The 144,179-nt window shown below is 41.1% G+C and overlaps 1 protein-coding gene across 4 annotated transcripts; it reads left to right on the forward strand.

The window, feature by feature from the left end:
* The first annotated feature begins 9,250 nt into the window (after window positions 1-9,250).
* CA8 (carbonic anhydrase 8 (inactive)) lies at window positions 9,251-97,815 on the forward strand. 4 transcript variants are annotated; one of them, XR_015725843.1, is made up of 10 exons: window positions 9,251-9,620; window positions 10,797-10,988; window positions 21,586-21,710; window positions 59,271-59,366; window positions 64,910-64,972; window positions 67,215-67,263; window positions 68,272-68,384; window positions 78,001-78,170; window positions 92,618-96,484; window positions 96,811-97,815. XR_015725843.1 is itself a non-coding variant. In XM_045789045.2 (9 exons), the coding sequence occupies exons 1-8, from the start codon at window positions 9,521-9,523 to the stop codon at window positions 78,133-78,135; spliced, it is 873 nt and encodes a 290-aa protein (XP_045645001.1). In that variant the 5' UTR covers window positions 9,251-9,520; the 3' UTR covers window positions 78,136-78,170; window positions 96,811-97,815. The 4 variants fall into 4 exon arrangements, 3 of the variants coding, with proteins under 3 accessions (XP_045645001.1, XP_045645003.1, XP_045645000.1); XM_045789045.2 differs by lacking the exon at window positions 92,618-96,484; XM_045789047.2 differs by lacking the exon at window positions 92,618-96,484 and having other exon boundaries at window positions 96,814-97,815.
* The last annotated feature ends 46,364 nt before the right edge of the window (window positions 97,816-144,179 follow it).

The raw sequence follows: 144,179 nt of genomic DNA on the forward strand, positions 1-144,179 counted from the left end.
CTGTTCTTGTATTGTTTTATGTGCTTTGGGCAATCTCACAAATGAGCAAAACTTAAAGACCACTTCTGGCTATGACTATAATAATAACGACTATTACTAATATTATAGATTGTAATCAAACTACTAATGGTAATAATCAAATTAACCCAAACATAAAACGACCTAAGGAAATATCCGGGTCATACACACTAAATGTCTGTTTCTTATAATTACCACCATATAATTTTATTATTTGGGTGTTTATTACATGCAAGGTAGAGTCAGTTTTGCTATAATGTGACACACGTGTTCTTAAAGACCAATGTGCTGTGCAAAATTGGCAGTAACCATCACAGGGCTTATGGAGAAAATGAGTTTAGGGGCACAAAGCTCAAAAACTTCATCAGTGACACATTAAAAAAAAACAAAGGTAATAGAATGGTAGTTTTGTACACAGATATTAAGATGTGCCTAATTGCTAAAGTAAGTGTGGCATTCTACCTCGGAGAAGACTGATGCTTGCTTGTGGAAGCAGGTGCTAGAGGGGCTGCAGCTTGTGAGTGACTGTGAAGGGGTGGGAGGAAGGTTCCTTGCAATCTAATGGACAGTTGGGACATCAGGTGAGGATGGCTTGACTGCTGACCCACGGCGAACTGACGTAGCTGTAGACCTCTGACGTGTGCGCATATGTGATTTAGTGTATTCAGTTCAAGCGGGTGCAGTTCATGTGTCAGTTTGGTGTTTCTCACACACAAAACTGCATAAGCAGCAGGGAAGTCTTGTTGTGCTCAAATCATTCCTCAGATACCAACTGCATCGGAACAAATCTGCATTTCCAAAACAAACCTTCTATTCGAACTGACTGTTCTAGTTCTAGTGCGTTATCTATGTGAACTTATTTAATCATCCCATCACCCTTTGGGTTTGGTACTATTATTGTCCCCATTTCATTGATGAGGAGACTGAGGCAAAGAGAGGTTGAATAATCTGATCAAGATCAAAACTTATTAAGTGACCAAACCCATTATATTACACTATAGTATACTGTCTTTCAATGTTAAATATTAATAATACATTTAATGAGAGAAGTGTTTCAATCAGACTTTTGGAGAGGACTTTAAATAATTTTTACGGTCCGATTATCATTGTGTCTCACCAAAATCTCTCATGTTGTAGTTTTAGTCTATTTTTCTGTTATCTCTTTTGTCAAGGTGGGGAATATCAAGTCACAACGTTGTACGTTACTACGCCTTGAGTAATTAAGGCCCAGTTGAAACTAGTGCAGTCAGTCTTGTTTAGTGCTTAGCATGTACTCACACCAAGCTACACTTTCTCTTCCATCACTGATAATTATGCTAAAAGTAATATTCAGTGAAGTCTAATCAATGGGGTTCCAATCATAATGTAAACATGCTGTGCTCCATTAGCATTAGAAATGTTTATTGCTTTGTGTATTTCATTAGTGTCCCTGGTTCCTCCTCATTACACAAACTCTTTATGAAATAGAAATATTTAATATAAAACATCTTGAACGCTTTCTGTTTCTGAGGAGTAGCATTTTAGGTTGCTAAGTAGGCACTTAATTCGTATCCCATTGAGAGTTGGTTGCAAACGTGAAAGGATGAATAACTAATGACACTTTGAATGGGCTTTTTGCTACAACAGCGGCTAAAGCTTGGCTCTGAGTGAGAGGTGGGAGAGGGTTATGGAATAAGCCTTCCGCTGTTGGACTTGGTTCAGATTTTAATTCTTCCATTTGTTAGCTGTGTGGTCATGGCTAAAGCACTTAATTCTCTGAGTTTCAGTTTCTTCACCAATAAAAAAATACCTTTTGTCATATTATGAATTAACTAAATCTCATTGCGTACTTAATACATAATAGGTGATTAATAAATCACCAGCCAAGGAGGGAAGACTCTGCAGTCCACCAAGAGACATCTAATCCTGGGTTGTTGGTCTGAGTAGGGCAAGCCTGAGGTTGAAGCCAAGCTGTGGACCGTGTGCCACGAGGCATAAAAGCTAGAGAAGGGGCAAAACAGACAGGGGCCACAAGGGTAGAGAAGGGAGAGGTCAGAGAAGCAAGCCAAGGTGGACTAGGGCTGCAGACAAGGGCTGGTTTTGGAGCAAATCTCTTCAACATAGAATTCCAGCCACTGATTCCCTTTTCTAGACTTAAGCACAGTGTTAATACATAGAAGGTAGGACAGGAAGAGCGAACCTTAATATAATCTATGGGCTTTAGTTAATAACAGTGTATCAGTATTCTTAGCTCACTGTCTATGTAACAAATATACCATAGGAATGCAAGATGCTAATAACAGGGGAAATTGGGCTGGGGAAGGGGGTAGGTGGCAATTGTGTGTACTTTCTGCTTAATCCTTTTTGGAACCAAAAAACAGCTCACAAAATAAAGTTTATTATACTTTAAAAAAAAGGTTCAGTTGTTGTAGGTCTTTTTCCAAGCTTCCTTTTTTTAGCTCCCTTTACCCTTCCCTTTGAGCCCTCCTGCCAAGACTGGTCCAGTCCCAGTTTGCTCAGAGGCAGGATGCAAAAGGGCTGGAGTGTGCATGTCAGTTGGTGTTTGAGTCTTAACTGTTCCTGCATCCCACATTCTCTTGGTGGTGGTGATGGGGCACATTAGCTGAGTTCACCAACTCTAAAGGTGGTCAATTTGGCAGCTCAGAGCCTGGGCTCTAGGGACAGACCTCACCCACCACCTCTGTCTGTGGCCACGGACAAGTCTGAGCCTTTTGTTTTGTCACCTGAAAATGAGCCCATATTGCGGCTCTTACGAGAATAAAAGGAAACGGCGTGTGTGAAATGATTTACACAGTATCTGCTAATATAGGTAAGTGCTTGTTTCAGTTATCCATACTGCTTATCAACCACTCCAGAGCTTCCTGGCCTAAAGCAATGATTTATGACTTCTCACAGTTCTGGGGCCAGGAGTTTCAGCAGGGTTTTTCTGCTACAGCTGGGGTCACTCATCTGGCTGCATTCAGCTGGTAGCTAAGCTGGGCTGGAAGGTCCGAGAGGGCTTTATGCAAGCTCCCATGCCTCTGTGCTCCTCCATCTGTCATGACCCACCTCGCTTGCTCTTCCTCACAGCATGGCGTGGGCTCACAGTAGTAGGGTTTCTTCCAAGATGATGAGTTTCTGAGAGCAAGAGAGGAATTGGCCAGCCCTCCTGAAGGCTAAGCCTCAAACTGCACAGGGTCACTCTACCACAGTCTGTTGGACAAAACAAGTCACAAAGCCAGCTCTGATTTAAGGGGAGGGGAAAGAGCCTCCTCTCTCGAATGGGCGAGTGGCATGTGTCTACAGGAGGACAAGAATTGTGGCAGCCATCTTTGGAGACAGCCACAGTGCTCAAACGATTACTTTCCTAGAATTGGTCTGACTTCTTGCATAACAGGCATCCCTTTATCTCCTACCGCTAAAGAGCCTGTTGTAAGGTCGAGTGAGGTATCCCAGTCGCTGTGGGAACTAAAATATGGGTATGGCCAAGGCACTGGTCTAACCTGGCCACTGCATTGCCTTGTAATGTCAAAAAGGGCTCAGTATATTTTTAGTATTGTTGTTCTGTCAATACTATGTCCTCACATAAGCATGTCATCTACTGTGTATTTTACTCCACGTCATGAGATTATTTTGAGGCTTTTTAAAAAAAGAAGTCACTAAGATAGACATACACACATTATTCGCATGTGTCATTTTGCATTTTTATTAATCATAGAAAACTTTCTATTAATGCCATAGAAAAAGAAAAGTTGAAGCCTCACTGGCTTCTGTATTTGAGTTTTTGCTCTGTATTTTTCCTTTTGACTAGAATGTCCTTTTTACCTCTTTCCTCTTCCCTTCTGTGGGCAAAGGAGCAATTACTTATCTTTCAAGACCGTTTATATGTCCCTTCCTTTATGAAGCCCCTATTGACACACCTGCCACCAAGTAAACTGGACCACTCCCTCTTTTTGTGGCCCCACGGCACCCTGAAAGCTTCTACCTTGGTAATCATAATTTTTATTGCACTAATATATTTATAAAGGCTAATCAGGTCACCATATGGCTGCTGGCACAGGGAAACGAATTCCTAAGTGCCTACCATGTGGGGAATACAAAGCGGAATAAGCTGAGTCCTTTGCTCTTGGGGACTCATCGTCGATTAGAGGAGGAGATGGCTATAAGGTACATATTTCAAACACAATCTTAATTTCAGGGCTAGAGATCTGTACACGGTATATGGAAGCACTTTAACCACTTGTGTGGGGTTTCATTTGCCAGAATACTAGAAGGCTCCCTAAAAAAAGTTTTGCTGCCTAATACAGGTAGCTTCAAGAAGTATCACTATAATGATCTCACATTCCAAATGCAGCCTTTGTCACTTTTGGGCCCCACGCATAAGTGGTATGACCTCAGAGAAGCGAAGAGAGTGATAGCTCATGTTTACTTAGACTGTATGGGGATTTCCGATGGATAAGGGCTGTCCCACTGTGCGGTGAGACTGTGAGGATCCTACTGGGGGCCAGGGATTCTAAGACCTTCGTAAGGAGGGATAAGGGCCCCGCTTGAGACTTTAGTTCAGTTTCCTTGCAGGCCAGAGAGGTACTTTTACGCCGAAGATAAAGACAGATGAAAAAAGCATCTGAAGACATGAAAATTACCCTTGAACTCACCTTGACCGGATGGGCTCCTGTAACAGCTCGGTTGTACTGGGTTATGGTGCTGTAACAGATTATCCCCAAATTTCAGTGGCTTATAAAACAAAGGTATACTCCTCACGGACATTACACGCCAACTTCTGCTTGCCTGGGGCTCTGATCTACGCGTCTTCTTCATGCCAGGATCCAGAGTGACTGAAGAAGCAGTCTCTTTCTTGGATAATTTGGGGACAGAGGGACAAACAGGATGGCAGAACTACATGACAACTCCTGAGGCTTCTATTGGAAGTGGCATGTGCCCACCTACCCATATTCAATTGTCAAAGCAGGTCCCATGGGCAGTCAGTGAAGTATAATCTCGCAGAGAGGGGCAGCGAATGACATAAACAATAAAACAATCCGCCACAGCTACACCAGCTGATGTTCAGAAGACAAAGACCGAGAAGAGGTCAAACCAAAATAGGTTCATAAACAAAACTGTAAGCAGGCAAAATATGAGATTAATCTGATAAGAAAAAAAAAATAAGAAAGCATCGGAACTTCTGGCCTTACAAGCAAAGCTTGAAAGCGTCAGAAATCAAAATGTACATAATAAGAAAAATTTTGATGTTGTAAAATTTAAGAAAGGAAGCCTCACTAAGACGGAGTTGGGAGGCCAGAGGGGGAATGCAGAAAGGGGGAGCCTTATCTCTCAAATGTCTATTAGAGGAAGAATTGTCCATTGCAGACTTGAACAGAAGAATTGTTGACAGGAAAGAACCATCAATTACAGGCCCCCATAGGGAATGATGTCCAATGTATCTCCTACAAGAAATGAACCACCCCTGCAACTCAGCCGAGAAACCATTATCACCTTTAACTCTCGCTTTTCTCCAATGGGCTTTCATTCAAAACAACCCCTTCCAACCTCCTCCTCCTTCTCCATAAAATAATATCCCTTTCTTTTGTTTGTTGGACTTGCCTCTGGTTTTGCCGTGGCTTACATGTTCTAATCGCAATTCTCTGATACTCTTGAATAAATCTCTTTTTGCTGGTAAAATAGGTGACTGCTTTGTTTTAAAGACATTTTAACAATGTCTTTACTGACAGAACAAAGATCAGACTAACAAAATAAACCAAAGAAATGTCGTACTCCAGACATGATCCCATTGAAACACACTTATTTTGAGTAATCTAGCTTGGTCTTGGCAGGTCACCGAGGTACTTCGTGGAGAAACGGATCCACAAGGAGCACTTCCAGGGTTTGGCATCATTATTTGTGCTTGAAATGCTGTTTGCTCACTCACTGTCCTCTAAATCCTACTCATCCTTTTGCATTTGCCTTAAAAGCCATCTTTTCCAAGAAACTTTTCTAGAATGTTCCCATCTATATTCATCTCATCTTCCTTAGATGTAATGGTGCTTGCAACTCTATTAAATATATTGCCTTTATTATAGTTAATTATTGACTCCCTCTTCGCCCCCCGCCCCTGTCCCCCAATCCCGAGAGAACTACGAATTCCTTGCGCGCAGAAGGAGTGTTACTCATTTTGGGGTCTCCCACAGGCACAGTGCAGAGCAGTGCACATGAAGGAATGTAATTCATTGTTGAATCTCAGAAATTTATAATCCGGTTAGAAGCCACTTGACATACATATGTTAGCTCTGACCTGGAGGTGCTCCCAGAGCATAAGATGCACACAAAAAGAAGGTAATAATTGTTTGTGACTGCTGTAGGGCCGAAACTCGTGAACACAGCAAGAAAGCCTTGATTAGGTAGGCAGAGGAGAGGAAAAGATTGGGAGGAGAAGGGTGTGTAAGTCAGGGGTGCTGTGAAACAATCTTAGTGTCTCTTTGTCCCTGTGATATCTAGATCAGTTTGTCCCTTTGAGGTATTTCTATTTCTTTCTTTTTTTTTAAGATTTTTATTTATTTATTTGACAGAGATAGAGACAGCGAGAGAGGGAACACAAGCAGGGGGAGTGGGGGAGGAAGAAGCAGGCTCCTAGCGGAGGAGCCTGATGTGGGGCTCGATCCCACAACGCTGGGATCACGCCCTGAACCGAAGGCAGACGCCCAACGACTGCGCCACCCAGGTGCCCCAGGTATTTCTATATCTATTTTCTTAGTATCAAATAGCAATTAGTTATATAGGTCTTAGTTTTAACAGATTGTTCTACTGATGTGGTTTGACCTCAGTTATGCAAACACTAAAAGCGAGCAATAGAAAGTTAATTTAAGGAATCGAATATGATATTAGGTTGAAATATTTAAAAAAATTACATACGGGGATACGAGGAGTCCTTATGTTCATAATACAGAGCATGAATATTTTTAGATTTTCTGATATTAGATTTAGGTGTGTTTGTTCTAGTTTATAAATCAGAGAATTGGCCTATATCTTCGGTCTGTGTGTTTAGGTTTTATGGTGACAGATACCTTATAATAACTAGAAATAGAAATTCCATCTTTAGCAATAATATAGTACAGGGACCTGAGAAGAGAAGGTCTGAAGGTGCTGTTAATTAGCAGAAATCTGAAGCACGCAGTCTCAAAGCAATTAAGGCTGTTAATTGAATACTTGGATGCAGGGTGGAATGGTTCATATGTTGCTGGGTAGAGTATCCTAGGAGCTACATTATACACACGACGTTGAATAATTTAGAAAGAACAAGTATGGGTAAACATATGTTTGTCTAGTAGTTAACTGCATTTATAAATAGTGATATATTGTTGGCTATATACGAAATGGTCTATTAGCTGCAAAATTCAATATTGGTAATTCAATCTTTCAGCCTGTCTGCAGTAAATATGGCACAACATTTGCTCATGGAACATTGAGTTTTTTGCCATGGTGATTTTGCTGTCCTCTGGTTTGGTAAACATCTCTATAATTCATGTGATACTTTAAATGACATTGGTGGTCACACAATGGTTACAGTTTGGCATCTATGCATGTTTGGGCCGAGGGGGATGGACATTGCTGATGAGCTCAGGGTGGCAAAATGATTTTATTATTTTTTACAGGTTCCATTAGCTGCAGCATTTGATTAATGTGTGAATATACTTCTAGAAAGAAAGTTTTATGAAAATTTCAAGATTGTGAAAAAGTTTTCAACAATGGAAAGATATATGAAATGTTCCTTTTAGAAGAACTTCAGTGAAAACCGTTAATACTTTGGGTAGGGCTTATTATTTTTAAAAACTATAGCTTTACGGTAGCCTTACACTTCTTTCAATCTCAGGCTTATTAAGGAACAGAGGAGAGAGGCTATCCACTAAAGAACACCCAAAAGGCAGTGAGTAGAAGAATGAATTTCATCTCTCTTAGACTGTGATTCAAGTCCTCCTAATGGTAGACTTTCTAGTCTCTATGTTGAGGGGGAATGTTTTTTTTTTTAAACTAATGCTTGGAATCCTCAAAGCTAAAGCTGACCAATAGTTTTCACCTATTTTGCTAAATGTTCCAGAAAGTGTCAGAATTGATTGATTTGCACTCCCTCCTTCAATCCCAACCCACTTTGTGGAGTAATTTCTCATAGCCTGTTAAGCGGCTTTTTTAAATGTGGGGGGCTGAGCAGGCAGTGAATGGTAAGGAGCACAGAACGGAAAAATCCCCTGGAGTATCTCCAACCTAAGAGGAATTAAGCGTTCTTAAAGATGGGATGATTTAAGAACCGGCTATTCAAACTGCTAACAGACGTTTTGGTGCGTGCACAGAACATATAAAAACAGATTCTGCTTAAGGTCCAAATCTGAGCTTCTAAAAATTTGCTGTTAACCTGGTCAGGGGTTATTAGCTGGGGCTTTTAAAGCGCATTGCAACACGTGGGTTAAGGCATTAAGTCGTTGGGAAGCATGTTTAAGAGGTAACAATGCGACCTCTTTGGATCAGGAAAGTTCCTGTCTGTTATGCAATGTGTGCATTTCATTATTTACACGATTTCACCTGGCGTTTGGGAGCTGGGTACACAGCCAGCTGGGCCTGCAGCAGCACCCCACACTCCTAAACTAAAACCAAACACCCTTTCTTTATTGCTTTTCACTACTCTTGCTTTTGAGATAATTTCTTTCAGGGAAAAAAAATCCCCAAAGTATATCTACTTTTCTAGATTAAAACAATTTTGTCTTACATGTTTTAGGAGCTACCAAGTTTCTTGGAAATTTTTCCATTCTCTTTTCCACCGTCCTTTAAGGACGAATGATAAAGTAAATAGCCAATAATAAAAATTCAGAGCGGGAAACTTTTTACGGGGTCTTCCCAGCCCTCTCTTCTCTCTTATCCATGGCAATTAATCTCTCTTCTTCCGGACCCACCCCTCCGCTTTTTTTTTTTTTTTTTTTTTGGTATTTCCGGCAGTAAAGCCGAAAGTAAGTAAGGTAGAAAGCCCCTGGTCTAGGGCCTGCACACACTGGTCCTTGGACTACTCGCGGGCTTCTGGAAGGTAAGCGTGGGCCAGCCGCCAGTGGGGAGCCGACCCCGCAGGTAGGGCGACCCGGTTTCTGCAGTTTCGTTGGTGGGGCCGGTGGCCCCAGGCCCTTTCTCCGCTGTCCAGCCCCCGGCGCCCGGGCCATCGAGCGAAGGGGGCGGATCCTTCCGTGCCAGACACGCCCCGGTCGGGTTTATAATCCGCCGGCCGCCGCTCCTGGAGCTGCGGCACCCCTCGCCCAACGCCGGGACTCGGGACGCGCTCCCCGCCCCGGCCGCCCGAAAACTCCGGCCCAGCCCGCGCCCGCTTCGCGCCCGTTCGCGCGCTCACACTCACACACCCGTGCGCTCGTACCCCCACGCGCACCCGCTCGGCCTCACACTCACACGCGCTCACACGCCCACTCTTGCCCGCTTCCCTGCGGCCGCGCAGGCACCGCGGGCGAGGGCGCCGAGGGGACCCACGGCCTTTCCCATGGCTGACCTGAGCTTCATCGAAGATTCCGTCGCCTTCCCGGAGAAGGAGGAGGATGAAGAGGAAGAGGAGGAGGGGGTGGAGTGGGGCTACGAAGAAGGTAACCGGCCGCGAGTCGGGCGGGCTGTCCGGGGTCCCGGGCCACGCGAGTGCGTCTCGCCGAGCGCGGAGTTCCTGCAGCTCTTGCGCGCTCCCAGCTCCGCCGCCGCGTCCCCTCTTTCCCACGTGCGTCTCTGTCGCTTTCCCGCTCCCCAGGCCGGATTTGGGGCCGAAGTGGCTCCAGGCAGAGCGGGCGCGCCCGCCGCCTGCGTTCGCGTCGGGGAGCCTGGCCGCGCTGCCGGGCAGCAGTTGGCACCTGCGGCCGTGCGGAGGGCCAGGCTTAAGCTGCGCCTGTAAGCCTTCTGTGCACTGAGCGCCCGCGAAGAGCAGCGTTACGTTCCACTCAGCACCTTGGGTACACAGTGTTCCCGAAACTACTCGTTTCTTGCTTGCTGTGAGGACTCTGCTGGGAGAAAGCATTCTTGCCACTACTCTTTCCATGAAGGATACTAACGGTGTTCAACTCTTCCAAAAGAAGTCCTAAATTTCAAGCTGAATCAGTGGCCTTGGTCGGAAGGGGGTTGACTTTTTAAAAAAGTTTTGTTTGCTACGTCTATCCCGGAAGATGTAGGACTCTTAATAGATTTGACCACTGGTGCTGATGTCGAAATACATGTGGAATTTATAACTTTATAAAATATGCCAAGAGAATATATGTATATATTGTATGAATATATCGGTGTGCGTATATATATGCATATGCCCACTTCAAAATTGCTGTATTTGCATTTCTGATAAGAGGTGTTTATTCACTAGCATCAGATTTATGGTATTTGGTTCTTGTCAAGCAATTTCAGAGTTTCAGATATTTCTCAAGTACTGCATGTAATTGAACTAATGAGCAGAGGAAGTTTTTGTGGAACTCTTGATTCTTTTTCAATCACTTAAAGATGACCTAAATTTCCTAGGGTCACATAGTATTACATCTATGTGGACAAATACAAGTAGAATATTTTGTTAGTACAATACTTTGCATGTGGTATTTGATGGCATTAGATCATTGAAAATATGAATGCAGAAATTCATACACATTTACCATATTTCATCTCTAAGGAAACAGTAGTCATAACCTTAATAATGTCAAGGATCATAAACAGTGTCTAAACTAGCTTTTACATGTGAAATTTTATTGGAACTCTTTTTAACCTGTTCTAAATTGGCTTTATTTTGTGCTTAGGTGTTGAGTGGGGCTTGGTGTTCCCTGATGCTAATGGGGAATACCAGTCTCCCATTAACTTAAACTCAAGAGAAGCTAGATATGACCCCTCACTACTGGACGTCCGCCTCTCCCCAAATTATGTGGTCTGCCGAGACTGCGAAGTCACCAACGATGGACATACCATTCAGGTTATCCTGAAGTCAAAATCAGGTATATGAGAAAATGCTTTTGCATGCCCTTGACCATTAAAAGTTCTTATGGAGCTATTGAATTGATTTGGCTTATATGACTTCAAAGGTAGAATTAACATAGCATCATCATCAGGATAGCTTAATATACTATAAAATGCATTTTTTGAATTAATTTCTAAGATCTTTTTGAAAGGATAAAAGGATGAAATTATGGAAATGGTAGTTTGGTTGTTCCGTGTTATATGATGTTGCTGGAACAACCTGAGTTGATCAACTTAAACTTTGTGGGATTTAGGGAAAAGTATATGCAGGTGTACTAATCTGCATTTTGTCCTAAGTGGTTCATTAGCTTAATTCATTCAGAAAGTTATAATTCTCTGTTTCAGTGCTCTGCAAAACTAAAGATTAGGATTTATTGCCATAATCTGGCATTCGGGATAGACTTCTCAAATTAATTTTCTCTACTGTATTAATGTGGCAAGGGGAATTTTAATAGCAATCAAAAACATCCTCTAAACTTAGAAAAGATTTAAATGGCCAAAGCTTGTGTTTGTATTTACTTATTTTTAGCTCTTCCTCTCCCTTTGAATCTGTTTGAGATAGATTTGAAATGTTTTGTGGAAGAGGTGTTGGAAATTTCAAGGAAATTGGCTTAAATGTAGGGGAGAAGAAAGAAGAATTTAAAAAAATTAGCATTAATTTTATGCCTTTCTTAGTGAATAGTTGGATTTCTCTCTTAGAAAGAATATAAAATTAGAGTATGTTGAAATACTAGGAAGTACTACTGAACAGAGATCACCTGTACTCAAAATTAATTGTGAATCAATACTTTAATATTTCAAACCATAAAGTCTTTAGGTTTATTATTTGACAGGGTAGGCATTGATTTCCAACCATGGAATCTGTGTTTTAAAAGTCATTGTGAATGTTCCTGAACTTTAATTTAGAATCCATGGACTAGTCATAGATTCATGTAGTCTTTTCTGATGTTCTGAGTTGAGTCAAGGTATGGGTATCATCCCAAACAGAATCCAGGTGTTATTATGTGTAGTCAAAGAGAGACAGCTTCAGATGTAAATTTGAACTTAAATAAAACTTTTTTTTTGGGGGGGGTGCTATCCTTGAGGGACATTAGATATTATTTTTAAACTATATAGTAAAATTATTAAATGCTGACTGTCCTGGTTTATAAAAAGCATATTAATGTAATATATGTGTACTAGTGTGTTGACATGCCTTTGTATTTCTGGAAATAAACATTTATATATCCGTACAACAAAAATGCATTTTGCATCGGGCAGTGTGGTGAGTGAGTATAGGTTGCATACAACTGCATAAGACCATTCTTGAGGATTCATAATTTAGTTAAAAGACAGTCCTTTAAAGTATTAGTATAAAAATGTTAGAGACGAGTTATGAAATATGGAAGCACGGAGGAATGACTGAGTACAAATACTCTCTGCTCTGAGATCCAACTTACTTGATCAAATTGAATTTAATATTTCCTTCTGGTACCTTCTCAAACATTCGCGATTTTCCTTGTCCCCCTCTCTCATCCCCAAAACAGAGACTCTCAAGTAGTGCCACGACTCTCTAAGCACAGGTTTCCCCTTGCAGTCTTTGCCACCCCCTCCCCCCATCCTCCAACCCTAACCAGCAGCGGAGAGCTCTCTGTCCTTCCCAGACTAATTTGGATACCCATGTTCCAGACCCCTTACTCCTGCCTCCTTAGAGAGCTTGCTCCTTGAGATGCCCTGTCTCCTTTTTGCTGCTGGAATAATGTCGTCTTCGCTGTTTCTGTCTTTTCCATATTTCTCAAACTTAGAAAAAAACAAGGGAACAAAAAAATACCACGTGTGGACCATTTATTTTCCTGGGATATTTAAACTTCTCAAAGGAGTAGTCTGTGAGCCCTGAACACCGTGTCCTTCATTTATTTAATTCCAGGCTTAACTTTATCAAAATAGGATATACACATAATTTAAATCTTTGACTAGTGCTATATGTTGTTTCTCTCTGCCCCTGGTGAGACCCCAACCCCCCAGGCCCCACCTAAAACTTTTTTGCCCTGGTGACAACCACTGTCAACTCTTAGCTATGTCTCCTGTCTCCATCCCTTTTGGGTATGTTCATCCTGTCCTGCTTTGCCATTTAAGATACCTGTGACCTCCCTGCTATGGAAAATGAGGCTGGTTCTCTTACTACCCTCCTTCATCATGGTTTTCCCCTTTGTTGTCCCTGTATACTTAAATTACAATTTTTCTTTAAATTAATACTCAGTATTTTTATCGTTATGACCATGTAGCTGTTGTTTCCAGCTGAGGCTATATTCTGTTTCCTTTATTGAACAATGTGAAGTTTTTCTCCCCTGGAGTTAAGGCGTTTTTGGTGATTTAATTTCTTACTTACCTATCATGATTTTAGTTCCAGACTCTGACAGATGGCAGCGCTGCACCTAGAAGTCCTTCCCTCCCGCCCCTTGGTCCTTCCCACCTCCCCTTGCAGGCCTCTCCCTTCTTCTGCCCCTCCGGACTGCTTGATCTCTAGGCCTGCCCTCTCGCCTTCACCTGCAGCTCTCTGGACCTTACGCCTAGGAGGTGCCCTTGCTTTTCTCTTGTGTCCAATCCCATGTTTCCTGGATGCTGGGAAGCCACTTTTGAGGGTGATCCCTCATTTCAGGGAGTTTCTTGGTTTGGTCCCTCCATCTTCTAGTAACTTCCTGAGGGCCAGCGTTTGGATACCTTGTGTGTCTCTGTGCTGGGTGCTTGGTGGGTCTTTTGATCAGGATAATTGTATCTTCCACTTTTTAGGAATTTCCTTATATTATTTAACTGATAAGTTTTCTGTTTTTCTTTATTTTCTTCTTGCATAACTCCTCTATTTTTGTCTTTTTGTTCTACTTCCTGGTAGATTTCCTCAACTTACATCTTTTAATCTTTCTATTAAACTTTTATTTTCTGCTCTTACATTTTTAACTTCTAAAAAAGTTGTGTTTATTCTTCTTTTTTTTTTAGTTCAAGTATAGCTTCTGGTATTTATTTCATAAGCTCACTCTTTCTCCATTCTTTTCTGTATTTTTTTTTTTCCTGTTCTTTGTCTCTGTTCTGGGTTCTTTCTTCTATTTGGTCTCTCTCTTTAAGATGGGAGGTTTTCTCAAATGAATAGTTATCTTTGGGTCTTTGTTCATATCTAAGAATGGATCTAAAAATTGGATTAGAAGCTCTATGCGCATGGTCAGGGGTTGCGATCTGGTGGACATCACAGTAATATGATTATGTAAGGATCTGGCCATGTTGTAAAAGGAACTTTTGTAGGTTTATCCATTATTCTGGGGAAAGGGATGTGGTGGCTCACATCTGGCTGTCAGCATTCTGGTTGTTGACCCAGAGGCAAAAGAGTCAAACCATAGTGGTGCATTTGTTACAGTTGATGAACCTGTGTTGACACATCATTGTCACCTAAAACTTACAGTTTGCATCAGGGTTCACTGTTGGCGTTGTACGTTCTATGGGCTTCCACAGGTGAAATGACATGTCTCCACCATTGTACTGTCCTACAGAATAGTTTCACCCTTTTAAAACTCCTCCATGCTCTACCTACTCTTCCCTTCCTCTCTCCATCTCCTGGCAATCACTGATCTTTTTACCATCAGCATAGTCTTGCATTTTTCAGAGTGTCATGTGGTTGGAAGCATACATTGACTTCTTTCACTTAGCAATATGCATTGGCTTCTTCTACTGGTTTTCTCTGGCTTGTAGGATGTAGGTGGCAATCTTTGTTTTACCTTCTGCAAGGTGTTACCTGTTTTGGATCAGGTAAATTGAGATCAGGCCCCCAAATTGCCCTCAAGAAGATTACAGTGGTGGATTGTGAAAGATAAGTGTAGAGGAAGAGATGATTTTTGGCTGCCATGATTAGGGAAGGATGGGCAGAGGAAGCAGCATTTGCAGTGATCACTGGAAGTGAAGAGCATTTGGATGGGGAAGATTAGAATATATGGGAAGAGAGGGCAATAAGCGAAAAGGACACAGCTATGGGAAGCTCTAGACATTGGATGAGGACAAGTGAATCCTGAAGTGTATCTGGAAGAAAAGATGGATTCAAGTTAAATGAGGTTAACACATAAATTGAGAGGCTGTGTTGGAGCAAACTCATGAGGGATCTTGAATCAAGTCTAAAGAGTAAAACCTTTTTTTTCCCCCTGTAAAATATGTTGTTTTAGGAAACCCCACCTGGCCATACTGAGTAAGATGGGATCTGGGAGAGAGTGGGAGCTGCTGTGTTGGCAGTGGCAGTGGAAAGGGAGGGATGACACAGGGAGTTTTCTGAGATGTCATCCACAGGAAGACGGCGATTGGCTCTGTGGAACAGGGGAGAGGAGGGAAGTGTGGGAGGGAGGCGCTGGGGTGGAGCCCCTGTGACTGGACCACACTGTGCTTCACCCTCTGCTCTGAGCTTAGTTCAGGGTGGCAGAGTGCCTCCTAACATGGAGTTGAGCCGAGCATCCCATACTAGGTCCTGTCGTCACCTTGAGTATGGAGAACGTTATTAAGGCTGCCACGTCTGTCATTTAATCTCTCTGTCGGACACGTGACTCACTGTAGCACAGGACTGTCCACGTTTAGGGTACACGAATGAAAGTCAGACATGTTACAGCAGAATAAAGAGTAGCTTAAGTATAAAAATACAACTATAGATTTCTAGCCTGAGCACTGATACTCAAGTCATGAGAAAGTGTGAGACTGGCCAAGCTTCTGCAAAGAATGTCATTCCATCTGGTGACAAGCCATGTGTTAAGGGTAATGACATTTTTAATGGGCCATTGGTAGGGGAGAAATTGCTAATCAGGGTAGGTCATTTGTGTCCTTCACTGTAACTTATTATAGAAACCTTAATTAGTTTTACTTCTGGGTCTCTTATAATTCTCAATATTAAATTTAGGCTAGATTACTTTTATTATTAATCATACTTTTTTTTTTCAAAAACATGACAACTTTTTTATAGTGCTTCTTAATAGCCTTGCTGATTAGAAGATGAAGTTGTCAAAAATATCTTAAAATTATTTTCACTTAGGAAGTGGCTCTGTATTGTTTACCTATATGAGATGTCAGGGTTGAATTTCTTTATGATTATCCTTATTATTAGCTAACTTTTATTTTTTATTTTTTTATTATTATTAGCTAACTTTGGGGGTCTTGCGTTACGTGGACAGTTGCCTTAATCTGCTTCCCTTCGCTGATGCAGACCCAGGCTAACTGGCCCCCGCCCCACACTGTCAGTGTTATCTCCACTCGTAAGAGCTGACCATATTCATTCTTTAATATGAAATGAAACTGTAGGTTGGAAGCTAAAGGCAATAAAATAATTGATTTTTGCTTTTAAGATTTCAAATGCTTTTTAGAAGCACTAATACTATTTTTTGGCATGTTTCGTGAATACATTTTGGATTCCTTAAAAGTTAAACTGAGGTTATAAAATCTTTTATTAGGTTATAAAGTCGAGAATGAACTGTTTGGGTCTTTAGATCCTTTGGGGGACGCATCAAGGACCCTTAACAGTTTCCCTCTGTGTTGGAGACACGGCCCTGGTGGACTCTGTCTCCGGGCCCCACCGTCTGTGCCTGGGTTATGACAGCCAACTAGTTGGCTTGCCCTTTGCTGGTCCACTGTCCATGAAGGTATGGAAATAATATATATATATATATTTTTAAAGATTTTATTATTTATTTGACAGAGATAGAGACAGCCAGCGAGAGAGGGAACACAAGCAGGGGGAGTGGGAGAGGAAGAAGCAGGCTCATAGCAGAGGAGCCTGACGCGGGGCTCGATCCCACAACGCCGGTATCACGCCCTGAGCCGAAGGCAGACGCTTAACCGCTATGCCACCCAGGTGCCCCTGGAAATAATATTTTAAAACGCAAAAGATATTAGTCCTCTGCTTAAAAGCTATTGGTGATTCCCTGCGTAATAAACTCCCAGCTCTTAGGCATAGCCTACGAGTCCCCTCCTGGTGCTTGCATCTTGAAGCCTACCTTTATTCTCCTGAAATACACGCAGGCCTTTCTCAGCCCCTTCTCTCTGCTTGGAATGTACTTATTCACTTCTCTTAGCTTACTCTTCCCGACTCTGCTTAGTGATCTTCTCTGGAAGGTCGTCTCTGACTTTCCGATGCCCCCTTGGTTCTGGCATGGTCCTTGCTGGGTGCCCTGCTGGTTCCTTGGTGCTTTCCCTTACTGCTCCTCATGTAATCTGTTTAGACGACAGTATTAAGTTTCTTAAGCACTGAGAATGCCCTGCCAGCACGGAGACTGTGTCCTTCTTTTTACATCCTTGGTGGGCAGCACAGGGCTGGGCATGGAGTCCATCTTAAAACGCGTGTTGAACTCAAATGCCACGAGGGGGAATACTCCTTAATCAACAGCCGTTGAACTATCTGGCAAAGGCTTGCGGAAACTTAGCTAGAGTTAGGTAAATGCCTATAGAGCACGTCTTTATGGGGTTCTCAGATTTTGCAGAGGCTTCTGAAAGGAGCCCTTTTTATATGTATAAGCATAATAGCCATGCGTATTAAAGAGCATTAAAGAAAAAGCAGCTAGCGGCTGTGGCATCAGCTTATTTTTTTTTTTAAAGATTTTATTTACTTATTCGACAGAGATAGAGTCAGCCAGCGAGAGAGGGAACACAAGCAGGGGGAGTGGGAGAGGAAGAAGCAGGCTCCCAGCATAGGAGCCTGATGTGGGGCTCGATCCCATAACGCCGGGATCACGCCCCGAGCCGAAGGCAGACGCTTAACCGCTGTGCCACCCAGGCGTCCCTGGCATCAGCTTATTTTATATTCTATCCACAGTGTGTTAGTCTAAGGAAGTGCAGCGTGTCATCGGTGGGAGTTTCATGTTGTTTCATTGTAATTTTATTGAACATAATGACACCACAACTAATAAACCTGCCATGTGGTGACAAAATATCACTCGGCAAACTTTGACGCTCATAAATATAGGAAAAGCGAACCCCTTTTGGTAGGACTAGTTTCCTTATAAAAAAACAAGCTGTGAAAAGGGAGAATAATGCTTTAAGGGGATGTTGCCAAATGGGTAAAACAGAGCTACTATTTCTTTTTAGTCTATCAATGCAATCATTCTTGGGGGATGAACAGGTAATGCTTTTAGCTGGCACCTCATAAAATTCTGAATTCAGTATTTTGTTATTTTTTATGGCTTTGTACAGCCATGTGATTTTAGTGTGGTTTAACTTTGTACTATTCATCTGCAGCAAAAGCGAAAGGTACCCAGAGCCTTGATTGCTGGCTGAAAGCTGCGTCTTTGTCACCTCTCCCTGGGGACCAGGCCTGGGCACAATGCTTCCCTTCTTTGTGTTTATTTTCAACCCAATGGAGTGTAAGACCCATGAGGGTCTTATTTTATTATAATTTTATTGAACATAATGGCTTCACAGCTAACAAATCTGCCAGGTGGTGACCAAAGACCACTCAGCAAAACGTTGATCTTCATAACGTGCGGATTTCCATTTCACTGTAATAGAATGTAAGATTCTGGAGGCTGGTGAATTTGGTCAGTTTCAGCCAAGTCAGTGTATCTTAAGCATTTAATGTGGTACCTGGTATAAAAATATTAGTTGAAAGGATGAGTAAGTGAAGCCCTGTGGGCCTGGAACTGCTCCCTGTCAGCACATAAATTGGTGCAGTTTGAGTTTCTAGGGCGTTGAAAATAGCAGCTCTGTCCTCCAGTTCTAGACGAAAGGCTTGGTTCCTAGGAAAGCAATACTGGGCATCAATCAGATGGGCGTTGTATTCTGGGGCCCCGAATTCACTGTCAAGGTCACTTTCCTCCATTTCTGTAGGAAAGTGTTGGGAGACTGCTCCATACCAGCTCAGAAATACCAGGGGCTTGTGTGCATGAGCCCTACGAAGAGGTTTTGGGGGAAAGATTTTTCAAATCCTCTTTCCCATTTCACATGTGCTTCCTTTCACAATGCTGCTCTTTCTTTTTCCTCAGCCACGTGGAGCTCAGCCTCCTCTAAGACAATTTCCACCTTCTGTTGAAAGCAGAGTCTTAGGGAACCGGCCTCCAGGTCTCAGGTCAGGGCCTCCCCGCCCCAGCGAGGGGTGTGTTTTCGAATTCTGATGATGCAGGCCGGGGTGTGGCATGGGATGTTACAAGAAGCTTTTTCCCATGTATTCTTTTTGGTTTGGGAGGTGGGGTACATTCCACCTTTGGGAGTGGGTACAGTCCAGACTTCCTTCCTGGTTTTTCTTAAGACCAACATCGGGCAGCCAGTGGGAAAGAGTGATTTTTGAGGTTACTCACAAGCTGTGGCATTGCTGGCTGAAATACAAGCATTTCATCCACAGTGTGGGTGGTTATTGGAGGAGAAGATGCCGGACGCTTGCTCTGCAGTTGGGAATATCTGTAAACCTTTGTGATCCATGTATTTCCTTTTTTTTTTTTTTTTAATTGTTTTGGGAAATAGGATGAGGTGTAGTGCTCAAAGGAGGGACTGCAGTTTTGAAACCCAGGCTTAAAGAACTCATTGTTTTTTTAGTTCCGGCTCACAGATGCAGAGATTTAAATTTCCCTGTCCTGTCTCAGTGGGAGAGGTGGGTCAGAAGATTGGAGCTCCAGGCTCCTGAAGCTGGCTAGCTGGGGGCCCAGGACAAGGCACACTTAGCCCGTCCCAGCCACAGTTTCTCCCCTGTCCATTGGGATGGTGACAGTGACCCCTCCAATTTTTTTTTTTTTTAAAGATTTGTTTATTTGAGAGAAAGAGAGAGAGAGAGAGTAAGCAGAAGCAGTGGGGAGAGGAACAATCTCAAGCAGACTCCACGCTGAGCACAGAGCCCGACGCGGGGCTCGATCTCACGACCCTGAGATCATGACCTGAGCTGAATGAAACCAAGAGTTGGATGCTTAACCGACTGCACCACCCAGGCGCCCCTGACCCCTCCGATTTGTTGTACACCTTAAAATAAGACCGAGCATGAAGAAAATATAAAAATCGTGTGAGGTGGTATTCTCCAAAAGGCCATGTGTCTCCTTCCTTTCCTCCTGGAAAGGGAAATTATAGTTGTGTTCTGCTGCCCATGTTCTTTTTCTTCTTTGAGCTGGCAGAAAGCATAGGACCAAACGTATAGGGTACTTTTCGTAAGGACTTCATGGCATTCATTTGTGCGGTAGCCTTACTTCACCTGTTTTCTGTCTCTGTCTTCGTTTTTCCTTTGCTCTTCTTCCTGATTTATGTCTTCTGGGTGGATGACAGGTACTTGATGTAAGGAGCCTTGAATTCTTTTTGGAACAAGTCATTAGAAGACGAACCAGCCAAACAAATAAATATTGCTGCTCCCATTCCCTTTCCTCTCCTCTAAGGTTTAGGGTAAGGAGGGACAGCAGGCCTGTTCCGGTGTGTGGCCCTCAGCTCTGGCCACTACCACTTCCTCCACAACGCTGGCCCAAGTATGAATGCTCTTCTCTTTCAGACACTGCTTCGTGGGGGAGGAGATAAATTTTATCAGCTCTTTGACTAAAAATAACTTCTAATTCTTAGCTGATACCATTTAGAATTAACAAGTTTTTTTTTTTTTTAAAGATTTTTATTTATTTGAGAGAGAGAGAGTGAGAGATAGCATGAGCGGGAGGGGCAGAGGGAGAGGGAAAGAGAGAGAATCTCAAGCGGACTCCATGCTGAGTGTGGAACCCAAAGCAGGGCTGGATCATGACCTGAGCTGAAACCAAGAGTCTGATGCTTAACCAACTACACCACCACCCAGGCGCCCCTAAAATTAACAGTTTTTATAGGAAAAATGCAGACCATCTTTATTTGTGTCAGAATTGGTCATTTGTAATGAACTAAGTTTTTCTCCATGACATCAGGGTGTGTTTAACTAATGAAAGTGTTTTTATTGCTTCAAGATAGGTTCTTACACAAATGTATTTTCATCACCCCTTAAAGTGCTCTTGTTTGGGACAAAGTTCTGGGTCCTATCCAGAAATAAGAAATAGAGGCAGGGCCCTGGAGAACAAATGTTAACATTTGAAATATTGTTAATATTTTATCATAATTTTACTTCATTTGCATTTCTGTGGTACTAAATGGTAAATAGCTTTTTAAGTGTGATTTTATTATCGAAAAATCACTTTGGTGTAAGCATTCTTTTCATGAGTAATGCTGTTGGCTTATGCTTACTCTCTAAATTGAGAGTATGGTACAAATGGATGATCTGCAAGCAAGATTTAATGTCTCGATTGGTCAATAGCAAATTACTGGTCAGTCTAGACGCAAACCCTATCCGCATCTCCTGAGCAGTGCTAAGTGTGAGTCTCGAAAAATAGGTACTCTGTTTTCTTTGTCCATTTCTGTACCTGAAACACACAGGAAGTTGATGGTATGCAATATTACCAAGTATTTCAGAGTTTTTGAACGTCTGTATCAATGTGATAGGGTAAATGCTTCTCACAGTTAGAATGTATTTCTCATTTTGGCTATATGAATTTAATTTGTAGAACTCATGAGAGCTTTCTGGCAAAAAATGTCCCCCATGTTTAGAATGCTGTACTGATGAATATGTTTTCTGTTACTTAAACAGAACTTACTTTCTTTTTTCAGTTCTATCAGGAGGTCCATTGCCTCAAGGGCATGAATTTGAACTGTATGAAGTTAGATTTCATTGGGGGAGAGAAAACCAGCGTGGTTCTGAGCACACAGTTAATTTCAAAGCTTTTCCCATGGAGGTAAGAATAACAAATCATCTTGTAAAAATCTTATTGTTTATGTAAGGTATTCAGCAATTTACTGAGAATGGTTGAGTTTAGAAGTAGGGGTATAGCATTTAAATTTTATCAATTTATATTAAAATAATGAAGTGCTTAAGGAAATGTATGCCTGGGTAGCAAATGACACTTCCCATCGACTTTGGTGAGCTTGGAGAATGCACACGGGCAATTGGCCATAAAGGTAATCTACACTACTAAGTTTCATTTCAGTATTGTTACTGTTCTAAAAATTCTGCTGCCTTTGCGAATTCAGTAGGTCATTTTTGTAGGTGCTACAAATAGATGATAAACTGAAAACCAATAACTTTTGGAGAAATCTCAACGTTAGTCCAAAGTCCAGTTTAGCTCTGATTAAAATTGGTAGGTTGGTTTTATTCACCGTAGGCAATTAGAGAGAAGGAGATTTTTTGAGAGTCTTTCTTTTGTCTGAAGAATTCCCTCTTCACGTACCTTCTTAGTTAATTTCTACTCTTTCTTCAATACCTAGTTGAAGTATCATTTCTTTCACGGGACTTTTTCTGAGTCTCTTCCTAAGAAGAATTAATTTCTCCCTCTCCTGTGTGCCCAATGTATTTGACAGATTGTTGCCATGGCACTCATAGATTATAACCCTTAGTGTCTACAGTGTCTATCTCACTGCTTATAAGTCCAGAGAGAGCTTGCTCTTCCCTGCTCATTGCCATGTGAGGACACAACACGATGGCCACCTACAATCCGGGAAGTGGGTCCTCTCCAGACGTCAGTTCTGCCAGCCTCTTGATCTTGGATCGCCCAACCTCCAGAACTGTGAGAAGTGAACGTCGTGTAAGCCACCCCATCTACGGTCGTGTGTTGTAACAGCCCACGTTGACTAAGACTGCTCCTGAAGAAAAGTCTCCCTCCCATTCTTCTCTTTACACCCATCATTTAGTCCACTGCTGGGTACATCAGAGACAGTCCATGTTGGTGAACTTCAGGTGATGTCGCTGTTGGTCCAGGCCTTGTTACATCTTCCTGTAAGGACCCACAGTTCTCTCTAGGAAATAGCACTTTGGTGGCACATAGCAGTATATTTTGGGGGCTGCTGGAGTGCCAGTCTTCCTTCTCTGTTGTTCCCAACTGCCGGTATCCTTAAGTATGGAACTGAACATGTGTCCAGTCCCACCTGAGTGACTGGAAATCACTGTTGTGTAATTCCTGCAAGTGATACATGTACTTCACAGAATCAAGGTAGAGGAAGTATTTCTCCATATTATTTTAATGACAATGTTGAAAAAGTGCCTTTGGAATCTCAGGATGTTCCTTTCATTATAAAAGACTCAATTTTTTTTTTAAGATTTTATTTATTTATTAGAGAGAGAGAGCACGAATGGGGGCACAGGGCGAGGGAGAAGCAGGCTCTTCGCTGAGCAGGGAACCTGACACTGGGCTCGATGCCAGGACCCTGGGATCATGACCGGAGCCGAAGGTAGATGCTTAACCAACTGAGCCACCCAGGTGCCTCAAGACTTGAGTCTTAAAAGTGAAATATTAAGTGTTTTTAGGAGAGAAGGGAAGGGGAAACGGTTGCAGTAAGATGAGGAGCCCCTGAGTATGTGATTGTGCCCTTGTGATTGTGCTTTAATGCCTTGATGGGGAAGGTTGGGTCTTCATCTGTGACCATTCTGGGGACTACTTTTCTCAGTGCCTACAGATATTGTCTCACTTCTACTACCTTAATACAGTTCTGCCCTGTGTCTGTGTCACCTCTGGCTTCTGTGCTGTCCTCATCCAAAATGAGAAGGAGAAGCACACACCAGGATGCATCAGAGAGGAGAGAGGACACAAAGCAGTCCAAAACAGTTCAACCTGCAGGGTGGGGGAAGCCAGAGTGAGGGGCTGAGGACACTGGATGGGCAGGGCTGCCTTGGGTTCGTAAGACTGTTTCATCATTTCCTCTTGACCAGTCTTCAAAGACGTACTTGTAATATAAAAAATTTAGGGTGAGATGGGAGTAACTGGGTAGGCAACAACTTCCGGACGAGAATTTAGTGGCTTTGCTTGCGACACACAGAATTTACAGCCTTGGGAAAGCTTAATTAGATTAAGCGAGTCAGCGGTGTGTGCTTTTTGCTCTGTGGTCGAATAGAATTTCCAGACCACATGTTCAGACTGGTCCTGTTACATGGTGGCATTCTAACTGCTCTGGTCCATTAGACACAGGTAATGGTTTGTTTTGAGTAAAGATTAAATTCTGATAGGCTTTGTTTCTGCAGAAATATTTATATTTAGGATAATGGAATTACTGGCTGTAATTTTTCCAAAATAGGTGATGAATAATATTTATACTCTCTGTTATCCCAGATTATCCCTGACTCAATCCTAGAGAAAATACTTGTATCATCATCCGATGTTTGTTTAGTGCTCTATGCTACTGAGTGCATGAATCCAGGGGCAGGGCAGAAGTAGAGGGAGAGGCTACAAGCCACGTGTTTTCTATTTGTTTTGTTTTGTTTTGCTTTGTTTTCATGGAGGCTGTGAATACTGAGCTGAGTTTTATTTTATTTTTTTTTAAAGGTTTTATTATTTGAGAGAGAATGAGCTAGAGAAAGCATGAGCAGTGGGGAGGGGCAGAGGGAAGAGGGAGAAGACTCCCCACTGAGCGCAGAGTCCGATGCAGGGCTCAATCCCAGGACCCCAAGATCATGACCTGAGCCGAAAGCAGATGCTTAACTGACTGAGCCACCCCTGAGCTGGGTTTTAAGGAAGAGAGGGTTCACATGGTGTGCTCATGGAGTTCACATGTGTTCACATGGAGAAGAGACAGACACCATGTAGAAAAGTCCAGGAGGGAATGAGAAGGCTAATGTGGAGATAGGTAGGTAACTTGCCACTGGTCCCCTGCTCCTGAACAGCCCTCACGGGCCACCTTGGAGACAAGAGCCACCTTGCCCATAGAATAGTGGAGAGTGAGGGGATCAGGTAGGTACCTTCTTGGGTATGTGATTAAAAAGTTTTAAGACCCTTTCCATGTTTTATTTACATTTTAGGACTAACTTTAATTTCCAAATTGCATATGTATGCATATTTTCTTTTTGTTTTTAAAGATTTATTTATTTGAGGGGGAGGGGCAGAAGAAGAGAGAATCTTAAGCAGACTCCATGCTGACTGCAGAGCCCGATGTGGGGCTCAATTCCATGTTCCTGAGATTGGGACCTGAGCTGAATCCAAGAGTCAGAAGCTTAACTGACTATGCCACGTGGTGCCCCAAAATATTTCGTTTTTCTTGATTTCACTTAAACTTAAACGGATGGCTTACTAAACGCTGTAGAAAGTATTTTCCATGCCTGTTACATGTAACACAGGAATGGTTTTTAACAGTAATTCACCAATGTGCCTCAACTTTTTAAAATTATAAATACAGTAAAAACAATCCTGAATGTATTTTTGATACTACTAGTAGCCAGCACCCACAGCATTTCAAAAATTAGCAGCTTGTGACTTGAAACAATTTAAACCGCAGCTCTTTTGCTAAACAAGATGGATAAAGCAGGCCATTTCTGTGTTTCCTTCTTGCAGTGTTTAGTTTTGAGAAACACACGCGCTTCCATGGCATCTGACATTCTCACTGTGCTTTCATCGTGCAAACCTGACTTCTATTATTAATATTCTAGGCTTATGCTTACATGACAGCGCCTTAGCAAGAGAAAAATAAATTGTACCGCATTTTTCCTCCCGTTACTTGAAAACCTAATGGGCTTGCATGTATTAACTGTATTCTTACGAACGTCTGAGGCATGTCTACCAGCTGGAATTCTTTTGGTTAGTGTGCGGGTATTTTGCATTGTGGTATTTAATCAAGAAGGCAACAGGAGTACACGGTTGTTGATTTAAGAGAAGTCTGAGATCCAATCAGATTGATTCCTGTGCCTTTGTCCTGGTGGCCGCAGAAGCTTCATATTTTCTCCGGACATCATTAGATACCACAGCTCTTGAAGACCAACTCCAGTGCTCTATGAATTTTGCCATTTTGCTCGCAGTGGTATGCTCCATGCATCCACCATACCACTGCAATTATTTATTCCGTTCCCATTAATTTGTGTTACAAATCTGACTGATAGAGGAACTTCTGAGTAATTAGGTTCACATTCAACTTTCAGGCTGTGTATTCTCTTTCTGTCACTTGTCTGAGAAGACTGTCAGCTTCTTTGTGACTTCGAGGTAGCTTAACTTTGTGGTCTGTATAACTCTTGGCAATTATGATTAATCTTTACACATGAACTGCTACTTTCATACCACTATGGAAGAGGGCTTCCCAGGCATTTAGATTTTATGCTGGAGCAGTAAAATTAAAAAGGAAAATTAGGGGCGCCTGGGTGGCTCAGTCGGTTAAGCCTCTGACTGTTGATTTCCACTCAAGCTATGATCTTGGTGTCGTGGGATCGAGTCCCACATCAGGCTCTGCGCTCAGCACTGAGTTTGCTTGGGTTTCTCTCCCTCTGCCCCTCCCCCTGCTCTCTCTCTCTCACTCTCTCTCAAATAAATAAATAAATCTTAAAAAAAAAAATTAGAGGATGGGGAAAACAATAGTGTGGCCAAGTTTTATTTTTTTCCAAGTAAGAACATATTAACTATGCTGTCCCCATCATTTTAGAGAGAGAGCATCTCTATTGGCTAAATGTAGGAAGGATACGGTCTGAGAATAAACATAGACCTGTAAGTTGAACAGATTTTAGCTTTTAAAAAACTCACTACATTCGTTCTATTTTCTCACTTCACTGCAGATGAATGATAGTCTTGGCAGGATGGGCACTGGTCCTGCCCACAGACCAGCAGGGAATCATGCATGGTGGGTCTGACTTTCTGGCCCTGTGGGCCTAAAAATTTATAATTTGAGAGTGAATTACCAAGAAAGAGCATATTGTAGGACACGTGCTTATCTTTCTCTTGCCTATTTAAAGAGCAGCCATTGGTCTGTATACTCTGAAAGGGCTCAGTGGTAACTGGGACACATACCAGCTGTTTACGGGAAGTTGAGTGCATTAGGTAAATATTAAAAAAAAAAGAAAAGTAAGTTTGATTGTACAGAGCAGGATTCTTCAGTTGTGAAGGGTCTAGGCCTTGGTTGCTGAATAGGCCAACAGAACATTGTGAACAATGTATCTCATAACATAGTGGCGGTCCTGCATATTCCATTCCCCACCCTCCAAGTCGCAGGTTTTCCAGTGATCCTCTATTTCTCTTTCCTCTTCAGGCCAATACTAGCTTCTGCCAGTTCAGTATTCTTTTAGTAAAAATGATCTGGCCTTTTGTTCACTGCTTCCCAGGTCATTTGCATATTCGCCTGACTGAAAGATATTTATCCTGTATTCATTTATTTTACTACTCTGGGGAGATACCAGGAAGAGTTTGCCTGGGTAACAGTGAAATGAGAATCTTTTCAAGTTACGTTATTTCCACGGACAGCTCAAGTAGAGCTTCATGTTTGTGAATAGCTTCCAAAATAGAGCCTGCTATAGACTTTCCTTGACTTCAGTGAGAGAACATGATGAGATTAGATCTATGAGATATATAATCATTATTATTATTTGTTAATAAGATATATAATTAATTTATTTTCAAAAGGAGGTTTAGAGCTCACCCAGCGCAAACTCCTGTTTAACAAAAGAGAAATCTGAAGCTCCAAACGGTTAAGGGTCACAGGGCAACTTCTAGGAAGCTATAACGTAGGGAAGCCTAGGTAGAGAAGGGGATATTTTGCCTAATTAAATATTCCATTTACGAAAGAATTATCCCTTAATATTGGTCTTTTCTCTAATAGGTTAGATCGGAAGAGACAACACAACAGTCTTGGTTTCCCTACCTCCCCCACTCACTGTGAGGTGCTTTTGTGTCTGCATGGGCCCGCATTCAGAGGGGGGCATACCTTGTGTAGGATTGTGAAGCTGTGGCATAGGGCCCTGGCTTTACAGGCTGTGAGGACAAAACTCAGCGGCTTCGTGAAGGTACAGGACCGTGGTGTCACGAAGGTGGAACCCTTGCTTGCCCCCTGGGGACTGGGGTGGTTTTAATGGATTCTGTAGTCTCCCCACTTTGCCAGGGTGCTCACTGAGGTCTGGAGAAGAAGGAGACTAGCTCAGGGTCGTACAGCTAGGAAATGGCAAGGGCCACATAAGACGGTGAACTGACTTCTCCAAGGAGTGCTTTTTTTTTTTTTTCTTCACTTTCCAAAGCCGATTCTTACTGGGAAAACCAACAATAGTGTTGAGATTTTATTTGCAATGGTAGTTAATACTTTGGGTAGAGGTTGCTTTAGGAGAAGAAGAGGGAAGGAGAGTTATGAGTGATAACTAAAGGACAGGATTCAAAATTTGAATGTTCAATTTCTCTGGGAAGTTTTATTATTTTGATCAGAAAAAGGAACAAATTGTCCATATAATGATTATTATGATTGTAATTTGGCATCCTGGAAACTTCCACAGGGCTAGCAGATTGAGTCTCATGGATAAACAGACGAAGGAGTTAGAACCTTGTGCTATGGCCTTTCTGTGGTCATAATTGTGGAAACTCCGTCTCAGATCTGGGTAAAAAAAAAATAAAAACAAATTTTATGTTTCCTGAATTCTGATGAACACTTGCATTTTTACTCCATAAAAATCACAGTTCTTGCTTTGATTTACCATGTTTATTTTCTTATTTATGAAATAGTATTTAGTGTAGAAACTTCACGGTTTAGTGAATAGAAAATAAATTACAGTGTTGAACAAACAGAAATGTTCTTTTAGCTGTACCACATGATGTGGCAATCTGCCATTCCCACTTAGAAATAGAAGTGTGTAAGGCCAACTTGACCTTTGGGTAGTCTTTGAACCTACCTTTGATTTTATATCTGTAAGTATTCTTTTTTAGTAGATTTTTCTTTGTTGTTGTTTGAAGATGTGGAAAATGTTTTTGGTAAACTAAATTTGAAAGACTCCTTTATATGTATATTTTTACAATGTAGGGCAAATTTGTACAAAATGAAGAATTGTTTTTGTAAATGTATATGATGTATAATCTATAGGTGGTTATAGACTTACAGATTGAAAATATTTTAAGTTGGGTTCTAACAGATCTAAATTCTACAATAAAACATATCTCCTAAATATGTCTTCATAGGGGCACCTGGGTGGCTCTGTTGGTTAAGCTTCCAACTCTTGATTTCTACTCAGCCCATGATCTCAGGGTTGTGAGATGATCCCTGTGTCAGGCTCCGTGCTAGGTATGGAGCCTGCTTAAGACTCTCTCTCTCTGTCTCTCTCTATCCCTTCCCCACCCTCTAAAAAAATAGTCTTCAGGTAAAATTTAGACTCTGATTTAAATATATGGGCTGTAACCAAGTGACCATCTCTAAAATAACTCACTTCTGTCTATTCATCCATTTGTGCATCTGTTGTTTGTTGATCCATCTATCCATCCATGCATCCATGCATCCATGCACACATCCATCCATGTATCCATGCATCCATCCACCCAAGCATCCATGCATCCACCCACCCATGCATCCATGCATCCATCCTCTGATGCATCCATGCATCGGTCCACACATTCATCCATGTATCCATCCATCCATCCATCCAACCATGCATCCATGCATCCGATCAGGTGTTTCTTTGAAATCTACTGTTCATGCTCTGGGCTGAGTGATAGGGATACAACAATGAGTGGGAAAGACAGGTAGGGTTTATTACATTGGGGGAATCTGAATGCAGTGTATTCGAGTTCTCTCCTCCCCCCCTTTCCCCTAGATTGATGAGCATTGAAATCAAGTGTTTTCATGGCAGTTCAAGGGTCTCATGCCCTCTACCATGTCTATGCAGTATGCAGACTCTGGCTGTCAGAAGCCAATTAGATGAAGGTTTTGAAGACATTTGTTAGAAAGCAGATACATTGTTTGAATGTAAATGATTATCAACTAAACAAAATATCTATTGACTAGTATGTGAAAGGCACTGTGTTAGGTGTAACCCCACTACAGGGTTAATTTAACTACAATAACTTAACATAACTAGGCTCAGTGAGGCACATGATAGGAAAGTTTTGATGGTGAGGGGAAAGTTAGGAAAGGCCTTAGGTTCTGGAAAGCTGCTGGAGAACCCATCCATTTACTGGTGGGACTGTGTGGGAGGGGTCAGAGTGCTCAGGTTGGTGAGAGTTTAGGCTGGGAAGGCAGAAAAACCAGGACTGAGATCCCAGCTCTGCGACCTTGAGCAAGCTAGTAAACCTCCTACAGCCTTGATGTAAATCGAGTCTGTGTAAGGGGCTCAAAACTAGCTCAGATGTTGGCAAGGAGTAAACCTTTTCGTATATTAGGAAGGTATTTTTATTCCTATTATTATGTTATTCATACGATTAGGAAAAGATGGGAGGGACATCAAAGGGGCCATTGTAATTGTGATGGTAAAAATCTAGTGAAAATATCCTGAGGGGAAAACACAAGGTTTTGTTGTTGTTTTGTTATTACATAGAATATGAATGGTGAAAAAATTTGAAGTCTTTTTGTTTTCTTTAAAATCCCTGTTCCCCCCTTTTCTTGAATATGTTATCCTCTACAAGTCTAGTCAATATATTTCCTGAGGCATCTTTTTATGATTATTATGTGTGTGTATGCAGTAGAATTTGTATCATCAGCTTATTTTGTAGTCAAAATCAAATATTTCCTGTGTAAGATAGTTGAGTAATGGCATGATAAAACTTCTAACCAAACAAGAGAATATCAAGAGATCTTTAACTCTGTAAGATCTTAATTAGTATAACAGCTATGTAAGTTTGTTTTGTTCTGTTTTTTTATATTTAAGAATGACACTTAAGGGGTCACTCTGTCAATTAAGCGTCTGCTTTCGGCTCAGGTCATGATCCCAGGGTCCTGGTATTGAGTCCTGCATTGGGCTCCCTGCTTAGCAGGGAGTCTGTTTCTCCTTCTCCCTCTGCAGCTCCCTGTGCTGGCTCTCTCCCTCTCTCTCTTTCTCACTCTGTCTCTCAAAAAAATAAATAAAATCTTAAAAAAAAAAGAATAACCACTTAAAATGGCACAGTGATATTGGTAAGATAATTGTGCCCTGGCCACAGCTTTGCTATGCCTGCACACATTTTTTCTTTTAGCTTCTTAGGGTGACACACAATACGAGCTCACAACGGAAACCTAGAACAACATGCCGTGAGCCTTATGGGAAACTCGAATTTTTGGTGCCATGGTTTTCCAGGACGAAGCCTGCTCTGGTGATCGGCACTGTCAGTCAGGGGGAGCCACACTCTTTCCGGTTCACTATGGTATCTGCTGTGGGTCTTACGTGTGGCCATTTAAGCCCCATTCCTGCCCTGGTACCTAAGGATAATACAGTCGCACCGACCCTTATGAAGCTTAGGGAGGGACTATAAAAATTAATGGTGTAATATTGGAGGCACCAGCCACTAAGTGTCTCATATGGTGGTTTAAACACAGTCTGGTGTTCACTTCACATACTTTGTAAAGGCATTTTAAGGGCATAATTAGCTGCCTTGGATGTAAATGTTGTAATTTACAACAAGATGGTTGTTTTGGTGTTTTTTGCTTTTTTTTTAGAAGCTTTGAACAGAAGAGAAATCCAGATTTTAAACTGTTGATGTAAACATTAGGTATAGAAGGAAGACATTTATGCTTGTAAGAGCTGACAGATGAGAAAGATGGACCTTTTTTTTCCCCCATCAATTAATGTTTCCACTTGGGGACCCTGAGGCAAGTATGTTCTCCAAACCGAGCTTAACAAGTCACTTAGCGCTCCGGACGCTAGAGTTCATCAGTGGAACCAATTTGTTTGGCTTCCAAGTTCATGTATTTTGTTATGAACATTCCTTGATGAGTTCTCTAAATCGATGAGCTCTCCGAGGAGATCCATATGAGGATCCCTTTCTCCAGCCTGAGTTTTGAACAAATTAGGAAATAGGGCATGATTAGAGTCCTCATACAGAGAACAAAACATCCCCTGTATGGTGACTAGACCGACATTGAAGACACACCTTAGCATGAGAGAGAAAGGGCTCTGGCCACGCAGTTATAGGCAAGGGGAGGGGGTGCGAGGGAGGACAGAGCTGATAGTGGTGGGGAGGGTTCCAGGTAGGCTTATTAGCCTGCTCTCTAAGGGTAGCTCAAATTTCAAAAGAAGGGAAAAAAAAAAAGAGGAGGAGTTAGTTGAAGGAGTTTAGCGGAAGGCTAGCCCTGTTTAGGGAAAATCCCTCTTTACAGGAACAGGGAACAGGGAAGAGGCATTTCCTGTTAGTAAGACTCCACATACCCTTTAAAATCGATGGCACTAGATGCTAGCAGGAGACCAACTACGTTTGGGAATCAGTGGGGGAGGTTCTGTTTCCTTTTATTGCGGATTTGCTCATTTTAGCCAGCTGGGACCAAATCCGTTTTTGCTTGCTGCTCCTTTGTACCGAAGATGGCCACACAGTTTCCCACTGTCTAGAAGTTGCTGGGAGATGGAGTGAGCAAGGGTTTTGATGCATGTGGAGGATTTATTTATTTTTCTTTCTAATTTACTTGGGTGGGTTTTCACCCAATATGCGGCCTCGCAGCTTGGGCCAGTGACTGTTTAAACCAAAGCTATAATTGTATTTACATATATAAATAACTGTTTTCACTTTTCAAAAATGGTGAGCTGGGTCCAGGGCTTAAATGATTAATCCTGTTCCAAATTTGGATTGTACGGTGCTGGAACTATTTTGCAGTAATTTTTAAGAACAAATGCCACTTATTCACCTTGTCATGGAGAAAAAATATCACAGATTTTTATCAGCAGGCATTGTTCATAACCCTGACAGGCTTTAATGGTGCTCCCAGCCTTGCTGTTTTCCAGCTGATCTAGAGCTTGCCCTGTCGGTCAATGGCTTGGGTCTGGAATAAAGGCTGTACCATTAGTAATGTCTTCTACCTTTTTCTCAGCTGAGCTCCAGTGGGTTACCTCCTTTGAGGTTTTCCCTTTTAGAGGCTGTCTTCCCCACAAGCAAGTGAAAAGAAAAATATGACTAGATTTTGAGTCTCTTAGGAAGGCAAGATGGTGGAGGGGTGCGTACCATTCAGTTAGCAAACATTAGTTAAGGGTCTGTGTTTAAAGCCAAACCCTGTGAGATATACAACATGTAAGACAGCAGCATTTGTGTTTAATGACTCTGTCGTGTGGTTGGAAGAGGTGGAATTAACATAAAAACGTGTGAAGAGATAACAATTGGAGGGTTAGATGTAAAACGATTCAAAACGCATTTTGGGGCAGCTACTGTGTATTTGCTGCTGTGTGTGGTGTTGATATATGACAATAAATGAAAAATAATCAGGTCTAGAAGAAGTTCATATTCCCAACAGGGTGACAAACCTTTTAAAATGGCTATTATGGAGCACCTGGGTGGCTCAGTAGGTTGGGTTTTTGATTTTGACTCAGCTCATGATCTCAGTGTCTTGGGATGGAGCCCCGTGTCAGGCTTTGCGCTCCTTGGGAAGTCTGCTGGAGATGCTCTCTCTTCCTCTGCCCCTTCCACCCTAAAATAAATAAATAAATAAATAAATAAATAAATAAATAAATAAATAAATAAATTCTTTAAAAAATGGCTATTATATGAGAAAAAATTTTTAGAGGATAAAATAGAAAAGGGAACACATATCACGAAATAGTGGATTTCTGCTAGAGTCAGAGAAGGCTGTGGAAAGGAATGAATGTTGGAGCAGGGCCTTGACAACTTGGTAGGACAAAGATGATATGGGAAAGGACGAAGTGGATGCAAGACATATCATAAAGGACAAGTGGGATAGGGCTTGATGAGTGATTTGCAAAGGCCAATGTGCTGAGAAATGGAACTTGAGTAATTGAAATAGCTGTGGGACAATTAATAGGAAAATGAGGGCATCAGAAAGTGAGGTATAGGGAGAGGCTGATGAATTTGGGTTAATAAATGATACTATTTTAACAAGCATCACTTTACTCAATTACATCCATACTGTTTTAAATCCCAGGACACTCTCAAATTAGGTAAAAAATAGCACAAATTAGGGTTGCAGTTCCTTGAAAGGTTGTAAAGGGGCTCTCAGCTGTAGGTAAGGTGAAGAGAGAAAAATATTTGAAATTCTCCTTAGCCTTACACAGTATGGATCTTAATGAAAGCAGGGCTAGGCTTTCTCCACACAACGGGAAAGTATATTACACAGAGGATTGCCAGATTTTACTTTGTGTTTATTGCTAATTAGAGTTGATTTGTTTTCTCAGGGAAATAATTTTCAGCTTTGGGATTTTCATCCCCTCTCTTTACTTTGATGGTCTGAATGCACTGATCTTCCCCGGGTAGCATGTATTTCTGCCTTGGGTTTCCTAGGCAACACCCAGCAGAACCTCTCCTTTCTGGTGGTATTTTGAAGACTTTCTCTTGATAATCTGTGCTCCTTGGAATTGCTACAGCTTGCCGTTGTCAGTTGCTGTTTCTGGAGGGGCTCCTTCTCCTCCCTTTCCTCTGGCCATGTTATTTTTTTAACATAGATGTCCATGCCCTGTCAGTGCCCCTGAAGGCTCTGAGAGGTTTCTGTATTTTAAAAAATTAAAGGGGAAGAAATAGGAAAGATATTGACATACGAGAAGGTGAATCAAGTTACATGGATATTTACATGTCCCTATGTCTAAATTTTATTGGAGACTCGATTTTGAGTTCGGTGTGAAACTGTGTTTGTGCAAACAACGCAGAATTTTGTTTTAGGTTAGTAGGATTGGCGTGACAGGTGTTACTGGTGTTACTGCTCTGGTGAGCCAGAAGTCTCTGGTGAACTAGATTTTGTGCTTCTTGATTCCAGTCAAATTTGAACCACCTTGACAGAAAGAATTATCCTTGGTTATTTGAGTCTAATATCAGAAACATCTTGGTTGCATCTCTTACTGAATAAATATTGAATCCTGTGGGGACAAAAATTTGAGATAATGGTAGACAGCTTTGCCTTTCTCTTCCCAGCCTTCTTTTTGGGGGTGAGGTTGGGGAAGATAGTAAGTATCAAATTGGGCTGATATATAATTGGGGGGTAAGCATGTACATAGCGTTCTGTTTGTCAAAAAGGAATCAAGATTTTGAGCAGGTGGCTTTGGGAGCCCTGTGTGTTGTGAAATGACATGGAGATGCCAGGAGGGAGAGGGAATTGGAGGAAAGATGTCAGGGTCAACTGAAGTCATGCTGAATTTGAGATTGGTTGAAGTTTTTATATAATTAAACTCAAAGGTAAATTCTAGGAATTTTCACATTGGGAAGTTTGTTTGATTTCTAATAGAATCTCAAAACCTTTCATACAGAGGGCTCTAAATAAATATAGACAAGTGAGTGTGAAAGAATAGACGGGAAAGTCCTAGGCATAATGCCAACTTCTGAGGAGATAAATAGGACAGTTATGACCTTCTCCCACCTTGGGAACTTTGCCCTTGCAGTCCCCTTGTCTGGAATATTCTCCCACCAGATAGCCACACAGCCTGCTCCTTCAGCACCTTTGGGTCTCTGTTCAAATGTCACATAATCAGTGAGGCTACCTTGAGCTTTCTTTAACTTGCTGTGTTTTTCTCCATTGTATTTCACAGTAATTTAATAATAAATATAGCTATTTATATATATATATATACTATATACGTGTAAACATATAAACATAGCAATTTTATAGTAATTTATTGTAGCTGGAATTTGGGGGATCTAGAAATTAAGTAGCTGGAGATACATGTTGAATGGCAGGTTGGGGACAAAGAATGGAAACTCTTGAATGTCAGGATTATATTGATACGCTTTTCCTTGGTCAGATGTATGATGTATATTATGGTGTATCTGGGCATTTCACTAAGGGCAGTGGGGATCACCATTCTGCATTTCACAGTTACAGATTTTTTCATGCATTCACTCAATATTTATTGAGCACCTACTATGTATGTTGTAGGCAGTTGTAGGTATTAGGACGACACCAGTGACAAAGTATGCAAAAATCACTTCCCTCCTAAAACTGGGCTTCTAGGGAAATATAATCATTTTCATTGATCAGAAAGGTAATGCTTTGGGGAAGTCATTTTAAAAACCAGGTGTAATACAGCTGGGATGATGGCCTTGACAAAGAAAAAGAAGGGAATGTTAGAAACATTGTGGGGAGAGAACATTCAGAGCTTAACCAAAAAGGGTTTTGATAGTTTGTCTGGAGATCAAGTGAAAGGAGGAGTCAGTGATTCCTCCAAGATTTGAGCCTTGGTAACTGGAAAAATGGTGGACCTTTTAAGGGATGTCAGAAAGGGGGACTGTTTTGGTGGGAAATCGTAGTGTATACTTTGATATGTTTTGAATATGACATCCAGGGCGCTGTTGTGGAAAATCGTGGTGTATACTTTGATATGTCTTGAATTTGATAGCCTCCTTTCCTCCAAGTGGAAATGCCCAGGAAGGGACTGGAAATGCAGATCTGTAACTCAGAAGAGAGGTCACTAACCAGGATTTATTGCAGCAGCTGATATTATTTACTTATGCATCTATTTGAATCTGGCTCTAGGTGAATGAGTTAATATAAGAACACACTCTATCTTTTCTTCATGCAATGTCATGGGAAAACAGTTGCAGTTTTAATTTGGAATCCTATCACTACTGCTTCTTGGTATCACAGGAGTATGTAATGTTCCCTAGTAAGCCTAATCATACAGTACTTTACCAAGGGGAAATTATATTCTTCATCCTAGGTAATGGCTATTTTATGCCCTTAGTTTACATATTACGACTGTAGCTATCGCTACGATAGCATATGTTTTCTTCATCCACATCGATAATTAATCCATTCTTGAAACTTACTAAGCTACTCACCTCAGTAATGAACTACTAATAAAATCCACAGCTTATTAATGAGAAATACTAATGTGAGCATAAGAGATTTAGGACGAGATTTATAGTCCTCAAATTGCTGCGCTGATGATATATTTTCTGCTCACTGGTAACTGGTTTACGTTTTTCATGTCTTTATTTTTCAGGGTATTAAAAATGATGATATAGAAAATTCCCCTTAGATTAGTTTTGTGAAAAGCTCTCTGTCAGAGCAAAAAGCTCCATCCACTTTTGTCTATTCTTGGACAGAACTTTATTTTCAGGAAATATTCCGTTTTGTCTACCAGGAGCCCAAATTTGAATTGTAATAAAATTTTTCTTTTACTTATTAAGTTATTCTGCTATGTCTCCATTGAAGAGATTTGATGTAAGAAGCCAGTGGAGTGTTTTTGTTTAGCATTCTCTGTGTCTTTTAGACGAGTGCCTTGGTTTCAGGCAAGTAATAGGAAACAGAGCTAAGAAATGATCAGACTCTTTCCTTTCACATTACAGAAAGCCCCAGAGGGCGGTTCCAGGGTTTGGTTAATTCAGCTGCTAAGCCATATGTCTAAGGGCCAGTTGCTTAGTTTTTCTGCTAAGTCATTTTAGGAGTTCGGCTTTTTGCCTTTGCTCACACGTGGTGGCAAGATGACTGTGCCACCTCTAAGTGTCCCATCCTCACAAATTAATGATTGAAAGTTGTATTTTCTTGCATTAAAAAATCGCTTTACAAGCAATGTCACAGTCTCTTGCTATTACACATTAACAAAAACAAAAAAATCGTTTTACGGAGATAGAATTTACATACCATAAAATTCACCGATTTAAAGTGTACAGGTCAGTGGCTTGAGTATATTTACAGTGTCGCACAGCCATTAGCACGGTCCAGTTTTAGAACACTTCCATCACTCCGAAAGAAAAAGTTACTCCCCATCCCCTACTCCCCACCCCTTGTCCTCTGCAACCACTAATCTGCTTTCTGTCTCTGTAGACATTTCATATAAATGGAACCACTCAAGGTTTTCAACATTCATTTATCCACGTTAGCCTGTATCAGTCCTTTACGACTTTTATTGCCGGAAAGCGTTCCATTGTATGGATATACCACATGCTGTTTATCTGCCGTTGATGGATACTTAGTTTGTTTCCACGTTTTGGCTGTTGTGAGTAATGTAGCTATGAACATTTGTGTACAAGGTTTTGTGCCGACACACGTTTTCATTTCTCTTGGGCATACACCTAGGTGTGGGACTGCTGGGTCGTATAGTAGCTCTGGGTTTAACATTTTCAGAATTGCTTATTTGTTTTCCAAAGGGGCTGCACCATTTTACTGGTCCCAAGAGCACTGTATGAGGGTGTCAATTTTTCCGCTTGTTACTGGACAACACCTGTTATTGTCTGTCTTTTTGTATAGCCATTCTAGTGGGTTCGAAGTGGTATTTCTTGGTGGTTTCGATTTGCATTTCCCTGATGATTAGTGGTGTTGAGCATCTTTTCATGTGGCTGTTGGCCATCCATATATGTATTATACTTTCATTTCGTTGAAGGTGTTGCTTGATGTCCAAAACTTTTTGATTTGGATGAAATCTAACTTACCATATTTTTTCTCTTACTGGTTGTGCTTTTGGCGCCATCTCAATTTTTTAGAGTAAAAACATTTTCATAGGTAAATAATATATGCACAGAAAGGTTGCCCAAACCACAGATAGAGAATGCATTGCATTTTCAGAAAGTCAACATACCTATGAAAAACCAGCACTCAGATTAATAAACAGAAATAACCAGTAGCCCAGAAGCTCCCTTCAAGGTTCCTCCAAGGTTAGCTGTGATCTTGACTTCCAGCATCATAGGTAAGTTTTGCCTGTCTTGGATTTTATAGAAATTGCGTCATGTAGCAGTTGTTATTTTGTGTCATAGATTTTTATTTTATTTTTTTTTTTTTTAATTAATAATGATTTTTTATTATATTATGTTAGTCACCATACAGTACATCCCCGGTTTTCGATGTAGGGCTCGATGATTCATTAGTTGTGTATAACACCCAGTGCACCATGCAATATGTGCCCTCCTTACTACCCATCACCGGTCTATCCCATTCCCCCACCCCCCTCCCCTCTGTAGCCCTCAGTTTGTTTCTCATAGTCCATAGTCTTTCATGTTTCATTCCCCCTTCTGATTACCCCCCCTTCCTTTATCCCTTTCTTCCCCTACTGATCATTCTAGTTCTTATGTTCCATAGATGAGAGAAATCATATGATAGTTGTCTTTCTCTGCTTGACTTATTTCACTAAGCATTATCTCCTCCAGTGCCGTCCATGTTGTAGCAAATGTTGAGAACTCATTCTTTCTGATTGCTGAGTAATATTCCATTGTATATATGGACCACAACTTCTTAATCCAGTCATCTGTTGCAGGGCATCTCGGCTCCTTCCACGATTTAGCTATTGTGGACATTGCTGCTATGAACATTGGGGTGCATATGGCCCTTCTCTTCACTACGTCTGTATCTTTGGGGTAAACACCCAGTAGCGCAATGGCTGGATCATAGGGTAGCTCAATTTTTAACTTTTTAAGGGACCTCCACACGGTTTTCCAGAGTGGCTGTACCAACTTGCATTCCCACCAACAATGTAGGAGGGATCCCCTTTCTCCACATCCTCTCCAACAATTGTTGTTTCTTGCCTTGTCTATTTTTGCCATTCTAACTGGCGTAAGGTGGTATCTCAGTGTGGTTTTGATTTGAATTTCCTTGATGGCTAATGATTTTGAACATTTTTTCATGTGTCTGTTAGCCATTTGTATGTCTTCATTGGAAAAGTGTCTGTTCATATCTTCTGCCCATTTTTTGATTTGTTTATTTGTTTCTCGTGTATTGAGTTTGAGAAGTTCTTTGTAGATCTTGGATACCAGTCCTTTATCTGTAGTGTCATTTGCAAATATATTCTCCCATTCCGTGGGCTGCCTCTTAGTTTTTCTGACTGTTTCCTTGGATGTGCAGAAACTTTTAATCTTGATGAAGTCCCATAAATTCATTTTATCTTTTGTTTCTCTTGCCTTTGGGGATGTGTCATGAAAAAGGTTGCTTTGGCTGATGTCGTAGAGGTTGCTGCCTATGTTCTCCTCTAGAATTTTGATGGATTCCTGTCTCACATCGAGGTCTTTCATCCATTTGGAGTTTATTTTTGTGTATGGTGTGAGATAGTGGTCAAGTTTCATTCTTTTGCATGTAGCTGTCCAATTTTCCCAGCACCATTTATTGAAGAGACTGTCTTTTCCCCACCAGATGTTTTTTCCTGCTTTATCAAATATTAGTTGCCCAAAGAGCTGAGGGTCCATTTCTGGGCTCTCTATTCTGTTCCATTGGTCTATGTGTCTGTTTTTGTGCCAGTACCATGCTGTCTTTGTGATCACAGCTTTGTAGTACAGCTCGAAGTCCAGCATTGTGATACCCCCAGCTTTGTTTTTCCTTTTCAACAGTTCCTTGGAGATTCGGGGTCTTTTCTGGTTCCATACAAATTTAAGGACTATTTGTTCCAGTTCTTTGAAAAACGTTCTCGGTATTTTGATCGGGATAGCATTGAAAGTGTAGATTGCTCTGGGTAGCATGGACATTTTAACTATGTTAATTCTTCCGATCCATGAGCATGGAATATCTTTCCATCTTTTTATGTCTTCCTCAATGTCTTTTAAGAGTGATTTATAGTTTCTAGAATAAAGGTCCTTTACGTCTCTGGTTAAGTTAATTCCAAGGTAACGTATGGTTTTTGGTGCTATTGTAAATGGGATGGATTCCCTGATTTCTCTTTCTTCGTTCTCGTTATTCGTGTACAGAAATGCAACTGATTTCTGAGCATTGATTTTGTATCCCGCCACGTTACTGAATTGCTCTATAACTTCTAATAGTTTGGGAGTGGCTTCTTTTGGGTTTTCCATATAGAGTATCATGTCGTCTGCGAAGAGAGACATTTTGACTTCTTCTTTGCCGATTTGAATACCTTTGATCCCTTTTTGTTGTCTGATTGCTGTTGCAAGGACTTCTAGTACTATGTTGAATAATAGTGGCGAGAGTGGGCATCCTTGTCGTGTTCCTGATCTTAAGGGAAAGGCTTCCAGCTTTTCCCCATTGAGAATAATATTTGCAGTAGGCTTTTCATAGATGGCTTTTATGAGATTGAGAAATGTACCTTCTATTCCTACACTCTGAAGGGTTTTAATCAGGAAAGGATGCTGTATTTTGTCAAATGCTTTTTCGGCATCAATTGAGAGGATCATATGGTTCTTGAGTCTTTTCTTGTTGATATGATGTATCACGCTGATTGATTTGCGAATATTGAACCACGCTTGCATCCCAGGTATGAATCCCACTTGATCGTGGTGGATAATCCTTTTAATGAACTGTTGGATTCTATTAGCAAGTATCTTGTTGAGGATTTTGGCGTCCATATTCATTAGGGAAATCGGTCTGTAATTCTCCTTTTTGAGGGGGTCTTTGCCTGGTTTGGGGATCAAGGTAATATTGGCCTCATAGAATGAGTTTGGTAGCTTTCCTTCTGTTTCTATTTTTTGAAATAGCTTTAGGAGAATAGGTATTATTTCCTCTTTGAATGTTTGGTAGAATTCCCCAGGAAAACCATCCGGGCCTGGAGTTTTGTTATTTGGAAGGTTGTTTATCACTGACTCAATTTCTTCATAATTAATTGGCCTGTTTAAGAAATCAATTTCTTCCTTTTTCAATCTTGGTAGTTTATAGGTTTCCAGGAAGGATTCCATCTCTTCCAGATTGCTTAGTTTATTGGCATATAGCTGTTGATAAAAATTTCTAATAATCCTTCCAATTTCAGTGGTGTTCGTCGTGACCTCTCCTTTTTCATTCATAATTTTAATAATCTGGGTCCTTTCTCTTTTCTTTTGGATAAGTCTTGCCAGTGGTCTGTCAATTTTATTGATTCTCTCCAAGAACCAGCTTCTAGTCCTGTTGATCTGCTCTACTGTACTTCTGGTTTCTGCTTGATTGATTTCAGCTCTAATTTTGGTCAACTGCTTCCTCGTGCGTGGATTAGGCCTGTCCCTCTGTTGCTGTTCCAGCTTCTTGAGGTGAGAATATAAAAACTGCATTTTAGATTTTTCTATTCTTTTGAGTGAGGCTTGGATGGCTATGTATTTCCCCCTTAGGACTGCCTTTGCAGTATCCCATAGGTTTTGGACTGTTGTATTTTCATTCTCATTGGTCTCCATAAATTGTTTAATTTGATTTTTGATTTCCTGGTTTATCGAGTCATTCCTGAGCAGGATGGTTCTTAGTCTCCAAGTGTTTGAGTTTCTTCCAAATTTTTCCTTGTGGTTGAGTTCCAATTTCAGAGCGTTGTGGTCTGAGAATATGCAGGGGATAATTTCAATCTTTTGGTATCGGCTGAGACCTGTTTTGTGTCCCAGAACATGGTCTATTCTTGAAAATGTTCCATGGGCATTAGAATAGAATGAGTATTCTTTGGTTCTGGGGTGTAGTGTTCTATATATATCTAAGAGGTCCAACTCGTCGAGTGTGGCATTCAAAGCCTTTGATTCTTTGCTTAGTTTTTGCCAGGGTGTTCTGTCTATTTCTGAGAGTGGAGTGTTGAGGTCCCCTACTATTAATGTATTTTTATCTATATGTCTCTTTATTCTGGTTAAGAGTTGGCTTGTGTATCTTGCTGCTCCCCTGTTGGGGGCATATATATTTATAATTGTCATATCCACTTGTTGAATACTTCCTTTAAGAATAATATAGTGCCCTTCTGCATCTCTAACTATAGTCTGTAGTTTAAAATCCAATTTATCTGATATGAGAATTGCTACCCCAGCTTTCTTTTGAGGTCCATTTGCGTGAAAGATGGTACTCCATCCCCTTACTCTCAGTCTGAATGCATCTTTGGGTTCGAAATGAGTCTCTTGAAGACAGCAAATGGATGGGTCATTTCTTTTTATCCAATCTGCAACCCTGTGGCGTTTGAAACCAGAATTCAAACCATTAATGTTCAGGCTGAGTACTGAGAGATATGCTTTTAATTCTGCCATGTTGTCAGTAAAGTCTTTGTTTGTATTGGCTGTGACTTTCTGTTTTGTATCACTCTTGGGGCCTTTTTACTTTTATAGAACCCCCCGTAATACCTCCTGTAGGGCTGGTTTCGTGGTTACGAAATTGGCTAGTGACTGTCGATTCTGAAATGTCTTTATTTCTCCATCAATTCTGAATGACAGCCTTGCTGGATAAAGGATCCTTGGCTGCATGTTTTTCTCTGAAAGAGCTTTAAAAATGCTCCCCCAACCCTTTCTCTCATTCCAGGTCTGTGTAGACAGGTCTGATGTAATTCTGATGCCTTTGCCTTGGTACGTGAGAAATTTCTTTGCCCTGGCCGCTTTCAATACTGTTTCTTTGGATCTCATATTTGCGAATTGCACTATGACGTGACGTGGTGTAGGTCTGTCATGGTTGAGCTTGGGAGGGGTCCTCTCTGCCTCTTGGACACGAATTTTTGTTTCCCTTGCTAGATTAGGGAAGTTTTCAGCTACAATTTGTTCAAATATCTCTTCTAGACCTCTGTTTTTCTCCACCCCCTCGGGGATGCCGATGATTCTAACATTGGATCGTTTCGTTGAGTCAGTAATCTCCCGTAGCCAACATTCGTGGGCGTGGATTTTTTTAAGACCATCTTCTAATTTTATTTTTTCCTCTATTAACCCATCCTCCAATTCACTAACCCTTTCCTCCGCTTCCGTGACCCTGGCCGTCAGAGCCTCTAGTTTTGCCTGCATTTGGCTCATAGAATTTTTAATTTCTGTCAAATTCGCTCTCATTTCCGCCCTTAGGGATTGTATATTCTCAGTAATATTTTCCTGAATACTTTTTTCAAGTCTACTCATTATCTTGACCATTGTTACTCTGAATTCCATTTCTGATAATTTGGTTACATCCATATCCGTTACTTCTGTGGCAGAGGCCCCTGACTCACTGTCTTTTCTTTGCTGGGGGGGGCTTCTCCTTCTTGTCATTCTGATGAAGAGAGGTTGCGGGGTTTCCAGAGCCCAAAATTATTGACTGGGTCCCAGGCCGTGCCTCTTGTTTTATAGGGATCTTAGAGATGTGGGCTTCTTCTTTAAAGATTTTATTTATTTACTTATCTGAGAGAGGGAGACAGACAGTCAGCAAGAACGAAACAGAAGCAGGGGAGTGAGAGAGGAAGAAGCAGGCTCCCAGCGGAGGAGCCCGATGAGGGACTCCTTTCCGGAACGCTGGGATCACGCCCTAAGCCGAAGACAGGCGCTCAATGACGGCGCCACCCAGGCGCCTCCGGTTGTGGGCTTCTTGATTTTTCAGCCTGCCTTCTGTGTTCTGGGGGAGGGGCCTGCCGCGCCGATACTCAGGCAACCCTGTTTGGTTAGAGTCTCCGTGTCCCCTGCGAGGGAGGATGGGGATGGGCACTCTCTGAGCCGATATTTCCAGGCTTTTGTTCTCTGGCGGCTTTCCCTGGCGGCCGGCTATGCCTCTTCTGAGGGTCAGAGCAGCAGAGGCTGCATTGTCGCAGAACAGAGGGATTGCGGCCCGTTCTCCACTGATGTTCCGGCCACTTTAACTCTGTTACTGTTGGTGCTGCTCAACCCTGCGGCGTCCCGGGATGTGCGCACCAACTCGGCGACCCTGCCCTCACTTCCAGGGCCGGCGCGTCTCTGTCCTTTGTGTTTCTAATGCCGCCAGCCACCGGCCGCCCAGTCTCTGTCCTTTGTGTTTCTAATGCCGCCAGCCACCGGCCCGCGCGTCTCTGTCCTTTGTGTTTGTAATGCCGCTAGCCACCGGCCGCCCCGCGCGCTCCCGGGTCTCCCGGTCTCAGTCTATGCCCGGTGAGCACACCTCGATTCCGGAGTTTCGTGAGAAGCCTGGTGGCGCGCGCACCCGGTTCAGGGTCTCAGTCTGCTGTTTCGCGGGTGCCGACCGCGAGTCCGCCCGCTCCCCCGTGCAGGTGGCCCGCCAGCCGCCAGCCGCCCCGCGCGCGCTCCGGGAGTTCCCGGTCTCAGTCTGGATCCCGTGAGCACACCGGGATTCCGGTGTTCCGGGAGATGCCTGGTGGCGCGCGCGCGTTCACGGCTCACCGGTCTCAGTCCGCTCTCTCGCGGGTGCCCTCTGTGTGTCCCCCGCTCCCCCGTGCAGGTGGCTGCCGCTTCCCGGCGCCCAAACGCGGCGGCTCCCTCCCCCTTCCGTTTATCTTCCGATATCCGTGCACGGTTTACAGCTCCCCTCTTCGTACCTCAATACTCAGCGCTGGAGATGTTCATTTGTAGAGATCCAGATGCATCATCCTGCGTCTCAGGCTGATTCCGTGGTTATTTAGGCTGGTCTGGTACCTATCCAGCTCGACTCAGGGGACCGGCTGAAAAAGGGGTCCCCTACTCCTCCGCCATCTTAACTCCCTCCTTGTGTCATAGATTTTTAAAATCTGCCTTGTGTTTATAGAGTCTTCTACACTGTGGTGTGTACTTTCTGTTTGCTTACTTTACTTTCATGTGTAGTATTTCATTAGGTGGATTTTCCACAGTATATGTTTCTACTGTTGTTGGACATTTGGATTACATTCAGAATCTGGTCTGTTAGGAGCTTCTGTGAATATTCTAGCCTTTCGGTGCGCATACACTTAGAAGGGTAGCCTGGGTTGTAGGAAAGCCATAGTGCAGCTGTAGTGGATGCTGCCGAGGAATTAACCAAAGTGTTTGCCGTAATCCATGTTATTACCAGTCTTCTGAAGCCCACACATCTTCCTCACCCCTACCATCCCGCAGAATTCCCCTCACGTATCATTGTCCAGAATTTCTGTACATGTAGATTCCTGAAACAGTCATTTCAAGGTCAATGGCAAGGTTGAAATTCTTAGCTTAAATCAGGTTCACCCTGTGGGGCTGAGGAGGGGTCTAGCCTTCCCACGAGCACTTGGCCTCCTGATACATAAAGGCAATTGAGGTTCTGTCTGCATGGAGGGAAGGGGAGGGGAAGGATGGCAAGTGGAAGTCAGCTGTGTCTGCTGAGAGTGGGAGCATCCATTCAGACCAATTAGATGCGTACCGGAAAAGTGGCTTTTTGCTCCACAAGATATCTCTTCTGAAATTATTTTCAAAATATAACAGGCCTTTGGTTTTCAGGGTAGCTAAATGTAGTTAAGTGCTAAATAAATATTTTCTATAGTGATTGTGCTTTTCCCATTTTAATTTGTATTTTTCTAACATTACATTTTCATCAGGCCTGCTATAATAAATTGAACGTTGACCTTCGTACAGGGTAGCGAGTCCTCACTCTTATCTTCATCACAGTGCCTTATTGAAGACTGCTGGGAGCGCTCGTGATGAGGTAGTTACCATTTTCCCACAGAAACAGGGTTTCCATTAAATGTTCATTCCTGTTTAAGGTTTAACCACAAATTAATTAAAAATCTCACATATGGCGTTCTATAAAAGCAAAGGTAATAAAGTGACTGTATGCCTGTAGAATAATTCTAGATAGCAAAATTATCTTCTGAGTTATGTTACTGTCGAGCAAGGAAGGGTCCTTGCTTTTCTTAGGGGCCCATCTCTAGGACTGCATGAACACACAAAAATACAGTTTACTCACTGATGTATTTCAGTGGTCTAAAACAAATATGCTACCTACACTAAAGACTTCTGGAAAAAAAATAATTTCTCTTCAATTAGAATTTCAAAAATTCAATTAGAATTTTTGAGAGTGGTTTTGCATGGCCAAGATGATAGAGGCATCGAGTAGTCCAGCGAAAGTACTTGTTTGAAACTGTGACTGGACCAGGGGAATAAGTGTCATAAAACAGAGACTCTAGTCAGTCCTGGAGAGACAAGCCCCATCGGTAGGCAAACTCAGGACTAGGTAAGGGTCTCCTCTTCTAACCGGTGTTCCCATATCTGCCCTCTTAACATTGAAAGCACTGTGGTCACTGGTGATGATTCATTTTGGACTAGGTACCACGTGTAATCACCTTGTTTCAGAAATGTTTTTCCCCTAAGTCAGTGTGCGCGGTGCAAAGTTGAAATGCGCTGCCGCATTAGCACAGGTTAAATTTCCTATCTGAATTGTTGTGCTCTTTCTGGTTCACACCCATTCATGCCTTTCCTGTTCCTAGTTTGACCTTTTTTTTTTTTTTTTTTTTTTACCCAAGCTGTTTTGGTACAAGTTGCATCTCAGTCAAGCAAAGTGCTACTTTACCCTGTCATGGCATTGAAAAGAAACCTGGACTCCTTGTTTTAGGTCAGTTGTAGGTTAAAACCGGGTTTTCTAGAAGGCCTTTTGCAATAATTCGATTCGCGTATGGTTCTCTGTAGCATTGCTCCTGTGTTGGCCGGAGAGCCTCACACAGATTCCAGGGAAACACGGTCCCCTTCAGTTAGCACTGGAAGTGATGTGCTTTGGAGTGAGTTTGCTGGAAGAATGGTTCTTTGTGCAATGCTCTTGAGCAACAAGGGAGTCGGATTAGTTTGTTATGATTTTAAAGCAAATTACAAAACTTATGTAAATAAGGAAGTACTTGTGGGAAAAGCATAGGTGTAGATTTTTGCTGGGGTTTTTGTCTTGAGGACTAGGGCCGTTCTCCGTTTTCATCTAGTTGTAGAGCCCGGGGGAAATTCCTCTCTTGGTGGGGGAATGTTCTGGTGAAAGTCTGTGACGTGCGTTTCTATGTATACATTTATTTCGTTACCTTGTCAGAGTTCACTCTTCTCAGAATATTTCGAGGATACATTATGTTTTTTTGTTGTTGGAAAGTTTTATGTCCCTTGCATTAGCTCCCATCCATGGAATTAATGCAAGACTCACTTTACTGCAATCCTCAGGGCGTTGGGGAGCCAGCATTAATGCTTCTGAAGACCATCCATGTGCCAGGCATACGCCATATCTGACTGAATCGTTAAAATAGCCCTTAGAGCTAGATGTTATGTGTATTTTTTAGCTGAATAATCCGGTCAAGAGGCGTTAAATAAGTTGCCCCAGGTACGTCAGTAATGGCTGAGACTCAGACCAAGTACCATTCTTTCCCCTCTACAATATACGCCTTCTCATATTTCTACTAAAATGGTCCTGATTTTTGCTCTAGATAATTGCAATTCAAAAAGTAAAAGTAAAAGCCTCTGAGTACACTGTGTTAACAGACAAGTACCTTTTCAGGTGCAGTGAGGATTAAAATGGATTTTCTTTAACGTTTTCAGATAAATGCATTTTATTGTGAATTGTAATATTTTGAGTATTGTAATTGGATTTAAAATATATTTCCTGAAAATTAGGTTAAGAGGCAATGTATTAGGTATATAAAGATGGAATATGAAAATTGACAGAGGTATTTTACAGAGAAATGAAATAGTGTTGAATTTGAAGCCCAATTAAAATCGCTTTATGTGCATTCTTATTGCTAAGAGCTTATTACTGTAATTGTTATCACCAGCATACATGAAACAGTTAATATGTATTAAAGCCGGCATACTTTCGAAGATTACAGAAAGACATCTTGTAGCGCACTGTGTATTAAACAGTGTGGGCTGTCCCCCGGGGGGCAGTAAGAAGCCTCAGATGAGCTTTCCTAAGGAGGGTGACATGATCAGATTTGCGCCATATAACTCTGCAAGGTGGGGAACGAATTTGAAATGCCAACTGTGGAGGCATGGAGATGAGTTAAGAGACCTGGGCCGTAATTCTAGCAATAGATTACGGATATCTTAAACTAAGGAATTGCTCATGGGAATAAGTCAAGTGGATGGATTTGGGAGATTTTAAGGAGGTAGAGAATGGCAGGACATAGCTCTTGGTTGTTTGTAAGGGAAGAAGATGATGAAAGAGATTTCTGGATTGGGTCTGTTAACAGAGCTAGGAGCAAAGGGGGAAATGGCTCTGTGGACTGGTGGAGGGACTTCAGTGATGAAATGCCAATGTGAAAATATTTCAGTGGGCAGTTCGGTAAAGGAATCTAGACTCAGGACAAATTTTGGTGAAAGATGTTGATTTTGGGCATCTAGATGGCCAGCGAAGACCTGGGAGTTTATGGGATCCCCCAACCACAATATGCTCGATGGGACGAGAAGAGGCAAGAGGATGTTTTTCCTGGCTCTCCCCCTCCGTGTTCATCACGCGCTTTCCCTCATCGATCAGCCTGCTTGCTGGTGGCATTTGGATTTGTGACTCTGATAGAAGTGATATGCTGTATGGAAAAACTTGCTATAATGGAAAAACTTAGTAGTTATATTTAACCTTGAGGACAATAAGTAGGTGAGTTCAGCAGTATAATGAGAAAATAACCAAAAGGAAGGTAGATGAGCATACCTTTGTTTTCCAAGACTTTCAATACAGTTTTCATACAGTACCTTTCTGTTGGCACCTCTTGCTTCTCCCCACTCTCATGGGCTCTAGCCAGCACTTTGTTGATATTTTCCCGGAGCTTTCCATGTCGTATCTCTTGCCCTTGTAAGGGCCTTGAATGTTAGCTAGTATGATCTCTCTTTTACAGCAGAGACTCGTAGAGCTCTGGTAGTTCGCCCAGGAGCTCAGAGTGAGTAAGTGTTCATTCACAGCAGGTGTGTGCCTTGGCACCCTGTGCTTTTGACATCTGGCACAGCCTGACTGGATTACTAGCTGTTTCTGGGTTTGTACACCCTTCATTCTTTCTCCCTGGTTTGTTTTTGTCTTGAGAGAGAACGTTGTATATCATTGCTCCACGTGCTGTGTGAACAGTTAAGCTGCGAAAGCTGCCCTGATTCTTCCGCCCTCCCTCTTTGGAGTAGAGAGCTGCCACGGCAGGGTGTGTGTGTGTGTGTGTGTGTGTGTGTGTGTGTGTGTGTGTGTGTGTGGTGTGGAGCACAAGCGCCTGGGCCACCTCCGGGCTCTTTCACTTGTTAGCTCTGTGACCCTGGGCGGGCTACTTTGCCTTCTGTGCTTCCATTCCCTTCCTGTCAAGATGGGGTGTTGGTGGCAGTCCTAGCATCTCGTTAGAAAGACAGTAGTGAGGACTGAAGTGAGGTCATGCTTGTAATGAGCAGCGCCTGGTGGAGAACGTCACACACTAGAGCACATCAAATAAAAGCAGACACCAAGGCATCCTCCATAATTTACATTGCATCTGACCCTTTGCACGCATCTTTTTCTTCCATTGAATTAGAAGTTTTATATTTTTATTTATTCATATCCTGTATTACAAAAAGATTTGAGGTCTTTGTGTTTCCAGTGTTGAAAGCAGTGAACACTAAAGCCCAGGGATTACTGGTGCTCAGTAAATGTTTTGTTGAATGCTGCCATCATTTCAAACTCTTGTCAAATGTGGTTTTTATTTGGGGCAGTGGGGAAAGAATATAGACATTATTTATCGATTCACCGTACAGAGCAAGCAGATGCGGTCTATAAATGACTTCTGTTCTATAACATCGAGACCCTTGGACAGCCCTTGGCCTGCTTTATTTCATAGAATAACAAATGAAATGTAGAGAATTTTGGTTACAGCAAGTGAATTACAGCCCATAACCCACACTTCAGATTTTCTTTTTTTCTTAATAAAAATAAGACCGGGGGTTAAAAAAAAGATGGGGGATATTTCTTGGAAAGCAAAGAAACCAATGTTAAAGAATTTGTTTTAATTGCTTTTGATCTTACATTAAATAGAAATTAATTCAAAATGATGTGTTTGTTTCCCTTGATTCATGACTGCTCCAACAAGCCTTTTCCAACCTTTCCTAGTGAATTTCCAGAAGGAAGCTTCCGTTTTTGAGAGACTAGCCCTACCAGTATTAAGATGCCCTCTTCCAAAGAGGACGGCAACATCAAAGCAAACGAAAGGAAATTAGCCTTCAAAGAGGAGGTCATTCTGCTTTGGAAAAAAAAAATCTTTTTAGAAATTACAGAGAACTCCAGTGCCTTTTGAATTGACAATTCCGAACCCTAAGAACACTATAAATAGCTTTTTATATTAATATATTAATAGATGGAGTTGCTCTGAAATGTTTTAACAGACCCTCCTATTTTTCTTCTACCTATGTAAGAGGATACATAATTAAGTTTAGGCAAACATAACAAGTAAGTGACAGCAGAGATAGAATTTCAGATAATTTATTTTCCATTTCATGCTTTACAGCGCTTTGTCACTATTCTATCTGTCTGCACCTTGGACGTCCTTCTCTGAGTAACAGCCGCATAATATATTGACAGTGACATCTTAAAGTGCAGCAGCCCCTGGAAATAATCCACACTAAATCTCAGTTTATCTGCAGATGAATGGCTGCTTCATATAAGGAGGAGTGGATCTGCAGAGAGCGGCTGCTCTCTCTGCTCTTGTTCAGTTAATTATTGCTCCCACTTTGTTACTCAAAACATTTCACTTCCAGTTTCCCATTCTTTTTAAAATTTGAATACTTAATGTCTTCTTTGCTTCAGGCCTCTCAGTGTAAGAGTAGCTGAGACATGATCTTTTCTTTTCCTTTTTTTCATTTCATAGCTCTTGCCCAGTGCTCTGAAAATGGGTGTTTGGAGCGCAGTGGAGCACGCGTGCGGTGACACCTTGGCTTCCGAAACTCAGAATCTAGCGGGAGATGGGCTGCAACTCTCCATCCTTGCATTTCCTTGGGACTAAGGGAAGCAGTTAAGCAAAGTCAGGACACAGAACCCAGGATCTTTCCTTGAGGAATCTAGAATAGGTAGTGGCCCAGCTCAGAGGAAAGTTCTCGATGACTTTAGTTTGGCAGGAAAATGGTTTTCAGGGGCAATTGCATCTGAGTTCATAGGTGCACTGAATACTTTTGATTTATCAAAACTTAGAGCAGTTTGTGATTCTCTCAGGTTTTGCTTTTGCCCATTGAAAGAATAGATTAAAAGAATACTAAAGGCAAAGGTGACTTTTACTTAAACTCAAGTGTAGTTCTCCTCATTAAAAAAAAAATCACTTTGCACTCACAGTTACCTCTTGATTTGTTTTCTGATACTCCCTGCCCACCTTCTTGGATGAGTGACCTTGTCCTGCAGGTTTTATCCTAATGTCTTTAATATTCTGCCTCTGCCACTTTTATCCTATTGCCACTGCCTTCTCAATCATCCTTAAAAAGAAATAAATCCCAAATCTCTTCCGTTCCTCATTTTCTTTTGTTTTTTTGTAGCTTTGTAGCAGAGCCTTGACACCGTTGACCACAATTTCTTCTAGAAGGATTTTTCTCTTTTGTCCAAACAAGACTTTGCAATTTTCTGGGTTCCCTCCTGCGTATTTGATATTCCCCCTGTTCTCATCTGAGCATTTCTGAAAGCTCAGTCTTCGCCCTTCTGTCACTCTTTTTTGTGACTGGATCCATGGGTGAATGGACTCTGTAAGGCTATCTCTCTCGATATCTAAGGACATCTGTAGTCCGTACCTTCAGCCTTTCTTCTTAAGGCAGTTCTTCATTCTGTTTCACTTACTCACGGGAGACCAGTTGGACTGTTGTGATGTAACTTTCAACTCTTAGCTACAAGGGAACTCACCTTACTTTTGGGGAGTGATATGGGGCCGAACCTCCAGTTATCCCTTTTCTTTTGTGTCTGTTGGTTCAAGTTGTATCTGTTTCCATCTCCATATTCGGTCTATTTCTCTGTGAAATGTCTGTTGAGGACCAGGAAGATAGGTAGAGTTTGGATAAGTCTCAGGACAGAATGGGGAATGGCGTTCCAAGTGAGTGGGACATAAACAAAATAGGGAGGCTGTTGTGAACGGTCAGGAGTCTCACTTGGTCGAGTATTTTGGAGATAGGATGGGGAGGGATGAGGTGAGAGAAATTTAATCTTGTGTGGGCAGGAAATAAAGCAAATTAGACATTTTTGAACAGAGGAAATGTGGAGAAAGCTGCATGAAATAGACATCAGTTGAGCTTTATAATGCAAACAATTAAGAGCCAGGAAAGGCATGGGTGAGTTGAGATAAAGAGGTTGGGGCGGTTCAAGGTCTCAGGCCCACAGGGTTAGAGCTCCGTGGTGAGACGGTAAGAGGGCACCTTTGAAGGGAGCTGATGTCAGTTCTAGTGATACCTGGACATGAAGCCGTTGGGAAGAAATTGTCCATCAAGCGTCTGAGAACAGGAGATAGCACAGAACTTGTGCGAATGAGTGCACAGGGCTGGGGAACGAAGTTTGTGAGTCATAAGTGTCTTTTCAGCCTTTACTGCTTTTTCCATTCCTCATGATTCATTCTTTTGTACTTTAATGCTGTCGTGTTATTTATGTTAATAATAAACCTCATTTATCTTGAAGATAGCTTTCTGTTAGGCTGCCATGAAATCTTCAAACTTATATTTCTCGGTGACAAATAAGTAATTATAAGGCTATGGCTTGTCACAGTTTCATAACTTTGGACAAATTTATCTATCGCTGCGAGTTAAGTACATTAAGATTAACGTCTCACGGGTACTAATGGCAGAGTGGCATAATCAATTGCAGGAAATTTGAATTTGTGAGCCCTATAGCAAAGGCTCCCAGATTTTCTCTGAAACTATAAAAGGAAGCTTTACAGTTGTTATCATATGGTCAGGTGTTGTTGTTGGTTTTTTTTTTTTAATAGGAAGGAATGATGGTCATGATGCTGATAAGAGTAATAATGGATCTTTGCTTTCTTATTTCTCCGTAATATGCACATTGTTAACTCACATAAGGCCACACACCTTGAGGTCTCATGGTTGGGCAGTGGTGGGGGCTGCGGGGAGAACAGTAAGAAGTGAGGAAAGATTTGGCTTTGATAGAGAAAACCACTTTCTTGTACTCAGACATACCCACGTTGGGAGGAAGCCAGCACCTTTTGTCTTTTTTTTTTTTTTTTGAACTGCAGAACTGAAGATTTTATTATTTTTTTATAATAATATTTTTTATTATATTATGTTATTCACCATACAATACATCCCTGGTTTTTGATGTAAAGTTCCATGATTCATTAGTTGCGTATAACACCCAGTGCACCATGCAATACATGCCCTCCTTACTACCCATCACACCTTTTGTCTTTTAAGGGCAAGTCTGAAGGGAGCGTGGAGAACTGCCCTGTTGTTTTGGTGGAAGAATTCTCCTCTCTTTTTCAACTACCGTTATTGGTAGCCGTAGCAGGGGTTGGGGTTCAAAGGGCAAGAGACAGGCCCCCTGCCACTTGCCGTGCTGGGTCTTCAGGCTCCGGAGGGCCTTAGTGAGGCGGGGCCCTGCCTGCAGTCACCTTCAGTCCCGCAGACCCTGACACAGCGGGACCGTTGTGAGTCTGGGCGGCAGCTGTAGCAATAATACTGTCTAACCCCCAGCCTCCTTCGCAACAGTCAGGGCCACGTAGACACTTGGCCTTCACTATCAAGTAAGCTGCTCTCCATTCTTGAAATTCTTCACCCTGCTTCTGGGCCTCTGCTGCCTGCATATCATTAATGCTAATGAGCGCGAACCGTGAGAGAAATCTAGGAATAAAGAGCACTCGGCGGGCAGGGAGAGGTGTGAAGCAGCCAAGCTGGGAAGACGCAGCTCTCCTTATGTTACAGATCCCGATGCTCAGACAAGTTAGAGACTTGTGAAGTTCACAGAGCTAAAGAGCTGTGAACTGAACCAAGACTCTAGGACTTGATCGCTGGCTCAGAGACCTTTCATGAGCGTGTGGCCTCTCCCCGCCTCTGCGCTCTGTCGTGGACCGCGGACCAGACACACCCCGGAGCCTGCGGTCTACTGTTAGGCTTTGAAGTGAGTTTCCAAGTTCCCTCGACTGATAATGACAGTCTGCTTGGACCTCTACAGAAGCCTCCCTTTGACCAGATGGGCTGCCTCATCATTTTCTAAACCATGTTCGTAGTGTCACACGCCTTTCCCTTCAAACTCCTCGGTCCCTCAGCAGATCTTGGAGCAGGATCCTCACTATTGTGCACATTCATTAATAATTTATATTCACGCAGTCCTATGGATTTGATCCAGATCTGTCTTTTTCTGTATATATAATTATTTTGTGAGGCATAGGGAAACAAATTTAAAAAAGGACAGAAATACATGAGCACAAATTCTGGTATGTATTTTCTGATCATGTGTGGATTGTTTCGTCCCTGCATTCCCCTTCCCTACAGGAACCCCACTTAGGCTTAGGAGAGTAAATTCCAGATACTGTCACTTTAATCATTAGAGTCCTTTGTCTTTATTCTTGTGGCTACTAGCCTTGTTCATATTTAAACCTCCATTTGTCTCCACACTTCCAGTTTGTTCATTTGTCTGCACAACCTGTGTATTGGTCAGGGTTCTCCAGAGAAACAAAATATATATTGAGAATACATATCTGAGACAGAGAGAGAGAAACTAAGATTTGTTTGGAGGAACTGGCTCAGTCCCAAATCTGCAGAGCAGGACAAATATTGGAAATTCAGGTAGAATTTGTATGTTATAATCTGGAAGCAGTATTTCTTCTTCTTTGGAGGACCTCAGTCTTTGCTCGTAGGCCTTCAACTAATTGGATGAAGCCCACCCACATTATGGGGATTAATCTACTTTACTAAAAGTCTCCTGACTTAAGTGTTAGCGCATCTTTAAAGAATACCTTGCCAGCAACAACTAGACTGGTGTGTGTGTGTGTGTGTGTGTGTGTGTGTGTGTGTGTGTTTTAAAGATCTTATTTACGTATTTGTCAGAGAGAGAGAGCGCAAGCATACAAGCAAAGGGGCAACAGCAGGCAGACCAGGCAGAAGCAGCAGGCTCCCCCCGCTCAGCAGGAATCCCAGGACACCGGGATCATGACCTGAGCTCAAAGCAGATGCTTAACTGACTGAGCCACCCAGGTGTCCCTAGACTGATGTTTGCCCAAGCAACTGGGCACCATAGCCTAGCCATGTCGACCCACAAAATGAACCATCGTGCACCTCTGGCGTGATTTTTCAGCTGCAGCTTTTGTGGTATCCTCCTAGCTTATCTTCCAGCCTCTTAAGTCCATCTTCCACTTCTTTTCTACCCTCATACTGCCACAGGACTTTAGAAGGGCGGACATTGGCGTGGGCAAATTTGATTCTAAGCAGCATAAGTAATAATAGTCACTGTGCTAAGATATTCTTTAGTGTTCCCCAAAATGATAAAATTTAAAGTTCTGTGCCACCCTCTCATTTCCAGCCTCATCTTTCCTGTCACAGTCAGACGTACACTCTAGCTACCCTCAGAGGTGCTTTTAGTTCTTCATATACACTGGTAATTTCCCATCTCTATGGCTTTGCTTTATGAAATAGAATCGAGAGTAATAGAAGACAAAGTGTAAGACGATAGGAATAAGGAGGGGGCTATAGGAGAACAGAAGTCGATATGAATAATTCGTGCTTTCGAGATCTGAAAAAACTTCCATTAATGTCGGGAGAGAGGAAAGGGTGAGGTACATGGTGTGATGGGCTGCATTGTGCCCCCCTCCCCATTCATATGTTGAGATCTTAGCTTCTGCTAACTCAGGATGTGACCATATTTGGGGACAGGATCGTTATAGAGGTAATTACGCTAAAATGAGATGGTTCGGGTGGGCCCTTATCCAATATGACTGATGTCTTTATGTAAGAAGAGGAAATTTGGACACAGACGTGCACAGGGGAAAGATGATGTGAGGTCACAGGGAGAAGGTGGGCCTCTACAAGCCGAAGAAAGAGCCCTCAGGGGAAACCAAACCTGCTGACACTTTGGTCTTGGACTTTCAGCCTCCAGAACTTGGAGAAGATACGTTTCTGTTGTTTGTACCTCCCAGTCTGTGGTGGTTTGTTACGGTGGCCCTAGCACACTAATGCAGGTGGAGTGAGGAAGGGCGCGGGGAGCACAGTGACGCGGAGACGCAGCAAAAACGTGGAGTGTTATGTTAGTGGGTCATGCATCTAAGACACTACTACCAGGTTATAGCTGATTTCCAGAATGTGTTGGAAATTTGCCTGGACCTTGAATTAACCGTGTTCTAATGGTGTGGAAAGAGGATCTCTAATGATGTTGGTCTTAAAGTGAGAGAGGATTTCCAAGTGAAGAGGATTTCCAGTAAGTGCCAGAACAGAGCTGTGTTTCGCAATCTTCAGTCCCTTGTTGATTGTGCGGGAAGAATCTCTTCTGACACTGACTGGTTAAGACCCAGATGGTAGAATGAACAACAGGTGGGAAGGTTCTCTGGCTGGTTCATTTGTGTTGTGAGGTAGTCACACAGGAGTCTTTGCGATCTTCCAATTACCTTTTTTTAGCTTGGGTTGGCTGAGGTGCCAGCATCCCCCCCCCCCCCTTTTTTAATAGACCTTTTTTTTTTTTTTCTAGAGCACTTTTAGATTTATAGGAAGACTGTGGAGACAGTCGAGGAAGTGCCCATATAACCCATACCCAGTTCCCATTATTAACATCTTACTGTAGCATGTTATATTTGTTAGACTTCGTGGGCCAAAAACTATACATGAAGTTTGAATTTTATTCAGTTTCCTTAGGTTTTTTTTTTTTTTAAAGATTTTATTTATTTATTTGACAGAGAGAGAGACAGCCAGTGAGAGAGGGAACACAAGCAGGGGGAGTGGGAGAGGAAGAAGCAGGGGGAGTGGGAGAGGAAGAAGCAGGCTCCCAGCGGAGGAGCCCGATGCGGGGCTCGATCCCAGGACCGCAGGATCACGCCCTGCGCTGAAGGCAGACACTTACCGACTGAGCCACCCAGGTGCCGCAATTTCCTTAGTTTTAAACTAACTTCTTTTCTGTGTTCCAGGAGCTCATCTGTGGTACTGTGTTACATTTTATTTTCATGTTTCCTCAGGCCCCTTTCATCACTGACATTTTCTCAGGCTTTCTTGGTTTCTGTTGACCTTGACGGTTCTGAGGAGTACTGGTCAGGTATTTTGTAGACTGTCCCACGACTGAGATCCGTGTGATGTTTTCTTCATTTAGATTAGACTGGGCTTATAGGTTACTGGGGGGAAGACCACAGGGGTAACACGTCGTTTTCAGCACGTCCTGTCAAGGGTGCACGCTGTCAATGCGACTGATGACTGTGGCTGCTGACCTTGCTCCCCTGGCCCAGGTAGCGTTTGTCCGGTTTCTTCACCGTAAACTTACTCTCTGAAACAAAGTCACCGTGTGCAGCATCTGCTTTACGGCGTGGGGACCCTCAAAGTTTTAAACACAAAAAGACCGTGGAGCAGGTGGTGAAGATCACGTGTGAGTAAATGATGTTGCTGAATTATAAGGAGTGGCAAGATGAAACATAAGAAGAAACCCAGCTTTTTTTTTTTTTTGTCTTGTTTTGTTTCAGAAAAAATACCCCGTAATGTTGCTATGAGAAGTAAGAAAAACGTTGATTTGAACTCTGTGATTTGGTGAATAAAAATAGATTTCAACCTTGGGCCTTCTTTGTTTATTTAATTAAAGCAGTCGGCTCTTATCTGTACACTGTACACTTATCTGTACCGCTGGGACTCCATGCTATTGTTGCAGCCAGAAGCGGAAAGATTAAAATTGGTCTGTCTTTCATTATTAATTGAAACATTATAGAGCATTGTTTTCTCTAAGGCAGTGCCTTGACAGTTGCATTCGCTGGGCGGTCGTGGTCCATGCTGGTTTTTCACAGCCTGTCCCAGCTTGGCCTTGAATGTGGTCTTTTTCTAGGTGACGGTTTCTTTTATAGGCAGAGGACTTCACTACCTCCCTCTAGCGGTCAGTTTGATAATCTCGCATTCTGGTAGGACAAATTCCGCAGTAGAGAGAACAAATCGGTGATTATTCTCATGGTAATTGGCCTTCACATTTTAATATGGATGCTAAAATGACATGGGGATTGAATTTTAGCGCTGTCCTTTTGGATTAGAACTGATTTTTAAACGAGGCAGTGTTTTAACGTGGTAAGAAATTATAACTTGATTAAAAGCTATAGTGATGAAGATAGCATTCTCGGCAGAAGGTTTACCTAGCTACGGTTTTCCTAAGAACCTCAGTGGGCATTTGACTTTAACCAGGGAATTGAATTTGGCATCTTGCGAGTCTTTTATCAGTGCTGTGGGAGCAAGTGCATATTCTAGATAAACTTGAAAGCTACAGAGCTTTCTGAAGCTAGGAGTGAGGATTGTTTGTCATTCCTTCTAGAGCATTGTTTGTCATTCCTTCACAGGTAAAATTTTATCTCCGGTGCAGGAAATGGCCTTCCTTTAGAGCTCTACATCAACATTCATCATATTACCATGACTTTAAGAAGTTGCAGCATTATAGGGTGCTATCTCTGTATATCCTTAGAGAGTTGAAGTAATTATGGGAGCTTGAGGCTGGCTTTGTCTTATTTTGGATGGAAATACAGGGTGACACAGTATGTGATTTTGCCGGTACTGATCCCTGGAACGAGAGCTGGTGTTTGTGCCCAGATCCGAAGTTTTGTGCTCCCGAGAACCAGAGGGGATGGCATTTAAGGAAAGGCAACTAAATCCATGGGCAGGCTGCCAGTCTCCTTAGATACGCTCCTGATGAGGACTAAAACGGAGCTTAAGAGGCAGCGATCCACTGAGTGTTGCCTCTGTTCAGAAGCAGGAAGGGCAGAACGACAGAGGACCTGGATTAAAGCAGTGCTCTGTGTGTGTCTACTTGGGATACTTCTGTGCGTGTGGTACCCTAGAGATGTAGCCGATACAGTTAAGGAGAAGTCGATCTGTCTTTGTTGTTCTCACCAGAAATGCATTACTCATGAGACCACCTGTCTGTTGTTTACCCAGCTCCACCTGATCCACTGGAACTCCACCCTGTTTGGCAGTATTGACGAGGCCGTGGGGAAGCCACATGGCATTGCCATCATTGCCTTGTTTGTCCAGGTAAATGATCTCCTGCCGTGACTGTTGTATTGTTCAGAGATGCTTACTTCTAACTCCTTTGCAGACTATTTTGTGTTCTCTCTCAATTTTATGACTTCTGAAACTCCTTGTACAGAGAACACAGGTGATCTGAAGAGAACACTTGATTTTTCTGGCTTGTGAGAGAGCAGCCATATTCATTGGTAGAAAATGGTTCATTTAGTTCGTAGACATCTTCTTCCAACTGGCCTTCAGGGTCTTTGGAGAAATGATGGAGAAAATGTCTCCTGAAGGCAGAGTTCATTTTATTAATGAAAAAGAATTTTAGAAAATGGTTTTGGACCCTCGCTTGCTGTGAAATCGAAGAAAAATCAATAACGTAATCACGTAGTCGGCTCTTTTAGCTCTTTGTTATTAGTAATTTTCACTCCAAGATGATTTGACGTGTCCGATAGGAAACACTGATAAAATAAGACTGGCAAAGATCTGGATGGATACAGTCAGTATAAAGTTTAGATTTGAGCTCTGTAGTGGGCAAAGGATAGTAATTAAATTTTGTGGAACATACAAAAACAGACTACATACTTTCAAAAGTAAAGATCTCATCTGGTTCCCCCCACCATGAATCTTTTTAACTTTGTCTTATCATCTCTTGGATGTCCTAAAAGATTAAGAGGTGGACTAGACCCTGCTTTCTTCTTCCCCATCCTACAGAAGAGAAAGCAAGGCCCACAGAGGTCAGTCACTGGTCGCAGTCACACACAGATTTGGGGTCACTGTCAAGACCAGAAACCATTGCTGTAACTCTGCAGTTCTGCGTGGTTCCGGGCTGCGTCTTGGAGGACGTGGGACTAGAGCAGTAATATTAGCCCAGTTATCGTTAGTAACTTAATTTTCTGAAGAGTGTGGGGCCTTTGCAAAGGGGCCCCTGCTCTTTTTGTGTTGTATATATTTCAGTCCTATTATTCAGCACAACAATTTTCCATTATAAATTTCTTTCTCAGGTATTTGTCTATTGACGTTTAGAAGCAGCCACTGAATATTTTAGCCTTTTAATATTTTAATTTTAAGCCTTTTCATATTTTAAAGTTTTAGCCTCTTAATATTTTAAAATCAGTATCTTAAAAGTATGACACGTCATAGAATTTAAAAGCAAATTCTTACAGTTTTAAATGAACCTTCTTACTGTTTACTTCACGGCTTTTTTTTTTTTTTTTTTTTTTTTTTTACAGGCAGGGCCCTGTATTCCTTCTATTTTATAACTGCATTGTATAAGTAGAATGAAATCATGGTATTAGGGTATTGGTAAAAATGTTTTGATCATCTCTAGTGTACTAAAGTGGTAACTATTGATGTCTACTTTTGTAACCTGAAGAAGTTAATAAAGCGCCCAACTTTGAGAAGTTGAGGCAATAGCAGTAGAAGGCAATGTCTTTTTTTTTTTTTAAGACTTTATTTATTTGACAGAAAGACACAGCAGGAGAGGGAACACAAGCAGGGCGAGTGGGAGAGGAAGAAGCAGGCTCACAGCGGAGGAGCCTGACGTGGGGCTTGATCCCAGGACCTTGGGATCATGACCTGAGCAGAAGGCAGACAATGACTGAGCCACCAGGCACCCCTACAGTGTCTTGTTATTAAAAACTAAGAATAAAATAAAATGATACAAATAACTGAGCAGTCCTGTAGAGAAGGGAAGTCAACATGTTTGTTTCACCTCTGGAGTTGGTATTCAATAAATATTTGTGAGTGGAATCAAATATGAGAATATTTTTACTTACTGATCCTTAGCATAGGACAGGTGGTGTGGACTAATGGAGAATTAGACTGAAAGCCAGGACTCTGGGAACCAGCATCAATGTTCCAGGAAGAAGCTCATTGTCGTAGGCTGGGGAAGATAACGAGTCTGCACACTTGTTCTAACTTTCCCCGAGGAGAGAGTAAAGTTACAGAAACTCTGAGAGCAGAATTTCATGAAGGAAAGAAGGACTGATGAGGAGTGTCCACCGAAGCAGAGAGGAGAGGGACTGCAGTCCATCTGGGGCTCTCACACTTCGGCAGGAGGAGTGGGAAATGGGCGGGGGAGAGGCAGAGGCAGGGAGCGGCTTCCCTTTCAGGAAGCATGGCTCAAGAAAAGAAAGACAGATGGGGTAATAACTCGTGCTGATGTACAGAAATGTTCTCTTTGTTTCATTTCAAGATCTGCGATCTGCCTGTATTTTTATTCTGAGCAAAGAGCGCTAGTGCAGAGGCAGAGTTTAAAAATACTGGGGAAAAAGGGATACTTGATGCATAAGAGTTCTGGAGGAGATGAGAGAATGCAGGATAGAGAGCTTTTGTGGATAGACTAACTTCGGAGACGAGGGGGCTCCCACCCTTTCTCCAAAACAGAGGGTCAGGAAGGAAGAGTGGGTAGAACTGGGATGGATTTAAAGGTGAAGAAAGGCGAGAAGTTAAAGGAGCTTGTGCCTGATGACCATCATTATCTCTGAGACATACAAAGCAGAATGATTTCTAGAGCAAGGGAAGCATGGGTGTGGGATTGGGTTTTGAAATAGCCCAGGAGGGGAATGATAACAGACTCCACAGTCAGGATGGGAGACCCACTTGCCACTGAACATCATAGATGGTACAGGACAAGATCTTGTGGATTGTTCTCTAGCCAAGTAGAAGAGCAGAAAATTCCCACAAATGGTTGCATCGATGTCTTGCGGAACAGAGGATTTAGGAGGACCCAGGGATTGGGCATTGAGGATGGTTGGAGAGCTGTCATTCAGTGTAGGCAGGAAGGGAAAGAGACAAAGCCCAGACGCTGCTGGGAGTCGTGGCTCCTTAGATCAGTGAATGGGGAGAGGAGAAGAAAGGGTAAGAGCTGCATGGATGAGCAGCTGTGGTCAGAGGGAATGGTCTTCGGAGCTGAAGTTTTCAGAGCGAAGACGAATTCAGGGAATGTTCTCAGGACGGGAACTGAGGTGGAATGAGGCTGAAAGGCATAGACTGAGGGCTGAAGACGCCTTCCAGGGAGTTGAAGTCTTCTGTACTGATGGCAGGCGGGGATGACGATGAGGGAGTGACCAGTGGGTCATTTCTTAAAAACAGTTTAATTTCCCCAGAAGTAGAGCATGGTAGTGTCTGAGGAGAACGGTCCACTCTGAGGAGGACGGCCTTGTGCCTGGGCTCAGAGTAGCCATCGGAGGCCCAGCAGGGCACTGACCACAGCTTTCAGCCCTGTCCCTGGGGGACACTGCACAGCATCCACTCGGAAGGCCCGGGCCAGCTGGGCCTTGGGCAGACCTGAGGGGTTCACACAGAGCAGCAGGCGGTGGCACCCTGTTGCAGAGGGCACAGCGGAAAGGAGGTGAGGTCAGGGTGAGAAGTGGCAAAGCACAGGGCCAGGGCAGGGCGGGGCTGACGGGTTGCATTTTGGATGGCGAGAGGTAAGGAGGTGACGGGTCTCATGGTTCTTGGCCGACTCGTGACACCAGGCTGTGTTGTCCTCGTACAGAGTAGCGTCTGTACTTGCTGTGTGGGGGTTATCAGCTCTTCCTACAGAAATCTGGCAAAGAAGGAAAGGGAAGAGAGGGAGCAACAGCTGGAGTTTGTTGCAGATTGAAACCTCTTGCCCTTAAAGTGCAGAATCTTCACGGGAGGAGGAGCCTGGAGGGTTAAGTGCTGCTGTAGGGAAAAACTGTATTTGGTGCTGTTTGGCATTCTGAGCAAGGATAATAGTGGGTGATATTAATTGAATTCGGATGGTCCACGTCCTCTTCTTAGGTCTTGGTGGTAGTCGTCTCTTCAACGCTGTCACTTCTATCCCCCCTCCCCGCCCCTCCGCCTCTGGATAGATGAGGCAGCTGGAGGACAGAGAGGTTAAGGAAGCTTGCTTAAGGCTAGAAACCGAGTCGGGATCCGAACCCCGCAGGCCAGCGTAAGCGGCCTTGCTTCTGAACCGCTACAGCATGTGACCTTACAGCATTCAGATACGGGCTCTTCAAAGAGTTATCACCTGACAGGAGATGCATGGAAGGAAAACACGCCAGCCAGCCGAGGCGTGGTCGTCCAAATGCTCCCGCAAGGGTAAACCAGTACAGCGGAGAGAAGATTGGGCCCAGGCTTCGGCACTCACGCGTGCCTTTGCCTGAACTATTATTTTCTTAACCTAGAGGATTCATTTTCCATCTTTAAAGCCTGTCTGAGGAACTGCAGGCCCTTGGGAAAGAGTTGAAGTCTTGACTCTTTGGAACCGATTGGCCTGTCTTAGGTTATGTAAGTGTCTTGTCTCGTCTCTCCTCTCTGATGCTCCTTCACCCAGCATATTTCACACGGGGTGCATGTGGCGAGAAACAGGGAATGGGGACACGCTGACAGCTTTTCTAGCCCCTGTAGGTCCTCCTGCACAAATTTGTGTGGAAGAGAAAAAGCAAATGATTAACATTGTTTATCTCAGATTTTAAATTACGTCCTGTCGTTATTGTCCTCCATTATCACGGACCATTGAAACCTGGTTGAAAAGTGGAAATCAGATGGCACTTACAATTTTTAAAGTTAAAGTCGAGAATACTTAATGTCACATTTCTTTTGAAATCTCACATTCTTTGGAGCATTTTATACACTAAAAATATGTAATGATATATAATGTTTTAAAATAGCTATGAACAGCATATTCGGATATATTTAAGAATAAAATGGTGATTATACAATTATATCCAATCTTTTTAAAAAGATTTTATTTATTTATTTGAGAAAGAGAGAGAGTGAGCGGGACTCGATCCCAGGCCCCCAGATCAACCTGAGCTGAATGTAGATGCTTAACTGACTGAGCCACCCACCACCCCCAGCATGGGTACGATCTTTGTAACAATGATCTAGAAATGTCAGAGGTAAAAAATGAAAGGGTTTGTAATCTGATCAATTTTAATTCAGAAATATCCTTGAGATGTTTATATTGTAGTATTATATCATTTGATACACAGTTGGCCCTTGAATAAATATGACTTTGAACTCCATGGGTCCACTTATACATGGATTTTTTTACAGTACTGTAAATGTATTTTCTCCTTCTTATGATTTTCCTAATATATTTTTTCCTCTAGCTCACTTTATTGTAAGACTAGGGTATATCATACCATGTCACATTCAAAATACGTGTCAATTGACTATTGTTAACAGTAAGGCTTCTGGTCAACAGTAGGCTATTAGTAGTTCAGTTTTGGGGGGGAGTCAAACATTATACGTGATTTTCAACAGCACAAGGGTCAGTGCCCCTAAACTCCTCATTGTTCAGGGGTCGACTGCAGATGGCACAGTGGGTGATAATCTGAACACAGTAAGATGAATTTAGAACGAATTCTTGAAAATGTCTAAGAACTAATACTTTCTTGTACTAGCCTCTCTTACAACTTTAATCGCCCTATGTAGATGTTGACCTGGTTATTAGTGAAAAGGTCATTTACTTATTCCTGGAGAAGGAAATTCAGGTGGACTTGAGCTTAACTTTCTGTTAGTTCTTTTGAATGAAAGAGAAGTATTTAAAGATTGTTGTATGGTTTGTGCTTTTTGTATTGCAGATAGGAAAAGAACACGTAGGCTTGAAGGCCGTGACTGAAATCCTCCAGGATATTCAGTACAAGGTAAGTTCTTATTTAAAAGAAAATAAAAATACTGGTTATGAAAGCGGTTCCCAAGACCACTTTCCGATTTGATGGTTCTCTCAGAGGACTCACAGAGTAGCTGTTATTCTCATGGGTGTGGTTTATAACAGAGGAAGGATACAGACCAAAAACAAGGGTAGTGCAAAGGTGCGTGGGGCCGAGTCCAGGAGAAACCGGGCACAAGCTTCCAGCTATTGCCCGACCAGTGGAATCACACGGGGATGAACCAAAATCTCTTGGGAGTGACATGCCACAACACGTGTGAAGTGTGACCAACCAGAGAAGCCTCGCTGAGCCTTCGTGAACGGGGGTGTTATTCGGGTCAGTCATGTGAGCATAGGCAGTGTCTGTGTAACTAACCTTCGCTACTCGGACCCCATCCCTCCCACCCCCAGCCCCAGCCAAACCAAGCTTTCATCATTAATCACATTGTCAGGATAAACTGATCTGGCCCAACAGCGTGGCCCAAGGCCTCAGGCTTAGGGAAACACTCTAATCAGGCAGAATAGTCCAGGACCTCAGAGCCGATCAAGGCCGGGCCTCAAGACAGCTTTTTGAGCAATCCGGGCCTGCAGAGTTAACCCTTTCGGCCCACTGGTTATAGGAGAGTTGTGTAAATGAAACAAAAATTATGGCAACTGTACTTCAAAGCATTTATGTTAAAAAAAGAAAAAAGACAAGTCCACCTAAGCTGTGAGATCACCTATCTCAGAGAAGGTGACTTAGTTTGAGATGCCTCTGTGGTGATTCAGCCCCGCTTTGCTGGGAAGCCAAGTTCTGTTATAACCAGTACTTTTTACACTCACGGTGCATCGACTGAATCTGAGTGGCCTTGGAGGGCAGTAGTTTAGTCCTGGATGGGCTACTGCAGATGCAGCACAGAGATTCAAAGACCCAAGGCCGATCCAAAGTCAGTCTGGGAATGAAGTCTCATTAGCTCTAGGCCAGCGCAAGCCCAGGCATCTTGGACTAGGCAAAAACAGCTACGATAGGTTTCTCGAGCAGGCTTAGAATGAATCCAGCTACCAAGGGAAAGCACAGACTAGTCAAAAAGCTGGTAAGAAGGGGGAAGAACACATCTCGACTGACATTTGTCCAATGGAAGTGGGTTGAGAAATTTTGTTTTATTGCTTCAGCTCACAGGACGTCAGTCTTACAGGAATACAGGGGGCTGGTGGGAAGCAAGTAAGCTGGCTTCTTTCATGTGTCAAATAGTTCCTGGAAGTAAGGAAGAGACTCCGAGGTTACGCATTAACTTGCCCTGTTGTGTCTGCATTGATAGAGAAATCTTAGAGCAGACCTCCACCTACCGGGACAGGTCTGTTTGCCTCTAGGGCCTGAGCAGTTTAAGTGGCACTATTTAAAGTAGAGATTGCAAATGTGACTATTGAACAATGGCACAAATATTTTATGAAATTATTTATTTATTTTAATTCATTGACATTTAAATACAACTTTGATAAACAGTTGATTAGAATTGAATATATTTTTTAAAAGATTTTATTTGAGAGAGAGACAGCACAAGCTGGAGGGGCAGGAAGAGGCAGAGCAATTCTCAAGGAGACTCCATGCCCAGTGCACTGCCTGTCTTCCAGCTCGATCTCAGGACCCTGAGATCAAGACCTAAACCGAAACCAAGATCAGATGCTTAACCGACTGTGCCACCCAGGCACCATAGAATTGAATATTTTTCATTCGGGTGTTAGTTTTCCTTCTGTGCAGGAAGAGAGCTTCTAGACTAGATCATAGAGACAAGTTAACCAAATGCAAGTGAAACAAAATGAGAATTTAAGAGGCAGGTTGTAATGCCAAGAGGTTAGGAGCTGAGGTCAGAGTAGCAGGAGGAAGGTCATTTCAAAAGAATTCTCTGAACCAGGGTTCAGGCATTTTACACCGAAGCCCAAGTCTCTGGTGTGGATGTGCGAGGAGCAGGAAAAGTGGGACAGACGGACGCTAGGCAGACAGTTGTAAGTTTCACTCTGAAATTATAGGGAACATTGAAGTGTGGTCGCAGAGAAATAGCCATGGACTGAGAGCAGGGTGTCTTGTTGGAGTCAGCTGCTGTGGCTCCGGGGAGAAGATAGGGAGACATCTACTGACCTGTGGGGCCCAGGATGCCATTCAGAAAAGATGTCAACCTGGATTTTTAGTGCTAATAATTTTTTTATTCTAAAATTTAGGAATCTTATGATAACATAGGGTGAATATTTTTCTTTTTCAGGGGAAGTCCAAAACAATACCCTGCTTTAATCCTAACACTTTATTACCAGGTAGGTGTTAGTCTTGCTCGCATAAGATGAATTTTAACTGTGTGAATATGATTGCATTGTTCACCTCCAAATACATGTAACTATAATTAATCAAGTTTCTTTATAATTTACATTCTCTGTAGTAGGTAGCAGTTTCAGATTGCTCTAAACATGGGAGTAAACCTTTTGAAATAATAAGCATTTTGTCACTTTTTCTATTATTCTCTCAAGAGTTTCTTTTGGATTTTCATTTGCAAAAATTTCTACCTCTTTGTAAAGCATGAGCATAATAACATAACTGACATACTTCTAGGATTGGTCAGTGAGGTTTTTCTAATCTCTAGTGAAATAAAGTTTATATCTAATTTTATAAGGTAAACTCTTTGCAGTTCCCCTGTCATATAGATGTTATTCTAATTATTTAGGTATACCTAAACGTGTAAGAATTGTGTATAAAATACTCAAAACATACTTTGTAGTTAAAGGTTGTTTTGTACAAAATTTTCGTCTTCACATTTTTCTGCCTAAATTATGTGCTGTTTCTTGGTGTTTTAAACTAAATCAAATAGGCTGATACATTGTATCTTCTATAGCCTACATTTAATTGCTTTACAACAACCAGTTTTTGCCATGTGTTGAACATTTATCCATCATATTTGACCGTGAACTCCTCTAACGCAGAACTAAAAGATTTCATAAGAATGATTTCTTTTGTCCTGTCGTAATAGGACTTTAGTATTTTGCTGTTGAGGGAGATAGATCTAGAGAGAGCTAGAACAGAATGTTTAAAGACACAGTCTTTGAAGTCAGACTGCTTGGTTTTGAGTCCTGGCTCTGCCTGTTATTAGCCGAGTGACCTTCGGCAAATTACGTAACCCTCTGTGGTTCAGTTTTCCCATCTGAAAAATGCGAACCTCCTTCTGAAAGGTGTTGTTTAGACAATTTGTAAGTTTGACAATTATTGTTGGCATCTTCAAAATTATTATTAACTAACTTAGCTTTTCGTGACATGTCCACACGGTTGCACAGATCCTTTGCTGCGGGATTATTGGGTGTATGAAGGCTCTCTTACCATTCCACCTTGCAGCGAAGGTGTTACCTGGATATTATTCCGATACCCTTTAACTATATCCCAGCTGCAGGTGAGTACAGCACGTTAAATCTTTCAGAAGAAGTTCTGAGTTAAAGGTTAAATATTGTTTCTGTAAAAGGGAAATGTCTGTGTTATGTTTTAGCTCCCTTTAGATCAGTCACATCTTCACAGATGAAAGTGAGATGTCTTGAACCAGTGAAAGCAATTGAAAGGTCAGGGATGAATAAAACCCAGCTATCATTTATGATCTGTATTTTAAAAGTTAGTTTTTACAGAGTAAATAGAAGTCACCGAAATAGTCAGACTTTTGATTAGTCTGGTTATTTCTTTATGTGGGATTCCCCAGGAGTGGAGAGGAGAAAGGTCTTGGAAGTGAAAATGTTGGTTATTTCTGTGAGTCATGTGGGCTTTGTTATACTTCTTCCTTGGCTTGCACGGGAAGCGTTCTGTAAGCCAGGAGGGTGAAGGAGGTAAAAAGCATGCTCTGGAAGGAGCCGGACTGTTCTCGAGCTCCCCTTCTGGTTGCCTCTTCTCACCTTGGGCTTTGTATAGGTGCTGTAAATGCTGATGCACAGTGGGTGGGGGCACCGAGTTGAACTGTCATGGGATGTTAGCTGGTGGAACATGAGGCAACATCATTATAATGGGTTTAAATAATGATTTTGGCATTATTAGAAAAGAGGTGCTTTAAATGTCTCCTATCCTCCAGGGATCTAAGGGATGTGTTCTAAAAGGCTATAGTTTTTCCTTCATGATCAACCTCAGAAGGCTTAGGCTGTACTCCAAACAAATGAAGTTTCCTTTAATGATTTTTTACAAATTTTTATTACATCCTGTATCACTGTCTAAGAACTTTAAGTGTATTAACTACTCAGTAAAGCCTTCCCTTTGCTTGTCCTTAAATCTTCAAAATCCTTTCAACCTTTAACAGTTTCTTCTTATTTTTCTTTTTCTAAGGATTAATTTTAAAACTTCCCAATTTAGCTTCTCCATCCTTTTACAGACTTTGATCATACCACCTTTAGGCTTTCATATTTTTAATATGACAAATCCCTTATTTAATCATTTATCCCTATGTTCTTAAAAGAAACTTTCCCTGAGTGCCAAGGAAGTGCACAAAGAATACAGAGATGAAAACAGTCTTGGGGCGCCTGGGTGGCACAGCGGTTAAGCGTCTGCCTTCGGGGTGTGATCCCGGCATTATGGGATCGAGCCCCACATCAGGCTCCTCCGCTATGAGCCTGCTTCTTCCTCTCCCACTCCTCCTGCTTGTGTTCCCTCTCTCGCTGGCTGTTTCTATCTCTGTCAAATAAATAAATAAAATCTTTAAAAAAAACCAAAACAGTCTTTACCCTCGAAATATTTACCATAGAGTAGAAGAGGCAAACAATCATATAGATGGTTGTGTTGATGGTGAGAAGTAAGGTGCTCCAGAAACACACAGGAAAGAAGCCCAACCTGCCTGGGAGGGACAGGGAATAATTCCTGAAAAATATTAGGAGTAAGTCTGGTAAAGGACAGGGAAGAAATTAGAAATTTGAGTCCAATGTTAGGGATAGAAGTTTGGGCTAATAATTATGGGTTTGGATTTTAACCACAAAGATGGTAGCTGCTGTAATAGATGGACCTCAACATTTCCTTGACCTATCACAGAAGAGATTTATTTATTTATTTTTTGAAAGATTTATTTATTTATTTGAGAGAGAGAGAAAGAACACGGGTGTGTGCACGTGCAAACTCGGGGGAAGGGACAGAGGGAGAGAGAATCTTAAGCAGACTCCCTGCTGAGCACAGAGCCTGATGCAGGGGTCAGTCTCATAAACCCGAAATCATGACCTGAGCTGAAACCAAGAGTCAGATGCTTAAGGGCTGCGCCACCCAGGCACCCCAGAGGAAATTTATTTTTCATTCAGAATCCATCAAGTGGGTTTCTGATTCATGGTGAAGGCTTCTCTCTGTGCAGTTTTTCTGGGAACCAGGTTGAGAGACACTCTTGTCCGTGCCTCGCTTCCAAGATCTCCCTAGATGTGGGCACATAGCTGGTAGAAAGGGGAGAGTGAAGGATCTCCAGGGGGATTTTGTAAGGGCCAGTCCTAGAAATGGTGAACACTTACTCTTTGACTTCTCTTTCTGGAGCTCCACCACATGGGCACATGGGACTGAAGGGGAGGCTGGAAAGTGCATTCAGGATTCATGTGCAGGAAGAAGAAATGGATTTGATGATGAGTTGAGCTCAAGTAGAGGAGGAGACAAGACAATCAGCTGACTGCCACACCTCAGTGCAGCTGGAGGAGATGGCACCATGCAGGGAGCTAAGAAGGGCTTGAGGACAGCTGAGAGGGAGCGATATCGTAAGACCCGGATGGCAGAGAGGATGGCCAACATGTGGAGGAAGGAAGTTAATAGTGACAGTTGCCTCAGAGAATTTAAGTAGGGTGGGTGCTGCCCGTCCAAGTGACAAATAACTGTACCTTATAGAAATGGGCCCAGATGCCACTGGGTGGTTTTGGGATCCAACCCAGTTCATGGTGATTATCAGTGTTGGGTGCTTAACCACTGTCCCCTTTCAACTCTTGTCCTTTATGACATCACAGTTCCTTTGAGACCCTCTTTCTATATGAGACCTTGTCAGGAAGATCTCACTGGTACTAGAGAAGGTTTCTACCTTTATGGCCTATGTTTTGTGTCCTCAGTTGGAGGAGTTTGGTTTCTTTTGACAGAAACACAGAATGAGACCTTCAGAGACTGAGGTGGGCATACAGATTTAGGGATCATTGGCATAAGAGAAGGAGCCAATGGACACAAACAAATGAGATATCCAAGAAAAAAGTATGGGAAAAGAAGAGTGGAGAACATGGGAGAAACGGTCTCTTGGGAGGTTTTCCTGAGAAAACTTTTATAAGAGAAGTCTTTTATAAGAGAACTCTTCAAAGCTGGTAGGGTCCCATGGGACCCACTACTCTCCATTTGCCATCTGGTTACTCCAAGTCACTTCTCTCGCTGACATCACATCTCCAAAGCAGACAAGAAGGTGTAATGTCGAAGCCAAGGGAAGTGTGAGTTTCAAGGAGGAGGGAGTGGAGAGATGGAAAGTATCCCATTCTGCACACACATGAAGGGAAGGGCAGAAAAGTATTAATTGGATTGAGCCATGAGGAGAGGCCTCAGGCATGGAGATGGAATAGAAGCAGCTGAGTCTACTGTCCTGTTTGTTCAGCATTGCTTCATTTTGGGGTATTTTTCTAAAATAGATCAAACCTTTTAGTGGAAAATAAAACTTTATCACCACAATAAATTTCTGTTTATTGAAGTTAGCTGGGATTAACCTTGTGGAGCCACAAAAGAGAACATTCTCAATTCCTCTTGGAATCCCATTAAGGATTCCCTTGCTAGCATGTTAGTGCATGGGAATGTTACTGCTGAGCTCTACCGTGAATATTAACTGGTGTTCTGTAAATGTGAGCAATAACGTTGTACTCCCCTGTCGACTAGCGCGTTATGCCAAAATTCAGAGACAAATCACTGTGCCTGCCTTTGTGTCTGGCTGGCTTCAAAGGGAACCTTCCTTTCTATTGTCCCTTTGAGTAAGGCCAGTGACAGACTCTAATAACCCTAACCCACCAAGTCATGTTCCTTGATTGTTGGGAAAAGCCCCATCTTCCCAATTGGGAGCCACATCCAAAGGGATGTGTATTGGAAGGAATAACATCAACTGCTCTCGAAAATAGATGACTTTCCAATTAGCTGCAGGTTTTTAAGAAAAAAGATTTAGGTAGTATTAGCACCAAGCTCTATTACAACAGCTGTTCAGAGAGCAGGGGTGTTAAAGTATGCACGCGCGTGCACACACACATACACGCACACACAATATTAAAATGCAATTTAGAGTGATTTTGGAAAAAAATTATAATTTTAAGAGAACATAAATTAGTCTGTTCTTGACTCAAATGTTTCACTGTTGCTGCTCATATAACTTCAGAGAAAGCAGAGCAAAAATAGAAAAGGTTCAGAGAGGGCAGTAAAAATGAGACAGACCAAAGGGAGAGATGGGATTCCAGAATTTAGACCAAGAAAAATTGAGACCTCTCATATTATTGCTCTTAAAGAGGAACAGAGACAGAGGGAAGGATTATAAAATATTATTTGTATATAAAATAACAAAAGGAAAGGCAAATAGTAGGTAGAGTCTGCAGAGCTGAGTATATATAAGAAATATTAAACTTTGTATTGAAGAGAAAAATGTTTCCTTTAGATCATAGGGTTAATGTATGTAAATTAAGCTGCTGGGTATTATTATGAAAACAATTGGTGTCTTGAAATATACCATCTGCCATAGGATAAGAATGTCTGCACTAGCCACATTAAAGAAAAGGCTCTAAATCATCGTAGTTTTTAATGAAATGCACAGTAGCTCCATTAAGGAGGAGTCATCTGCTGTCGACGTGTAGTGCTGACAGTTAGGTCTATCATGGAACATTCACATCTTCCTGGTACTCAGAATTCTAGAGGAAGCCTCTGCTCAGTTGAATTTTTTCATCTTATTCTTGGTTAGCATATACCATATGCTAGGGGAGAAAAACGTGCAATTGGATGGATTTGAAGGAGTGTAATTTTCTTTTATTTTGCTGTGATCTATAACTGTTAAATTACTTTTCAATAAATAGTGGTCGAAGCATTAAGAAGCTGAAGGAAAAAAATTTTTCAGCTGAATTGTTATGTTTGGAGATGAGATTCCGAGAACAGAATAAAAAAATACCGAATATCATCATTACATATTTCTTAGAGGTTGAGAATGGGACACTTCCCAGGACAGCCCAAGTAAGGGCATGGTGTATGCTTGGCCGGTGGGATCTGAGAGCCCACCTGCTCCTGGGCGACCAATGAGGTCTGATTAGGTCCAGGACTCAGCAGCAGGGCCTTTCTTGTCTCTATGCTCCCCACATGGGTTTTGAGGGGCTGTTAACCCTGAAGACCCAAGTTGCTGTGGGACCACCGCATGGTCATGTTTGAAAATGATTTCAGCGGATTGGGAACATTTGTTGTGAATTTTCTTCTGCATCTGTGATTCTCAAACTTGGGTGGGCTTGTTTGAACACAGATTGCCGGACCCCACCCCAGAGTTGGTGATCCAGTAAGACTGAGGTAGGAACTTATTCCAGGAAGCACACTTTGAGGACCCCTATTTCTACTGGCATTTACCTCCATGTGTAACTTAGAACGGCACTCTAACACCAGAATGCAGAGTTTCTTAAGGGAAGTGTTGAATATCCAATGGAAACACCACGTGAGCCACATATATAAGATTAAAATCCTAGTGGCCACAATAAAACATTCTAAATATAAATATCTGAAATTAATTTAAATAGTGTATTTTAACCCAGTAGCCCAAAAACCATTTTAACATGTAATGAATATAAAAAATCACAGATGGGATTGTTTACACGGTTACTTCATGCTAAGTCTGACTTCCAGGGTGTGTCCTGCATTTCCAACTCATCTCAGTTCAGACCAGCCTCATTTCAGATGCTCAGTGGCCATACTGAGAAAGCGCAACTCTAGATTCTCTCTCCTGGGACGCTCCCTCTTCCCTTTCTTTCTTTTTTTTTTTTTAAGATTTTATTTATTTATTCGACAGAGATAGAGACAGCCAGTGAGAGAGGGAACACAAGCAGGGGGAGTGGGAGAGGAAGAAGCAGGCTCATAGCAGAGGAGCCTGACGTGGGGCTCGATCCCACAACACTGGGATCACGCCCTGAGCCAAGGCAGACGCTTAACCGCTGTGCCACCCAGGCGCCCCTCCCTCTTTCCTTTCTTAAACTGTGTGGTTTTTAGGCACTTGGAATTTTGGATGTATTTCCTCAGTGTCTCCCATGATGGAGAACGCCTCCTCTGGGGTCACGAACTCTAGACTGTAATTCCTGACGAAGTTTGCATATGTGTGGCTCATTGGTCACAGCCCTCAAGTGAAGATGGGAAGACCCGTGGCAGAGACCAGGACTGGGATCGGAATAAGGGAAGGTTGGCATCAGTCTTACTGGGCAGAGGATATTCTCTTCTCTGAGCTCTTCCTCAGACAAATCAGGAAGATGAGACTAAGGAGTCAGTGACAGAGGTGTTGGTTTATGCATGAGAAGTCTTAAAAAAAAAAAAAAGCAATGATTTTAGAAAAAAAGTGAGATAGTGGGTTGAAGAAAATGAAATAAACAGAAATGGTAAGACTGAGTACATAAAAGGTGGAGAGTACTATCAATGACATATAATCTCAGTATATATATGTATTTATGGACTATTTAAGGATAGCTGGCTTTTGACTCTTCCTTGATTGCTGCCATAAAGAATTATATTACTCTAATTCATGTATTGTCATTGCCTGATAATAAAAGAAAATAAGATGAGAACGTTGACTTTGATGTGTTCTTTTTCTCTTTTGACGTGGTAACAGAGATGCAATTGAAAAGAAGTCTGTTAGAAGATATGCACAGGAACTTGGGAACTTTTAAAAATAATTAGCGCCAAACCCCAAGTCCTGTTAATTAGCACTTTAAATGCACTCCTAAAGAAAGCGGTTTTAAAGCTGAACTTTGAATAATCTGGCTCGTGAGTCAGTGAAGGTTGGAGTCAATGCTTTAGACCAAGTGGAGTGCACGCCTGATCCAGAGAGTAGCTATTCAACACTGCTGCCTTCAGAAGACAAGCATTTCTCCCTGAAGCTTCGGTCTCTGTACTCTCTCTCTCTCTTTTAAATTGGTTAAAAACCAATAGCCATGTTTAAGTAGAGTAGCATTAAAAATTGATGAAATCATCCCTACTGATACGTGTGATAGGGATAGTCTCTGTACGGCCCTGACATTTGGATTTCCTTGCAGACTTTCATCCTGAAACATTATTCCGCTCGTTTCTCACTCTCTCTCTGTTCAGTGGGAGATAACGTGCTTGAAACCATTTGAAGTGACTAAAGGTTTTGAGGGGTGGTTACTTCAGAAAAATTGGCATTTCAGAAAGACGTGTTTTCCCCTCGATCTCTGTTGATGTTTGAAGTCTTCAAAGTGTTGCTATGATCAGAGAAAAACATTTCTTGTGAAACAGTTCTCTCCAAGAATGCGGTAGATTTGAGACTGGCTGGCTGTGGATTCTGTTCGTCTGTCCTAGAAGAAGCTGTTGTCACAGCGTTTGCTTCAGGCTGAGGTCTGGGGCTTGAGAGATTTATCGTCAGTTCAGAATATGTACATATAAAATTAACCTAGCTTTAATGTAAGTCTCAAAGTCAATCAGAAATGGAGTCTTTCTTAAAATATGCTTAGGCAGTGCACTTTCTAGTCCACGTTGCTCATCAGCGACCCCTTTGCATGGCGTGTGGATCCTACTTGCAGCCATTATGTGTGATGACACGTAAAGGGGGCGCGAGGAGGGCAGGACTTTGTTTCCTCAGTCAGTTGGTTTATTATTTCCTGTCTACTTTTTGCACAGAAAATTGTAGCTAAATATTTATCGCAAGATGCTGAAAGGTTTGACTTCAAAAGAAGTTGTGCCAGTATCTGCTGAACACTCCTGTGCGCTGTGGCAGTATGCTGAGTGATTCTCATGAATTATCTCGCTGCTTATACTGTCCTTGCGAATGCTATTATTGTCATCCCTTATATCCATGTGAAAACTGAAGCTTAAAGAGATGATGTAGTCTGGCCATTTGGGTCAGAGCCAGGGTGTGAACTGGGCTTTTTAAAGTTTTATTTATTTTATTTTTATCTTTTGTAGAGATTTTATTTATTTATTTGACAGAGAGGGAGAGCACAAGCAGGGGGAGTGGAAGAGGAAGAAGCAGGCTCCCCACTGAGCAGGGAGCCTGATGCAGGGCTCGATCCCAGGACCCCGAGATCATGACCTGAGCCGATGGCAGTCACTTAACCAAGTGAGCCACCCAGGCATCCCTGAACTGGGCTTTTGATGCAGAACCCAGCTACCTTCACCTCCATATTCTCCTGTTTGAAAAAGCCTGGCTGGGTTCCTTTCCACTCCATGCTTAGACAAAACTCAGTAAAAATACATTCCACAAATAATGACAGGGGATTCTCATGCAGCCTTGGCTCTGGAAGTTTTCCAGGTGCAGCAAACAATAGGTGATGCCCATTTTCCCAACCTAAGATCCCAAGAAGGTCTAGGGAAAAACCACTGTGTAGAGTAAACAGCTAATTGCTTATGTCGCTAGCACTTCTGTAGAAGGACAGCATGCAGGTATTATAAAAAAGCACACCAACAGGGCAGTGCCAGGTGGGTCAGTCTTATCCCATGTAGGGAAGTCAACATTTAGGGAAATCATTTGGAGACATGAGAAAATAAGATCTTAGAGGTTAGATTTCTAACTTGCATTCTGATGTAATAAGCGACTTCCTTTTCCCTCAGCTCTGTTTCCCAACATGTATAAATAGTTGGAATATTAGAATCCTGTGAGAGTTCATTCTTTTGGGGCCTGGGAACCTCTTCTTAGGAAATGCACATGTAAAATTTTGTATTTCGTTCAGGGGTTTCATGAGCTCTTAAAGTCTCTGGGGGTTTCTAGACTTTTATTAGAACCCCTAATTCGTGGATCTCCTGCATTTCATTTTAGTTCTTGGATGGCAGATTTCCGTGGCTGTGCTATAGGAAGAACTTTTGTAGATAAAGCCCTGTGATACACACCTGGCGGACTTTTGGGGGATTGATGCTGTTTAAAGCACATTTGTTCCACATCCTGGGATTTATGGAGGATACAGGTTATACTGGGCTGATGAGAATTTCTGAAGACGTGGCAGTGGAGCTGGGAGAAGAGCAGGTGGACTTGGACTTGTCAGACCCAACTAACGTGGAAACTCTTAATCTTTCAGTTTCCTCTTTTGTGAAAGGAAGGAAGACTGTGTGGGGCATTTAAGTGAAATGGCAGACAATGAGTCCTGTAGATAAATCGACTGATGGGAATGAGTCTGGGGAATGTTCATCACGTTTGCTTGTTGTTCAGCTCATGCTCGGAGGGTCCTGGCAGGATATGGATTCTTAGGAGGCTTGGGACTCTGGGACTCTTGTAACGAGTAATGAGAATCCATGGGATCTGGGGAGGCCATCTGAGAAAGGGAGATGAACGTGAAAATTGATATTGCTAAGGGAGGAAGTTGGGCTTACATTTGTGGAAAGTTGGAGGTCTTCATCGGACCTGTGCTCTCCAAAAAGCTAGAAGAGCAACTGTGAGAGTCTTGTGATGAAGGACTCCTCCGTCTGATAAGTCTAGGGCCTAATCAGTGCTAACATACAGTAATACTAGAACTCATTAATTAAAGCTATGCTTGGACCACTTACTCATTTGTTCGCCTCTTCTTACTATGTAACAGACAGGCACGAGAGCTTTTTGAGAGGTGTGTTTCATTTTGGCATGAACAAATCCAGCAAGTTTCTGTGGCTGTCGGGGTTGTCTGGAGACCTTACTATCTCTCCTTCCGCTGTCTGCGTTTCTCGTGCAGCAGCGATGTCTAATGTCTTAGGTTTGGAAGGATTAAGTCCGTCTTACTCTCTTGGAGATTAATTTTCATTTTCTTTTTTACAAACTGTTAAAATTTATGCATATTTTAAGTCACTTAGGAAACTCCAGTCTTGTTCTTGTCTAGTAAGTAATCAATCTGTTTTGCTGTTTTTATTTTCAGATCGAAGAATTTCGAAGGCTGAGGACACATGTGAAGGGAGCAGAGCTTGTGGAAGGCTGTGATGGGATTTTGGGAGACAATTTTAGACCCACCCAGCCACTTAGTGACAGAGTCATTAGAGCTGCATTTCAGTAGCCAAAGAGAATAGGAACAAGACGGTCTTCATCTGGGTATGTGCAGATTAAGTAAGGAAAATGGGGCTCCCAGTTACATAAACCTGTCACGCCAGAGTTCTTCTCATGGTGATCCTGATAACTTAGCAGTATGAGTGCACTTTCTTTCGATAAAAGTGATGACACATTCTCAAGCCCTATTAATTACAAGTCAGGTGGCTTTAAAGAATTCATGCAGTTTTGAAAAAGAACCTCCCGTCCTTGTATTTTCCCACCAGAGCAGCCTTTAATTCCCATTTTGCTCTAATACTGGCCTTCATGAGGGGAGGAGCCCCAAGGCAGAGGAGCAGCCCCTCTCTACTCAAGGTAGAGAGGTAAAGTCCTTTTTAGTGCTCCCTATGCTGCACCCTTGAAATGGCAGCAGTCACCTCCTGATGACTGAGGAACATAAAGGGAGCCACTGGAGGGGTATGTGAGCCTCGGAGCTTGACCTCGTCTACTGCAGATTCAGTCCTCTTTCCTGGGGTAGGTGAGGGCAGATCTGGCCTGCATTAGAAAATCTTTGTCCTATGAAGTGCTTTTATTTGATAGATCAAGAAGCACTAATTAGGTATGCGAATATGGTACGTTTCTTTATTGACTGAAATATAATCTATGCATTTTAATATATTGGATTCAATATATGTATACCTTACCCCCAACAAAATAAAACATCACAGACATGGGAAGGATTAAATATACATAAAAGACTATATACTGGATTATTTCTTTACCTTGTGAATTGCCTAAGAGTGCATACATAGGCAACACACGTAGCTGGCCAACCACTGCTTCCCACAAGAGGAGAGCATCTGTTGGAAATTACGTAGATAAACAGGACAGAGCTTGGACTTGGTTTAATGGATCATGGTGAGTATGAGCCCACATACTGTGCGAGTGGAACAGTAAAGACTGGGAGTCACAGATGAAGAGAAATTTCTGGCTTCGAGCAGCTCAACAGTCTCTTGAGCTAGACAGTTGACATTGGAATTTTCAAAGGTGATCATTTTGTCCATGTGTTCCCTAATCCATTTTTCTTGCCTCTCTATTATTATGATACCATTTATACCCAGTAGTCCATCCAGACTGTCTTTTTTCTTTTTTTTTTTTTTTTAAAGATTTTATTTATTTATTTGACAGAGAGAGAGACAGCCAGCGAGAGAGGGAACACAAGCAGGGGGAGTGGGAGAGAAAGAAGCAGGCTCATAGCGGAGGAGCCTGATGTGGGGCTCGATCCCAGAACGCCGGGATCACGCCCTGAGCTGAAGGCAGATGCTTAACCGCTGTGCCACCCAGGCTCCCCTGTCTTTTTTCTTATGTAAATGTGCTTTGCTCATACAGTCCTTCCCGCCCCTCCTATCGCCTGTTGAAATCCTAGCTACCCTGCAGCCTCAACCCAAATCCTGTTCTCAGCATGAATTCTCTGCTTCTCCCTTAAATTGTACCTCTCTATTCACTTTCTTCCTCCCATTTATCTATTTGTGTATTTCTTATGTTCTGTGTTACAGTCAAACTTTTGAAGGACTGAAACGTGTTCATTTTGCTTTGAATCCATCATGACACATAACACTGTGTCTTGACTGTCTGTTGGCCAGTTAGCAGTTCTTTAGAGCTACACATAGCATATATCAGCCAGCCACATGCCCGTCATTCCCTGACTCTCTGTTTCTGAGTTAGCTGGTACAGTTCTTCCTCTTCTGATTTTGGAGATGGTGAGGCCAGGCAAAGTTACTTTGGTAGGACTGAGAAGGGACTTTCAGTAATTCATTTGTGGTAACACGAGGGAACATAACATCCAAGACTGCTTTAAGCTAAGCCTTATGGTGGAGGAACTAAAGAATTCAAATTATATTTGATCAAAAATCATTACTGTGTGATTGGTTCTGGATATCCAGAGGTCAGAAGAACAGATGTCTCTGCTCTCAGAAAACTTGGAATATCCTGTGGGGAGCCTGACAGTGGAAAAATAAATACTTCAAAAAACATACAACTACAACTTATAATAAATCCATGAAGGAGAAGAACCAAAAAAGGCAGTGAAGGAGATTTCAGATAGAGGCAATATCTTTTGCAAAGGCCCGGAGGGGCTACTCCGTGTGGAGGTAAGAATTTGATGCACTGGGGTACACAGGAAGGCCAGTCTGGGGTGTAGGAATCAAAGGGGCAGGGCTTTTATCTTGGAGGCTCTGTCAGCCACGTGAAGACATCTTTATTTTGCTGTTGATGCATTGAGAACCTCTAAAGACTTCTACTCAGGGGTGTGGCCTGATCTCATGTACATTTTCAGTAGATCACAGTAGCTGCAGAATGAACAGATGGGATTTTAGTGGGCCAGGGGCTGGAGCAGGGAGATATTTTAGAAGTCTGCCGGATAGCCAAGGTGAAAGACACAGAGACTCGAATACTAGACTAGGAGCAGTGGAGATGGGGAGAAGTTAAAATATGTTAAATAGACTTTGAAAGTGATACCTAGTTGATGGTGGAGAGAGACGGAAATATCAAAGATAACTCGTGGGATTTGGGGGCTTTAGAAACTGCGGATGAAGTGCCTTCACCGAACGACAGCAGGAAAGCCAGGGGAGACTCTCGGAAAGTTAAAGAGTTGAGTGGGGGCTCGTTGAATGAGAGATGTCTGTCAGTTGCAGTAGTGGACCCTTCATGCAGCTAGCTGGAATTTCAAAGGCGGAGATCAGAAAGGAGGTCTGAACTGAATGTGGGAGTCATTGAGTCCTTGGCCTGGAGCTTAGATATACATGTATCACGTTCTAAGGCTGCATGATTGTCTCATTAAGCGTTCACAAAATTTAATGTGAGATTTTATAGATAAATTCACAGAAACATGAAGAAGTTAGATCATTGGCCAAAGTAATGTCGTCTTTGAGCAGCAGAGCTGGAAATTGGACCCAGGCAGCCCGGCTGGTAGAGCCCTTTTTCTTACCCACTGCCCGGCAGAGGTCACGGAGCGTCCCCAAGCTGGCAGGGAGGGTGATGTGAGGAGCAGAGATGCCTGTTGCAGCAGGCTGAGGTTGAGTGGGAAGGGAGGAGGAGGGGTACCCTGTGATCGCAGCTGTTGATGAGTTGGGTGGGAGGAGAGCAGAAGGCTGTTGCAATAGAGGGGGTGAAGGGATTGAGGGACACTTTATTTTTTCATCTTTTAATTTAAAAAATTTTTTAAAAAGATTTATTTATTTATTTGAGAGAGAAAGAGAGACCGAGAGAACGTGTGCGTGCCTGCGCCCGTGGGGCGAGGAGCAGAGGGAGAGAGTCTTGAAGCAGGATTTCCCACTGAGTGTAGAATCCGACATGGGGCTTGATCTCACAACCCATGAGATTGTGACCTGAGTTGAAACCAAGAGTCAGATGTTCAACCAACTGAGCCACCCAGGCACCCCATGGGGGAAACTTTTTAAACAAAAAAACACTAGCCCTTGTCTGTATGTTGGGGTAATGAGCCAGTCGATGGGAGGTGGTGAAGATGCCATTTCTTAGGGGGGCTAATGGTAGCTGTGAAGTCTCTGAAGACTTGAAAGGGGATGGAATCTGGGGTGCCTCGCTGGCTCAGTTGGAAAAGCATGAGCCTCTTGATCTGGGGATCTTGAGTTCGAGCCCCACCCTGGGTGTAGGGATTACTAAAAAAGAAAGGTAACGAAATCGTAAGCAAATGTGGAGACTGCCTTTATTATGAGAAGGGACACTTTCTGGGCTGTAATAGGAAGGGAGATGGAGGTGGTGGTTTGTAGATTTAGCGTTTCCGTGACTTGCCTTTATTATTTAAGGAAGAACGGGGCTGCAGCTAGGAGAGGTGAGAGGAGGAGGGAAGGTGGGAGACTGGAGCAGAGGGAAGTGGGGGTGTGGGGGGGGGCTCACAGGAGCGACCCAGTAGGAGGGGCAGGCGGGCCGGCAGGAGGTGCACTGAGGTTTGGTGAATGTGAATTTATTAATTTCTCCAGTAGTGTACTCTCTGAATATCTATCAGTAACTGTAAATGACACTTTTAATGAAATCAGATTATTGCCTTGAATTTTTGATCCGTATCTAACCCTAGACCAGAGTTGTCTTTCCCTAAATATCTAAATAACCATCACTCTTTTATCTCCCCCTCATGTGCACACAGACTGAAATGTCGTTGATGAGATTATGTGTATTTCAGATGCTCCATATTCCTTATATGATAGGAAGATAAGGTATAATTTTTCAAGGCTTTAAATTAATTACAACCTAGGTCTTTTAAAAGGATGGATTTGCATCCTTATCTTGGTGACAGATTACTTAAAAGGGGTCACTTTCACCAAAATTCCTAAGAATGGGGCAGGAATTCTTTCAAAGCCAACTCCAGTTCTGACTTCATCCTTCTATGAATACATTTTTGACCCTTTTATCTTGAAATGTGTAATACAAATCTAGTCATAGTTCTACATAAAAATTATATTGGGAAATCAGACTTATGGATGTGTGCTTTTTATTTGATATTTAATAATGCCCTAAGGCAGGTAATTCAAATTTTTATTAAAGTGAAATGATTTGACAGTCAGACTTTGAATTTAATGCATGAATGTTTCATTTAAGCTCTTGGAACTGAAAAGGAGAAAAAATTTTTTTTTCTGGTGGTTCTCTAAAAAATGTTCAAAATAATTCAGATTTATTTTAGCTATGTCTTACTAAAATAACTTTAGTTTTTTAAAATGACTTTTTTTTTTTGCATGACATGTCTAGACATCTGGAGGGCTTTGATAACCAAGACTTATTATTTCCATGAATAATCTGTGACTTTTTATATTACCATTTAAGAAGTATGAACTATGGTTTTATACTTGTTTAACGAACTAGCACATAACTCATCCAGGTGCTGGAAATTCTTTAGCTTGGCATCGCTAGTTCGGATTTCTGGGAGCCAGTGGACATGAAATGATCCTTTACGCACAGAATTTTCTGTATGAGAACCAAATCTTCATAACAACAAACAAAAAATAAGACCAAAGTTTTGGTCCAGTTTGCTTGTTGCTCTTGGTATCTTAATATTGGTACTTAGTTCTGATGAGATGATTACTTGCCTGTTTGTTTCATGAAGTTTTAGCCCATTATTTAAAGCTTTTCCGACTGCTCAAAGGCTTGTCTGTTTCCCTGTAACTCAGATATTGTCAGGCTGCACATGCGTACAATAACTGTACTTAGTTATAATTATTTATTTTCTGTAAAACCAATGCCACAAGGCGCTTTACACAGTTTCCTTTCTTCCCTCCTAAAAGGGGAAAGAAATCTAAACATGCCTCCAAGTAAATTAGGGGAAAAAACAGAAGAAGAAGAAAAAAGAGGGTTATTGACCAAAGGACTCTGAATGATCCCTTTATCAGGCTTGCCCTCATTTTTCTTTCTGGGTCTTTGAAGCCATCCTTGACCGTGTTGAACTCTTCCCCCCATATACTTTGGCAATTAATAATGTTGTCTTTTTAGCTTTAATAATGCTATTGCAAGAATCAATTTCTTATCCGTTCTCTTTTATAACATAAAGAGTTATAGGTGAGAAGAGGATAAGGCATTCTAGAAAAGGAGGGGCTATGCGGGGAAAGGGAGAGTGTCAATTCTGAATGACCAAGTAGGGAAAAGCTATTATTCTGCCCGGACAAATGGAAAGCTCAAAGCCATATTTTCAGTCAATAGAACTTGGACTTTTCCTCACTCTAATAATTTAACTTGGTGCACAGCATTAGGGTGAGAAATGAAAACTCGATGGATATAGCTGTTTTCTATTTACTGTATCATACAGAATTTCTTGAAAATGGAATGGATTTCCTAAAGGATTTCAAAATGATTTCAGAAAAAGGCCAAAATATCAAGGGTGCTCAACCTGTCTATTATGTTTCGATTATGTGATATAAAAATTGTTATTAACCCAAGAATGAAAAGCTTCAAAGCTGTATAGGCATTTCTTCAAGATGACTCAACAAGGAACATCCCTACTTCCCTATTTATCCTTTTTTCCTTTTTATGTTTTAGAAATTTTAATGATTTATTGTGGATAAAAATTGCAGAATGATTTGGATATTTTCTCTCCCCCGTCCCCCCATGAATTCAAAGAAAATTGTGTTTAAGAGGAAGAAAAGAGAACATTGTACAGTCCTGGGCCACTTGTATGTTGAACGTTCATTCATATATTCTGATACCTTAAATATGCTAGGTTACATGATTTTAAACCTAGAGCATATATTTTCCGTAAGAAAATTACTGAGACCAGGTGATCTCCTCTAAACATATTCTCTTATGCCTTTTGCATCACGGGTGCTCGTTTTTTGTAATTTCCTCGCATCAATTTTTTAGCTCAATTTTTCTGCTTCGAGACTAATTATTAAGAAAACTGTGCTCATAGGAGGCATTCATTTCAGTTTCCTCCTCATTTATTTGCTGTGCATTCTCTTGAGTTTCTCTTTTTCCTGATGGAGTTTACAGAGACTTAGGAAAGAAGTCATTCCGGAACTGGGGAGGTATAAAAGCTGTCCTCAGATGGACCTTCCAGGAGGCCACTTCCTGTTGGAGTCCTCACAGTTCAGCCTGTGAAGAGGCATGCTGTCTTTGTAGGTGATTCTCCAAACCTGCAGTTTCTCTTCCCATCAACTGCAGATGACCCATGCATTTGTAGTCCCAGACCAGGTCTCTCTGTTAAGTTCTAGTATTGAATGCCCAGCTGTCTGTCTGACTTTTCTTTTGGATGTGTCAAAGACATCTTAAACTCACTATATATGAGAGTGAGTTTATGATCTTTCTCCACAGACCTGGCTCTCTTCCAATTTTCTTAGAAACCCGAGTTATACTTGACAACTCTCTTCCTCACCTCACCTCGCGTTTCCAGTTTATCATCCAGTTTTGCAGATCTGCCTCCTGACAGCTCCCAAATCTGTCTCTGGGTCTCCATCCCCAACATCACACCCCATGAAGTTCTCCCCATTTCTCACCTAGACTGTCACAAGAGCACCCCCCTTCCACATAGGATTATTAAAGAAAGATAGATAAAAATAAAAGACATGGAGGACGTGGTGCCGTCAGACTTAAGTGTCAGCTGTGATTGGTTGAAAAGAACACTGACTCCATGTCTGAGCCCAGTGGGAAGGAGTGCTGTGACTAATTGGCTGCACCTGCTGTTGGGAGTTTGGTGGTGGTGGTGATTGCCATCCATAACGAAAGGTACTCTTGTTGGTATCTGACTTAAATGTTCGCTTTTAAGGTAGAGTCTTTTGAAATGGGCTTTGGAACACCTATCTGTATGAGAGCTTCTGACACGTAGCTAGGTGTTAGCAGTTATCCAGGAAATATGGAAGCATGATGAAATGACTGAAGTCCTCCTTTTAATATTTTCATGTTGTTATATAATAGTTATGGTCCTGACGATTCTATATAGCAAATTGCTTACATATAGCAAAACCTGGGGAATCTGAAATCTCAGCATGGAATTGAAATGGCATGAGGGCGAGGAAAGAATTATGGCGTGACAGTGAGGAAGAAACTACCCCAGACCTCTCTGTTTGGGATAAAAGCCATCTCCTGAAGAAGGGAAAAGGGTGAGTTAGAGAAGAAACCATGGAAGAGAAAGATAGATATTGATCAAACTCTCAAAAGTGTGAGAACGTATTTTCAAATATTTTGAGTAAAAATACGCCATAAAAAGTTGTTCGTTTAACTGTGCTGGTCTTGGAGGTGTGTGTGTACGTGTGCAGGTTTGCCTTATTTTGGGGGATACTTCAGTTTTAGTTAAACGAATGTTCCAGTTAAAACTGGTTTTGGTAACATACAAAGCTAAGATAATCTAGACAACACCCAGTATCTTGGGGCAGAATCTGATGTATTTGTTAGGTAATGTGGAGGTTTCTCTGACCAAGAAATTTGCCACTAGGTAGGTAACACCGTCTCAAAATAAATTGTGAAAACAAGAAAACCACATTGGTTTTGGATGGGTCTATTTTCCATTACAGCCCTTCTTTAACCCCCTTCAAAATTTCTGAATTCTTGTTTTACTTTTAGTGATTAGAAACTCATAAAGGGGCTTGTCTACAGGAAATATTTAGGACATCTTGGAAACATGGAGTTGAATTGGACCTGAAAAAGTTACTTAATCTAGTCATCTACCAGAGGAGGGCTTCAACTCAATTATTTCAGATGGCTGCTCCCCTTATCTATAAGCAAGCAAACAAACCTTTGTTGTTGGAGAATATCTACTTCAGACTTTTTTTTTTTACTCCTGTATAATGCAAAAAGGAGAAAAAAAAAACCTCTCATGAAACAGTCTGTCTGTAAAGTAGTAACTAACTTGGAATGCCATTTTGATAGTAATGTTTTTATGGTTTACCATAAATAAATATTTTTTATTAATGTAACTGATTATATTCCAAATTTATGTTTTTCTTCTGTTGGCAGCATGTGAGAATTCCTATAACCTTTATGCTGCAGAGAAACTCATCTAGTCACTGATGCGAATGTTCATTCTGATTTTGGTACAACTAATGATTCTCTAATGGTATCTTTTCTTTAAAGAATGATTATATTTAGTGGGTCCCAGCAATAAAAATCACTGTAATGAGGAATAAAAGATTGTAAATAAGAATAACAATGTTATTAATCATCTAAATTAGTCAGTTATGGCACATTCCTGTACCTGAAATATTTCCATAGGAAATAATGCTAAAATCCACATTTACTTATAATTAGACATAATACAAACCTTTTCTCATTATAATAGTTGCCCAAATCCCAATTCAACTTAATTTCATTGACTTTGATTTCTGGACTAAAAGCATTAAGCTTGAACTAGTGAAAAATGTATAATATGTGCATTCAATTAAGAAGTAATTAGATACTCAATCACCCTTATAACACACTAGGGATTAGGGAAGAAAGAAGAAAAATGTGACTCACTGTAGTGTATAAAAGTTTTGTTAATTGGTTTACTGCTAATTGAGATTGAGAAAGTGTCAAAGTATCATAACATAGGTTTGCTACTGAATAACCTTAAAAGCGAAGTTTAATGTTTTATGATGCTCTGATGCAGAGTAATGTAGAAATTACCAAGCTGCACGATTTATCTTAAAGTTCTGATTAAAGTTTATGTATTCATTCTGTTACACATATTAGCGAGTGGTGGGAAGAAAAAGAATGAGTGCTTTCTTACAGTTCAGACGTGGTGCTGTATTTTATCTCATTTAATCCCTACAACAATCCTGTGAAGCCTGTGTTTTGATTTACGGTTTAAAGATAAACCAAGGCTGAAAGAGGTTGAGTAACTTGGTCAAGGTCACGGCCAGTAAAGTACAGAGCAAAGATTCAGACCCAGGTAGGTTTAACTGCAAACCCGGAGCTCTTGCCACTACACCACATTTCAGATAACAAAGGGCAGAAAGTTATGAAGTCCTTGTATATCTTTGCCTCCTTATCTCTTTTAGATAATTTCCTGGAAATGAGATTTCTGGGAAAAAAGGACACTCATGTTTTCATTTTTGGTAACATACTGCTAAAATACAGGGTTATGATAATGAGGCTTATGCTAATGATGCAGGCTGGCTGGGTTCCTGAGGACCCAGAGTGGGTCCCATAGGACCAGCTAACCTGTCCTTGGCTTGGTGCAGGATGGAAAGCAAACTCGAGCCAAGAGGAAGTGAGAGCAGAGTTTATTGAAGACATAGAGCGAGTGCGGATACAGAGTATCTGGGAGACTCGGAAAGGAAAGGAGAGGAGAGTGAGTCTCGTCGTTGCTCTGGGTCTGGGGTTTTTACTGGGGATTGTGGTCCAGTGCACATGTCTTCTCAGGCATCCAGGAACAAAGATGAGTGTTTAGGTGTCCTCCATAAGTCACGTATGCTCTCAGTGAGTCGTGGTCTTGGAAAACGTTCATGATGACCCTGCTTGGTCACTGCTAAGATGTTATCTATTGGGCTGGAAGACTCCAGAGATATCACTAACTGCATGACCTCTGCAAGTGGGTTGAGACATTATCTGTTCTGTGAGGCATGTGGAAGGGGGGGGGTAGGTCCTAGCAAGAATAAAAGCATAAGGAGCAAAAAAAGAAAAAAAAAAAAGCAGTTTTTCGCGGGTCCCTTTATGTATGTATGTATGTATGTATGCTTGTACCATTGATTGAATATTTTATAGAAGGTGTTTCTGTCAATTTTTTTAATCACTCAGTATACTTTCCACCTCTTTTTTGTCTCCTCTTTCCTCCTCAATTTCTTGATATGTGTTCATCTCCCATCTGCCTCTTGAAATTGCCATGGCAAGAGTCGCCTTTGATTTCTTTCTTTTTTGTTCTTTGTTCCCATGTCTCTAAATGAGATACATGTTCGTGACAGAAAATTCGAACAATATAGAACAAAATAAGAAGCAATGTTTTCTCAAACCCTCCTGTCAGTGACAGCCATCACCAGGACTGCGGTGGACATGGAGGCCCCATTGCATAGTGGGGATGTCTCGGGTTCCATTTGGACTCCACCACTAATTAGTTGTGTGATCTTGAAAAAGTTACTAATATCTCTAAGTTATTTTTTTTCATCAGTTAAAAGAAGTCCAGAAGTACCGCATAGTGTGATTGTGAAGATACAATGACATAATGTAAAGGGCTTAACATGTTTTTGGTCCATGGCGGAAGTATTCAGTGAATACTTACCTTTATTGTTATTTTTGTCCATTTGATCTCTCTTTATGCATTTAACTTCTATGGGATATATAGACATAGAATGTTCCTTATGGGATTATATTCAGGATATTTTTCTTTTTCTTTTTTTTTTTTTTTTAAGATTTTCTTTTTTTTATTTTTTTTTATTTTTAAGTAATCTCTACACCCAACATGGGGCTTGAATTTATAACCCTGAGATCAAGAATCACATGTTCTACTGACTGAGCTGGGCAGGCGCCCCACAGGATTTTTTTTTTTTTTTTTTTAGGTGGGCTCTATATCCACTGTAGGGCTTGAGCTCATAACCCCGAGATCAAGAGTTGCATGCATGCTCTACCAGTTGAGCCAGGCAGGTGCCCCAGGCTATTTTTCTGTTTTTTTTTTTTTTTAAAGATTTTATTTATTTATTCGACAGAGATAGAGACAGCCAGCGAGAGAGGGAACACAAGCAGGGGGAGTGGGAGAGGAAGAAGCAGGCTCATAGCAGAAGAGCCTGATGTGGGGCTCGATCCCATAACGCTAGGATCACGCCCTGAGCTGAAGGCAGACGCTTAACCGCTGTGCCACCCAGGCGCCCCATTTTTCTGTTTTTCTATCTGCTTGATAATATATCTTTTTATGCCATTGAGTAGATATATTCCATACTTCTGAATGATTACCTTTTAAATAAGTTACCTTTAAGTATGTACCAAAATTTTATTGAGCTATTCCTCTATTATTATTCAGGTAGGTTATTCACAGTATTTTGCTATCCTCAATGATATTGTGGTTGATTTATGCATCTGTTTCCTTAAAAAATTCTTAGTAATGAGATTCCTGGGTCAGAGAGTTTCAATTATTAGTATATATGTATGCAGATTGCTCTTTCCAGGAGTTGTATCCGTTTATGCTTCCACTAACCACAGTTCTCCACACCTTCACCACCATTAACTATTTTCAGATTTTTTATCCGTGCCCATCTGACTAAAAAGGATAAACATATGTTACAGTATTAAATTCCGTGACTGCGTGGTGGTATTCCTGAAGTCCCTCTCCTGTTCCATCAACCTGCCTTCTTATGAGCGTTGCTCGCAAAGTTTGTGGCATTAGTGTCAGTTTCAGTGTTTGGTAGGATAAGGTCCCTTACCTGGTCCCTTCTGCAGAATTGTCCTGGCTATTTTCACATGCTTAATTCTTCCAGAGAAGCTGTAGGATCATTTTATCAGAAGGGTCGAAATAAAAAAGAGTAAAACAAAGAGGGGGCGTGAGAAAGAGTTTGAGAAAAGAAAAAAAAATCTTGCTAGAATATATTTCATCTGGATTGCATTGAATATATAGAGTAATTTAAGGAGAATTGGTGTCGAATTTTTCTATCAAGGAACAATGCAAAGGTCGGTGCTTGGTAAAGTTTTTATGTTCTTCATTCATTGGATGGTTCTCTCCTCACTAGACTTACTACAGGGTGTGCATTTGGGCTCTCGAGTCAGCCTTGGGTGTGGCTGGATGGGGAACATGGCACCGCCTTCTGCTCCACAGCTTGGGCAAATTAATGATACTCAGCCTCAGTGTCCTCATCCATGGGGTAAATATACTAAGAGTATTACCTCCCAGAGATGCTGTGAGGATGAAATGAAATAAGGTAAAATGCACAGCACGGTGCTTAGCAGAGGGTTAGCGTTCAACAAATGTGAGCTGTTACTCTTATTGTTTTTCTTTCTTTCTTTCTTTCTTTTTTTTTTTTACTATTATTGTCACTGCTGTCATTATCGATTCTGATTAGCGTCATTTTCCATTATATTTTTCTATGGGTTAATATTTCTTCATTGAACAAACAGTTGCTTAGGTTTGTCCTTGGCTTTCTTAACTGACCTTTCACATAGTTTCCAGTAACATTTTAGCTGATTATTTTGAATTTTCTAAACAGACCATGATCACATTATGTAAATAATGACAATCGCCTCCTTTCTAATTTCAGTACTTACTGCACCATATAGTACTTCCAGAATAATGTTAAATAATCTGGCACCCCTTTCTTATTTCTGATACGCTTTGACTTCTCTTTCCAAACACAGTGGCATTTTCCTCACACTCTTTTCTTTGAATCTTCAAATGCATTGGACACCCCTGACCTCTTCCTTTCTCTTCCTCCTTTCTCTCTTTATTTCCTTCCTCATGACCTGATGGTGTTATTAGTGGGTATATTGGGGGAAAAAAAAGGTGGCCATGCGTCCTTGTTTGTCATGGAAGGACATTTATTTTTAGCCTTTTGGTTTGTGTATGATTGTATTCTAAGGGCCGTGTGAAAATGAAAACATCATCAGACATACATAGACTCTCCCCAAAGGGGCTTACAGCCTTCTGTTGGGAGTAAATCAGGCACATGGCTAACTCCAAATTAAAGCAGCATGTGAAAACTCCCCCGAGAAAGTGTTCTTCTAATGTATAGGACAAAAGACCATTCTGAAAGAGAGAATCCTCATGTCTAACATATCACTCTTTCTTTCTTTCTTTCTTTCTTTCTTTCTTTCTTTCTTTCTTTCTTTCTTTCTTTCTTTCTTTCTTTCTTTTTAAGATTTTATTTATTTGAGAGAGAGAGCACAAGCAGGGGGAGAGGCAAAGGGAGGGGCAGAGGGAGAAGCAGACTTCCCGCTGAGCAGGGAGGCTGATGCAGGGCTCGATCCCAGGACCCTGGGATCATGACCTGACCCGAAGGCAGATGCTTAACCAACTGAGCCACCCAGGCACCCCCATCCCTATCTCTTAAAAGATTCTTATTTTGGAGATTTTACCCTGAATTATCCTACTTAGGGAGGGAAACTTTAATATATTATCAGTGAGCTGAGCCAGACTAGTACTTAAGTCAGCCCTGGGACCTGCGGTGGCCTCTGAGAAGTAGGGCACGTGTGCACGCGTGCCTTTTTATTATTTTATTATTATTTCTTTTAATTTTACGTGCTTGTTTATTTTTGATAGCTTTTCAGGAAATTCTCCCAGTAGTGATTTGATTTGCACGCATTCCCTAGGGTCTCTTCATAGAAGGTAATTTAAAGTTCAGAAATACTCACATGTGAAAGATAGCATCTGTTAAAATTATACTGAAATAACAGATGATTTAGAGGACTTCTTAGGATATGGCCATACTTCAGGGTCTCGTCATGAACAGTGATCATCGTATGATAGAACGTTCTTTTTTAGAGTTAAGCTTTCTTATTTTTTATATACACATAAATGGGTATTTGGAAGAAGTCCCAAAGGGGAGCAAGTCAGTCTAAGTGCCTTTGTATAATGAAAGTATCATTTCTTTATATGGTTTTTCTGAATAAATATATATTCTGATTATCAAGTAATATAGTTATGGTAGAAACTTGAGAAAATAAATATATAAAAAATAACTTTTATATCAAATAATGATAATCCACTGAACATAGGCAATTAATTTTGTTTCTACCACAAATTGCATTAAAATGACAGGAAAGGTTTTTTTTTTTTTTTTTTTTTTAAGTGCACAAACCTACAAGGATAGAGAAAACAAAAGAGACAACAGCAAAAATATTTTGGAAGCTGGAAGCAGATGGTTGTGAGGTAACAGACTTAGCAGATGTGAGGAACAAGCCTGTTTACGTGACAATCTCTCAAAGTCTCAGGAATTGGTGGTAACAGATAATCTCTAGATGTTGGAGTGAGAGGAGACTGAGATCCTGTGTAGCGGTTAAAAGCTGATGAAGAGAGAATCTCCCTATTAGGGGACCTAGGTGCAATTGAGTATTAGGGTAAAATAGGGTAATTAAATAATATCCTCATGCCTATGTTCTCTCCTCCCCCACTTGGCCTCCAGGACACTGGCAGAAAGGCGTCTACTCTCTAGACAGGGGGCAGGGAGGGACTTTCTGGAGAATCTGAGCAACTGCAGCGACTTCTTTAATGAGATGGCCCAGCTGGTACCTTCTGTGGTGAAAGCAGGACTGAAGGTGAAGGCAGGCTCTGTGTGCTCAGAGCCTCCACTCCGGTTTTTTGTTTTTGTTTTTGTTTTGTTTTTGTCTCTTTGTTTTGTCTTTTTTTTTTTTTATAGCGGTTGTTCCCATTCTTGGGCATGAACAGTTAAGGACATTTGAAGAAGGTGTATATTACATAAGAGCCCAAAACAAATAGAAGAAGGCGAGACATAAGAAATGAATACTTAGAAAAAGTTCAAAAAAGGGGTCATTCATATCTTCAGAGAGGCAAGGGAAGAAATTGCAACCATGAAATGGGAATTGGATGCTGTGAAGAAAAGGAATATTCTAAAAAGCTTTTGGAAGTGGAAAACATGATAGCAGGAATGAAAACTTCTGTAGTAGAATCAGAAGACAGAACTGAAATCTCTTAGAATGTAGAGCAAAAACAGGAGATGAATAAGAAAATTGGCAAACCAATGCAGGAAGTCCATTATCCAAATAACAGGAAAACTAGAAAAACTAGAGAAAATGGAGGAGAGGAAACAGCAACAAAATCACTTAAACATTTTCTCAGGATTCATGGACATACAGTTGCAGTTTGAAAGGACCCATTGAATTTCCAGCACAGTTGATCAACATGCCCCCACAGCAAGGCACTATCACTGTGATATTTCTAGACACTGAGGGATGAATTTCAGAGAGAAAAAACATTGAAGGAACCTGGAATTTGAACATCAGACTAATAAAGAGCAACACTGGAAGCTAAACGTCAAGCATGAATTCTGAGGGAGAATTACAACTCACCTAGAATTTTTTACCCACACTTCAAGTAGTCATTTTTAAATATCAAGATCATTGAAAATAATTTCCTAGGAAACTACTAGAAGATGTGCTTCACCAAAATGGAGAAAACAGATGGGGGATTTGGGAAACAGGAGATCGAGCAAAGGAGACGCCCAGAACGATTGTGAAGTGGAGTTGTAGGGATGGAGGCGGTGAGTCCAGATGTGGACAAATGAGAAGGTTCTAGAACTTTCTCCAGGAAGATGAAATTGGTGGACTGCATGATATATCTTTAACTTCTTGAGAGTCAGACGGTTGGGAGGTAGTTTTGGACTGAGTACCTAGAAAATCAAGGTGGAAAAAACCCAAGATAATTATAGCTATCCACTCCAGAGGGGAAAAAGAAGTGCAGGGAAAAAATGATACATTAATACACATAATTCAGCTCTGGATAAGATTTACATCATCACAATAATAAGGATAGAAATTGACCCAGCCAAAATTACTATAGAACGGTATTGTAAGGATGGAGTGAGGGAAGAGTTTATATGTATGTGGGTGGTGTGTGTGTGTATGTGGGGGGGTGGTCTCTGACAGGAGGAAAGAGGGTCACATCTTCATTCTCCATGGGGAAAGTCAAGAGACAATACTAAAAACTGAAAAGGAGTGTACAGTCACATTATTTAGCTCTGTGGTGTTAATAAAATAATCAGTTAAAAGAGTTGAGGGAATTGGTGGTATAAGAGACAGGGACCTGCTAGTTTTCATAAACGTAACGTTCTAGAACTATTTAACCTTTTATGTGAATGTGTACTTTTGAGAAAATTTTAAAAATTAAATAAAATTATATCATAAAGTTTCCCCTGTCATTTTGTTATACTTTTTTATGTATGTACACACACACACACACACACACACACACACACACACACACCACACTCATGCATGTACACACACTTGCATGTTCTTGGAGTGTTTGCCATGGGCCAGATATTGCATTGGACCTTGGGAACACAGTGCAAATGAGATGAAGTGTAATTTCCTTCCATGAAAACTTTCTCTGAAATTCTGAAAAGTAAATTTTGAACACATGCTATGGAAAATAATAGACCATAGTGTAGTTCAATTTTCAGCTAGTGTCTGTAGAATCAACCGAAATCCTTACTAGTAGCTCGATTATGTGCCTGGGACTCACTGTTGTTCACCTTTTTATCTGTTGTCCTACTACATTGTCACACAACCCTGTGAAGTTTCCATCTGGCTCTGCTATCATCTGAAGCTCAGAAAGGGCAAGTCGATTGCCTAAAATCTCACAGCAAGTTGGTGGCAGAGCTGGGATTGGAACCTTGGTCTCCCTGATTCCAAATCCATACCCCAGATTGTGATCAATTGAAATATTTTCCCAGGTAACTTGGTCTCTGAGTGAACATCAAGCATCTGTCCCTGGGGGAGCTAACATAAAGATCATCCTCCCAGTGCCTTGTAGAGGAGAAAAAGCTCAGCAAGCAGGGGGCATTATTATCTTTAGATTCTTCTTGAGGGAGATTTTAGCAGAGTGAGTACCTAAATTTACCAGGAAGAGCCCACACTCTGGTAGATTAGAATTCACTTGGCATCTGTTGAAAACCATTTACATCAGACCCTTAGAACTTCAAGATGAACGAGACACCAATGGGCACGTGCATCTGTTGCACTCTTAAAATGCTTTGTGTTAAGACCTGAATTTGTATGATTAGGGAGATCACGTATTAACTATCTTTTGTTTAATTGGTATTTTGGACCACTATAGTTTAGTTTTTAGAATGGCTTCATATATTCTTGAAATGAAATTTCATTACTTGATAAACTTGGAATATATATTCCTGTAGACTGGCCTTTTCCAAATGTGTTCTGCGGAGCCATTAAGATACCCATTAAGGTGTTTGTTAAGTCAAGAGCTGATTGTCTACAAATTCGGAGAATCCTGGATATAATAACCTCCTTTTGGAGATTTATAGTGCACATTAGCATGTTAGAGACTCTGAGGTGATTTTGTATAGAAGAACCATATATTGCTGTATTTAACCAGAGTTTTCAGTTTTTTTTTTTTAACATGGATTCATTTTTCCAACTAATTTTTACTTACATGGAACACATTTTAGGAAATGGGGGACCCCAGGTTATTTTTCTTTTGCAAAAAATGTATATACATCATGAACTTTAGGTTCCTTTTAGCTCTGAAATGCTGTGGCTTCACAATTTTGGTCATCAGTTTCATGTGAGTCACTTTGACTTACAATTTGCTGGGTTATAATTGTCAAATATATGCACAAAGTCCTATTTTACCTTTGAAGTTCTATCTGAGATCTGAAAGATTTGATTAGGACTCAATATCTTCTTTGAAAAATATACCCCACATTACAAATACTTTCTGATAAATTGTTCCAGAAATTGCACGTATCTCTATGTACATATGCATACGTGGGCAGACATGTGTATGTGAGTATGTACAACATATCCATACACATATGGCATATGTGGACATTTTTCAAGTACTCTATCGTGTCCTACTTTATTAAGGAAGGAAGTCATTTAATTGCTGCAGTGACTATCCTAACATAAAAACTTAATATGATTGGATGGTTATATCTGTACAATAAGCTGCTAGGAATATAATTTCAAGTCAAAGGATATGCATCTGAATTTTAATAGGTATTTATTGTCCAGAAGAGCGGACCAGTTAACCTGCAGCAACTATATGAACGTTGCTTTCGCCACTCCCATCGCTGGCAACACAAGTAGATGTTATTGAACTAAAATCTTAGCTGATGTTGTTTTCCTAAATGGGAAATCACGATCTCAAAAAAGCCTATTGTTTCATGTATTATTTTGTATTTATTATTATCCATTTATTTAATAGAATTGCAAAGTTCTTTGGGGGCTAGCAAGAAGTGGCCTTTGGATGCAATCAGCTATCATCTGCGATTAATATACATGAAATTAATGTAAGTTAACAATAACTTAAAGCTGAACTTTATTATGAAACGTTTCAGAAATTTTTGGTTTAGCAGTTGAAGCATTTACTTCAGGTGAAAACACTTACTTCTGTGAAGTTTTGCATTAGATTTGGCCACAGAAATAAAATGATGGTAGACTTTATGGAAAGAGTGCAGAGATGACAAACTCGAGTGTGAAGATATTTTTGAAATTTCCACATTTTCTTATGAAATCTTGAGTTTTCACTGTCTCTTGTTGGACTGCAAAAAAAGACTTTTCAGTCGGCTGTGGAGGGATGTCAGTAACATAATTGATTCATTCTTTTTGCCTCGAGGAGGAAGACAATGATCCTACAGTGCCCTTCAATGAGAAACGGAAACTTTGGACCTGCAGCTTCAGTTTGTCCTCAAAGCCTGCATTGTCTGTCTTCATCTAATCCAGCTTTGATGGACATCTGTGACCGTTGCCTGTTCACATGCGCTAATGAAATGTTAGAAATGGCTGTACATTCAAAAGAAACCCGATACTGTATATCCACACCACTGCTGCTAGGATTCGGATTTTTTGCACATACTGTTTATTGCTTATGTGTAGAAGAAATGAAACTAGTTTTCAGAGTTGTTATTAATATGAATATATATCATGTATTAATACCGAGTCAGGAAAAAGACCTTCCCAGTGTTAGCAATCCTTCATTTCCTGTCTCCAAGAGAAAATGCACTCTTTCGGAGAATAATGTAATTCTTGATAATAAAGAAGAGTTTTGAACAGGAGCAGCATACAGCTTGCAAATGGAATGTGAAGGATTAGTAAAAGTCATATCTCATGTTGCTTTTCAGTCCTCATACCACAATTAATGTCGGGCTGGTTATTATACAAAACAATTTGGGAATTAATGTAAGAACAAAATCACTTTATATATTTCTCAAAGAATCAAATTGAATGTATGAATCTAATTGTATTTATTTGACAGATTAGAAGCTCTGGTTTCTAGGAGTTTGAGAAAGGCATAAAAATGGGATAAAAATTACTTGGGTATAGCATACCAGAAACTGCTTTATTTTCCATGATAGAAACATAAATTTAATAGTAACCTATAATAATTCAGTGTTGTACATTTTGTAAGATCTTAAAATATTTTATTCTATGGATTTTACTTCAGTATATTGAGCCATTGCTTTCCAAGATAATCAACAATATCTTTAATTAATTTTAAGTGCTACTGGCGAATGTAAGCATATGCTTAGAAGCAGTTAGATGTGACAGAATGAGATAATTTATGTAAATCAGTAGAGTGCCTGGCACAAAGCAAGTACTTAATAAATGTTATTTGTTATAATTATTGTTGTGAAACTAAAGACTTCATAGTCCTAATTTGGAGGGATTTGGGGATGCAAAATATCTAAGTTAGAAGTCATGCAGGTGCAAGAAGTATGTGTTGTGAGACTTTAGATGTGTTGGGTAGAGGCTGTGATAACGAAAGCATTAAATACAAACAAAAATCACACCGAGAATCCCTGAAAATGACCGCAAAGGAAGATCCTGGTAGAGTCTTGTTCAGGGAGAGAAAGGACGGGTATGGCAGCGGAGTGAGGGAAAGGGGTGGGGGGGGCTTGCGAAGGTTAGGGGTCGCCCTGAGCCCCGGACCATAGGAGGGCAGCATCGGGCAGAGCCTCTGAGGAGCAGAGAGAAGCCCTGGGTTCTTCTTCCTTTCTGTAGTTTCTCGTATGCAAAAATGAAGAAATGGCAAAGCGTGGTTGCAAAAACTGCGGCATAAAGACTTCTCTCCTAGCCTAAAACACGGCACACACGTGCCGAACATTAGTCGTAGGTGTCGCCTCATTTGTAGCTGACATCCAAAGATGACCTCCAAAGATTTCGTTTTCTTGTGGATGAGAAGCCAGTCGAAAGGCGCCCTGGCACTCTTTTGGTAGAGCCCGTGTTCGGGCCTGAAAGCGGGGTGCAGGCGCCCGGCCTCTGCCCCCATGCGCTTGGTACTGAGCAGTCAGAGGGTTGGTCTGGGATTTAACTTCCGGTGCCTCCTGTGGTCTCCAACCATCTGTCTCTGAAAAACACAAGATAAGCATAACAATTCAAATGACCTTTAGGGAAATACCTACTTGCCCGTATTTTTCTACCCCATGTTTTTTAATTGAAGCAATCAAATTTATTGATCGTCTATCTTTTGGGTCAAAAGACTGACATGAGCTACTTGATTCCGCTCCTGGTGTATCCCTTGGTGAGGTTCGTGAAGACTTACTAATCTTTAACACAGGAAACCCTTTCTTCCTTCCACACTTCGGTACCTCAGACTCCGAATATGAATACTGGTGAGAGTGATGCTTACGCAGGAATGAATTTGAAAGTGTAATTTGTAAATCAACACAGATGTAAATAACTGATCTCAAATCTATCCTGCTTTGAGGGTGTCTGGCAAGCAAAGTAGAAGGTATGTCATGGGCCCTGAAATTGAGGAAGGAGCCTTCCAAAGCAAAAGTGTGTGTGGGGGTGGGGTGGGGGTGGGGGGTTAGCTTGGGATAAATGACAAATTTCACGGGTCTTGAAATGTAATTTAGGGTGGATTTGTTTACCTAACAGGAAAAAAAAAAGCAACAAACTGAGGTGCTTTTTCACATAGCTTACACATCTGAAAGCGTGTCTGACTCATGGTGATTAATGTACCTGATGGTGTGTAAAGTAATATCGTCCTCAGAAGGTTTGTCAATTAAGATAATTTGAGTCTTTTTCCTTGTTGTTGGTCAGTCAAGCTAAAGGCTTGCCCATAGTGTTGCTCCTTCCAAAGAACCAGCATTTGGTTTTGTTGGTTGTCTCTACTGTGTTTCTATTCTCTAATTCATTAAGTTCTTCTCTAATCTTTATTTTTTCCTTTCTGCTTGCTCTGGGTTTGGTTTGTGATTTTTCTAGTGTCTTAAGGTGGAAGATTAGGTTATTGGTTTGAGATTTTTTTTAATAAAGCCATTTACAGTTATAAAATCTTCTCAAAGCATTACTTTCTGCTGCATCTTATAAGTTTTGCTTTCTATGTTTTTGCTTTCTTTGTCTCAAAGTATTTTCTTTTCTTTTCTTTTCTTTTTTTTTAAAGATTTTTTTATTTTTTTATTTATTCAACAGAGATAGAGACAGCCAGGGAGAGAGGGAACACAGGGGGAGTGGGAGAGGAAGAAGCAGGCTCATAGCGGAGGAGCCTGATGTGGGGCTCGATCCCGTAACGCCGGGATCACACCCTGAGCCGAAGGCAGATGCTTAACCACTGTGCCACCCAGGTGCCGCGCTTTGTCTCAAAGTATTTTCTAACTTGCCTTGTGATTTCTTCTTTGACTTAATGATTATTTACTTGTGTGTTGGTTAATTCCCACATACTTATGAATTCCCAAATTTCTGTTAATTGATATGTAATTCTCCTCCATTGTGGTCAGAGGACTAACTCAGTATGTTTTCAATCCTTTTAAATCTATTGAGTCTTGTTTTATGGTCTAGCATATGGTTTATCCGGGAGATTGTTCTATGTGCACTTGAGAAGAATGTGTATTCTGCTGTTTTCTCTAGATGTCTGTTAGGTCTGGTTGGTTTATGATGTTGTTCAATTATTCTATTTTGTTGATCTTCCTACTTCTATTATTAAAAATAGGATATTGATGGTTCCAACTATTATTATTGAATTATCTATTTTTCCTTTCATTTCTGTCAATTTTTTTCTTCAGGCTTTTTGGGCTCTATTGTTAGGTGCATATATGTTTATAATTTTCATATCTTTCTGAAGGAGTTCTTATATTATTATAAAATGTTCTTCTTTATCTCTAGAAACATTTTTTTTTTTTTGCTTCAAAAAGTACCTTGTAAGATAGTAGTTTAGCCATTGCAGCTTTCTTATGGTTGGTATTTGCATGGTCTGTCTTTTCCATTCTTTCATTTTCAGTGTATTTGTATTTTTGAATCGAAAATGTGTCTCCTGTAGACAACTTAAAGTTGAATCTTGTTTTTTGATCCAGCCTGACTTTTGATTGGATTGTTTAACCCATTCACGTTTAGTGTTATTGTTGATATAGTTGGATTTATGCCTGCCACTTTACTTCTTGTTTCCTACATGTCTCCTGTCTTTGTTGTTCTTCTGTCCCTCCTTTGTTGCTTTGTTTTGCATTAAGTGAATATTTCACATTGTACTATTTAAATTGCTCTAATGATTTTTTTCTTTTACTTTCTTTGGATTTTATTTTCTTAGTGGCTGCTCTAGAGCTTACTATATACGTGTTTAGGGCTTTTTTTTTTTTAAGTTTATGCATTTATTTATTTATTTAGAGAACATGAGCAGGGGGAGGGGTAGAGGAAGAGGGACAGTGAGAATCCCAAGCAGACTCCGTGCTGAACTTGGAGCCTGATATTGGAGCTCATTCCCATAACCCTGAGATCACTACTTGAGCCAAAACCAAGACTTAACCAAGTGAGCCACTGAGGTGCCCCATAGAGTATACATGTAATTAATCAGAATCTTCAGATTTATACTAACTTAATTACAGTGCTATCAGAAATATTAACTTTATATTTATGCACTCTTCTTCCTTTTTGTGTTATTATTGTTTTATATATTACATATCTATATCCTACAAACCCAGCAATATATTGTTATAATCATTACTTTATAGAGTTGTTTGTCTATTAAAGAAGCTAAGCAAAGAAAGGACAAATAGAATTTCTTACATATAGAATTTCTTATATTAGCCTTCTTATTTTTCATTTCTCGCTCTTTTAATTTGGCCTTGTGGGTTCACCTTGCTATCTGTGTAATTTTCTTACTCCATTTTCTTACTCCGTTTTCACCTACCTCATATATGTTATTATTGTCAAATATGTTGCATTTCTATAAATTCTAAGCCTAATAGTACAGTTATATAATACTGTTTTATACAATTGCTTTTTAAGTAAGAGATGGAAGAAATATGCACTTATACTATCTTTTATAATTACATAATTACTTTTACTAGTGCTCTTTGGTTTTTGGTATGGATTCATATTACTGTGAGGGGTCACTTGGTTTCAGGCTGAAGAATTTCATGTAAGGCAAGTCTACTAGCAACAAATTCTTTTTGTTTGTGTGGGAATATATTTATTTTATCTTTATGTGTGAAAGATAGTTGTTGTATATAAGATTCTTGATTGACAGGTTTTTTTTTCTTTTAGCACTTTGAATATGATATCTCACTGCCTTTTGGCCTCCACTGTTTCCATTATTTCTCATGAGATGTCAGCCATTAAACTTAGTGGGGTTCCTTTCTACATGACAAATCATTTTTACATTGCTGCTATCAAATTCTTCTTTTTTTTTTTCCTGCCCTTCCTGTTACCTGCCCTCTGCTACCCATTCTTACTATGATGTGTCTGGGTGTAGATCTGTTTGTGTTTATCCTACTTGGAGTTTGTTGTGCTTCTTAGATATGTAGATTAATATTCATCAAATCTGAATGTTTTTGGTCATTCCTTCTTTAAATATTTTTTTCTGCCTCTCTCTTCTCCTTCTGGTACTTCTATTATGCAAATGTTAGGACACTTTTTTTTTTTTAAGATTTTATTTATTTGAGAGAGAGAGAGTGTGTGTGCGTGACAGCCAGAGCAGGGAGGAAGGGCAGAAGGAGAAGCAGACTCCCCACTGAGCAGTGAGCCCAATATGGGGCTTGATCCCAGGACCCTGAGATCATGACCTGAGCCGAGGACAGATGCTTAACTGACTGAGCCACCCAGGTGCCCCTTGTTAGGGCACTTGATAATGTCCCATATTTCTCTGATCCTCTGCTCATTTTCTCCCATTTCTACCCACTCCACCCCCTGCTTGTTTTTGTTGTTATTTGCTTTGGTTATTTGTTTAATGACTTGTCTGGACTATTTTTTTATCACATCTATTACTCCATGCACTGTAAAGCCTATGATGTGGCTCCTTAGAGAACTGCAATTCTGGGCACGTGCACAGTCATCCTAGGATGACAGTGATGTAACAGGACTCTCTTGGGTGGTCTCTTTCCTTGACGTCTCTGCTAAGCTCTTTGCCTCACACCCTAGCTGTTAGGTCCACTAATTCCTGGCTGATTGCTTCATTGTTTTTGACAATGCCCTGAGACAAAAAATGCTCCACATCCGGTTCAATTAAATTTGGACCCCTTTGCTGGAATAGTTTTGAGGCCAGCTGTGAGATTTGGTCTGATCCTAGGAGGGTTCTTGGCTGTCTCTTTCCATGGTTCTGTCTGATAAACTAGCTAGCGATTTAATTTGTTACCCTCATACAGTTAGTATTCTCCTCTTAATTACTTGCCATCAAAATCTCCCTTGTTTTCCAGAGCAGCCTCAGGCTTGAACTTCCCCACACTCTGTTACTAATAAAATTAGTTCTTTTAGAGAAAGTTTTGGTGCTTTTTGCTCTTACCACCTGCCTCTTGCCCTAGGCAAAGTCTTTAAGTCACAGCTCTTGAGCTGTGGGTGGGGTCAGTGGCTTGCTTCTTATGGAGTAACACTCCAGCTTTGCAAATAGGGCTCTGGGTAGGGGCAGTAGCCACGGATCTTTGTGGTTTGCCTCTCCCAGGATGGAACTACCCCTGTTATGAGTGAGCTGGAGCAAAGGTGATCAAGGCCCCAGTATTCTCAGCTTGCTCTACTTGGTGTACAACCTCTGCTCTGTGAGTGCGGGCTTTGGAATAAAGGGGCCTGTAGTCCTCAAGGGCTTAGCCTCTGCAACCTTTTGTACCCCTGGATTGGGAATTGAGGGGAGCCCTATCTTCTTGGTTATCCCCACCAAGAGTGGAGATTTAATTGTGCTAAGCCTGGAGTAGGGGAAGGGAAGGAGTGGGTTTATGGCTCAAATTCCAAATACTCTTACTGTTCTTACTGAGATTTAGGAGATTTTCTTGAAGAAGTGTTTCTTCTTTTGCTGTATGTCCTTAGAAAAATTTTCAGACTTTTAAATTTCTTCTTTTTTTCCAATTCGGTCAGTTATGGTGGTTTTGCTGGGGAGTAGTTCTGTGAAGCTCTACATGTTGTCATTCTGGATATAATTTTCTCTCATTTAAGAAAGTGTATTAACTCGAAATGTCTGGCTTTCATTTCCCTTTTGGAATTTTCACTTGAGTGAGCATATTTTCCAGACTTTTGTGTCAAATATCATTATTGTGATTGAGGGTAAACTCATGGTTTTTGGTAAAATTTCTTAAAATGAAAATGACCTTGACATAACAATATTAGTCATTAACTTATGGAATTAATTACCCTGAGATCTTATTTCTCTATTTAACCAACTAATTAAAAGCAATTAACTAACATGTGCTGATGATTTTCAAGTCTTAATTTTACAAACTGAATCCCGAGGTGGCATGTACATAAATAGACTCCTGATAAATCTCATTTTCCTTAGAATCTATTCACTTCTCTTAGAACATATTAATATAGCAGATATTCCTATGATGAAAAGCAACCTATATTTAATTAATTAAATTTAATTAATAGTATAGAATGTTATGAAAAAGATGAAGTATTGTATACCGATGATGTAATACCCCTAAGGATATGCATGGGGAAACATTCTTTCCTTCCTTTCTGTGTTCCCTTCCTTTGTTTAGAGTTGTTTCCGGTGCTACTTTTGTGTGAAACTCTTAACTGGCACTCACTGAGGTAGTGAGGCAGTGAAATATGACCCTTCAGACATTTTCAAGAAAGATAAGAACAACACAGAAGAAGGGATTTTAAATTGGAAATTTTGTGTTTATCAGGGTTAGATTATGTTTTTTATTAAAGCATCCTAGAAGTTTTATACTTCAGGCTGTACAGGAATGCCCATTTGGAAATGACATTATCAAGTTTTAAGAAGGTTTTCAGTTTCTGAAACTTAAGTGACTCTGTATAAACTGCTTTAAAGGCTTTTGTCCTCCCTCCCTCCACTGGAACACTATAGTTTTAGTGAGTCAATAGAACTGAAGAAATTTCTCAGAGCTGCTCCAGAGACCTAATATGCTTGTTTTACTGCCTTTGGGCCTGATTCATTTCCAGAATAATTCTACTGCATAATTCCTTTGATAAACTTTAATTGCTTTCAAATTGTATTGGAATTCAGTCAGCCTCAATAGGAATTTTCCTGTGAAATTGTATTAGAATCCGGCCCAAAGGGATTTTCTTAAAATGCAGATTAAAGTCTATACATTGCATGAAAAACATTTTATCTTTTATAACATAGAGATGCTTCTTTATGGCATAAAGGAGATCTACAGTATTATTGTAGCACAAGACTGAGATGAAAATTGATCCCTTGAAATTTCAGTCATATTAAATAAATTTCCTTATGAATACTTTTTTGAACAAATCTCATTTGAATGAAATGATCTTAATACAAAAAACTCTTGTAATATACGTGATTTCTTTCCCCCTTTTTCTACTCATACTTAGAAATTATTTTCAGATGAAATGGTTCCAAATATTCAATAAATATATTTGAGGCACTATTAAAAAAATTCACACGCAAGTCTAGGGAAGTGTTTTGTGATGGCTTTGCAGAAAGGAATTTGCCTCTGTTCTGAGGCTCAGTAGTCAAGATGGCCAAGCTCAGCCTTCCCCCATAACCAGAAATGTGAAGCACTCTGGGAAAAACAGAGACCAGGTGAGAGAAGCCTATAATTCCACATGTTTATTTTCTAAGTTCCCACAAAGGAAATGTAAATACAGTTCTTCTTGTGGGTAGATTGGTCTTCCCAGGAAGAGAAATTAGTACTTCAGAGCACCAAGGAGGTGATTTTCTCATTTATGTAAGTGTGAGAAAACATCCTAAGTGGTACTCTGTTGGGTGGGACAAGAAGCAGGTGAGCAGTTAGCTCCAAGGGACGGTACATCACACCCAGGTTAGGACCATTATTACTGCTAGTCCTTGCACAAAACCGCATATTTGAAAACATCTTATGGACATTGATTACACCTATTATTTCTCACTGTAGTTCTGACCGTTGGGTTCCACCTTTGCCTCCCTCTGTTCTCAGAGCCTCCTTGAGACTATAGGATACGTTGTTGCTAACTTACACATCTTCAGCAGGATGAGACATATTTTCAGTGCTACTCTCGGAGAAGTTTTCTTTCTTCTGGGTTACTGACAATTGGTCTGTATTTTTATATTGCACGCATTTGTAGTAAATATATTTTTTCTCACTGTGATCTCTATACTATAAGAATTAGTTCAAAGGAGGCAGACATGGTGATGCCAGAAGAAACTTTTTTTCCCCCTTTCTTTCTCTCTAAATCACCTTTTAAAAACTATTGAGAGAGGATGACATAATTGATTTCTGGAGTTTCTTAATTCTGTCCTCTCATTTAGCCAAGGGAAACTTTCTTTCCTTTTTTTGACCAGAAAGAAAAAAAAAATGTGTCAAGTACCTATGGTCAAATCTCTGCATCTGATGAAGAATTATTTGTATTTTTTATTTCCTTTAGAATATTTCCAATGTGTTGCACAATATTCTGGAAAAACAAAAACAAAAACCAGACTGGCCTCAAAATCATTAGCTCCTACCATTACTGTGTGAGGTTGAAGAGTCAGGAATAGGAAGCTATGACACTCTTCCAGCTGATGTGTCGAAAGGAAGCCCCAACGTAGCCAACTGGAGGGAAAACAGGGCCTGCATGTAGAAAGTGATATATAGTAAGAGCACGCACCTGAGGCAGGTGCATGAATGAAAGGAGCTGTGGAGACGTCACAAAAGGAACAAAGAATTTCAGTGAAGCCAGACCAACAGAAAAGTAATGGCTGTAGTAGATACAGGTCAGTATCTTAGATGATTCAAAGTGGTACTCATAATATCATTCTCTGGGCAAAGTTTTTGACTGACTCCAAGTTATGTGCCCACATCATGTCAGGTGGTCAGATGGGCAGGTGTTCTAGAGGTTCAAGGCACAGACTGAAGCCAGACTCCTTGATTAGAATTCTGAGTCTGAGTCCTGCCAGTGACATGTGACCTTGGGCCTTGTACTTAATCTCATTGGGTATCAGTTTCTTCATTTTTGGATCTCAAGATTTAAATCTTAGGTTGTTCATTTTTAATACATTAGCACTCATGGGAGCATCTGAATTAAGTGTTTTCTATTATTACTCCATCACTTACAGGAATGTCTAAGACATTAGAGAAGCTCTTTTACAGTACAGTTGTCTTAATAGTGTATAAAAGATGTATTCACTTGTCCAACCACTGTTGGTTGCGCGGTCTTACAAGTTCCAGGCATTAGCGAGGTGATGAGGATATAGTGATGAATGGGTCAAGGCAATCCCCACTTTTATGGAGTGACAGGTGTTAAGTGGGTAGGCTTCCTGGGACCTCAGCTTCCCCACCCATTCTGCACTCTTTCTGGAGACTTGGCAATGTACACAACTCTGCGTTCAGCCTCTCAGCGTATCCAAGACTGCATAGCTTTCCCCAGATCTCATTTCATATCCCAGACGATGGAAATCCAGTTCCAGTCTTTGATTCCTCAGTCAAAACCCTGAGAGGCAGGTTTGGTCTAACTTTTAATAGTCTGATGACAAAGTAGCAAACAGAAGCTTTCATGACCCTGAGTACAATATAAAGACTGAAGAACTATAATTGTCTGGTATTTTCATTGGCTTATCTGGTTATCACATGTATTAACTCTGTCATGAGATTGGAATGGACCATCCTTATGGCTCTGTGTTTTCCTTGTCATGGTTGGCAGGCCCACGTGTCCATGGATGAAGGAGGCACTTCATACCACCATTGCCTAAGGCCCTGGGCTGTTGGAACAGGACAGCCCAACACAGTCTCCTTCCTTCTCTTCTTTATCACTCACTTTTGCCTTTTTGGAAGGCTCATCGGTTTTGTGCCCACTGGCTCTCCCTGGGCTTCCACAGTCATGGACCTCCCTCTGTGGCACATGCCGTATTAGTCACTCCCATACTGAGAGGGGAATATCACTCCCCAAGGCAAAATCTCCTGAAGTGTTTCTCATCATGTTTTGTCTTCCCACATGCTGGGAACTGAAAGTAGCTGTAGTCCTTAGGAAGGATCAACCTCAACTAGGTGCCTGGATATCAAATTACTTGAAGGAAGATGATGAAATAATTTGTGAAGGACGAGTGAAGCCATATTCTGAAATGAAGAGTGAAAAGGTTTATTTAATTTTATATGTTATTGTCTGTTGATGCAGACAAATAATTTAAAAAGCTGACTATGCCTACTTCTCGTGTGGTTAGGGAGAAACAATCTCCCAAGGGTAACTTCCTTGTGTTTCAGAGTCGCTGAGGGACGCCCTCTTACAGATGCATATGTAGGCACCTAGGTACGCCTCACTTAGAAGGGTGGGCACAGAGGAGTGTGACAAAGGGGAACTCCTCTTGGTAAGCAGAGCTCTGGGGTAGAGTTGACCTATTTTCATAAAGAGCTAGGGTCCTTCTGGGGAGGGAAGAAGCTAAGACTCTCAAGAGAATTTGAAAGTTAGTGGAACCTGTGGGAGTTCATTGCTTGGGAAGGGCACCCCGAGGCCCAGGAAAGCAAGGCACCACATGGGAGGTGCAGGCTGATCTGGTGACATCCAATGAAAACTAAAGCCTAGGGGTTGTGGGCTAGGACTGGCTGCAGGATTTTGGGGGCTGAAGCTGGAATCTTCTCTGGATCTCTCCAGCCTTCACCCTCTTGGATAACAGTGCAGAATGTGAGTGACTCTGAAGGCTGTGAGAGAAACCAGAAGTGCCCAGACTGGCTCCCCTGGGATGAAAATGCTACCTGCATGGACAGCATTCCCCAAGGGGATACTTAGACTTTCTCTGAATGAGGATATGTGGAGTTGCAAGTGCCACATTTAAAAAAGAGGTGATCAGTTTTGATGCCCAAACTGGTAAAGTTAGTCCTACTTGTTATTTATACCTAACAAACTATAAAGAAGACATGGGATTCAGATACAAATCTGCAGTTCCTCCTCACTAAGGAAGTGTTATCAGTCCTTAAGCAATGTGGCAAAAGGAACAAATGTCGTCCTCTCTGGATCCTGTCCTTGTGTTGCAGATTGTTCTCTTCCAAGCCAACTCCCTTTTTCCTCAAAAATTTTTCCTCAACACTGATAATTCTTAGATTTTTGCTTATGTACTTGTTCAAAGTGCAATTATTAAGTCCTGAGTCTTTCTCAGCAGATTGTCTTGAAGGCTCTCTTCCTGCCACAATGTTTTGTGAGATGATGGCTGCCACACAGACTTGTTAGTGGAAGTGGCCACGTGAAGCCACAGCTCTCCACCCCCCTTGTCCTGTAGGTGCTCTCCATGTCCTCTTTGGTGTTTCTTTCTCTCTGGTGATATCATTCTCCACTGCGTCCTGATGGATGTCATACTTAGCACAAATCTGGTTGGAAAAAGTCACTCTCTGCTTGGAATCTGACTGGACTCTTTTTCTCCCACATTCCCTAACAACACACCAGACTTCTAAGCAATAACATGAACTCTGGGTAGCATGGGGCAATATTTTTAATCAATTAATTTCCAGGATTGTGTGTGCTAGATAATGGTTAGGTTAAGAATTTTTAGCGTGTCTTATCTCAAATGGAAGTAGAATATTTAATTTCCAAGCGCCACTTAGATGAGAAAGTTGAAAACTCTGTGACGGTAAGTGGAATTGTTATCTGGAGAACTTCCTATATTCACTAAGGATCAACACTCATTGCTTTGACTTCCAGTGGAGAGCTGGCATTTGTTTCATCTGTAGCTGTTCATTGCCCACATTAATGAGGCCTCTCTTGGGGCCAGATGGGTGAATGAAAGTAATCTCGATTGGCCATCTACATCGATAAGTCAGACTTCTTCATAATGATAGAGCACCAAAGGCAAACAATTGCAATGCATGGACTGTTTGCTTCATCTTGGGGTGTGCAAAACAATGAATAAGCCTGCACAGAGGTAGCTTTTCAGTTGCCCTTCATCCACCAAGCAAATATATAACGCTAACAGAACTTTCCCGTTTCTGCCTGAAAACACTCTATCTAGCAAGAGAATCGGAAGCAGATAAAATTGATGGTCATTTGGTTCTTGTGAACTCGAAGCTACTGAATTTGATCTAGTTCTAGCACATTACAATTTTAGTAGCTTTGTTTTCGCTGGGCTTTAGACAAGGTTCTAAAAAAAAATCAGCAATTACTGAATTACTGAATTGCATAGTTAGGAAATGGGCAGGGCCTGTTGCAGTAGCACATTGAGTACAGAATTAAGTGACAAGGAGATTTGAGGGTCACCCTGGGACTGAAAGTCTCATTCACTTACACAATGGACAAGTCCCTTCTTGGACAGGATGTCGGTTTGTGGGAGGTGATCCAGAATACAAGTGTGAGTTAACAGTAGTCCTTTTAATTCCATTCTCCCATATTTCTAATTAATCTCACCCCATTGGAACACTACCTTATTGTGTTCCTTTATACATTTCAATCACAGAACCCCAACTGAGAGTATCACCGTTGGTAAGTTTTCTCAATGTACACATTCCATTTATTTCCATGCCCACTCTCTAGTCAGGACCAGTGAAATCTGTGTAACAATATATTAATATATGCTTCTCAACTTTCACCCATCAGAAATATTTAACAAGAACCCTATGTAATACTGTGAAACTATTCCTAAAGGAGATTATTTTCGTGGATGCGTTTAGTTGTTGCATGATCTTTTTTAAGACATGGAGAGCTTTCTAGGGAGCAGTCCCACTGACAAGGGCCTCTAACTGATTGGGGTAAGTGGTACTGCTCACTGAGATGCCTCCTGGGATGACGGCCAGACTCCCTTTGAAGCCGAAGATAAAATAAAATAAGGTTTACATGTTGTTGGGGTCAGACCAGCCCATTAAGATGATTTTACTTAATGCTTGTCATATAGTCTATAGTTATCTTTAATATCATGTGTGTCCTGATGCGGATTTTATATTTCGGTGAGCAGGGATCTCTAGCCACAAATGCAAGGGCTGTTGCGCAGTAGGAGGGGTATACGCAAGATGGCTGTGATGGCCTTGGAAACATGGGCAAAGTCAGTGCAGTAATTAGGCTCCTCCTTCTGTTTGTTTCTCCTCTTCTAGTGTTGTAATTAAACACGATTGGTAACATCTGACATTTCTCCCTTGCCAGTGAGGGCGACAGCACGCAAGTATATCATTTACGTATTCCATGAATACTTACGGAGTTCTTACCGTGTGTCAATTAACGTCCTGTGTTAAGGGAAATTCACTTCGTGCCCGAAACACACCTAAGTGTAATTCGGAGCATCTTCTATAGCCAGATGGATGGTGCAAAGTGTATGTTCAAAAAAGGAAAAAAGAACATTCTGAGGTGAGCAGGGACTATTTCATGGGGACGGTGGCATAGGACTTGAAAGTTGGAGAGGAAGGTTAGAGAGGCAGGTGAGGAAAAGGCATCCAGGTACGTAGACCAGTAGGAAGAGAGGTGTGAGGAGGGTGGGGTACAGAGTTAGTGACGGGTCATTTTAGCTGAATCTACATATATGCAAGAAAGTGGAGAAATAGTATGATAAAAGGCAGGTGAAGGAATCACACTGAGTACTTTGAGAGCTAGATTATGAAGTTTCACCTTTGTCTATCCACCGGAGATAATGGATTCATTATGCAAGTTCATTACGAGCAGGTAAGTAGCATGCACCATAATAGACACTGGAGACACTGGAGAATAAATGATACAGAGCCAGCAACAAGGTCCAGAAAAATTTTGAACAGGGGATTGAGGTTTTGGGAGATTAGCCCCCCACGTTATTCATGGTGGTCTGGGAGGGGGAACCTGGGAGCTGGCAGGCCTGTTGCCCAGAGATGTGTGCGGGCAGAGACAGCACAGGGCCGAGAAACAAGATGGCGAAGCCGATGAGGTGGGACGGGGTCCTGCTCCACCTCGTTGAGAGCCAGAGTCTGAGGCTGCCTCCTTGCTTGTACAGGCTCTTCTCCTCACGAGTCGCTCGTCTGACCAGCAGATGAGTCTAGCTGTCAGTGAGCTGCTGCCCCTCAGCTTACTTTGTGGGGCGGGTCATTTGCAAACATTTCACATTACTCCACAGATTCCAAGAAATAGAAAACAGCTCTCTTGTGTGCCTTACATGTCTTACTTGTAAATTGCCCTCAAAAAATTGTATTGGGCCCATGTCTGCTCCTCACAGGTAGCATTTAAGCACCTTGAAAGTAAGGACTATTTTCAGTCTCTTTGGTAGGTTCCCACAGCATGTTTTCTCCCATACACTTCGGATGCCTGACAGAGTTCCCAATGAGGTAATAGATTCTGAACTCGCTACCAGACACAAACAAACCTCAGTAACAACTCAATACAAATTCCCTTGTCTTTTCAGAAATATAAAACATAACGTGTGTGTGTGTGTGTGTGTGTGTGTGTGTTCCCCCCACCCCCCCATCTCTTCTCAGCAATCCTTGCTGAATCCATGATTTCACGGTAAAAATATTTGTGATCTGGAAAACACCCAGCAGCTTGCTGGCCTTTCCCATTATCCTAAAGCCACATCACCCTTCTTCTTTTCGACTTGCTGACAACACAGCTGTTCAGGGTCATACACTCAGGATGGGCGTGTCTTCTTGATAAAAACTAAGGGACATGTGGTTGTTCTATCAGCTTCTGACCTTGTTTCTATTTTCTAAAAGTGTTCTCGAAGAGGATGCATGGGCCCGGCCCCCTCGGCTCCCCCTTAGCATCCTGTAACCCTGTAGGTTCCCCATTTTCTCCAGAATCAGACTTATCCGTGCCGTAGAGGACAAATCCAAAAGGGCTTTGGAGATAAGCATCCCCAGGCAAAGCAGAGGAGGTGGGCACTGGGCGTTCCTCTGCTGGCCCATGGAGAGTTGCTTGAACAGAGGGGTCCCCAGGCTGAGGGTTACTGGCTAGGGAGACAGCACAAGACCAAAGGGTGGACAAGCCCACCATGGTGCTCTCGTGGTGCTCATCCCTTCCCTGGTCAGCCTCCAGTCTTCTACTCACTTTTTTGCTTGATTTTACACAGGTCTCCTCTGCATATTTGTATTCTTTTAAAAAATGGATTTATTCTATCCGCTTTATGCCACACGAGTGATTTTTCATTTAATGTAAGCTAGTGCACTATTTCTCATTTTGATGGGGATTTGTCTTCGGAATTAATTTCAGTCATTTCTCCCTCTCTTCATATCTTTAGCAACTTGCAAACATTACTTGGAAAGACTAGTTTATATGATTTATTGGATCTTTAAAAAACCATTAATATCTCTTCCCATTTCATAATTATTTTACTTAAAAGGTTATAAAGTTATACTTTTTTCTTATTTAGAAGTGAACGTAAGAAAACAGCGTCATTCTGTGTATGTGGTCAATACAGGATAAAAAAAATGATTAGGATTAACTTGTTGTGTCCACATACTTCAGTGGATTTTCTTCAGCCTTTGCAAAGACAGGAGCAATACTATTATTTTTCGCCTACTTTAAACCTACCAGAGAAAAGATACAGCCCTAAGCAGTTTTTCAGTGCACTTAAGTCTTTCTTTATACAAGGGTCTAGTAAGAGTGTTGCCTGAAAGCCTTGTCCCTTGATGTGGCAGTGAGGAGCCATGCCTGGCCCCTTGCACTGCTTCGCCATGACACCTTTCTCTGCGCGAGCATTCTGAAATGACTGTCGTGGATGAACTGTCTTCGAAGGACAGCCTCCTGTGATTCGTAATCCCAGCACCGCAACCATGGCAGAGCTGCCTAAGACAAAAAGGCTTTTTTCAGCTTTGTGTGAATCATCACTCAAGCATTTAAAAACATGGAGTCTGCTCTTTTCAGCTCAAAGCACTCCCGTTAATGCTAATGAAAAGTCACACATTTACCTCCAAGCCAGAAAGGGTGCCTCAATCTTTCCCCGGGAATCCTAGATTATAAAGAAAGAGTATCTGTCCTTTTTTTGTAGCGTAGCGGACTGGAATAATGCAGTTTAGGCAAGAGGCTAGCAACATTTAAAATAAAGCTCTCCATTTGTTGACATTAGAAAAATACTTTCGTGTCAGCGCATAAATGCAAATGGCCCCACCTTTGCTTGATATTTCTTAGGCTTGTCTTTTTCTCCTTGAAGTGAAAAGAAAAATCATTTGGATTTTTGCAAGATAAAAGGGAGGCTTAAAAACATTTTACAGGCGCTAGCCACTCATTTTCTCACTAATTCAAATCAAGTGTCTTATCAATCAGAAAAGGAGAGAAGACATAATAGATGAAAGGCAGAAATAGTAGCAACACGATGGTCCTGGTCCTCGTCTCTTAAGGGGATGTTCTATCATTCCTGTTGAGCGAAGCTACCTCTGATGTTGGCTGGCTAAGTGCACAGAAGATGAAGCATTTTCAAACAATTAGATCAGTTAGCAAATCCTTACAACCAAGCGTAATGGAAAGCATTCGACAGTAGGGCAATATTATGTAGCACTGCTCTAAGAATGACCATTCTTTTTATTTTAATGTTTTTTTTATTATATTATGTTAGTCACCATACAGTACATCCCTGGTTTCTGATGTAAAGTTCCATGATTCATTAGTTGCGTATAACACCCAGTGCACCGTGCAACACGTGCCCTCCCTACTACCCATCACCAGCCTATCCCATTCCCCCACTCCCTGCCCCTCTGAAGCCCTCAGTTTGTTTCTCAGAGTCCATAGTCTCTCATGCTTCATTTCCTCTTCTGATTACCCCCCTTTCTTTATCCCTTTCTTCCCCTACCGATCTTCCTAGTTCTTATGTTCCATAGATGAGAGAAATCATATGATAATTGTCTTTCTCTGCTTGACTTATTTCACTTAGCATTATCTCCTCCAGTGCCGTCCATGAGGCAGCAAATGTTGAGAACTCGTTCTTTCTGATAGCTGAGTAATATTCCATTGTATATATGGACCACAACTTCTTAATCCAGTCATCTGTTGAAAGGCATCTCGGCTCCTTCCACGATTTAGCTATTGTGGACATTGCTGCTATGAACACTGGAGTGCATATGGCCCTTCTCTTCACTACGTCTGTATCTTTGGGGTAAATACCCAGTAGTGCAATGGCTGGGTCATAGGGTAGCTCAATTTTTAACTTTTTAAGGGACCTACACACGGTTTTCCAGAGTGGCTGTACCAACTTGCATTCCCACCAACAATGTAGGAGGGATCCCCTTTCTCCACATCCTCTCCAGCAATTGTTGTGTCTTGCCTTGTCAGTTTTTGCCATTCTAACTGGCGTAAGGTGGTATCTTAATGTGGTTTCGATTTGAATTTCCCTGATGGCTAATGATTTTGAACATTTTTTCATGTGTCTGTTAGCCATTTGTATGTCATCATTGGAAAAGTGTCTGTTCATATCTTCTGCCCATTTTATGATTTCTTTATTTGTTTCTTGCATATTGATTTTGAGAAGTTTTTTGTAGATCTTGGATACCAGTCTTTTATCTGTCGTGTCATTTGCAAATATATTCTCCCATTCCGTGGGCTGCCTCTTAGTTTTTTTGACTGTTTCCTTGGCTATGCAGAAGTTTTTATCTTGATGAAGTCCCACAAGTTCATTTTATCTTTTGTTTCTCTTGCCTTTGGAGATGTGTCATGAGAAAGGTTGCTTTGGCCGATGTCATAGAGGTTGCTGCCTATGTTCTCCTCTAGAATTTTGATGGATTCCTGTCTCACATCGAGGTCTTTCATCCATTTGGAGTTTATCTTTGTGTATGGTGTGAGAGAGTGGTCAAGTTTCATTCTCTTGCATGTAGCTGTCCAATTTTCCCAGCACCATTTATTGAAGAGACTGTCTTTTTTCCACCGGATGTTTTTTCCTGCTTTATCAAAGATTAGTTGCCCAAGGAGCCGAAGGTCCATTTCTGGGTTCTCTATTTTGTTCCATTGGTCTATGTGTCTGTTTTTGTGCCAGTACCATGCTGTCTTTGTGATCACAGCTTTGTAGTACAGCTCGAAATCCAGCATTGTGATGCCCCCAGCTTTGTTTTTCCTTTGCAACAGTTCCTTGGCGATTCAGGGCCTTTTCTTGTTCCATAAAAATTTAGACTATTTGTTCCATTTCTTTGAAAAATGTCATCGGTATTTTGATCGGGATAACATTGAAAGTGTAGATTGTTCTGGGTAGCATGGACATTTTAACTATGTTAATTCTTCTGATGCATGAGCATGGAATATTTTTCCATCTTTTTGTGTCTTCTTCAATGTCTTTCAAGAGTGATTTATAGTTTCTAGAATATAGATCCTTTATGTCTCTGGTTAAGTTAATTTCAAGGTAACATATGGTTTTTGGTGCTATTGTAAATGGGATGGATTCCCTAATTTCTCTTTCTTCAGTCTCATTATTCGTGTATAGAAATGCAACTGATTTCTGAGCATTGATTTTGTATCCTGCCACATTACTGAATTGCTCTATAACTTCTAATAGTTTGGGAGTGGATTCTTTTAGGTTTTCCATATAGAGTATCATGTTATCTGCGAAGAGAGACATTTTGACTTCTTTGCCGATTTGGATACATTTTATCCCTTTTTGTTGTCTGATTGCTGTTGCAAGGACTTCTAGTACTATGTTGAATAATAGTGGCGAGAGTGGGCATCCTTGTCGTGTTCCTGATCTTAAGGGAAAGGCTTCCAGCTTTTTCCCATTGAGAATGATATTTGCTGTAGGCTTTTCATAGACGGTTTTTATGAGGTTGAGGAATGTACCCTCCATCCCTACACTCTGAAGGGTTTTAATCAGGAAAGGATGCTGTATTTTGTCAAATGCTTTTTCTGCATCTATTGAGAGAATCATCTGATTTTTGAATTTTTCTATCTGGATAAAATCTAAGACACTGATAGATTTGCAAATTTTGAACCACCCTTGCATCCCAGGGATGAATCCCACTTGGTCATGATGGATAATCCTTTTAATGTACTGTTGGATTCTGTTAGCCAGGATCTTGTTGAGGATTTTGGCGTCCATATTCCTTAGGGAAATCGGACTTTAATTCTCATTTTTGATGGGGTCTTTGCCTGGTTTGGGGATCAAGGTAATATTGGCTTCATTGAATGAGTTTGGTAGCTTTCCTTCTGTTTCTATTTTTTGAAATAGCTTTAGGAAAATAGGTATTATTTCTTCTTTGAATGTTTGGTAGAATTCCCCAGGAAAACCATCCAGGCCTGGAGTTTTGTTATTTGGAAGGTTGTTTATCACTGACTCAATCTCTTCATAATTAATTGGCCTGTTTAAAAAATCAATTTCTTCCTGCTTCAGTCTTGGTAGTTTATAGGTTTCCAGGAAGTCCTCCATCTCTTCCAGATTGCTTAATTTAATTGCATAAAACTGTTGATAAAAGTTTCTAATAATCCTTCCAATTTCATTGGTGTTGGTTGTGACCTCTCCTTTTTCATTCATAATTTTATTAATTTGGGTCCTTTCTCTATTCTTTTGGATAAGTCTTGCCAGTGGTCTGTCAGTTTTATTGATTCTCTCAAAGAACCAGCTTCTAGTCCTGTTGATCTGCTCTACTATACTTCTGGTTTCTAATTCATTGATTTCTGCTCTAATCTTGATCAACTGCTTCTTCGTGAATGGATTAGGCCCGTCCCTCTGTTGCTGTTCCAGCTTCTTGAGGTGAGAATATAAAAACTGCATTTTAGATTTTTCTATTCTTTTGAGTGAGGCTTGGATGGCTCTGTATTTCCCCCTTAGGACTGCCTTTGCAGTATCCCATAGGTTTTGAACCGTTGTGTTTTCATTCTCATTGGTCTCCATAAATTGTTTAAATTGATTTTTGATTTCCTGGTTTATCGAATCATTCCTGAGCAGGATGGTTCTTAGTCTCCAAATGTTTGAGTTTCTTCCAAATTGTTCCTTGTGGTTGAGTTCCAATTTCAGAGTGCTGCGGTCTGAGAATATGCAGGGGATAATTTCAGTCTTTTGGTATCAGTTGAGACCTGTTTTGTGACCTAGAACATGGTCTATTCTTGAGAATGTTCCATGGGCATTAGAATAGAATGAGTATTCTTTGGTTCTGGGGTGTAGTGTTCTATATATATCTATGAGGTCCAACTCGTCAAGTATGGCATTCAAAGCTCTTGTTTCTTTGCTGATTTCTTGCTTAGGTGATCTGTCTATTGCTGATAGTGGAGTGTTGAGGTCCCCTACTATTAGCGTATTTTTATCTATATGTCTCTTTATTGTGGTTAAGAGTTGGCTTGTGTATCTTGGTGCTCCCCTGTTGGGGGCATAGATATTTCTAATTGTCATATCCACTTGTTGGATACATCCTTTAAGAATAATATAGTGTCCTTCTGTGTCTCTAACTATAGTCTTTAGTTTAAAATCCAATCTGTCTGATATGAGAATTGCTACCCAAGCTTTCTTTGGAGGTCCATTGGCGTGAAAGATGGTATTCCATCCCTTTACTTTCAGTCTGGATGTATCTTTAGGTTCAAAATGAGTCTCTTGTAGACAGCAGATGGATGGGTCTTGTCTTTTTATCCAATCTGCAACCCTGTGTCATTTTATGGGAGCATTTAGGCCATTTACATTGAGACTGATTATTGAGAGATATGATTTTAATGATGCCATGTTGCCAGTAAAGTCTTTGTTTCCATAGATTGTGACTTTCTGTTCTGTATCACTCTTGGGGCCTTTTTACTTTTATAGAACCCCCCTTAATATCTCTTGTAGGGCTGGTTTCGTGGTTATGAAATTGTTCAATGGGGAATCTGGAAGGTCTTTATCTCTCTATCCATTCTGAATGACAGCCTTGCTGGATAAAGGATCCTTGGCTGCATGTTTTTCTCTGAAAGAGCTTTAAAAATGCCCCCCCACCCTTTCTCTCATTCCAGGTCTGTGTAGACAGATCTGACGTAATTCTGATACCTTTGCCTTGGTACGTGAGAAATTTCTTTGCCCTGGCCACTTTCAATACTGTATCCTTGGATCTAATATTTGCAAAATGCACTATGATATGATGTGGCGTAGTTTTGTCGTGGTTGAGCTTGGGAGGGGTCCTCTCTGCCTCTTGGACACGAATGTTTGTTTCCCTTGCTAGATTAGGGAAGTTTTCAGCTACAATTTGTTCAAATATCTCTTCTAGACCTCTGTTTTTCTCCACCTCCTCGGGGATGCTGATTAGTCTGACATTAGATTGTTTCATTGAGTCAGTAATCTCCCGTAACCTACATTCATGGGTGTGGATTTTTTTGAGTCCAGATTCTATTCTAGCTTTCTCTTCTACTAACCCATCCCCCAATTCGCTGATACGTTCTTCTGCCTCATTCACCCTGGCCATCAGAGCCTCTAGTTTTGACTGCATTTGTCTCATAGGATATTTAATTTCTGCCAGATTCGCTCTCATTTCCACCCTTAGAGATTCTATATTCTCATTAACATTTTTGTTAACACTTTTTCCAAGTCTAATCATCATCTTGACCATTGTTACTCTGTATTCTATTTCTGATAATTTGGTTATATCCATATCCATTAGTTCTGTGGCAGAGGCCACAGACTCATTGTCTTTTCTTTGCTGGGGGGATTTCTTCTTCTTGTCATTCTGATGAGGAGAGGTTGCGGGGTTGTCCAGAGCCCAAATTATTGACCGGGACCCAGGCCGTGTGCCTTGTCTTATAGGGATTTTAGGGATGTGGGCTTCTTGATTTTTCAACCTGCCTTTTGGGAGAGGGGCCTGCCGTGCCTATACTCAGGCAACTCTGTTTGGGTAGAGTCTCTGTGTCCCCTGCGAGGGGGATGGGTATGGGCACCCTGTGGGCCGGTATTTCCAGGCTTTTGTTCTCTGGCGGCTTTCCCTGGTGGTTTGCTGTGCCTCTTCTGAGAGTCAGAGCAGCAGTGGCCGAATCTCAGCCTCTGTCTCAGAACAGAGGGATCGCGGACCGTTCTCTATTGATGTTCTGGCCACTTTAATTCTGATTCTGTTGGTGCTGCTCAACCCTGCAGTGTCCCGGGATATGCGCCCCACACCCGGTGTCCCAGCCCTCACTTCCAGGGCCGGCGGGTCTCTGTCCTTTGTGTTTCTTTTATTTATTTATTTATTTATTTATTTATTTATTTATTTATTTGACAGAGATGGAGACAGCCAGCGAGAGAGGGAACACAAGCAGGGGGAGTGGGAGAGGAAGAAGCAGGCTCACAGCGGAGGAGCCTGATGTGGGGCTCGATCCCATAATGCCGGGATCACGCCCTGAGCCGAAGGCAGACGCTTAATCGCTGTGCCACCCAGGTGCCCCTGTCCTTTGTGTTTCTAACACTGCCAGCCGCCAGCTGCCAGCCGCCCCCGCGCGCTCCCGGAGCTCCCGGTCTCAGTCTGGTTCCAGTGAGTGCACCGGAGCTCCGGTTTTCAGTCTGGTCATGCGCGTTCCCAGCTCATGGTCTCAGTCTGCTGTTTTGCGGGTGCCGGTCTGCGAGTCTGCCCGCTCCCCCGTGCAGGTGGCTACCTCTTCCCGGCGCCCCAATCTGGCGGCTCCCTCTCCCTTCTGTTTATCTTCCAATATCTGTGCACGTTTTTCACGGTTCCCCACTTCCTACCTCAATACTGAGCGCTGAAGATGTTCATTTGTCGAGATCCAGATGTATCTTCCTGCGTCTCAGGCTGATTCCGTGGATGTTCAGGCTGGTCTGGTACCTATCCAGCTCGACTCAGGGGACCGGCTGAAAAAGGGGTCCCCTACTCCTCCACCATCTTAACTCCCTTCCCAAGAATGACCATTTTTATGGTTCAGTTTTCTATGTCAATCCACATGGTGAATGCTATGCATTTTGAGAATTTGGGGGTAGATCTGCATTTTGCTGAAAATACAGGAGGCTACCTGCGTAGTGGAAGGGACATGGGTTTGGGAGTTAGAACACAGGCTCGTATTTGTTTAATTACTTAGTAAATACTTATGTGCTGTGCACTCAGGTTCTCAGTCTCTTAGTGGCTACAGAATTGTGTGTACGGAACTGAATTTTTTTTACCTTTGGTATTATGGAGAGTTTGTCACATTTAGTCTGCTCAGCAATTTTCTGTAGGAACTCTCTCTCTTCTGCCTAACCAGGTGGCCAATATCTGACCTCCTCCATAACATGACTTGGACTGGAGCAATCTAAATGCTCAATTTATTGGCCACAGTGATCAGGGTGGGTTGGATGGACACATGGCCCAAACTGGGCCAATCTGGGAATTTTGCTGGGGTTTCCTGGAAAGAAGAATAAGTGAGCTATTGTTCTCCAGGATCATAAGCTAGAAGGAGGATATTAACTGAGTTTGCAGGTATGAACTTACCTGAGACTAAATTTTAACCTGCAGAGAAGGAAGCCTGCAGAGCTGGGAAGAGCCCGTATGAGAGAGAGCTCTGACAAGTTTTGAGTCACTGATTCTAAACTTAACCTGGATCCAGTTCTGGACATTTCAGTTATTTGGAATCAACTTTTTTTTTTTTTGGTAACCTTTTTGTGTTTCATTTTGTTTGGACTAGTTTGAGTCCTGACAAGAACATTTTGGTTTTTCATTGGTAAAATGGAATAATAATGCTTTTCTCCTTAAAGATTAGTTGCGAGGATTGAATGAGGTAAGGTAGGTGAAAGTAAAGTACTTCATTACCTATGGTATGCATCACAGACCATAGCTGGAGGACTTGGAAATGCCCACTAGCCTTGAGATGGGAAAGTTGAGGGAGTGACCACTTTGCTGAAACTCTCAGATACTCTAGTGAGATTATCAGCTCTTAAGCTGAATCTTAGTCTTCTGCTTGGAGGTATCATCATTATTCCAAGTGAATTATGTTTATAATTTATACTAACAGGATAGGAATAAAAATCCCACAGCCATTAGTGTCCACCCATTTCCAACATTTGAGTGCCTCTATGTCTCAGGCACTGGTCTACGTGCTGGTGCTGGGGAGATAGCAGGGGGGATGTGTGAATCAGCTTAACCAGGATGTCAAACACCAGGTGATTTGATTCCTTTTTTCAGTTAAATATTTGTCCAGGAGATCCAGGTCTGCCCTGACTCTTTTCGCTAAAACTGGAAAATGGAAAGACAATTTTTACAGAGGGTCTCAGGATGCATGAATGAGGCACCCACAGATACAGAGGAAGACAGTGAATATTGCCTCGCCCACATTGCCAGGTTGCGTCATGGATGAACCAGGTTTGTTTGCTCAGCCTTATGCTCCCAGGAAAGGTCTTGGTTGGAATAATGAAAAATAACCTCTACCAATATAATGTATCAACTGATTTAGCTAACACTTAAATTTTCACTTTAGGGCTTGTGTCGAGTTTGGCTTTAACTGTGTTTTAGTCATCCTGGTGTTGGGTAGCAAACGAAATATTTAAAAATAGTGTTATGTGTTGGGTGGAAGGAGAACAAGCTTTAGAATCAGTCAGATTAATTTGAGTCCTGGCTCTGCCACTTAGCATTTGGCAAATAAGCCTTCTTAATCCATTTCTAAGTCCGCAGAAGTCTTGACTGAACTCATGCCACAAATTTCCATGGAGTTGTTTTTCCATTTATTCTAATCATCTTACACCTAAAGCCAGAGGTTATGTCCAGATTAATCTTGCCACAATCTGACGGAAAGAGGTAGGGGTCTACAAAATTATTATAGGGTCCACAGAATCAGAGATACTTCAACTATTGCTTATAAACAAAAATAGTATGTTACTATTTTTCAAGTATTGAAAGACAATTTTGAATTAGTAACTAAATAAATCTTCTTGAGAAATATTGCCTAATTCAAAAAAAGCTTTTTGCAATTATTTTTTTCAATCAGTGGATTTTAAATGCATAAATAATATCATATATAACTTATTATTAATATCACATATGACTTACAAAATTTGAAAAGGAGATCTCTGAAAAGTTAGGAATATTTATTTATTTATTCATTTAAATTCAATAAGCCAACATTAGAACATTATTAGTTTCAGATGTAGAGTTCAGTAATTCATCAGTTGCATATAACACCCAGTGCTCATGACATCACGTGCCCTCCTTAATGCCCATCCATCACCCAGTTATCCCAGCCCCCCACCTACCTCCCCTCCAGCAACCTTAAATTTCCTTCCCATAGTTAAGAGTCTCTCATGGTTTTTCTCCCTCTCTGATTTCTTCCCATTCTGTTTTCCCTTCCCTTCTCCTATGATCCTTTGCGTTGTTTCTTACACTCTTCATATGAGTGAAACCATATGAAAATTGTCTTTCTCTGATTGACTTATTTCACTCAGCGTAATACCCTCCAGTTCCATCCACATTGATATAAATGGTAAGATTTCATCCTTTCTGATGGCTGAGCGATATTCCATTGTGTGCATGTATGTGTGTGTGTGTGTGTGTGTGTATATGTGTGTGTGTGTGTGTGTATAGATATACATCCATATCTATATCTATATATCTCACATCTTCTTTATCTGTTCATCCGTTGATGGACATCTGTAGTTCCTCCTCCCTTCCTCCCCTCACCTTTCTTTCTCTCCAATTAAGGGTCTCTAATTTCTGTGTCCTAAACCACTATCTTAATGTTATAAAAATAGCCCCCTGCAAAAAAATGTTGGCTGTTGCTTCCTCTCTTGGAGTTTCTTTCACAGAGCCTACTGAAGTATGTAAATTGTACAAACACTCCCATCCTGTGCTACTGACACGTTGGTTTTTAAATGTTTTTTTAACCCCTCAGCCAAGGTTCTCCTTGGGGGTTCACAGTGCATGTCTCAGCATACCAGTTTTGTTTTTATACATGTGTATATATATATATATATATATATATAATAAGTTATAAATGTGTGTATATATTCACCTCCATAGATTTCAGGGTGCACAGCACTCTAAAATCCCTCCTGCCACAGCTTGAGAAGGAGACCATATAAAGTCACATTAACTCAGCTCTGATCCACTCATGATTCCAGTGTCTTCTCTCCATCACCACTCCGAACAAACTGCTGAAAATCACCACTAAATTCTCAGGCTTTGAGTCTCTCTTTGCTTTACTTTTATTTTGGACAATAAATTCATAAATTTAAAATTTCCAAAAGCTTAAATAATAATAACAGAAATAGGAATACTGACTTTCTTATCACCAAAAGTTAAGTATTAAAAAAAATCTGTCATAGTTGCATTCCCTGTTTGTTAGAGATGTGAAACATAACATGAAGCTAACATCTCCTTTGACCACCATAACCAGTCCCACCACCTGACCCGTTTTTCTGGGGCAATCACTACAATTAGTGTGTAGATTTCTAGTTCATGAAAATGCATATAAAATTACATAATATTATTTTTGCATGTTTTTATTAATGCATTTATTATGTTAGTATCATTTTATCTTGTCTTTTTTATCCAATATTACGTTTTTGCTGTCTTTGCATATTGTAGAGTGTTCTGTCTTATGCGTGTATTTTGTTCATTTGTTCCTGACTTGGTGGCCATTTAGATTGTTTCTCTCTAAAGATATCAGAAATATCCATCTTTGTACTGTATGAGACCTTATTTTTTAAAGGATTTTTTAAAAAAATTTATTTAGAGAGAGAGAGAGAGAGAAAGAGCACAAGCCGGGGGAGGGGCAGAGGGAGAGAGAGGGAAGAGAATCCCCAAGCAGACTCCCAGCTGAGTGGGGAGCCCAATGCAGGGCTCAGTCCCAGGACCCTGAGATCATGGCCTGAACAGAAATCAAGAGTCAGATGCCCAGCTGACTGAACCACCCAGGTCCCCTAACATATAGCATTTGTAAATTTTGTACTGTAGGAAAGATTGTGGCACAGTGTTAAAACCTTAGACTTCCTCCAGTGGTAGGGCTATATTGATGCCAAAATTCTTCCTTTTTCAGCATTGGTAGCTTCGCTTTGTTTTGCCAAGTTTTCCAAAATTTTTTCTCTATCTTCCCCCTCGATTATCTGCACCCTTCCACCTGTTTCCTACCCCTCCTCGTAGATCTACTCACAAGCCAACATCTCATTCCATTCATGCTTTACCCAGTGTGGCTGCTTAGATGGTGTACCTATATATTGCTTTCCTGTGACACTTTCCTTAGAAATAGCAAAAATAAGTCCGAAGGAAAAAAACGTCACAGAGAAAGATCTATTCTTTAGAATGTCAGCTATCAGGCTGCTATGAATGACTCAGATTTAGGAAGTGACAAGGAATGTATTGTCATTTTTGAAATTACTAACCTTTAACCCTTGACCAGCCAGAGCATCACAGGTAAGATTCCTTGTTAGTCTGTGAATGAGGGCAGCAGGAAGCCTACTCAGTACAATGCATATTCATTCCTCCATATATCAGACCTCCTCAGTGAACATTTTATGACAGTAGCCAGGTAATTCAACAAATATTTGAGGGAGCAACAGGGTCAAGTGACAGGGTGAGGAGGAGAGAGAAAATCCTAGATGCTAACACCTTATTTCCTAGAACTTAATTGGATTAAAACTCTCAGACATAAATAGACAAAGTATTGTATTTTTACATATGAGGAACTTTTTTATTTCATTTCTCTGGTTATATGTGGTTCTTGAGGTAGAAACTGAGGCCTGAACAGAGGCCACACAGATCTTATCAGTGGCAAGATAACATTGAATGCATGTGAGCTGCTCCAAGTTCAGTGCTCTCCCCCATTGCATGACTATGTGGGCTGTAGCAGTTGTCTCAAAAGATGAACACTTCCCTTCTCTACGCATGTTGTAAGTGCTAAATGTCATTGCAAGGAACAGGAGCACTCGGTGTAGACAATGTAATGGTTTAGAGAGTTTGAGCTTGCAGTCAGAATCATCGCAGTCTCTAATTAGCCATGTGGCCTGGGGCAAGTGCTCCTCTACTCCTATCGGTAAAGTGAGCTGTTATTACACACATGGGAAACTCGCAGATTTCACCGTTGTCAAACATCAGCGTCCTTTCTTCTGGCCTTTTTCCCTTTTGAACTCCAAGTAGCAAATGTAGCTGTTGAGGTTTCAGGCGTAAAAATTAGTGTCATTCGGAAAAGTTGTGGTTGGGGGAATGAATGAAAGCTTTATAGGATAATTTAAAAAATTCAGATGTATTAATTGCAAAGAATACATTTGCACAAATAACAGAGTACATCCAATATCTCTTTTAGAGATGCTTTGCTAGCTGGGAAACATGATTTGTGATTATTATTATAATCCTGGAAATAACTATCTGTTGGTGTATGCCGTTTAAATAAATTTAAGTGCGGGTTGCATTTGCACGATTAATTCCCAAGAAAGCATAAAATAATAGTGAATGCAGGACTTCTACTTCTGCCCATGAAGAATCAGATGCTTTGGAAATTGCTCTCCTTGCATGAAACCTAGAAAACTGGACTGTGACCCCAAGAGAAGGAAAACAATGGAGTGAGTCCTGCAATCGCCCTAGGTTACTGCTGAGGGCCAGTCTCTAGGCCGTGGCACAGCACAGAGAACACAAGCGGGCCCGGTGGTTTGCTGACTGGAGGAGAGAGAGACTGTAGTTTGGAGAGGCAGCTCACAGTTTGTAGGCAGAGTACCAGTGGCAGTGGGGGATAGGGGGCGGGCGGCGCACGGACGGAGAGCTGGACAGCTCTGGAGATCTGCAGAGGGTTCCCTCTGAGTCTGCATGTGCAGGTGGGGGTGGATCTTCATAAGCCAAGAAGAGAGCCGCCAGAAGGCAGTGGGCCAAACGATTCCCAGAGCTCACATGGGTCTCAGGGGGGAAGCTGGGATTCTCACCAGCCTGGGTGAAGAAATCTGGTATGACATGGGCTTTGGGACAGAATCCTCAGAAAGGTCGTAATATTGTTTCCAGGCAATCTAGCTCTAAAGTCAGTGCACTGGGTTCACCCTGATGAAGCTCAAGCAAGCCTTGAAAAGATCAAGATGACATGCAAGTAAAATTCCATAACAGAGCCAAATACTAACGAAAAACAACAAAATCCAACGCCCAATAACATGAAATTCACAATGGCCAGGAAATGATTAAAAAAGATCCGTCTGCTTGCAAATACGTAGGAAAAATATGCCTGATACCCAGGAGAAAGATCCATCAGTATAAAAGAACCCAAACCGACAGAGATAAAGGAATTGGGCGACAAGGATCTTAAGACAACGTTTATAAATCTTAAGTATGCTCAAGGATGTAAAAGAAAACATGAAAAAGATGAGGAAAGAACCGATAGATATGATAAAGAACCAAATGAAACTGAGAGGTGAAAAATACAACATCCACAAAGACAAACAGACTGAATGAGATTAACATTAGATTAGACACTGCAGAAGATCAATGAACTTGAAGACAAAGCAACAGAAAGGATCCAAAATAAAGTGAGAGAGAGAAAAAACTGGGGAAAATGAACAAAATCTCTGTGACTTATGATACAATATCAAGCAGTCTAACATATGTTTAAGTAGAGTCTCAGAGTAAGAGGAAAAAGAGAGTGGTACAGCATAATTTTTTAGGATCCAAGAAAATTGACAAGCCTCAGGAAAGATAAAAATAGAGAAAACCACGGTGTGTCAGTCGGTGTCCAATTAGAAGTGGGAGACCGCATGGTAATTTGAAAGGAAAAAGAATTTGAAAGGGAAGGTTTAATATCAAGAAATATTAAGTGTAATAGGAGATTGGCATAATGAGAGATTCACTAGTAAGAAATAAAGAGGCTTCTAAGGAATACAGGAGCAGGAGTGTAAGGAGCAGCCTCTACCCCCTAGGGCTGAGGTAGGGCGCTCAAGGAAGATACCCTCCAGGGCTGAGATCCAGATCTCAGGGCAGAGGCACAGCTGTGGCTCACCGATGGCAGAGAAGTCCCCCTGGTGCCATGCTGTGGAATTTGCTGGAAATGTGCCCTCTTGAACTTGCTCACATTCCATATTCTAGGGCACTAGGGAAAGCTGTTCACGGGGAGGTGTTCCACTGAAGGCACTCTGCTACAAAACCACCTGAGTAGGGTGCCAGGGGAAGTTGCTGGCAATGGACTGCTGTTGGCTGCGTGCACTGCAGAGTCCTGCCAAATGAGCACACCAGAACCTGATGGAAAGCCCCTTCCTTCTTTTTTTTTTTTTAAGATTTTATTTATTTATTTGACAGAGAGAGAGACAGCCAGCGAGAGAGGGAACACAGCAGGTGGAGTGGGAGAGGAAGAAGCAGGCTCCCAGCGGAAGAGCCTGACATGGGGCTCGATCCCAGAACTCCGGGATCACGCCTTGAGCCGAAGGCAGACACTTAACGACTGAGCCACCCAGGCGCCCTGAAAAGCCCCTTCCTTCTGCAGTGTCTTTCCCAGCACCCTTTATTGACAAAACTTAGAGCCATTGGCAAAGGAAAAAAATAGACTAAGGGTCCAGATCCACTTTTTTTTTTTTTTTTTTTTGCAGAGTAGACAGTGAAATATGAATTTGGAGCTGAGAGACAATAAATTAATAACTGGCCCAGTCCACCTCTTGACTACTAAGCTTCCATATGCACTCTTCTACACACGTTTGAACTTTTGTACATCATCAGAACAATTCTGTCTTTGCACCTAATAAGATACATCCATCCATCTGACATGTTCCCATCCTTTCCCCCAAAGGAAAAACCTCGCAGTTCCAACAATCATTGTATCCATTGATGATTATATTCATTCCTCCTCAAACTTAGCTACAGACTGTTCTTTATTACTTAAAAACTGAAATCCAAATGCAATTTCTAATAACGTATATATAAAAGAGGAACAGGAAGAAAGAAGCAGGTGGCTAGAGTAGGCAAATATAGGCACGTAACAAGGAGAAAATACATAAAGCTCCTATAGTCATCACTTCTGTAGTTGGTTACAAGCTTGTTGTTAGCTGTGTTTTCCTTCTTCAATTGCCCATCCTGTATCTCCCTTGCTCTCAGCCAGAATCTCAGTTTCCCTGAGTTCTTCATTTTGTGGAGTGAGCCAAACATTCTTTCCTGAATGGCCTGAGCCCTCATCCATTCTGTTTCTTGTATTTTCTTTGTTTTTTAAAAAATATTTCATTTATTCATTTGAGAGAGAGAAAGGGAGCACAATCTGGGATAGGAGGAGCAGAGGGAGAGGGAGAATCAGGCTCCCTACTGAGCAGGGAGCCCAATGTGGGGCTCAATCCTAGGACCCTGGGATCATGACCTGAGCTGAAGGCAGATGCTCAACTGACTGAGCCACCCAGGCGCCCTTGTTTCTTGTATTTTCTTTGCTTTCTTTCTTTTTTTTAAAAAAGACTTTATTTATTTATTTGACAGAGAGAGAGACAACCAGTGAGACAGGGAACACAAGCAGGGGGAGTGGGAGAGGAAGAAGTAGGCTCCCAGCGGAGCACGGAGCCTGATGCAGGACTCGATCCCAGGACCCTGGGATCATGCTCTGGGCCGAAGGCAGACGCTTAACGACTGAGCCACCCAGGAGCCCCTGTTTCTTGTATTTTCTAAGTGACTTTTACTGTTGGGCATGGAAGTACCAAGAGGCATCCCGGAGGATCCCCTAAGCTATTGACATTGTTTTCCTTGCTTCCACTGTCAGGCAGCAATTTGACATTCATTTGGTAACTGGGAATAATCACTTCAATTAGTAAACCAATATCTTTTTTACCTATTGGCTCAGTGGTGTAAGGAGCCCCAATGGTCAGGTAGAAGTTTTAGGGACATCGTTGTTGTGTTCCTGACAGAAACATTTTCCCCTTGAGAACCTTTGCCAGAATTCTATGCCAACCAAATAGTCTTCAAAACTAAAGGCAAATACTTTTTTCAGACCAATAAAAACTAAGAGTCATTGATTATTTGTTCTTTTGTATGTGTTATTTAAATAAATCTATCCTTTATTCACTAGCTTCTTTTAAAGCTGTATTTTTGTTTTGATTTTTTTTTCAGTTTTACTATAAGTATATATGTGGATTTCTTTTATATTTTCCTGCTTAGCATTCATTGGGTTTCACAAATATGCGAGTTGATATCTGTCATCAGTTCTGGAAAATGTTAGGCATTGGTTTTTTGAATATTGCTTCTGTTTCATTTTTTTTTTCCTGTTCTCTCCTGAGTCTCCCACTGAGCAAATGATAGACCTTCTTCTAACTATATATGCTGTTCACTTTTGTGTATCCTACACTTAAAAAATATTTTCTATCTTTTCATTTATTCATGTTTCATTCAGCTAATTTCTTCTATCTTCTGGTTCACTAGCTCTCGCTTCAGCTGGATGTAATCTGATAAACCTTTCCATTGAGTTGTTAATTTTTTCAGTTTTATAATTTCTGCTTGGTTTTCCTCCAAATCATGTATGTCACTGTTTAATAGTTTTTTTCCATGTTGGTGCTGATCATTTTAACCATGGCTTTATGGTAATACTAGTTGTTTCATAGTCTGTAGTCCGATAATTCCACTATCTACCATTTTTGTGGATCTATTTCAGTTTTTTGTTACTTCTGTTGATTTTTGTTCATGGGGTCTTGTTTTTTGTATGCTTAGTTGTCTTTGACTCTGTTGGACACTAAAGTTATAGGAATAATTTGAGGCCCCAGATGACAAAATGTTCTCTTGAATATCTTAAGGGTCTTTGTAAATTCTAAAATTCTGTGGTATCAGGACACCTGGGTGGCTCAGTCAGTTAAGTGGCTGACTCTTGATTTTGGCTCAGGTCATGATCTCAGGGTCCTACAATTGAGCCTGGCATCAGGCTCCAAGCTCAGTGAGGAGCCTGCTTGGCGATTCTCTCTCTACCTCTCTTTCTGCCCCTCCCCTTGCTCTTTCTCTCTCTCTCAAATAAATAAATATACCTTTAAAAAAATTCTGTGGTATCTATCTGAATTAATTAGTGGCTACAAATTGAGATTCCATTGTGTTGTTGAGAGGTATATGTGTATATCTGTCTTTATCTATTCATATTATTAAATCTGTTAATTTGGGAGAAGCTAACTTGATCTAATAGCTAACTTTGGGCCAGGGACTTACAGTCATGTCTTTTGCATATTTGATTAAAACTTACTTGACTAATGTTCTAGTTTCCCTTTTAAGCTCTTTGTTGTATATTTCAAACATTAAATAAAATTATTCTAGATTTAATATTTTGGGTCACATGAATTTTAGAGTTTTAACTGATTAATATTTATATTACCTGAGTGAAAAAAATCTTTTTTTTAAAAAAGAAAATTCTATATGTTATCTCTATTTGTTTTTACTACTTTAGAAGATAGTTGGGAGTACCAGGAATGGAGCAGTAACAGTGCTTTTGCACAAGAAGAGCCACACAGATATTACACTGTAATTTGTCCTGATTATACTGATGGTGTCTTACAGAATCTGAGAGATTTGATCACAGTGATATGGTCCCTGAAAAGCTCTATCCAATAGCTACCTGCCTGATATTACAGACTGCTGTAGATAAAAGAAATAATATTAAAATTTACTTTGAAATAACCTAACTACATTAATTGTTAAGCTTGGAACTCACTCTTTTCTAAGAGCTGCTAATAATTGTGCTTTCTTGAATTCAATTTTCATTCCAACAAGAAGATAAAACCAAATTGCAGCAAATCGTACGAATTCCTCTTCCTTTCTCACCCTCATTTCTTGCAGACTGTTATTTAACTCTTTTTTCAGCTTTATCACATTGAACCATAAATATCTTATAGTTATCCCTCTGATTATAACATTGTTCCTTTGGGAAAAGTGAGGCTTTGAATTATACTATTTTTCCAAATGCTCCCAGGATTAGGAATATAATGTTACTCAAATAAGTAATATGCATATTGGTTTACTTCAAATTTATTTCTTTTGAAATGTGAGGATAAATATTGCTCTCTTTATAACTGGATCACCAGATGGGTTTCTCTTTTTTCACAGGGGACAAAATCATGCTCAGGTTTCCATATAAGAATATGTATACATGAGGGGCACCTGGGTCACTCAGTTGTTAAGCGTCTGCCTTCAGTTCAGGTCATGATCCCAGGGTCCTGGGATTGAACCCCACATCGGGCTCCCTGCTCAGCAGGGAGTCTGCTTCTCCCTCTGCTCCTCAACCCACTTGTGCTCTCTCTCTCTCAAATAAATAAATAAAATCTTAAAAAAGAATTTTTATACGTGAGGAAATTAAAGTTATTTCAAATCTATTATCTTCCTATCTGTCCCATATTTCCTTTCTACATTCTCTTCATAGAGACTCTATGTTTAAAGAAAAGGAAAGAAAAATGACATGGCAGACAGAGAAATACATTTTTCCTTCATTCACACACAACGTGCCCCCCCCCGATATTTTGGTTGCTTTTGGGGAGAAAGTAATTTAGCTTTTCTTCAATTGTATTTTCTTATGTGAAGTATAGAGTAGAAATTTCTCACTTCAGTGTTTTTTAGACGTCAACATTTTTTTTGAAAGTAAAGATAGTCATATCTTCTCATTAACTTTCTCAAAAATTTAAATACCTTCTTTGTCTGTTAAGATAGTTTTAATTAAGATAATTTTAATACTTTAGTTTTTCCCAAAACAAGGATTCCCAGAAAGCTCAGAAGGGTACAGAAAAGAGGGGGAATAAAAGAACAAGGTAGCTATCCAAATCACTTTAACCTAAGATGATATTTCATATGTCCTCTTAGGTTCTTTAACTGTGTCAGGTTCACTAAGTGTTTGGGGTGAAGCCACACCTGCAGCCCTGGTCAAGAGATGAGATGCCAAGTGAAGCATCTGAGCCTCAATGCCACGCGACAGCTCCAGGGTTCATGACCTGATCCTTGCTATCCAACAACTATGCTGGAAACACTTTGAGTACTTTTTAACTGAAATATTATCGCACTTAATTAGGCAAATAAACAAGCAAACAAACAAAAACCCAGCTCATCAAGAGGCCTGGATTATATTACGGTGTATGCATCAATTAACTGAAATATACAATAGTATTTTAAAGAACCAAATTCCTTCTCACTGTGGAAGGAATAATATTCGTGTTTTTTTTCTTCTTACGTGACTGACCTCCTTGTATCCTACCTGCTGTCCAAGTCAGTGCGTACGCATCATACTGGTACTGAATGTGTCTTGAAACCTTCGATTATATCTTGTTCCCCTCAGTGTTTTCATGAATACAACATTGATTTCCCATTTCATGCAGTTAAAGCTTTTGTTGTTTAATTTTTGCCTTTGTAGGGCCCATTGTTAATAGCATCTTAATGACTTTGGTACTTAAAATCTGGACAAAACATTCCTTCTCTCTGTTGTGTTAAAGAATAATTACTAGGCGGGGGCTATACAGGCTCCAACACTTCCCTGGCTTAAGAACTCCACTGAGCAATGCTAGTCTAAGTGCCCATAGGACAGATGCAGAAGGTGGGAACCGAAGTGCCAGCTAATTCAACCCAGCATCAGTGGGAGCAGGACCAAAACTATCGCTTCCCTTTGACTCCTAAGTATTATTGGGTGAAGTAACCAAAAAAGGTCAGTACCAAATGGCTCCAGAGATGATTCTGATAATACTGTTATTGCTAGTATTGCTTTTATCAGAAAGAAAAGCCTTGGAAGTTGGGGTTACCATTGCTATTCATGTCTGGTCGAAACCTTGTATCACACAGTTCAGACCAACTTCATCATTGCCAGAGAAACTAACACTCTCATTACAAATGGTCAGCAACCCCACACAATGATCTTTGTAACCCTTCCTCCAAGGTTGAAACGGAGGCAGCAAATCTGTGGACTATCAGGTCGGCTGGAATGGGAGGCAAGCAGGTCGTACTGATCATTGGTGGCATTCTTCCAACAGCTGTCTTCCTGACTCTGGTAGGCAGATTAAGAGTCCCCCAAAGATGTCTGTGTCCTAATCCCAGAACTGGTGAATGGAAAATAGAATTAAGGTCACGGACAGAATTAAGCTTGCTAACCAGTTGACCTGAGATGGAGGAGGGATTATCCTGGATTCTCCAGCTGGGCCTAGTATAATCTCAAGGGTCCTTAAAATGTGGAAAGGGAAGACTGGAGGGAATGTCTGAGGAATGCAAGGTGGGCAGGGCTCAATCTACTATTGCTGGCTTTGAGGATGGAGGACGGCGGCCACCAGCTAAGGAATGCAGGCGGCTTCTAGAAGCTAAAAATGGCAAGGTGGCGGATTCTCCCCTAGAGCTTCCAGAAGGAGCGCAGCCCTGCTGACACCTTGATTTTAGCCCACTGAGGCCCATTTCAGACTTGTGAATTGCAGAACCGTAACATAAATTTATGTTGCTTTAAGCCACTAAATTTGTGGTGATTTGTTACAGCGGGAGTAGGCAACTAACACAACAGCCTTAACTACCTTGTCATTCATGAAGCTTAATGATGAAAAGCAGAGAAATCATTTGTTTAAAATTATTTGAAGTTCACTTATACTACTATGAGAGAGACAACGTCTATGATCCGAACACCTCAAAACCATCGTCTGTGGACACAGACATTTTCAATGACATCAGGAGCCCTATGTAGCATGTAAAGGCTTTAATATAATTTGGGAAAATTCCGGCTCTGGAATGTCCCTGAGTAACTCAGATAGAATATTTCCTTTTTATTGAGAAATTACTTCTAACCACCTAAGTTAAAAAAAAAGAGGTAGGGCTAGAGTCAGTAATCTACTAGAGCAGGCTTGTACTGGCTCGGAAGAAACAACCATTTGTTAACGTTTTAGGAATGTTGTGAGGCGTGTATTTGCTCCTCAGAAATCAGCAGACACTGCCACGGGGGAGCTGGTGCCCGACCTGTATCAGCACAGCACCGACGAGATTTCTCTTGGACAAGCATCGTTAACACGGGTTGTACCTCTCACTCTTAAATTTTATCTTCTCTATCCATACACTATAAATCTTCCAGGTTACTTTCCATGTATTTATATATTTGGGGGTTCCAGATAAAACATACAATTTTGTTAGCATTTTTTTCTCTTTATTTTCTTTTTTAATGTGTGCTGTTCTGTAGCTTACTTCTTTCCCCCCTCAGCGAAAATCCTGAACATCTGTCCCTGTTAGCTCAGAGAGGTCTGCCTCATTTTGTACGTCGTGATGGAGCGTGTATCATACATGTGGGGTACATATACTGTCACGTTGTTTAATTTATGTAACGATTGCTCTATTTATGAATATGTACATAGTTTTAAATTTTTTACCACTCCAAACCCTGCCCCAGCGGATGGACTTGTACTTGCTTTCTGGCCGTTGCATGTCTAGGATAAATAATGACATTTGGAATTTCTGGGTTTAAGAGCATGAGCATTTCTAATTATAATTTATACTGTCGAATTGCTCCCCAAAGAGGTCGTAATGCCGCACCGATCTACCAGCAGCGCGTGGCAATGGAGTTTCTCTAATTTTGACCTAGGTGTGGTTAATCTACATTTGTCAACAAAATGGATAAAAAGTGGTCGTTTTAATTTTGTTTTGCTTAACATCATTTTATATTTATTGCACATTTTATATGTTTTCAGGCAATTACCTCTTCTGTGTTTTTCCCACTTTTCTATTTTTGTCTTTTTTCTCATAAATTTGGAGGCTATATTCTGGATGCTAATTATTTGTTTATTATTATGCCACAAATATTTTCTCTCAGGTTGTCCTTTTTTTTTTAGTTTTTAAATTTAAATTCAATTAGCCAACATATAGTACATCATTAGTTTCAGATGTAGTGTTCAGGGATTCATCAGCTGCGTGTAACACCCAGTGCTCATTACATCGCGTGCCTTCCTTAATGCCCATCACCCAGGTGCCCATCCTCCTCTGCACGTTGTCCTTTAATATTATTGCTTTTTCATCTGTAAATAATCTTTTGATTTTAAAATAGTGTTCAGTTTGCAGAGAAGTTGCCAAGGTAATATGGAGCCTTCCCACACCCCCTTCGTTCAGTTCCCCCTCCTGCTAACATTTCACACTGCTATGGTTCATTTGTTACAACTAACGAACCAGTATTGATACATTACTATTAACCAAAGCCCACGCTGAATTCACATTAGTTTTCTGCAAAACCCCTTTTCTGGTTCTGCCTCCATTCAGGATGCCAGCTTACCTTTAGTGCTCGAGTTTAATAAGCCTCCTCTGATTTGTGACTTTTGTCAGACTCCCCCCCCCTTTTTAAAAAAAATCCAGCTCCTTACAGCTTTTTCTTAAAGATTTTATTTATTTATTTGTCAGAGAGAGAGAGAGAGCGTGCACACAAGCAGGGAGAGCGGCCGGCAGAGGGAGAAGCAGACTTGCCACTGAGCAAATAATCCAATGCAGGACTTGATCCTAGGACCTCAGGATCACGACCTGAGCTGAAGGCAGACACTTAACTAACTGAGCCACCCAGGTGTCCCAGACTTCCCTTTTTAAAATGATCTTGACAGTTTTGAGGAGGACTGGTCAGATATTTGTCAGATTATCCTTTAAATCGGGTTTGTCTGATGTTTTCTCATGGTTTGGCTAGGTTGTGATTTGGGGAGGAAGGTCATGGAAGATCACGGAGGTGAAGTGTCCTCTCACCGCATCCTCTCACCGGTGCATGCTCTCATTATGACTTACCCTCAATCTCCTGGACAAGGGAGTGTTTCAAGTAGGAGGTGTTAGGTGAGACCGAGACTTGAAACCACATACCTGCTTTTTACTTTCCTTCTATAGAAGTTGAGACTCAATTGGCATAAAAGGAGAAATTAGAATATAGATATTTAAGTTTATTGAATAATCCCAAGTAATTGCATGTTTAGTATTTATAAAGTCTGGTGTTTTTTTTCCCCCTCAGTTTATTTAGGAAAGATGGATTTTGCCCACGGGATTACACTGCTTAAACTTTCTCTGAGGTATTGGTAAAAAGGGATGGTATCTTATGTGTTATTAGTAGTAATAATAAGTAATATGACAGGAAATAAACAAAATAAAGAACAGTACATATTGCGTTTATAATAGTATAAATTTGCAATTACATCTAATGGCCAACATTAAGTACAGTGTATTAAATTATTCAAATTGCTCTTCGGTATAAATTACGCCATTGATTAGATTTACGGTGGTAGCTATGAGATGTAAACTAAATATTGTGACATTCTTTAATTGAAATAAATGCTTGTACTTCAATTAATGGCAATTTTTTAGCTCATTAACTCCAGAAATTTGTTTTTATAGTCTATTCAGAATTCTACAATCAAATGAATTGCGACATAAACAGCATGGGTTTATTAAGAACAAATCAATGTCATATAAACCTGATAATATTTTTTCAATATAATGATAAGGTAGCACATAAAATTTGCAATGCAAAGAAGTGAAAATGTCTGTGTTGGTCTCTCCTAAGTCTTGTTATGTCAGACATGTCTACTTCTTTCCAAATAATGATTTGTGGGCAAAGGACATGGGGGCCTTAATAGTGCATGAATTTTGCTCTTCTATTGCTTAACGCATCTTAGAATTCTTCTTCAGCCCCAGCAAAATGCAGCCACGTTTTTACCTAAAGTACAGAGTAGGCAAAGTTAGCATGGGTGTCACCTGGGGAAAGGGCAGTACCTGTGTAAAATATCTTATATATCTTATAAAACTCTCCCAAATGCTTGTCACTCATTTCAGCCATGGTAAAGGAGTACAAACTTTGAAGGACAAACATCCGAACGAAATATCAACATCTGAATGACATTTCTCAAGGTATAAGCCAAGGACCCATATCAAAATCACCTTGAGTATACATTAAAATGTAGACCCACTGAAGTCGATGCTTATTATGGTTGGGGCATCTGCATGTTTACCATTTTCTTAGCTATCCTTATGCAAACCGAAGTTCAAGGTCCACTGGTATTAACAGCATTGTTTTATTTATAATATGTGAGGGAGATCAAGAAAGAGTGCATGAAGTCTTCAGTTAAAAAAGGCTTCCTGGATGGGGTGCCTGGGTGGTGCAGTCGTTAAGCGTCTGCCTTTGGCTCAGGGTGTGATCCCAGCATTCTGGGTTCGAGCCCCACATCCGGCTTCTCCGGCTTCTCCGCTTGGAGCCTGCTTCTCCCTCTCCCACTTCCCCTGTTTGTGTTCCCTCTCTCGCTGGCTGTCTCTCTCTGTCAAATAAATAAATACAACCTTAAAAAAAAAAAAAAGGCTTCCTGGGGCACCTGGATGGCTCAGTCTGTTAAGTGTCTGCCTTTGGCTCAAGTTATGATCACCAGGTCCCGGTCTAGCCCCACGTCGGGTGAGGGCGGTGTCCCAGCTCAGCGGGGAGTCTGCTTCTCCCTTTCCCTCTGCCTCTCCCCCTGCATATGTTGTCTCTCGAATAAATAAAATCTTAAAAAAAAAAAAAAGGACTTCCTTCTTACCAGATAGAATATTTGTGACAAGCTCTTTTGTGTTTCTGAGGATATCGTATTCCACAGAGCTTGTCCTTTTGTTCCCTGAACACTTTGTGGTTAAAGAGTTAACGAGTGGCTCTCCACCTCGTACTCATGACGTATCTCTACTGTACCAGACTATAACCTCCTTGAGGGTAGGAGTCGTGTGACCTCATCTCTACATCCTTACAGCACCTATTTGATTGGGGGTGCATAAGTATTTGAGGATCTGGATTGAGAAAACAACTAGCTAATTAGATTGAGATAAAGTGTAACCACCGCTGAACATTTGTGTTATTAGCAGGCCCAATGGCAGATTATGATAAATAACACTGAAAACAATAGACATCATTTCTGCCCACCAGAAATTCATACAATCAGTTCTGGTTATTTCCTAACATTTTCTTAGTTTCTTCCATGGCGGACCTCTTCCATCACTTTGCTTTATGTTTATACGACACTTTCGCCCCCAGCCCTGAGGGACAATTTTCTGAGGCACAAAAAGGAATGTTCATGAGGCACAAGGGAATCAACGTTTGGATTAAATGTACTGACTCTTATAAGCATTATTTATGGTTATTTAGGTAATAATAATAATAAAAAGGTAATACAGAAAGACATAGTAAAAATACTTAATTCATTCTAACCTAGTAATAACAGGTGAATAAGTATTGATTTCCACGTCTACCTCCTACTTGTTAGAAAATTATGAGAGCTGCTTCCCCTCACTGAACTTACAGGACTTTTCTTCTTCCTTGGGTTTGGGGTTGGTGGGGACTCGGGGGAGAGCAAGGCTAAAGAGATACCATGGTTGTATTTTTTATGACTTCATCAGTCCGGGCCACACAAACAGCTAGTGAATGGCAAGATGACAGCACAGTTTTATAGATCACCTACCTCTGGAGATGCTATCACATGGGGAATGATTACTTTGTAAATTTAATCCTTTTTAGCTACTGACGTGGAAGAATTGCCTTCCACAAGCTCCGCTCTGAGTAGTCCCGTCCGGCCACTGTACGTCACACTGGGAAGTGTGTTCCAATGCAATCCTTCCAACAGGGGTGCTCTAACGTTAATGCCCTGCACTTGGTCTCAGTATCCAGTATGTAAGGTGGGTCCTTCTCCCCCGGCTTTCTGTGTGTGCTCAGTCCCTAGCCTTTGTTATCGTGCGTACTCCGGCTCTCTGGTGGACTGGGAGTCTTATAAATCCCATCTTTCTTGACCAGGACCCCAGGCTGGGCTCAACTCTTTATTTGAATTGTGTATCATCCCAGTGATTAAGCAAGAGCATGGTCAACCGTGGCTGAGGACTTGGTTGTCTTTGTCAATCAAGGGAGATGTCATCTCTGTCCTATGTAGTCCTGTCTGACACCCTGAATTATGAAGCAAGACTTCACTGAAAATTTTATTCATCTTTTTCTTAGAAGACCTGTCCCATGTTAGGATTAAAAACAACATTAAATTTTTGAAAATGTACAATTAAAGAAAAAGGGAAAACATTGAAATTTCACACAAAAAGGATTTTGGTCACGGTGCTCCAAATCCAACAACAGTTGAAGGGTGGGGGACCATGGCTTGGGTGGTGGGCAATTGCCATCTTTTCCGGTCACCTGCATACATTACCCCTTCTCCACTCAATTTCTCTTTGGAGAAATGCTTTTCCCTCAGTGTGCCTAGTCTGGGTGGGATGGTAAATTCAGGTGCCTGCCTTTTGTGAAGGAAGCCGGTGGGGTCTCTGTGTCTCTTTCCTCCAATTCTTGTCACCATCACCCTACACATGGCAAAGGTAACCTATGGTCACTGCATGCCTTTTCTTGACTTTTCCAAGCTGGGTTTTTCTGTCTGACTTCCAGACCTGGGAGCTTTCCTGGATTTTTCTAATAAATTGTCTTTTGTTACTTCTAGCCAGAGTTCAGCTTTGGTTGCTTGAGATTGAAGAAATGACAACCCGTAGAAAGGGTAAGTGGTAGGGGCCGTTGTGTGGCCTGGGATGTACCATTGATTATCTATTTTGTTCCAAATAGGGCAAAGGAGACTTCCATCTTTGACATCATGGTATTATTATTTTCAACCTGTGATTACTATAATAATGTTCTAATCTGTGAATCAGGAACACATGTTCATATTTATCTTCTTTACATCCTAAGGAATTTACAAAGGAAACATTTACAAAGTAGTAATTCCTTTGGATGACGACATCTCTGAGAGCCGGAGGCCCCCAAAATGTTGTCAGTACCATGACATTCAACAGCTAGTCATGTGCCACATCCTTTCAGCTTTACATTCATCAAAATCATTAATGAAATTAGCAACACTAGCCAGCCTCTTTAGTTTTAATTCATTCTATGATGTGTAACAAAATACAAAGAACACATGGCCTGTATCAGGAGGCATGATGATCTCAATAGCTCTCATCACTGGTTTAAATGAAGGCTGCTTCTCACCTAATTCACAGGTTTCAATTGCCACATAAGCTTAATTAATTCATAATTGACGCCTTGGCCCTCCCATCCCCGGAAAGACTGTCATTGTTTACGGGTTTCTATAATTTACTCTTGGAAAAAAAAAAATGCCATCTCTGTGGGGTTTGCAGTTTTGAAGCAAAACACTCAAGACCACAATCACCAGGTGAGGAAATCTCGCTTTGCAGCTTTTGGATCTCCAACTGTGACGATTGCACAGCTTTTATTAAACTTTAATTTTTGTGACAAAGAAATCTGAACAATGCATTCTGTTTATCTTTGTGAAATAATTTTTCATTTTTATTCATAAAAATTTAGGGTTTTTTTCCCCAGCTTTATTGAACTATAACTGACAAATAAAATGACCTGTACTTAAAATGTACAGCGCGGTGGCTTGATATATGTATACATTGTGAAGTGATTACTGCAATGAAGTTGATCATAGCTACCGTGTGTGTGTGTGTGTGTGTGTGTGTGTGTGTGTGTTGAACGTGCTTAAGACCCACCGTGTTAGCAGATTTCAAGTAGACAATACAGTACTGTTAGTTATAGTCTCCATGCTGTACGTTAGATCCTCAGAACTCATTTATCTTACAACTGAAGGTTTATGCCCTTTGACCAGCCTCTCCCCTTTCTCCCCATCCCCTAAGGCCCTGGCAACCATCATTCTACTTGCTGTTTTCATGAGTTAGAATGTCTTCTTTTTAGTGCAGAATCATTTAAAATGCTTACATGTGTAGAATAATAATTGGTGTATCTTTGTGGAAATTTGCGAAGAAGGATCATATGAGATTTTGTCTTTCTAAAAACGGACTTGTAAAGTCTCTTCACAGATTTATACCTGTGGTAGAAAAAAGTGAAAAGCAAGTCCTGTGGCAGGATGATGCCACCATGTGTTAAGAACTTCGACAGTGGAGTGACTAAAATACGTGGCTGGGTAGTTGAAATGTGTTGAAAGCAGCAGATTTCTCTGTCATTATGTATGTTTTCTGGGAAGTGTCGGTGGTGAGGAATGGGGCTGGCACTGAACCTTGAGTTATGTGGAAGCTGATGATTCCCACTATCACCACCAGAGGATGTTCTAGGCACGTTTTTTGTCAGAGCAACGCTGACTAAAATAGCCAGTCCTTCCAACAGAAATAGCGTAACGGCTCTGAGGATGTGGAAAATCTCAATGTCAACAGCAGCTCATAAAATGGAAAAGAACATGGGATCGGCTGTGTTTAGAAAAGTCTGAGGCATTTAGCCTAACTGTTCTTGAATCATTACCATGATACTGACAAGCAGAGATATTCCTGAGAAATCTGTCAGATTTCATCCTTGACTGCATGGTTAGTAGAGAAAATAGCGAGGCTACCCAGATTACAATTCTTTTTGAGTTTTGGGAAAGCAGCCATTTTGGTGGTTAGATGATGATGATTATTACTGTAATTCTTGTGGGGAGACCAGGGTAGGAAGAGACACAGGAAGCAAAAAAATACATTTTTAGGGAAATTTTAACGTAGTGTTCCTTAGACAGAGGAAGGGAAGGTTAGAGAACTATGCCTTACATTCGCTGGAAAAATCAGCTATAAAATACTGTCAAAAGAGTGGCAAGAGCACCTGTTGTAGATAAGAGCTTTAAAAACTGAAATCTTGTAGCAAAGTCTGCTATCAAATGTCAAATGTCAAAAACTACTTAGAGGTTGAATCTCACGTCAGCTCAAAGGATATATAGTTAAGTTGAAAAGCATTGTGTTTCCCATCAGTTTACTTCATTATAGAAATGATATCCTTTTCGCGTGCTGCAACAACACTTGAGAATAAGTGATATATATTAAAATATGTGATATAATAGAAAACATAATATGTTGTTAAAAGTAAATCATTCATTTGTGTGCATGTGTGTGCACGAACGTACATACACGCTGAAAAGCCCAAAACATGTTTTCCAAGTTAAGGGTGTGTGCTTGAATATATTTCAAAGGTCATTCTCTGCTTTTAATAAAAAGGTATATTTTTCTTATTTATTTATTTAGTTATTGTGGTAAGAATATTTAAGATCTCTTATTTAGTTAGCTACTTATTGTGGTAAGAATATTTAAGATCTACCCTCTTAACAGATTATAAGGGCACAGCACAGTGTTCAGTGTTGTTATAGCCCATAGGGACAATATCATCCAGCAGTTCTCTAGAACTTACTCCTGTTGAATAACTAGAAGTTTATGCGGGCTGATTAGCAACTTCCCATATCTCCTCCTATGTCCAAGACCCTGACAATCACCACTCTACTCTCTGCTTTTGTGAATTTGACTACTCTAGATACTTTGTATAAATGGAATGACGCAGAATTTGTCCTTCTGAGCTTATTTCACTTACAATAATGTCCCCAAAGTTTCACCCATAATGTCACATGTGGCAGGGTGTCCTTCGTTAAGGCTGAATAGTATTCCATTGTATGCAAGTTCTATATTTTCTTCAGCCATTCATCCATCGATGAAACTTTAAGTTATTTCCATATCTTCGCTGTTGTGAATGCAACTGCAATAGATTTATTATTATAAGGTTCTGATTTATTTTTATAAGACTATCACAGTAAAATAATGAAATAATTTGTATAAATCATAGCGACAGCTGCAATTTGTATGACAAAAATAATTGGCAACTGGACTCCCATAGGCGTGGAGCATAACAGGCAGGAGGACTTTGTGTACAAGTCAAGATCATGGCTGCGATCTTACGGGGCTTGAAGGGAATTGCAAATACCTTCTTAGAAATGTTGGGGGCAATGTAAACAATATAGACTCTGGAGTTCCACTGCCACTCTAGTTACTTCCTGCACATTTTTTTGTTACATAGGCTGTGCGGACAATGGGGGATGGTAGGGGCTCACAGGATTAATGTGAGAATAGAAGGAAATAGTAAATGTCATGTGAGTGACCAATGCCTGGCCCACAGTAGGCATTAAATAAATATCGACTGCTATTATTTCATTATTTCTATTTCTTGACAGCCAGAGTTGTACCCTAGAAACCCAAATTCCATTGAGTCTGGAAGGGAAACAGAAACTCTCATCTTCAGAAAGTTTGAAGAATCATGTGAATTAATTGGAAAGAAAGTTCCATGAGAAGCTCTTCTGGTCTCCTTCCTAGAGCACACCTCACCAGAAACATCGATTGTATCATTTAATTGTTACTATCCTGATGATTCAGTATAGGCTGATTTTAATCAAAGGGATATTAACATCCCCCAATCTCTATCAAAGGTGACAATAACAGCAGTCAGGTCATGGTTTGTTAGGGTTAGTGGGGGCAGCCCAGGGCAAAACAGGCCTGAACGGGGATCACCCAGCAGGTGCAGGTGTCAGGCAGCACAGACTTTAGGAAAATATGCCAAATGACAGAGCACTTGATGGGAGTGATGGAAGGGGTGAAATGGAAGAGAGAGATAATAGAAAAACCTTGCCCTCTGTTCAGCGTGATCTGGTATCCAAACTAGACTGCGGTGCTGATGTTTACTAGTGCTGAACAATTCCCCTCTCTAAAAAATATTTAAGAAGCCATCTGGAAAAAGTAGCTGAAACGTGTCACTACTTATTAAAAACAAAGGCATTTATCAGGTCTTTCATGTCACGTCTTTCTTCAATTTATTTCTTGAAATTATGCCGATTAAAGTCACTGCAACCAAAAGTTGCTAGATTTTACCAGAACTCCATGTGAAGATTACCTCCAATTAAAATGCTACAGTAAAAGAATTTGGGTCTCAAATTAAGGACAGATACTACTTTAAGTGTATTTTGGTAGGGAGTCAAACCTAAAACCTGATTTTTATCCTAAATACATAAATCAGAAAGGAATTTGATACATGGCTTCTTAATTTATGTACGTATATATAAATGAATAACTTGAATTTGCCTTCTCTCTACTTCAGTGATTCTCTGTGACTTCCTCTGTTGTTGCTCCCTTTATTCTCACTTTCAAGTCTAGGTATTCTTCTGTGACAAGCTCCATGCTCCTGTTCGATTGCCTTCTCCTTTCTTGACTGAATATTTCT

The sequence above is a fragment of the Ursus americanus genome, chromosome 9 (genome assembly GCF_024610735.1).
Source record: "Ursus americanus isolate L20-20 chromosome 9, mUrsAme1.1.p, whole genome shotgun sequence".
Taxonomy (NCBI): domain Eukaryota; kingdom Metazoa; phylum Chordata; class Mammalia; order Carnivora; family Ursidae; genus Ursus; species Ursus americanus.

Coding starts and splice junctions, on each gene's coding strand:
- CA8 (XM_045789045.2), top strand. CDS start 9,521: ATGGCTGACCTGAGCTTCATCGAAGATTCCGTCGCCTTCCCGGAGAAG. Junction 59,367..64,909: donor TCATTGCCTTGTTTGTCCAG/GTAAATGATCTC, acceptor TTTGTATTGCAG/ATAGGAAAAGAACACGTAGG. Junction 67,264..68,271: donor TCCTAACACTTTATTACCAG/GTAGGTGTTAGT, acceptor ACGGTTGCACAG/ATCCTTTGCTGCGGGATTAT.